At 37.0% G+C, this 144,179-nt stretch overlaps 1 protein-coding gene across 1 annotated transcript; it reads left to right on the plus strand.

Moving 5' to 3' along the window:
- Nucleotides 1-42,331: 42,331 nt before the first annotated feature.
- Nucleotides 42,332-96,397, plus strand: FAAH2 (fatty acid amide hydrolase 2; the record flags this gene model as incomplete). The annotated part of the gene is given in 4 exon segments (XM_082682054.1): nt 42,332-42,349; nt 55,452-55,528; nt 96,212-96,252; nt 96,255-96,397. Coding segments are annotated over 4 exon segments (279 nt in total).
- Nucleotides 96,398-144,179: the final 47,782 nt, after the last annotated feature.

Raw genomic sequence — 144,179 nt, forward strand, 5'->3', positions numbered from 1 at the left:
GGGAGAGACATGGACATCCAGATACATGAGGCCCTAAGGACCCCAAATAGGTTGAAGCTAAATAGTGCTACACCAAGACACATTACAATTAAATTGTCAAAAGTAAAAGACAAAGTTAGAATTTTTAATGAAACAAGAGAAAAGAGATAAATTACAAGGGAACTCCCATAAGAATATGGACAAATTCCTCAAAAAAAACTTTTCTAGCCAGGGGAAAATGCATTGATATATTCAAAATATTGAAAGAAAAGACTGTTAACCCAGAACTCTATACTAAGCAAAGGTCCTTCAGAAATGGAGAAATACTTTCACAGAAAATAAAAGCTGAAGGTGTTCACAACTAGACCTACCTTAAAAAATGCTAAATGGAATTTGTGGAGTGGAACAAAAAGGATGCTAATTAAAATTATAAAAATACATGAAGGTGGCATAAAGCTCAGTGGTAATGATAAATACATAGTCAAAGTTACATTCTGTAACACCATAATGGTGGTGCAAAATTCAATACAACTCTAGTATAAAAGCTAAAAAGCAAACATATTAAAATAACCAAAGCTGCAATAATATGTTATTGAATACACAATATAAAATATGCAATATCCTAAAATGTGAGAGGGAGGAGAAGTAAGGGTATAAAGTTCTGGAATGTAATCAAAGTTAAGTTTTTATCAGTTTAAAATTGGCTGTTATAATTTGAAAGTACATTATGTAAGCCTCATGGTAACGACAAGGGGAAAACCTATAGTAGTTACACAAAAGAACATGGTAAATAAATGAAAGCATACTGGTACCAAAAGACATCAAAGGACACACAAGAAAGAGCAGGATAAGAGGAAAGAAAACATGGACCTACAAAATAGTCACAAAATAGTAAACAAAATGACAACAGTAAGTCCTTACCTATCAAAAATTACTTTAAATGTAAATGGATTAAATTCTACAATCAAAAGGCATATTATGGCTAAAGAGATTTTATTTTAAAACCAATATTTTATAATACACTGCCTACAAGAGATTTATTTTGGTCTTAAAACATACATGAACTGAGGAGGAAGAGTTGGAAAAAGATATTTCAAGGAAAGTGTAACCATAAAAGCAGGGGTAGTTACACATTTACCATGCAAGTTAGACTTTAAATTAAAAATGGTCAAAAAAGACAGAGGGTAATTATATAATGATAAAGAGATCAATCCATCAATAATATATAACAACTGTAGGTATTTATACATCCAATATTGGAGAACCTAAATGTATAAAGCAAATCTAACACAGCTAAAGGAAGAAATAAACAAACACATTAATAGTTGAAACTTTAATTCAAAAATGGATAGATCATCCAGACTGAGAATCAATATGGCAAGAGGAGAATTGACCAGCACTATGGACCAAATAGACCTAACAGAAATACATAGAACATTTTATCCAACAGCAGAAAGTACATTATTCTCAAGCACAGATGGAACATTTAATAGGATATATTTTATTTTACACCACAAAACAAGTCTCAGCAAATTAAAGAAAACTGAAGTCATACCAAATCTCTTCTCTGATCACAATTGTATGAAAGTAGAAATCAATAACAAGAGGAAAACTCACAAATACATGGGAATTAAACAACACTCTCCTGAAAAACTACTAGATTAAAGAAGATATTAAAGGGGAAAGTTTAAAGTTATGCTGAAGCAATAGAAAAATGGAAACACAACATGCCAATACATATGTAACAAAAGCAGTTCGAGGTGGAAGGTTCATAGCAAAAAACAACTACATGAAAATACAAACAAACAAATGTCACATAATCTAACTCCATGCCACAAAGAGCTAGAAAAATAAAAACAAACTGAGCCCAAAGTTAATAAGAGGAAGGATATAGTAAAGATCAGTAGAAAAATAAATGAAATAGAGAACAGAAAAACAATAGAAAAGATTAACAACACTAAGAGTTGGTTCATCGAAAATATAAACAAATTCGACAAACTATTATTTAGACTAACCAAGGAAAAAAGAGAATCCAAATCAACAAAATGATAAATGAAAAAGGAGACATTACAACTGACACCATAGAAATACAAAGGATCATAACAGGCAACTATAAACGACTATACACCAACGTATTGTACAACCTAGAAAAACATGAGAAAATTCTTAGAAGTATACAACCTATTAAGGCTTAATCACGAAGAAATAGGAAATCTAAACAGACAAATTACTAGTTAGGAAATTTAATCAGAAATCAAATATCCCTCCACGAAGAGAAGCCCAGGACCAGATAGCTTCACTTTTGAATTTTACCAAACATTTAAAGAAGAATTAGGGAGAGCTGCAACATGGCAGAACAGTAAGACACAGAAATCACCTTCCTCCCCATAAATACATCAGCAATACATATACATGTGGAAAAACTCCTACAGAACACCTACTGGATGCTGGCAGAAGACCTTGCCAAAAGGCAAGAAACTCTCCATGTACCTGGGTAGGGCAAAAGAAAAAATAAAAAACAGAGACAAAAGAATAGGGAAGGGACCTGCACCAGTGGGAAGGAGCTGTGAAGGAGGAAAGGTTTCCACACAGTAGGAAGCCCCCTCATGGGCGGAGACTGTGGGTGGTGGAGGGGGGAACCTTCGGAGCCACGGAGGAGAGGGCAGCAACAGGGTTGTGGAGGGCAAAGAAGAGAGATTCCCGCACAGAGGGTCCATGCCAACCTGCCCTCAACAGACCGAGAGGCTTGTCTGCTCACCTGCTGGGATGGGTGGGGGTTGGAGGCTGAGGCTCAGGCTTCGGTCGGATCCCAGGGAGAGGACTGGGGTTGGCTCTGTGAACACAGCCTGAAGGGGGCTATTGTGCCACAGCTAGCTTGGAGTGAGTCCGGGAAAAAGTCTTGAGCTGCTGAAGAAGAAAGAGACTTTTTCTTGCCTCTTTGTTTCCTGGTGCGCGAGGAGAGGGGATAAGAGCATCAATTAAAGAAGCTCTAGAGATGGGCGCGAGCCATGGCTAGCAGCACAGACTGCAGAGACGGGCATGAGACACCAAGGCTGATGCTGCAGCCACCAAGAAGCCTGAGTACAAGCACAGGTCACTCTCCACACCTCCCATTCTGGGAGACTATGCAGCCCGCCACTGCCAGGGCCCTGTGATCCAGGGACAACTTCCCCGGGAGAATGCACGGCGTGCCTCATGCTGGTGCAATGTCATGTCGGCCTCTGTGGCCACAGGCTGGACCCGCATCCATAACCCTCCCTTCCCCTGACCTGAGTGAGCCACAGCCCACAAATCAGCTGCTACCTTAAACCCACCCTGTCTGAGCGAAGAAAAGACGCCCTCAGGGGACCTATACGCAGAGGTGTATCCCAATCCAAAGCTGAACACTGGGAGGTGTGCAAACAAACAAGAGAATGGGAAATCTCTCCCAGAAGCCTCAGGAGTAGTGGTTTAAATCTGCAAAATCAACTTGATGTACCCTGCATCTGTGGAATACCTGAGTAGACAGCAAATCATCCCAAACTGAGGAGGCAGACTTTGGGAGCAACTATATATATATATTTTTTTTTTTTCCCTTTCCTCTTTTTGTGAGTGTGTAGGTGTATGCTTCTGTGTGTGATTGTGTATGTATAACTTTGCTTTTACCACTTGTCCTACAGTTCTGTCTGTCCTTTTTATTTTTTTACTTAAAAATTGTTTATCTTAATAATTATTTTTTATTTTAATATATTTTATTTCACTTTACATTATTTTAATTTCTTCTTTCTTTCTTTCTTTTTTGCCTCCCTTTTATTCTGAACCGTTTGGAGGACAGGCTCTTGCTGCTCCAGCCAGGCATAAGGGCTGTGCCACTGAGGTGGGAGAGCCAAGTTCAGGACACTGGTCCACAAGAGACCACGCAGCTCCACGTAATATCAAAAGGCAAAAATCTCTCAGAGATCTCCATCTCAATGCCTAGACCCAGCTTCACTCAACTACCAGCAAGCTACAGTGCTGGACACCCTATGCCAAACAACTCGCAAGACAGGAACACAACCCCATCCATTAGCAGAGAGGCTGTCTAAAATCATAATAAGGCCACAGACAACTCAAAACATACCACCAGACGTGTAACTGCACACCAGACAGACAAGATCCAGCCTCATCCACCAGAACACAGGCACTACTCCCCTCCACCAGGAAGCCTATACAACGCACTGAACCAAACTTAGCCACTGGGGACAGACACCAAAAACAATGGGAACTACTAACCTGCACCGTGCAAAAAGGAGACCCCAAACACAGTAAGTTAAGCAAAATGAAAATAAAGAGAAACACACAGCAGATGAAGGAGCAAGGCAAAAACCAACCTGACCTAATGAGTGAAGAGGAAATAATCAGTTGACCAGAAAAAAATTCAGAATAATGATAGTAAAGATGATCCAAAATCTTGGAAATAGAATGAAGAAAATACAAGAAACCTTTAACAAGCACCTAGAAAAACTAAAGTGCAAAAAAACAATGATGAACAACACAATAAATGAAATTAAAAATTCTCTAGAAGGGATCAAGAGTGGAATGACTGAGGCAGAAGAATGAATAAGTGACCTAGAACATAAAATAGTGGAAATAACTACTGCAGAGCAGAATAAAGAAAAAAGAATGAAAAGAACTGAGGACAGTCTCAGAGACCTCTGGGATGACATTAAATGCACCAACATTCAAATTATAGGGGTCCCAGAAGAAGAAGAGAAAAAGAAAGGGACTGAGAAAATATTTGAAGAGATTATAGTTGAAAACTTCCCTAAGATGGGAAAGGAAATAGTTAATCAAGTCCAGGAAGCACAGAGTGTCCCATACAGGATACATCCACGGAGAAACACGCCAAGACACATATTAATCAAATTATCAAAAGTTAAATATAAAGAACAAATATTAAGCGCAAGAAGGGAAAAATACAAATAACATAAAAGGGAATCCCCATAAGGTTAACAGCTGATCTTTCAGCAGGAACTCTGCAAGCCAGAAGGGAGTGGCAGTATATATTTGAAGAGAATGAAGGAGAAAAACCTACTAGCATGATTACTCTACCCAGCAATGATCGCATTCAGATTTGACAGAGAAATTAAAACCTTTACAGACAAGCAAAAGCTAAGAGAATTCAGCATCACCAAACAGCTTTGCAACAAATGCTAAAGGAACTTCTCTAGGCAGGAAACACAAGAGATGGAAAAGACCTACAATTATAATGCAAAACATTTAAGAAAATGGTAATAGAAACATACATGTAGATAATTACCTTAAATGTAAATGGATTAATGCTCCAAACAAAAGACATAGATTGGCTGAAGGGATACAAAAACAAGACCTGAATATATGCTGTTGACAGGAGACCCACTTCAGACCTGGGACAATACAAACTGAAAGTGAGGGTATGGAGAAAGATATTCCATGCAAATGGAAATCAAAAGAAAGCTGCAGTAGCAATTCTCATATCAGACAAAATAGACTTTAAAACAAAGATTATTACAAGAGACAAAGAAAGACACTACATCATGATCAGTGGATCAATCAAAGAAGATATAACAGTGGCAAATATTTATGCACCCAACATAGGAGCACCTTAATACATGAGGCAAATACTAACTGCCATTAAAGGGGAAATCAACAGTAACACAACCAGAGTATGGGTCTTTAACACCCCACTTTCACCAATGGTCAGATCATCCAAAATGAAAATAAATAAGGAAACACAAGCTTTAAATGATACATAAAACAAGATGGACATAATCGATATTTATAGGACATTCCACCGAAAAACAACAAAATACACTTTCTTCACACGTGCTCATGGAACATTCTCCAGGATAGACCATATCTTGGGTCACAAATCAAGCCTTGGGAGATTTAAGAAAATTGAAATGCTATCAAGTACTTTTCTGACAACAACGCTATGAGACTATATATCGATTACAGGAAAAATTCTGTAAGAAATACAAACACATGGAGGCTAAACAACACACTAATTACTAACCAAGAGATCACTGAAGAAATCAAAGAGGAAATCAAAAAATACCTACAAACAAATGACAATGAAAACACGATGACCAAAAACCTATGGGATGTAGCAAAAGCAATTCTAACAGGGAAGTTCATAGCAATACAATCCTACCTTAAAAAACAAGAAACATCTCCAATAAACAACCTAACTGTACACCTAAAGCAATTAGAGAAAGTAGAACAAAAAAATCATAAAGATTAGATCAGAAATAAATGAAAAAGAAATAAAGGAAACGATAGCAAAGATCTATAAAACTAAAAGCTGGTTCTTTGAGAAGATAAACAAAATTGATTAACCATTAGCCAGACTTATCAAGAAAAAATGAGAGGAGATGCAATTCAATAGCATTAGAAATGAAAAGGAGAAGTAACAAGTGACACTACAGAAATACAAAGGAGCATGAGAGATTACTGCAAGCAACTATATGTGAATAATATGGACAACCTGGTAGAAATGGACAAATTCTTAGAAACGCACAACGTTCTGAGACTGAACCAGGAAGAAATAGAAAATATGAACAGACGAATAACAAGCACTGAAATTGAAACTTTGATTAAAAATCTTCCAGAAAACAAAAGTGCAGGACCACTTGGCTTCACATGAGAATTCTATCAAATATTTACAGAAGAGCTAACACCTACACTTCTCAAATGCTTCCAAAATATAGCAGATGGAGGAACACAGCCAAACTCATTCTATGAGGCCACAATCACTCTGATATCAACACCACACAAACATGTCACAAAGAAAGAAAACTACAGGCCAATATCACTGATGAACATAGACGCAAAAATTCTCAACAGAATACTAGCAAACAGAATACAACAGTACACTAAAAAGATCATACACCATGATCAAGTGGGGTTTATCCCAGGAATGCAAGGATTGTTCAATATACACAAATCAATCAACTTGATACACCATATTAACAAATTGAAGGAGAAAAATCATATGATCATCTCAATCGATGCAGATAAAGCTTTCAAAAAAATTCAACACTCATTTATGATAAAAATCCTTCAGAAAGTAGGCATAGAGGGAACTTCCCTCAACATAATAAAGGCCATATATGACAAACACACAGCCAACATTGTCCTCAATGGTGAAAAAGTGAAACCTTTTCCACTGAGATCAGGAACAAGACAAGGTTTCCCACTCTCATCACTCTTATTCAACATAGTTTTGGAAGTTTTAGCCACAGCAATCAGAGAAGAAAAAGAAATAAAAGGAATCCAAATTGGAAAACAAGAATTAAAGCTGTCATTGTTTGCACATGACATGATACTATGCATAGAGAATCCTAAAGTTGCTACCAGAAACCTACTAGATCTAATCAATGAATTTGATAAAGTAGCACAATACAAAATTAATGCACTGAAATCTCTTGCATTCCTATACACTAATGATGAAAAATCTGAAAGTGAAATTAAGAAAACACTCTCAGTACCTTTGCAACAAAAAGAGTAAAATATCTAGGAATAAACCTACCTAAGGAGAAAAATAACATGTATGCAGAAAATTATAAGACCCTGATGAAAGAAATTAAAGATGATACAAATATATGGATAGATATACCATGTTCTTGGATAGGAAGAATCAACATTGTGAAAATGACTCTACTACGCAAAGCAATCTACAGATTCAGTGCAATCCCTATCAAATTACCAGTGGCATTTTTCACAGAACTAGAACAAAAAATTTCACAATTTGTATGGAAACACAAAAGACCCCGAATAGCCAAAGCAATCTTCAGAAAGAAAATGGAGCTGGAGGAATCAGGCTCCTCCACTTCAAACTATAGTACAAAGATACTGTAATCAAGACAGTATGGTACTGGCACAGAAACAGAAATATAGATCAACAGAACAGGATAGAATCCCAGAGATAGACCCACGCACATATGGTCACCTTGTGTTTGCTAAAGGAGGCAAGCATATACAGTGGAGATAAGAGAGCACCTTCAATAAGTGGTGCTTGGGAAACTGGGCAGCTACATGTAAAAGAATGAAATTAGAATACTCCCTAACATCATACACAAAAATAAACTCAAAATGGATTAAAGATCTAAATGTAAGGCTACACACCATTAAACTCTTAGAGGAAAACATAGGCCGAACTCCGTATGACATAAATCACCGCAAAGTTCTTTTTGACCCACCTCCTAGAGAAATGGAAATAAAAACAAAAATAAACAAATGGGACCTAATGATACTTAAAAGCTTTTGTACAACAAAGGAAACCAAAAACAATACGAAAAGACAGCTGTCAGAATGGGAGAAAATATTTGCCAATGAAGCAACTAACAAAGGATTAATCTCCAAAATTTACAAGCAGCTCATGCAGCTCAATAACAAAAAACAAAAAGCCCAATCCAGACATGGGCAGAAGACCTAGATAGACATTTCTCCAAAGAAGATATACTGATTGCCAACTGACACATGAAAGAATGCTCAGCATCATTAATCATTAGAAAAATTCAAATCAAAACTACAATGAGATATCACCTCACACTGGTCAGAATGGCCATCAACAAAAAGTCTACAAACAATAAATGCTGGAGAGGGTGTGGAGAAAAGTGAACCCTCTTGCACTGTTGGTGGGAATATCAATTGATACAGCCACTCTGGAGAACAGTATGGAGGTTCCTTAAGAAACTAAAAATAGAACTACCATATGACCCATCAATCCCACTACTGGGCATATACCCTGAGAAAACCATAGTTCAAAAAGAGTCATGTAGGGCTTCCCTGGTGGCTCAGTGGTTGAAAGTCCACCTGCCGATGCAGGTGACGCGGGTTCATGCCCCAGTCTGGGAAGATCCCACATGCCGCGGAGCGGCTGGGCCCATGAGCCATGGCCGCTGAACCTGCGCATCCGGAGCCTGGCAACGGGAGAGGTCACAACAGTGAGAGGCCCGCATACCGCAAAAAAAAAAAAAAAAAAAAAAAAAGAGTCATGTACCAAAATGTTGATTGCAGCTCAATTTACAATAGCCAGGACACGGAAGCAGTTGAAGTGTCCATCAACAGATGAATGGATAAAGAAAATGTGGCACATATATACTATGGATTATTACTCAGCCATGAATATGAACGAAACTGTGTAATTTGTAGTGAGGTGGATGGACATAGGGACTGTCATACAGAGTGAAGTAAGTCAGAAAGAGAAAAACAAATACCGTATGCTAACACATATGTATTGAATCTAAAAAAAAAAAAAAGAGAGAGAGAGAAAATGATTAGAAGAGCCTACCGGCAAGATGGGAATAAAGATGCAGACTTACTACAGAATGGACTTGAGGATATGGGGAGGGGAAGTGTAAGCGGGGACAAAGTGAGAGAGTGGCATGGACATATATACACTACCAAATGTAAAACTGATAGCTAGTGGGAATCAGCCGCAGAGCACTGAGCCATCAGCTCGGTGCTTTGTGACCACACAGAGGGGTGGTATAGGTAGGGTGGGAGGGAAGGAGATTGTAGAGAGAAAGGATATGGGCACCTATGTATATGTATAACTGATTCACTTTGTTATAAAGCAGAAATTAACACACAATTGTAAAGCAATTATACTCCAATAAAAATGTTAAAAAAATAAAAATAAATAAAATAAAAAAAATAGAATTAATGCTCATCATTCTCAAACTGTTACAAAATATTGAAGAAAGGAATACTTCCAAACTCAATCTAGAATGCCAACATTACCCTGATACAAAAGCCAGTACTATAAGCCAAAAATCTTGATGAATACATGCAATAATTCTCAATAAGATACTAGTAAACTGAATGCAATAGCACAGTAAAAAGATTATTTACCTTCACCATGTGGCATTTATCCCTTGGTTGTAAGGAAGCTTCAGCATATACAAAGCAAACAATGTTATATATCATGTTAATAGAATGAAATAAAAAAATCATATAATCCTTTCAATAGATGCAGAAAAAGCATTTGAGATAATTCAACATCTCTTCATTATAAAAACTTAAATTAGGTATAGAAGGAACCTAAGTTACATTTGACAAACTTACAGCTAACATCAAATGCAACTGCGAATTGTATTAAATTTTTCCTCTTGGATCAGGAATAAGACAAGAGTGCCCACCTACTCCACTCCTATTCAACTTAATACTCAGAACCCTAGCTAGAGCAATCAGGCAAGAAGAAATATAAAGCATCAGAATGGAAAACGAAGAAATACAATTGTTCTTATTTGCAGGTAACATGATTTTATGGATACAAATGCTTAGATTCCACCAAGAAATGATTAGATCTAATCAGTGAGTTCAGTAATGTTGTAGGGTACAAAATAAACATGGAAACATTAATAATGTTTTTATACTCTAACAGAAATTTTCTGAAAAAGAAATAAAGAAAAAGATCCTATTTATAATAGCATCAAAAACGATAAAATATTTAGGAATAAATGTAAACAAGGAGGTGAAAAATTTCTACACTGCAAAACACAAGAGCTTAAAGAAATCAAAGAAGATATAAATATTTGGGATGGTATTGTTATTTATGCATTGGAAGAGTTGATATTGTAAAAATGTCCATACTCCCCAAATCAATCTATAGATTCAATAAAATTCCAATGAAGATTCCAATGGCATTTTTTGCACAAGTAGAAAAAGTCCTGAAATTTATATGGAGACAAAAAGACTCCAAATGGCAAAGCAATCCTGAGAAGAAAAACAAACCAAGAGACATCACACTTCTTGATTTCAAGTTATATTTTGAAGCTATAGTTAAAAAAAACAGTGTGGTGCTGACATAAAAGTAGACACATAGACCCATAAAACAAAATCAAGAGCCCAGAAATAAGACCATTGCATATATAGTCAACTAATATTTGACAAGGGAGCCAGGAATACTCAATGGAGAAAAGACAGACTCTTCTATAGATGGTGTCAATTAAATAGATGTAAAATATTTATTTTTATATATCATATTTTACATAATATATATCATGTGTTATATACATGATAATATATTATATATACATATACATATTATAATTTATATATTATGTGTTGTATAATATATATAAATGTCAATTTTATCTCAATAAAACTGAGAAACAATCTTGAATATGTATGGCACAATATATATTTGTAACTATGAAATTCGCATTGATAAAATCCATCAAATTTAATCAAATTTTATCAGTTATATACATGCATACATTTTTGTGTGTTTGTAACTCTATAATTTGGTTACATATGTAGCTTTGTTTACCACCATTACATCAAAGTATTTAACTGTACCATCTCAACAATACTCTCTCTTTTAGCCCTTGCAATGAATCACACTCACTGCCTCCCTTTACTGACTTCAAGGGATTTAGGGGATGATCAAAGAAAAATATATAATCATGAGGTGGTAGCAACATTCAACAAACTCTATTTAGGTGATCCTTTGGCAAGTGTGCCTAGAAGTATGGAAAGAAGATTGGGATTGTGGAGGCGATAAAAATGGGAACTCCTTGGGGACAGGGAAACCAAAAAGGAGCTTACATGTCTAAGTGATATTGCTCAGCATCCCAGTGAGGAGTCTCTGGGTCAGAGGACAGCAGTATCTTGAGGTCTCTATAGCTCCAAAGTTCATATATCAATGGCTAATAGATGTTGGGTGCAGTTTGTGGGTTATGCAAAACAGGCAGGTTCTAAATGGTTAAAGTCTGCTAATTTGGGCTCTCTTTAAAGCAAATGGAGAGGGAGATCAAGATTGCAGAATACGAGGATGTGGAGATATGTCCCCCCATGAACACATCAAAAATGCATCTACACATGGAACAATTTAGGAAACTAAATGGAAACTGTCAGAAGGACTCCTGTACAACCAAGGCTGTAAGAAAGATACACATATAATTGCATAGAAAGGGAAGAAAGGCAACAGGTCAGGACTTGAACCCCTGCGGGGAGACTCAGAGGAAAAAGGAGATCACATATGTAGACAGAGTCCTGGGATCCTATGCATAGGAGACAAGCCCCTGTGGCTGCTTGAAGAACTGCTAGCAGAGATAGAAAGCCTGAAAAAGCCTCGACTTGACTCATGAGGTGTGCACGAGTGCTGAATTTTATCCCCAGGCAGGGAGAAGAGGGGTCTCTTCTAGTGGCTGCCACCTCACAGCATTCACCAGTCTAAGCTGAGTGAATGCCCTGGCACTGTTCACTCCATGCCACACTTTGGCACTGGATCTAGGACAGCCAAGGCCCAATCAACGGACTTAGAGGCAACTCAGGAGCTTAAGGCCTATCCCAGGTGGGGTGGCAGCAGACATTGTTGGTGATCACTCAAGAGGTGCCCCAGAAGCAGCCCAGACCTTTGATGGCATCATGGATGCCAGATTTCAGTGACCACCTCACTGCATGCCCCAGCCAAAGGCCTGTGAACACTCCAGCCCAAAACCCTTTATGCCAGAGTCTATCACTAGATCTGAAGTGGCTACAAAAGGGGAAGAGATGCAACAGTGGGCTGCATATGAGAAGCAGACATCTATAGAGGCAGAGCGAGAGAAATCTGTAAGCACATGTGCCCAAATTGCTGCAGTACTCCTTTCCTTTGGGGCAAAGTTCTCAGTATAGGGAGATGGGAAAACACAAATTTAAAGGGAAAAAAGTAAACTTTAGCAACTTGGGATCAGACTCCACCCCTGACAGGGCAGTGTCAGCCACTGAGCAGAGAGAAAGTCCCACCTCACAACACATGTAGGCTCTAGATCCTCCAACAAATGTCACACCCATTACCAAGGTGAGGGCTGCCAGCACACCTTGAAGAAAGATATAACTGGCACCCAAATCAAATCAAGCTCTCTCATCAAAACCATTTGGCGGGCTTCCCTGGTGGTGCAGTGGTTGAGAGTCCGCCTGCCAATGCAGGGGACACGGGTTTGTGCCCCAGTCCGGGAAGATCCAACGTGCCACGGAGCGGCTGGGTCCGTGGGCCATGGCCGCTGAGCCTGCGCGTCCAGAGCCTGTGCTCTGCAATGGGAGAAGTCACAACCATGAGAGGCCCGCGTACCACAAAAAAAAAAAAAAAAAAGAAGCATTTGGCACAGGCAGACTTTATAGGGAAGCTCCCACATAAGAACACCACTTCAAGACCACAACAGGTAAATCTTTTACTTAAATTCATAGAGACAGGGAAAGTTAGGTAAATTAAAAAGCAGAGGAAATACTGTCAATTCAAATAACGAGAGAAACCCTATAAAAAATAGTGAAATAGAAATAAGCAATCTACCAGATACAGAAGTTAAAACATTGGTAATTAAAATGCTAACTGAATTACGGAAAATAATTGATCTAAACACATCAATTTAACAAGGAACTAGAAAATATAAAGAAGACCTAATCAAAAATATATAATTTAATGCCTGAGATTAAAAACACTAGAAGTTATGAATAGCAGACTAAATGACACAAAGGAACTCATAAATGATCTGGAAGATAGAATAAGAAAATCACCTATCAGAACAGCAGAAAGAAAGACAAATGAAAAAAGAAAATGAGTGCAACATATGTGATCTCTGGGGTAACATCACATGTCAAGAATAGGATACAGGGGTTCCAGAAGTAGAAGAGAGAAAAGTATGTATTTGAAGAGTTTGTGGCTGAAAACTTCCCAAACCTAAAAAAGGAAACCGATATGCAGGTACAAGAAACACAGAGAGTCGCAAAGAAGATGAACCCAAAGAGACCCATACCAAGATATATCACAACTAAAATGTCAAAATAAGCAAAAATGGGAAAAGAACAAACAAGTGGAGACTAAACAACATGGTATTAAAAACAAGTGGGTCAATGATGAAATCAAAGAGGAAATCAGGAAATACCTCCAGAAAAAAGGAAAAAGAAACAACATTCTCAAATCAATCAATGTGATGCATCACATTAACCAAATAGTAAAAATTACATGATCACCTCAATAGGTTCAGAAAAAGCATTTGACATAATTCACATCCATTTATTTAAAAAAAAGTAATTGAATGGGTACAGAGGAAACGTATCTCACCAGGATAAAGTCCATTTATGAAAAAACACACAGCCAACATCATACTCACTGGTAAATGCTCAAAGCGTTCCTGCTAAATTCAGGAACCAGACAAGAATGCCCACTCTCACCACTTCTATTTAACATAGTATTGTAAGTCCTAACCACAACAATTAGACAAAAAAAAAAAAAAAAGAAAGAAATAAAATGTGTCCAAATTGGAAAGGAAGAGGTAAAACTGTCACTATTTGCAGATCACGGGATACTTTATGCATAAAACACTAAATTCTCCGCACCAAAACTATTAGAAAAAATAAATTAATTCAGCAAAGTTACATAATGCATGATTAACATACAGAAATCTGTTGCTTTTCTACACACTAATGAACTATCAAAAAGAGAAAATTTTAAAGTCTTCTTTAAAATTACATCAAAGGGGGAAGACGAGGGGAAGATGACGGAAGAGTAAGACACGGAGATCACCTTCCTCCCCACAGATACACCAGAAATACATCTACACGTGGAATAACTCCTACAGAACACCTACTGAATGCTGGCAGAAGACTTCAGACCTCCCAAAAGGCAAGAAATTCCCCACGTACCTGGGTAGGGCAAAAGAAAAATGAATAAACAGAGACAAAAGGATAGGGACGGAACCTGCACCAGTGGGAGGGAGCTGTGAAGGAGGAAAGGTTTCCACACAATAGGAAGCCCCTTCACGGGTGGAGGCTGTGGGTGGCGGAGGGGGAACTCTTTGGAGCCGCGGAGGAGAGCACAGCAACAGGAATGCGGAAGGCAAAGCGGCAGATTCCCTCACAGAGGATCGGTGCCGACCGGTACACACGAGCCTGAGAGGCTTGTCTGCTGACACGTAGGGGCAGGCGGGGCTGGGAGCAGAGGCTCGGGCTTCGGTCTGAGAGCAGGGAAAGGACTGAGGTTGGGAGCATGAACACAGCCTGCAGGGGGTTGTGCACCACGGCTAGCTGGGAGGGAGTCTGGGGAAAACTCTGGAGCTGCCGAAGAGGCAAGAAACTTTTTCTTCCCTCTTTGTTTCCTGGTGCCCGAGGAGAGGGGATTAAGAGCACTGCCTAAAGGAGCTCCAGAGACGGGCGCGAGCCGCGGCTAAATGCGCGGACCCCAGAGACGGGCAAGAGACGCTAAGGCTGCTGCTTCTGCCACCAAGAAGCCTGTGTGCCAGTACAGGTCACACTCCACACCATCCAGAGAGATTGTGCAGCCCGCCACTGCCAGGGTCCCGGGATCCTGGGACAACTTCCCCAAGTGAACGCACGGTGCCCCTCAGGCTGGTGCAACGTCATGCTGGCCTCTGCCGCCACAGGCTCGCCCCGCACTCCGTGCCCCTCCGTTCCCAGCGGCCTGAGTGAGCCAGAGTCCCCAAAGCAGCTGCTCCTTTAACCCCGAACTCTCTGAGCGAAGAACAGGCGCCCTCCGGCGACCTACACACAGAGGCAGGGCCAAATCCAAAGCTGAGCCCCTGGGAGCTGTGAGAACAAAGAAGAGAAAGGGAAATCTCTCCAAGAAGCATCAGCAGGAGCGGATGAAAGCTCCACAATCAACTTGATGTACCCTGCACCTGTGGAATACATGAATAGACAACAAATCATCCCAAATTGAGGAGGTGGACTGTGAGAGCAACATTTATGATTTTTTCCCCTTTTCCTCTTTTTGTGAGTGTGTATGTGTATGCTTCTGTGTAAGATTTTGTCTGTATAGCTTTGTTTCCACCATTTGTCCTAGGGTTCTATCTGTCTGTCTTCTTTACTTCGTTTTTTTTCTTAATAATTATTTTTTATTTTAATAATTTTGTTTTATTTTATTTTATCATCTTTCTTTCTTTCCTTCCTTCCCTCTTTTAGACAACGAATCATCCCAAATTGAGGAGATGGACTTTGAAAGCAGGATTTATGATTTTTTCCCCTTAACCTCTTTTTTTTTTAAATCTTTATTGCAGTATAATTGCTTTACAGTGGTGTGTTAGTTTCTGCTTTACAACAAAATGAATCAGTTATACATATACATATGTATATGTATGTCTCCCTCCCTCCCACACTCCCTATCCCACCCCTCCAGGCGGTCACAAAGCACCGAGCTGATCTCCCTCTGCTATGCAGCTGCTTCCCACTAGCTATCGACCTTACGTTTGGTAGTGTGTATATGTCCATGCCTCTCTCACGTGCTTTGTCACAGCTTAACCTTCCCCCTCCCCATATCCTCAACTCAATCCTCTAGCAGGTCTGTCTCTTTATTCCTGTCTTACCACTAGGTTGTTCATGACATTTTTTCCCTTATATTCCATATATATGTGTTAGCATACGGTATTTGTCTTTATCTTTCTGACTTACTTCACTCTGTATGACAGACTCTAGGTCTATCCACCTCATTACAAATAGCTCAATTTCGTTTCTTTTTATGGCTGAGTAATATTCCATTGTATGTATGTGACATATCTTCTTTATCCATTCATCCGATGATGGGCACTTAGGTTGTTTCCATCTCTGGGCTACTGTAAATAGAGCTGCAATGAACATTTTGGTACATGACTCTTTTTGAATTATGGTTTTCTCAGGGTATATGACCAATTATGGGATTGCTGGGTCATATGGCAGTTCTATTTTTAGTTTTTTAAGGAACCTCCATAGTGGCTGAACCAATTCACATTCCCACCAGCAGTGCAAGAGTGTTCCCTTTTCTCCACACCCTCTCCAGCATTTATAGTTTCTAGATTTATTGTTGATGGCCATTCTGATTGGTGTGAAATGATATCTCATTGTAGTTTTGATTTGCATTTCTATAATGATTAATGATGTTGAGCATTCTTTCATGTGTTTGTTGGCAGTCCGTATATCTTCTTTGGAGAAATTTTAATTTTTGTCTTCTGCCCATTTTTGGATTGGGTTTTTGTTTTTTTGTTATTGAGCTGCATGAGCTGCTTATAAATTTGTCAGTTGCTTCATTGGCAAATATTTATTTCCATTCACAGGGTTGTCTTTTGATCTTTTTTATAGTTTCCTTTGCTGTGGAAAAGCTTTGAAGTTTCATTAGGTCCCATTTTTTTTTTACTTCCATTTCTCTAGGTTTCCCACCAGTCAACAAGGATCTTGCTGTGATTTATGTCATAGAGTGTTCTGCCTATGTTTTTCTCTATGAGTTTGATAGTTTCTGGCATTGCATTTAGGTCTTAATCCATTTTGAGCTTATTTTTGTGTATGCTGTTAGGGAGTGATCTAATCTCATACTTTTACATGTACCTGTCCAGTTTTCCCAGCACCACTTGTTGAATAGGCTGTCCTTTCTCCCCTGTACATTCCTGCCTCCTTTATCAAAGATAAGGTGACCATATGTGCATGGGTTTATCTCTGGGCTTTCTATCCTGTGTCATTGATCTATATTTCTGTTTTTGTGCCAGTACCATACGGTCTTGACTACTGTAGCTTTGTAGTATTGTGTGAATACAGGGAGCCTGATTCCTCCAACTCCATTTTTTGTTCTCAAGATTCGTTTGGCTATTCAGGGTCTTTTGTGTTTCCATAGAAATTGTGAATTTTTTTGTTCTAGTCTGTGAAAAATGCCAGTGGTAGTTTGATACGTATTGCATTGAATCTGTAGATTGCTTTGGGTAGTAGAGTCATTTTCGCATTGTGAATTCTTCCAATCCAAAAACATGGTATATCTCTCCATCTATTTGTATCATCTTTAATTTCTTTCATCAGTGTCTTAAAATTTTCTACAAACAGGTCTTTTGTCTCCTTAGGTAGGTTTACTCCTAGATATTTTATTCTTTTTGTTGCAATGGTAAATGGGAGTGTTTTTCTTGATTTCTCATTGAGTTTTTTCATCATTAGTGTATAAGAATGCCAGAGGTCTCTGTGCATTAATTTTGTATCCTGCTACTTTACCAAATTCATTGATTAGCTCCAGTAGTTTTCTGGTAGCATGTTTCGGATTCTCTGTGTACAGTATGATGTCATCTGCAAACAGTGACAGCTTTACTTCTTCTTTTTTGATTTGGATTCCTTTTATTTCCTTTTCTTCTATGATTGCTGTGGTTAAAACTTCCAAAACTATGTTTAATAACAGTGGTGAGAGTGGGCAACCTTGTCTTCTTCCTGATCTTAGTGGAAATGCTTTCAGTTTTTCACCATTGAGGATGATGTTGGCTGTGGGTTTGTCATATATGACCTTTATTATGTTGAGGAAAGTTCCCTCTTTGCTTACTTTCTGCAGGGTTTTTATCATAAATGGGTGTTGAATTTTGTAAAAAGCTTTCTCTGCATCTATTGAAATGATCGTACGGTTTTCTCCTTCAATTTGTAAATATGATGTATCACATTGATTGATTTGCATATATTGAAGAATCCTTGCATTCCTGGAATACACCCCACCTGATCACGGTGTATGATCCTTTTAATGTGCTGTTGGCTTCTGTTTGCTAGTATTTTGTTGAGGATTTTTGCACCTGTGTTCATCAGTGATATTGGGCTGTAGTGTTCTTTCTTTGTGACATCCTTGTCTGGTTTGGGTATCAAGGTGATGGTGGCCTCGTAGAATGAACTTGGGAGTGTTCCTCCCTCTGCTATATTTTGGAAGAGTTTGAGAAGTATAGGTGTTAGCTCTTCTCAAGTATTTGAAAGAATTCGCCTGTGAAGCCATCTGGTCCTGGACTTTTGTTTGTTGGAAGATTTTTAATCACAGTTTCAATTTCAGTGCTTGTGATTGGTCTGTTCATATTTTCTATTTTTTCCTGATTCAGTCTTGGCAGGTTGTGTATTTCTATGAATTTTTCCATTTCTTCCAGATTGTCCATTTTATTGGCATAGTGTTGCTTGTAGTAACCTCTCATGATCTTTTGTATTTCTGCAGTGTCAGTTGTTACTTGTCCTTTTTCATTTCTAATTCTACTGATTTGAGTCTTCTCCTTTTTTTTTCTTGATGAGGCTGGCTAATGGTTTATCAATTTTGTTTATCTTCTCAAAGAACCAGCTTTTAGCTTTATTGATCTTTGCTATCATTTCCTTCATTTCTTTTGCATTTATTTCTGATCTGATCTTTATGATTTCTTTCCTTCTGATAACTTTGGGGTTTTCTTTGTTCTTCTTTCTCTAATTACTTTAGGTGTAAGGTTAGGTTTTTTATTTGACTTGTTTCATGTTTCTTAAGGTAGGATTTTATTGCTATAAACTTCCCTCTTAGAACTGCTTTTGCTACATCCCATAGGTTTTGGCATATGTGTCTCCATTTTCATTTGTTTTTAGGTATTTTTTGATTTCATCTTTAATTTCTTCAGCGATCACTTCGTTATTAAGTAGTGTATTGTTTATCCTCCATGTGTTTGTATTTTTTACAGATCTTTTCCTGTAATTGATATCTAGTCTCATAGCATTGTTGTCGGAAAAGATACTTGATACAATTTCAATCTTCTTAAATTTACCAAGGCTTCATTTTTTTTTTTTTTTTTTTTTTTTGCGGTACGCGGACCTCTCACTCTTGCGGCCTCTCCCGTTGCAGAGCACAGGCTCCGGACACGCAGGCTCAGAGGCCATGGCTCACGGGCCCAGCCGCTCCGCGGCATGTGGGATCTTCCCAGACCGGGGCACGAACCCATGTCCCCTGCATCAGCAGGCAGACTCCCAACCACTGTGCCACTAGGGAAGCCCCCAAGGCTTCATTTTTGACCCAAGATATGATCTATACTGGAGAATGTTCCATGGGCACTTGAGAAAAATGTGTATTCTGTGGTTTTTGGATGGAATGTCCTATAAATATCAATTAAATCCATCTCGTTTAATGTATCATTTAAAGCTTGTTTTTCCTTATTTATTCTCATTTTGAATGATCTGTCCATTGGTGAAAGTGTGGTGTGAAAGTCCCCTACTATGAATGTGTTACTGTTGATTTCCCCTTTTATGGCTGTTAGTATTTGCCTTATGTATTGAGGTGCTCTTATGTTGGGTGCATAAATATTTATAATTGTTATATCTTCTTCTTGGATCGATCCCTTGATCATTATGTAGTGTCCTTCTTTGTCTCTTCTAATAGTCTTTATTTTAAAGTCTATTTTGTCTGATATGAGAATTGCTACTCCAGCTTTCTTTTGGTTTCCATTTGCATGGAATATTTTTTCCATCCCCTTACTTTCAGTCTGTATGTGTCTCTAGGTTTGAAGCGGGTCTCTTGTAGGCAACATATATATGGGTCTTGTTTTTGTATCCATTCAGCCAATGTGTGTCTTTTGGTGGAAGCATTTAGTCCATTTACATTTAAGGCAATTATCGATATGTATGTTCCTATTCCCATTTTCTTAATAGTTTTGGGTTTGTTATTGTAGGTCATTTCCTTCTCTTGTGTTTCTTGCCTATAGAAGTTCCTTTAGCATTTGTTGTGAAGTTGGTTTGGTGGTGCTGAACTCTCTCAGCTTTTGCTTGTCTGTAAAGTTTTTAATTTCTCCATCAAATCTGAATGAGATCTTTGCTGGGTAGAATAATCTTGTTTGCAGGTTTTTCTCCTTCTCACTTAAATATGTCCTGCCAGTCCCTTCTGGCTTGCAGAGTTTCTGCTGAAAGATCAGCTGTTAACCTTAAGGGGATTCCCTTGTGTATTATTTGTTGTTTTTCCCTTGCTGCTTTAATATGTTTTCTTTGTGTTTAATTTTTGACAGTTTGATTAATATAGGTCTTAGCGTATTTTCCTTGGATTTATCCTCTATGGGACTCTCTGTGCTTCCTGGATTTGATTAACTATTTCCTTTCTCATATTAGGGATGTTTTCAACTATAATATCTTCAAATATTTTCTCAATCCCTTTCTTTGTTTTTTCTTCTTCTGCAACCCCTATAATTTGAATGTTGTTTTGTTTAATGTTGTCCCAGAGGTCTCTGAGACTGTCTTCAGTTCTTTTCATTCTTTTTTCTTTTTTCTGCTGTGCAGTAGTTATTTCCACTATTTTATCTTACAGGTCACTTATCTGTTCTTCTGCCCCAGTTATTCTGCTCTTCATCCCATCTACAGTATTTTTAATTTCATTTATTGTGTGTTCATCTTTGTTTGTTTCATCTTTAGTTCTTATAGATCCTTGTTAAATGTTTCTTGCATTTTGTCTATTCCATTTCCAAGATTTTGGATCACCTTTACTATCATTATTCTGAATTGTTTTTCAAGTTGACTGCTTATTTCCTCTTCATTTGTTAGATCTGGTGAGGTTTTTTTCTTGCTGTTTCATCTGCTGCGTGTGTTTCTGTTCTAATTATGCTTATGTTACTGTTTTGGTGTCTCCTTTTTGCAGGCTGCAGGTTCATAGTTCCTGTTGTTTTTGGTGTATGTCCCCAGTGGCTCAGGCTGGTTCAGTGGGTTGTGTAGGCTTCCTGGTGGAGGGGACTAGTGCCTGTGTTCTGGTGGATGAGACAGAATCTTGTCTTTCGCTGGGCAGGTCCACGTGTGATGGTGTGTTTGGGGGTGTCTGTGGACTTACTATGATTTTAGGCAGATTCTCTGCTAATGGGTGGGTTTGTGTTCCTATCTTGCTAGTTGTTTGGCAGAGGATGTCCAAACTGTAGCTTGGTGTTCATTGACTGAAGCTGAGTGCTGGATTTGAGTTGGAGATCTCTGGGATATTTTCACCATTTGATATTATGTGGAATTGAGAAGTGTCTTGTGGACCAGTGTCCTGAAGTTAGCTCTCCCACCTTAGAGTCACATCACTGACTCCTGGCTGCAGCAACAAAAGTCTTTCAGCCACACGGCTCAGATTAAAAGGGATAAAATGTAGGAAGAAAGAATTAGTAGAAGTAGAAGGAAAGAGAGAAAGAAAGAAAGAAAGAGAGAAGGAAAGAAGGAAAGAAAGAAAGAAAGAAAGGAGGGAAGGAGGGATCGAGGGAGGGAAGAAGGAAGGAAGGAAAGAGGGAAGGAAGTAAAAAAAGAAAGAAAGAAGATAAGGTAAAACAAAATAAAGTACTATAAAATGTAATAAAGTTATTAAAATAAATCAATTATTAAGAAAAAAAAAGAGGTGGATAGAAGCCTAGGACAAATGTTGGAAGCAAAGCTATACAGACAAAATCTCACACAGAAGCATACATAGGGCTTCCCTCGTGGTTCAGTGGTTGAGAGTCCGCCTGCCGATTTAGGGGACATGGGTTTGTGCCCCAGTCCGGGAAGATCCCACATGCTGTGGAGCGGCTGGGCCCGTGAGCCATGGACGCTGAGCCTGCGCATCCGGAGCCTGTGCTCCACAATGGGAGAGGCCACAACAGTGAGAGGCCCACGTACCACACACACACACACACACAAAAAGCATACACATACACACTCACAGAAAGGAAAAGGGGAAAAAATCATAAATCTTGCTCTCAAAGTCCACCTCCTCAATTTGGGATGATTCGTTGTCTAAAGGAGAGAAGGAAGGAAAGAAAGAAAGGAAGAGAGAAGATAAAGTATAATACAATAGTTATTAAAATAAAAATAAGTATTATGAAGAAAAAATTAAAAAATGGACAGAGAGAACCATAGGACAAATGGTGGAAACAAAGCTCTATAGACAGAATATAACACAGAAGCACACACAAACACACTCACAAAAAGTGGAAAAAGGGAAAATTTTTTAAATGTTGCTCTCAAAGTCCACCTCCTCAATTTGGGATGATTCGTTGTCTTTTCATGTATTCCACAGACGCAGGGTACATCAAGTTGATTGTGGAGGTTTAATCTGCTGCTTCTCAGGCTGCTGGGAGAGATTTCCCTTTCTCTTCTTTATTCTCACAGCCCTCAGGGGCTCATCTTTGGATTTGGCCCCGCCTCTGCGTGTAGGTGGCCGGAGGGCGTCTGTTCTTCACTCAGAAAGGACGGGTTTAAAGGAGCAGCTGCTTCCGGGACACTGGCTCACTCAGGCCAGTGGGGAAGGAGGGGCTCCGAGTGCGGGATTTGCCTGTGGCGGCAGAGGCCGGCGTGACGTTGCATCAGCCTGAGGGGCACCGTGCGTTCACTTGGGGAAGTTGTCCCAGGATCCCGGGACCCTGGCAGTGGCAGGCTGCACAGGCTCCCCGGAAGGGGTGTGTGGATAGTGACCTGTGCTCGCACACATGCTTCTTGGTGACAGCAGCAGCAGACTTAGCATCTCATGCCCGTCTCTGGTGTCCATGCTTTTAGCCGCGGCTCACGCCCGTCTCTGGAGCTCCTTTAAGCAATGCTCTTCATCCCCTCTCCTCGTGCACCAGGAAACAAAGAGGGAAGAAAAACTCTCTTGCCTCTTTGGCAGGTCCAGATATTTCCCCAGGCTCCCTCCCAGCTAGCTGTGGTGTACTAACCCCCTGCAAGCTGTGTTCATGCCACCAACACCTGTCCTCTCCCTGTGCCAGAGCCTCAGCACCCTGCCCCGCCCACCCTGACAGGTGAGCAGACAAGCTTCTTGGGCTGGTGAATGCCGGTCGGCACCGATCTGCTGTGTGGGAATCTCTCTGCTTTTCCCTCCACACCCCTTTTGCTGTGCTCTCCTTCAGGGTCCGAAGCTTTCCCTCTCTGCCACCCACAGTCTCCACCTGCGAACGGGCTTCCTAGTGTGTGGAAACCTTTTCTCCTTCACAGCTCCCTCCCACTGGTGCAGGTCCCATCCCTATCCTTTTGTCTCTATTTATTCTATTTTCTTTTGCCCTACCCAGGTACGTGGGGAGTTTCTTGCCTTTTGGGAGGTCTGAGGTCTTCTGCCAGCATTCAGTAGGTGTTCTGTAGGAGTTGTTCCACTTGTAGAATTTCTGGTGTATCTGTGGGGAGGAAGTTGATCTCTGTGTCTTACTCTTCTGACATCTTCCCGCCCCCTCTTCCTCTTTTTCTGAGTGTTTACGTGTATGCTTCTGTGTGAGCATTTTTCTGTATAGCTTTGCTTCAACCATTTGTCCTAGGGTTCTATCCATCCATTTATTTTTTCTTATTTTTGTAACTATATTTTATTTTAATAACTTTATTATATTTTATCTTACTTTATTTTACTTTATCTTTTAATTCTTTCTTTTTTTCCTTCCTTCCTCCCTCCCTCTTTCCCTCCCTCCCTCCCTCCTTTCTTTCTTTCTTTCTTTCTTTCAACTTCTTCTAATTCTTTCATTCTACATTTTCTCCATTTTATTCTGAGCTGTGTGGATGAAAGGCTCTTGGTGCTGCAGCCAGGAGTCAGTGCTGTGCCCCTGAGGTGGGAGAGCCAACTTCAGGACCCTGGTCCACAAGAGACTTCCCAGCTCCACATAATATCAAACAGCGAAAATCTCACAGAGATCTCCATCTCAGCTCCAACACCCAGCTTCAGTCAATGAACAGCAAGCTACTGTGCTGCACACCCTATGCCAAACAACTAGCAAGACAAGAACACAACCCCAGCCATTAGCAGAGAGACTGCATAAAATCATAATAAGTCCACAGACACCCCAGAACACACCATCACACGTGGACCTGCCCAGCAGAAAGACAAGATCCAGCCTCATCCACCAGAACACAGCCACTAGTCCCCTCCACCAGGAAGCCTACACAACCCACTGAACCAAGCTTAGCCACTGGGGACAGACACCAAAAACAACGGGAATTACGAACCAGCAGCCTACAAGAAGGAGCCGCTGAACACAGTAAGATAAGCAAAATGAGAAGACAGAAAAACATACAGCAGATGAAGGAGCAAGATAAAAACCCACCAGACCTAAAAAATGAAGAGGAAATAGGCAGTTTACCTGAAAAAGAATTCAGAATAATGATAGTAAAGGTGATCCAAAATCTTGGAAATAGAATAGACAAAATGAAAGGAACATTTAAAAAGGATCTAGAAGAAATAAAGATGAAACAAACAAAGATGAACAACAAAATAAATGAAAGTAAAAATACTCTACATAGGATCAATAGCAGAAAAAGTGAGGCAGAAGAACGGATAAGTGACCTGGAAGATAAAAGAGTGGAAATAACTCTTGCAGAGTGGAATAAAGAAAACAGAATGAAAAGAACAGAGGACAGTCTCAGAGACCTCTGGGACAACATTAAAAACACTAACATTCGAATTATAGCGGTTCCAGAAGAAGAAGAGAAAAAGAAAGGGACTGAGAAAATATTTGAAGAGATTACAGTTGAGAACTTCCCTTATATGGGAAAGGAAATAGTTAATCAAGTCCAGGAAGCACAGAGAGTCCCATACATGATAAATCCAAGGAGAAATATGCCAAGGCACATATTAATCAAACTGTTAAAAATTAAATACAATGAAAACATATTAAAAGCAGCAAGGGAAAAACAACAAATAACACACAAGGGAATCCCCATAAGGATAACAGCTGATCTTTCAGCAGAATATCTGCAAGCCAGAAGAGACTGGCAGGACATTTTTAAAGTGATGAAGGAGAAAAAATCTGCAACCAAGATTACTCTACCCAGCAAGGATCTCATTCAGATTTGATTTAGAAATTAAAACCTTTACAGACAAGCAAAAGCTGAGAGAGTTCAGCACCACAAAGCAGGCTTTACAACAATTTCTAAAGGAACTTCTTTAGGTAAGAAATATTAAGGAAGGAAATGACCTACAATAATGAACACAAAACAATTTAGAAAATGGGAATAGGAACATACATATCGATAATTACCTTAAAAGATAATAGACTAAATGCTCCCACCAAAAGACATAGATTGGCTGAATGGATATAAAAACAAGACCCATATATATGTTGTCTACAAGAGACCCACTTCAGACCTAGAGACACATACAGACTGAAAGTAAGGGGATGGAAAAAGATATTCCATGCAAATGGAAACCAAAAGAAAGCTGGAGTAGCAATTGTCATATCAGACAAAATAAACTTTAATATACAGACTATTAGAAGAGACAAAGAAGGACACTACATAATGATCAAGGTATCGATCTAAGAAGAAGATATAACAATTATAAATATTTATGCACCCAACATAGGAGCACCTCAATACATAAGGCAAATACTAACAGCCATAAAAGGGGAAATCGACAGTAACACATTCATAGTAGGGGACTTTAACACCCCACTTTCACCAATGGACAGATCATCAAAACTGAAAATAAATATGGTAACACAAGCTTTAAATGATACATTAAAAAAGATGGACTTAATACATATTTATAAGACATTCCATCCAAAAACAACAGAATACACATTTTTCTCAAGTGCTCTTGGAATATTCTCCAGGATAGATCATATCTTGGGTCACAAATCAAGCCTTGGTAAATTTAAGAAAATTGAAATTGTATCAAGTATCTTTTCTGACCACAGCGCTATGAGACTAGATATCAATTACAGGAAAATATCTGTAAAAAATACAAACATATGGAGGCTAAACAATGCACTACATAATAACGAAGTGATCACTGAGGAAGTCAAAGAGGAAATAAAAAAATACCTAGAAAGAAATGACAATGGAGACACGATGACCCAAAATTTCTGGGATGCAGCAAAAGCAGTTCTAAGACTGAAGTTTATAGGAATACAATCCTATGTTAAGAAACAAGAAACATCTCGAATAAACAACCTAACTTTGCACTGAAAGCAATTAGAGAAAGAAGAACAAAAAAACCCCAAAGTTAGCAGAAGGAAAGAAGTCATAAAAATCAGATCAGAAATAAATGAAAGAGAAATGAAGGAAACAATAGCAAATATCAATAAAACTACAAGCTGGTTCTTTGAGAAGATAAACATTATTAATTAAACATTAGCCAGACTCATCAAGAAAAATGGTAGAAGACTCAAATCAATAGAATTAGAAAAGAAAATGGAGAACTAACAACTGACACTGCAGAAATACAAAAGATCAAGAGATATTACTACAAACAACTCTATGCCAATAAAATGGACAATCTGGAAGAAATAGAGAAATTCTTATAAAGGCACAACCTGCCAAGACTGAATAAAGAAGAAATGTGAAATATGAACACACGAATCACAAGCACTGAAATTGAAACTGTGATTAAAAATCTTCCAACAAAAAAAGGCCAGGGCCAGATGGCTTCACAGGCGAATTCTATCAAACATTTAGAGAAGAGCTAACACCTATCCTTCTCAGATTCTTCCAAAATATAGTAGAGGGAGGAACACTCCAAAACTCATTCCACGAGACCACCATCACCTTGATACTAAAACCAGGCAAGGATGTCACAAAGAAAGAAAATTACAGGCCAATATCACTGATGAAAATAGATGCAAAAATCTTCAACAAAATACTAGCAAACACAATCCAACAGCATATTCAAAGGATAATACACCACGATCAAGGGGGGTATATTCCAGGAATGCAAGGATTCTTCAACATACGCAAATCAATCAATGTGATACACCATATTAACGAATTGAAGGAGAAAAATCACATGATCATCTCAATGGATGCAGAGAAACTTTCGACAATATTCAACACCCATTGATGATAAAAACCCTTCAGAAAGTAGGCATAGAGGGAACTTTCCTCAACATAAAAAAGGCCATATATGACAAACCCACAGCCAACATCGTCCTCAATGGTGAAAAACTGAAAGCATTTCCACTAAGATCAGTAACAAGACAAGTTTGCCCACTCTCATTAGTCTTATTCAACATAGTTTTGGAAGTTTTAACCACAGCAGTCACAGCAGAAAAGGAAATAAAAGGAATCCAAATCGGAAAAGAAGAAGTAAAGCTGTCACTGTTTGCACATGACATGATACTATACATAGACAATCCTAAAGATGCTATGGGAAAACTACTACAGTTAATCAATGAATTTGGAAAAGTAGCAGAATACAAAATTAATGCACAGAAATTTCGAGCATTCCTACACACTAATGATGAAAATTCTGAAAGTGAAATTAAGAAAACACTCCCATTTACCATTACAACAAAAAGAATAAAATATCTAGGAATAAACCTACCAAAGGAGACAAAAGACCTGTATGCAGAAAATTATAAGACACTGATGAAAGAAATTAAAGATGATACAAATAGATGGAGAGATATACCATGTTCTTGGATTGGAAGAATCAACATTGTGAAAATGACTCTACTACCCAAAGCAATCTATAGATTCAATGCAATCCCTATCAAACTACCACTGGCATTTTTCACAGAACTAGAAGAAAAAAATTCACAAATTGTATGGAAACACAAAAGACCCCGAATAGCCAAAGCAATCTTGAGAACGAAAAACAGAGCTGGAGGAATCAGGCTCCCTGACTTCAGACTACAAAGCTACAGTAATCAAGACCGTATGGTACTGGCACAAAAACAGAAAAGTAGATCAATGGAACAGGATAGAAAGCCCAGAGATAAACCCACGCATATATGGACACCTTATGTTTGATAAAGGAGACAGCAATATACAGTGGAGAAAGGACAGCCTCTTCAATAAGTGGTGCTGGGGAAACTGGACAGGTACATGTAAAAGTATGAGATTAGATCACTCCCTAACACCATACACAAAAATAAGCTTAAAATGGATTAAAGACCTAAATGTAAGGGCAGAAACTATCAAACTGTTAGAGGAAAACATAGGCGGAACGTTCTATAACATAAATCACAGGAAGATCCTTTTTGACCCACCTCCTAGAGAAATGGAAATAAAAACAAAAATAAACAAATGGGACCTAATGAAACTTCAAAGCTTTTGCACAGCAAAGGAAACCATAAACAAGACCAAAAGAGAACCCTCAGAAGGGGAGAAAATATTTGGAAATGAAGCAACTGACAAAGGATTAATCTCCAAAATTTATAAGCAGCTCATGCAGCTCAATAACAAAAAAACAAACAACCCAATCCAAAAACGGGCAGAAGACCTTAATAGACATTTCTCCAAAGAAGATATACAGACCACGAACAAACACATGAAAGAATGCTCAACATCATTAATCATTAGAGAAATGCAAATCAAAACTACAATGAGATATCATCTCACACCAGTCAGAATGGCCATCATCAAAACATCTTGAAACAATAAATGCTAGAGAGGGTGTGGAGAAAAGGGAACACTCTTGGACTGCTGGTGGAATGTGAATTGGTACAGCCATTATGGAGAACAGTATGGAGGTTCCTTAAAAATATACAAATAGAACTACCATATGACCCAGCAATCCCACTACTGCGCATATACCCTGAGAAAACCAAAATTCAAAATAGTCATGTACCAAAATGTTCATTACAGCTCTGTTTACAATAGCCTGGAGATGGAAACAACCTAAGTGCCCATCATCAGATGAATGGATAAAGAAGGTGTGGCATATATATACAATGGAATATTACTCAGCCATAAAAAGAAACGAAATTGAGCTATTTGTAATGAGGTGGATAGACCTAGAGTCTGTCATACAGAGTGAAGTAAGTCAGAAAGAGAAAGACAAATACCATATGCTAACACATATATATGGAATTTAAGAAAAAAAATGTCATGAAGAACCTAGGGGTAAGGCAGGAATAAAGACGCAGACCTCCTAGGGAACGGACTTGAGGTTATGGGGAGGAGGAAGGGTGAGCTGTGACAGGGCAAGAGAGAGTCATGGGCATATACACACTAACAAACGTAGTAAGGTAGATAGCTAGTGGGAAGCAGCCGCATGGCACAGGGATATTGGCTCGGTGCTTTGTGACAGCCTGGAGGGGTGGGATAGAGAGGGTGGGAGGGAGGGAGACGCAAGAGGGAAGACATATGGGAACATATGTTTATGTATGACTGATTCACTTTGTTATAAAGCAGAAACTAACACACCATTGTAAAGCAATTATACCCCAATAAAGATGTTAAAAAAAATAACAGGAAAAAACCTGTAAAAAATACAAACACTTGGAGGTGAAATATTACACTACATAATAATCAAAAGATCACTGAAGAAATCAAAGAGGAAATTTAAAAATACACAGAAGCGAATGACAAGGAAAACATGATGACACAAAACCTATGGGATGCAGCAAAAGCAGTTCTAAGAGGGAAGTTTATAGCAGTACCATCCTACTTCAAGAAACAAGAAACATCTCAAAAAAAAAAAAAGAAACCTAATGTTACATTTAAAGCAATTAGAAGCAGAAGAACGAAAAAAAAAAAAACCATACTTAGCAGAAGTCAAGAAATCATAAAGATCAGATCAGAGAGAAATGAAAAAGAAATTAAGGAAACAATATCAAAGATCAATAAAACTAAAAGCTGGTTCTTTGAGAAGATAAACAAAATTGATAAACCGTTAGCCAGACTCATCAAGAAAATAAAGGAGAAGACTCAAATCACTAGAATTATAAATGAAAAGGGACAAGTAATGACTGACACTGCAAAAATACAAAGGACCATGTTAGATTACTACAAGCAATTATATACCAATAAAATGGACAACCTGGAAGAAATGGACAAATTCTTAGAAAAGCACAACCTTCTGAGACTGAACCAGGAAGAAATAGAAAATATGAATAGACAAATCACAAACACTGAAATTGAAACTGTGATTAAAAACCTTCCAACAAATAAAGGCCCAGGACCAGATGGCTTCACAGGTGAATTCTGTCAAACATTTATAGAAGAGTTAACACCTATCCTTCTCAAACTCTTCCAAAACATAGCAAAGAGAGGAACACTCCCAAACTCATACTGTGAGGTTGCCATCACCCTGATACCAAAACCAGAAAAAGATGTCACAAAGAAAGAAAACTATAGGCCAATATCACTGATGAACATAGATGCAAATATCTTCAACACAGTACTAGCAAACAGAATCTAATAGCACATTATACCATGTTTTTGGACTGGAAGAATCAATACTGTGAAAATTGTTACACTAACCAAAGGAATCTACAGTTTCAATGCAATCCTTATCAAACAATCAATGGTATTTTTCACAGAACTAGAACAAAAAATTGCACAATTTGTATAGAAACAAAAAAGATCCTGAATAACCAAAGCAATCTTGAGAAAGAAAAACGGAGCTGGAGGAATCAGGCTCCCTGTCTTCAGACTATACTACAAAGCTACAGTAATAAAGAAAGTATGGTACTGGCAGGAAAGCAGACATATAGATCAATGGAACAGGATAGAGAGCCGAGAGATAAATCCACGCACATATTGTCACTTTACTTTTGATAAAGGAGGCAAGAATATACAATGGAAAAAGACAGGTTCTTCAATATTTCCTCCAGCTAGGAAAACTGGAGAGCTACATATAAAAGAATGAAATTAGAACTCTCCCTAATGCCATGCACAAAAATAAGGTCAAAATGGATTAAAGACCTAAATTAAGGACAGACACTATTAAACTCTTAGAGTTAAAATTAGGCAGAACCCTCTATGACATAAATTACAGCAAGATCCTTTTTGACCCACGTCCTAGAGAGATGGAAATAAAAAGAAAAACAAAAAAAATGGGACCTAATGAAACTTAAAAGCCTTTGCACAGCAATAACTATAAACAGGATGAAAAGACAACCCTCGGAATGGGAGAAAATATTTGAGAATGAAGCAACTGACAAAGGATTAATCTCCAACACTTACAAGCAGCTCATGCAGCTCAATATCAAAGAAACAATCAACCCAAGCCAAAAATGGGCAGAAGAACTAAATAGAGATTTCTCCAAAGAAGATATATAGATTGCCAACCAACAGATGAAAGAATGCTCAACATCATTAATCATTAGAGGAACGAAAATCAAAAGTACAATGAGGTATCACCTCACACCAGTCAGAATGGCCATCACCAAAATATCTATAGACAATAAATCCTGGAGGGGGTGTGGGGAAAAGGGAACCCTTTTGCACTGTTGGTGGTAATGTAAATTAATACAGCTATTATGGAGAAGAGTGCTTCCTTAGATTTCCTTAAAATCTAAAAATAGAACTACCATATGAGCCAGCAATCCCACTACTGGGTGTATACATTGAGGAAACCATAATTCAAAAAGTGTCATGTACCCCAATGTTCATTGCACCTCTATTTACATTAGCCAGGATATGGAAGCAACCTAAGTGTTCATCGACAGATGAATGGATAAAGAAAATGTGGCACATATATACAATGGGATATTACTCAGCCATAAAAAGAAAGGAAATCGAGTTATTTGTAGTGAGGTGGATGGACCTAGCATCTGTCATGCAGAGTGAAGTAAGTCAGAAAGAGAAAGACAAATACCATATGCTAACACATATATATGGAATGAAAAAATAAATGGTTCTGAAGAACCTAGTGCCAAGACAGGAATAAATATGCAGGTGTAGAGAATGGACTTGAGGACATGGGGAGGGGGAATGGTTAGCTGGAACGAAGTGAGAGTGTGGCTTGTACTTATATATACTACCAAATATAAAATAGATAGCTAGTGGGAAGCAGCCACATAGCACAGAGAGATCAGCTTGGTATTTTGTGACCACCTACAGAGGTGAGATAGGGAGTGTGGGAAGGAGATGGAAGAGTGAGGATATATGTGGATATATGTATATTTATAACTGATTCACTTTGTTATAAAGTAGAAACTAACACACCATTGTAAAACATTTATACTCCAATACAGATATTTTTAAAAAGTAATAAAATAAAGACTATTACAAGAGATAAAGAAGGACACCTTTTAATGATCAAGTGCTCAATCCAAAAAGAAGATATAACAACTATAAATATATATGCACCCACGATAGGAGCACCTCAATACATAAAGCAAATACTAATAGCCATAAAAGGAGAAATTGACAGTGACACAATAATAGTGTGGTATTTTAACACCCCACTCTCATCAATGACATACCTTCCAGACAGAAAATCAACAGGCCTTATATGATACATTGGACAAGATGGACTTAATTGATATTTATAGAACACTCCATTCAAAAACATCTGAATAGACTTTCTTCCCAAGTGCCCATGTAACATTCTCCAGGACAGATTACGTCATGGGCCACAAATCAAGCCTTGGTAAACTTAAGAAAATTGAAACCATATTGAGCATCCTTTCTGACCACAATGGTATTCGATTAGAAATCAATTACAGGAAAATAACTGTAAAAAACTTAGTAACGTGGAAGCTCAACTGTATTTTACTAAATGTACAATGGATCACTGAAGATATCAAAGAATAAATCAAAAAATACCTAGAGACACATGAGAATGAAAACATAATGAACCAAAACTTATGGGACACAGCAAAAGCAGTTCTAAGAGGGAAGTTTATAGCAATACAGTCTTATCTCAGGAAAGAAGAAAAACCTGACCTGACACATAAAGCAACTAGAGAAAGAAGAATAAGCAAAACTCAATGTTAGTATAAGGAAATAAATCAGAAAAATCAGTGTAGAAATACGTGAAATAGAGACTAAGAAAACAACAGAAAATATCAATGAAAGTCACCCAGTTCTTTGAAATGATAAATAAAATTGATAAACTCTTTAGGAAGACTCATCAAGAAAAAAAGGGAGTGTGTCCAAACCAATAAAATTAGAAAGAAAAAAGAAGTTACAACTGACATCACAAAAATACAAAAAAATTAAGAGACTACTACAAACAACTATGCACCAATAAAATGGATAGCCTAAAAGAAATGGACAAATTATTTGAAAGGTAAAACATTCCAAGACTGAACTAGGAAGAAATAGAAAATGTGAACAGAAAAGTCACAAGTAGGGCTTCCCTGGTGGCACAGTGATTGAGAGTCCGCCTGCTGATACAGGGGACACGGGTTCGTGCCCTGGTCCAGGAAGATCCCACATGCCACGGAGCAGCTGGGCCCATGAGCCATGGCTGCTGGGCCTGCAAGTCTGGAGCCTATGCTCTGCAATGGTAGAGGCCACAACAGTGAGAGGCCCACGTACCCCCCCTCCAAAAAAAAAAGAAAAGAAAAGTCACAAGTACTGAAATTGAAACTGATTTAAAAGCTTTTAAAAAATGAAAGTCCAGGAGTAGATGGCTTCACAGGTGAATTTTATCAAATATTTAGAGAACTGTTAACATCTATTGTTCTGAAACTCTTCCAAAAACTTACAGAGAAAGGAAACTCCCAAACTCATTCTATGAATCCAGCATTGCCCTGATACAAAACCAAACAGGTACCACAAAACAAGCAATTTACAGGCTAATATCACAGATGAACTTAGATGCAAAAATCCTCAGCAAGATACTAACAAACCAAAATTAAGGAAACAATCCCATTTACCAAAGCATCAAAAAGAATAAAATACCTAAGAATAAACCTACCTAAGGAGACAAAAGCCCTGTACTCTGAAAACTGTAAGAGGCTGATGAAAGTAATCGAATATGACACAAACAGACGGAAAGATATACCTTGTTCTTGGATTGGAAGAATCAATATTTTCAAAATGACTATACTCCTCATGGTAATATACAGATTCAATGAAACCCTTACAAAACTAGCAATGGCATTTTTCACAGAACTAGAACAAAATAATTTTAACATTTGTAAGGAATCACAAAAGATCCCAAATATCGAAAGCAATCCTGAGAAAGAAAAATGGGCCTGGAGGAATGAGGCTCCCTGACTTCAGACTATGCTACAAAGCTACAGTAATCAATACAGTATGGTACTGTGCAAAAAAACAAATATAGATTAATGGAACAGGATAGAAAGCCCAGAAATAAACCCATGCACCTATGGTCTATTAATCTATGACAAAGTAGGCAAGAATATACAGTGGAGAAAAGACAGCCTCTTCAACAACTGGTGCTGGGAAAACTGGACAGCTACATGTAAAAGAAAGAACTTAGAAAATTCTCTATCACCATACACAAAAACAAACACAAAATAGATCAAAGACCTAAATGTAAAGATGGATAATAAAAAACTCTCCAAGGAAAACATAGGCAGAACACACTTTGACATAAATTGCAGCAAGATCTTTTTTGACTCACTTCCTAGAGTAATGAAAATAAAAACAAAAATTAAAAAATGGAACCTCATTAAATTTAAAAGCTTTTGCACAAGAAAGGAAAACATAATGAAAATACAACCTACAAAATTGGAGAAAATAGTTGCCAACAAAGCAACTGACAAGAGATTAATCTCCAGAATATATAAACAGCTCATGCAGCTCTAAGTCAAAAAAAAAAAAAAAAACCAGTCCAATAAAAAATGGGCAGAAGTTCCAACTTAAATAGACATTTCTCCAGGGAAGAAATACAGATGTCCAAAAAGCAAATGAAAAGATGCTCAACATCATGAACTATCAGAGAAATGTAAATCAAAATTACATTGAGGTACAACTTAACACCGGTCAGAATGGCCATCATCAAAATGTCTACAAACAATAAATGCTGGAAGACCTACTAGAGAATGGACTTGAGGACATGGGGAGGGGGAAGGGTAAGCTGGGACAAAGTGAGAGAGTGGTAGTGTATATATGGACATATATATACTACCAAATGTAAAATAGATAGCTAGTGGGAAGCAGTCGCATAGCACAGGGACATCAACTTGGTGCTTTTTGACCAGCTAGAAGCGTGGGATAGGGAGGGTGGGAGGGAGGGAGGTGCAACAAAAAAGAGATATGGGGATATATGTATATGTATAACTGATTCACTTTGTTATAAAGCAGAAACTAACACACCATTATAAAGCAATTATACTCCAATAAAAATGTCAAAAGAAAATGCTGGAGAGGATGTAGAGAAAATGGAATCCTCCTACACTCTTGGTCGGAATATAAATTGTCAAAATCAGTAAAGAGAAAAGTAAGGAGGTTCCTTAAACTAAAAATTGAAGTGCTATATGATCCAGCTATCCCACTCCTGGCATATATCTAAGAAAAGAATAATTCAAAAAGATACATGCACCTCAATATTCATTGCAGCACTGTTTACAATAGCGAAGACATGGAAGCAACCAGAATGTCCATCGACAGATGAATGGATAAAGAAGATGTGGTACATATATACAATGGAATATTACTCAGCCATAAAAAAGAATAAAATAATGACATTTGCAGCAACATGGATGGGCCTAGAGGTTATCATACTAAGTGAAATAAGGCAGAGAAAAGCAGTTATCATATTATGTCACCCAAATGTGGAATCGAATTTTTAAAAAGGATATAAATGAACTTATTTACAAAACACAAACAGATTCACAGATTTCAAGCCCAAACTTGTGGTTACCAAAGGGGAAATGTGGAGGGGAGGAATAAATTAGGAACTTGCAATTAACATATACACTACTATATATAAAATATATAACCAACAAGGACCTACGGTATAGCACATGGAACTCTACTCTGTATTAACCTATATGGGAAAGAAGTCTGATGAAGAATGCATATATGTATTTTTATAACATTATGCTGTACACCTGAAACAACTGTAAGACTGTAAATCCACTCTATTCCAATAAAATTTTAAAAAAAACAGAAAATGATAATAACGGAGTACTATGAACAACTCTAAACACATAATTTTGACATGTGGTGAAAAGGACTACTTACTCAAAAAACAGACTACTACCACTCTCTAAATATGAAATAGGTAATTTGAATAACTCTATAATTTAAGATTTAATCAACATTATATTTAAGAAATTCCCTCATAATGAAGTGATCACTGAAGAAATCAAAGAGGAAATAAAAAAATACCTAGAACCAAATGACAATGGAGACAAGATGACCCAAAACCTATGGGATGCAGCAAAATCAGTTCTAAGAGGGAAGTTTACAGCAATACAAGCCCATCTTAAGAAACAGGAAACATCTCGAATAAACAACCTAACCTTGCACCTAAAGCAATTAGAGAAAGAAGAACAAAAAAACCCCAAAGTTAGCAGAAGGAAAGAAATCATAAAAATCAGATCAGAAATAAAAGAAAAAGAAATGAAGGAGACAATAGCAAAGATCAATAAAACTCAAAGCTGGTTCTTTGAGAAGATAAACAAAATAGATAAACCATTAGCCAGACTCATCAAGAAAAAAAAGGAGAAGACTCAAATCAATAGAATTAGAAATGAAAAAGGAGAAGTAAAAACTGACACTGCAGAAATACAAAAGATCATGAGAGATTACTACAAGCAACTCTATGCCAATAAAACGGACAACCTGGAAGAAATGGAGAAATTCTTAGAAATGCACAAACTGCCAAGACTGAATCAGGAAGAAATAGAAAATATGAACACACCAATCACAAGCACTGAAATTGAAACTGTGATTAAAAATTTTCCAACAAACAAAAGCCCAGGACCAGATGGCTTCATAGGCAAATTCTATCAAACATTTAGAGAAAAGCTAACACCTATCCTTCTCAAACTCTTCCAAAATATAGCAGAGGGAGGAACACTCCCAAATTCCTTCTACGAGGTCACCATCACCCTGATACCAAAACCAGACAAGGATGTCACAAAGAAAGAAAACTACAGGCCAATATAACTGATGAACATAAATGCAAAAATCCTCAACAAAATACTAGCAAACAGAATCCAACAGCACATTAAAAGGATCACATACCATGACCAAGTGGGGTTTATTCCAGGAATGCAAGGATTCTTCAATATACGCAAATCTATCAATGTGATAAACCATATTAACAAATTGAAGGAGAAAAACCATATGATCATCTCAATAGATGCAGAGAAAGCTTTTGACAAAATTCAACACCCATTTATGATAAAATCCCTGCAGAAAGTAGGCATAGAGGGAACTTTCCTCAACATAATAAAGGCCATATATGACAAACCCACAGCCAACATCGTCCACAATGCTGAAAAACTGAAAGCATTTTCACTAGGATCATGAACAAGACAAGGTTGCCCACCCTCACCACTCTTATTCAATATAGTTTTGGAAGTTTTAGCCACAGCAATCAGAGAAGAAATGGAAATAAAAGGAATCCAAATCGGAAAAGAAGAAGTAAACCTGTCACTGTTTGCAGATGACACGATACTATACATAGAGAATCCTAAAGATGCTACCAGAAAACAACTAGAGTTAATCAATGAATTTGGTAAAATTGCAGGATACAAAATGAATGCACAGAAATCTATGGCATTCCTATACAATAACGATGAAAAATCTGAAAGTGAAATCAAGAAAACACTCCCATTTACCACTGCAACAAAAGGAATAAAATATCTAGGAATAAACCTACCTAAGGAGACAAAAGACCTGTATGCAGAAAATTATAACACACTGATGAAAGAAATTAAAGATGATACAAATGGATGGAGAGATATACCATGTTCTTGGATTGGAAGAATCAACATTGTGAAAATGACTCTACTACCCAAAGCAATCTATAGATTCAATGCAATCCCTATCAAACTACCACTGGCATTTTTCACAGAACTAGAACAAAATATTTCACAATTTGTATGGAAACACAAAAGACCTCGAATAGCCAAAGCAATCTTGAGAACGAAAAACAGAGCTGGAGGAATCAGGCTCCCTGACTTCAGACCATACTACAAAGCTACAGTATTCAAGACAGTATGGTACTGGCACAAAAACAGAAAGATAGGTCAATGGAACAGGATAGAAAGCCCAGAGATAATCCCACGCACATATGGTCACCTTATCTTTGATAAAGGAGGAAGGAATGTAGAGTGGAGAAAGGACAGCCTCTTCAATAAGTGGTGCTGGGAATACTGGACAGATACATGTAAAAGTATGAGATTAGATCACTCCCTAACACCACACACAAAAATAAGCTCAAAATGGATTAAAGACCTAAATGTAAGGGCAGAAACTATCAAACTCTTAGAGGAAAACATAGCCAGAACACTCTATGACATAAATCACAGCAAGGTCATTTTTGACTCCCCTCCTAGAGAAATGGAAATAAAAACAAAAATAAGCAAATGGGACCTAATGAAACTTCAAAGCTTTTTCACAGCAAAGGAAACCATAAACAAGACCAAAAGACAACCCTCAGAAGGGGAGAAAATATTTGCAAATAAAACAACTGACAAAGGATTAATTTCCAAAAATTACAAGCCACTCATGCAGGTCAATAACAAAAAAACAAACAACCCAATCCAGAAATGGGCAGAAGACCTAAATAGACATTTCACCAAAGAACATATACAGACTGCCAACAAACATATGAAAGAATGCTCAACATCATTAATCATTAGGGAAATGCAAATCAAAACTACAATGAGATATCATCTCACACCCGTCAGAATGGCCATCATCAAAAAATCTAGAAACGATAAATGCTGGAGAGGGTGTGGAGTTAAGGGAACACTCTTGCACTGCTGGTGGGAATGTGAAATGGTACAACCACTATGGAGAACAGTATAAAGGTTCCTTAAAAAACTACAAATAGAACTACCATATGACTCAGCAATCCCACTACTGGGCATATACCCTGAGAAAACCATAATTCAAAAAGAGTCATGTACCAAAATGTTCATTGCAGCTCTATTTACAGTAGTCCGGAGATGGAAACAACCTAAGTGCCGATCATCAGATGAATGGATAAAGAAGATGTGTCACATATATACAACAGAATATTACTCAGCCATAAAAAGAAACGAAATTGAGTAATTTGTAATGAGGTGGATAGACCTAGAATCTGTCATACAGAGTGAAATAAGTCAGAAAGAGAAAGACAAATACCGTATGCTAACACATATATATGGAATTTAAGAAAAAAATGTCATGAAGAAACTAGGGGTAAGACAGGAATAAAGACACAGACCTACTGGAGAACGGACTTGAGGATATGGGGAGGGGGGAACGGTGAGCTGTGAGAAAGCAAGAGAGAAGCATGGACACATATACAGTACCAAACGTAAGGTAGATAGCTAGTGGGAAGCAGCCCCATAGCACAGAGATATCAGCTCGGTGCTTTGTGACCGTCTGGAGGGGTGGGGTAGGGATGGTGGGAGGGAGGGATACGCAAGAGAGAAGAGATATGGGAACATATGTATATGTATAACTGATTCACTTTGTTATATAGCAGAAACTAACACACCATGTAAAGCAATTATACCCCAAAAAAGATGTTAAAAAAAAAGCAATTCCCTCAAATGAATCTCCAGGCCCAGATGATTTCAATGGAGAATTATTTAATAAAAACATCTTTAAAGAAAATTAACACCTATTATATACCATCTTTTTTAGAAAATAGAAGAAAAGGCAACAGTTCTTAATAGATGTATTAATGTATTTTTACTCTTATACCAAATCCAAATAAAGACAGATGAATGAAGAAAACTGCAGAACTATATCTCTTGTGAATACAAATATCTTTAATATATTATTAACAAATAGAACTCAGCAATATATAAAATATTTATAAACCATGACCATGTGGAGTTTACTCTGGAGATCCAAGGCTAGTTAAATATTTGAAATCAATAAACTATTCCACCATATTAGCAATAAAATTCATGACCCTATCAATCAATGTATAAAAAATTTGACAAAATTCAACACCTATTCATGATAACACTCAGAAAAATCGGAATAGAGGGGAAGTTATCATTGGTAAAGACTATTTAAATAACATAGGGTTAGCATTATAATGATATATTATATATATACCAATACATAAAGGTAAAAGTCTGAGTGTTTCTCCCCTAAGATCAGGAACAAGACAAGAATTTCTGTTCTCACGACTTATATTAAATATAGTGCTGGAATTTCTAGCCAATGCAATAAGGCACATTTAAAGAAAATTCATAAAGATCAGAAAAGGAATAATATAACTACCCATAGTTGAGATTACATGATTGTCTGGTTAGAAAATCTATATTAATTAATTAGAATTAATTTTAAACACTTTGTAGCAGTAGTAAGTGATTTCATCAAGGTCGTTTTTATTTGTATGTATTAGGAATGAGCAAACATGTGGAAACTGAAATTTAAAATATAATACAATTTACAATCACTCTAAAAATGAAATAGTTGTAAATATAACAAAAAAATACTGGAGTTGTTTGCTGAAAACTACAGAATGCTGATGAAATCAAGAATGATCAAGATAAATGGAGTGATAAGCCACATTCATTGATTGCAAGACTCAACATAGTAAAGATGTGAATTCTCTCCAAATGAGTATACATATTTAACAAAATTGCTGTCAAAATTCCAGCAAGAATTTTTATAGGTGTAGATAAAGTTATTCTAAAAGTTATGTGGAAAGGCCAATGAATAAGAATAGAGTAAAAGTTTTTGTAAATGATGAATAAAATGTGAAGAATGTATACTTAATTTCATGACACTATATAGCTCTTATAATCAGGACTGTGTGATATTTGTGAAAGGATAGAAACATAGACTAATGGAACAGGGCAGAACACCCAGAAATAGACACACACATATACCAAACTGATTTTTTAAATAAGGTATAAAAGCAATTCAATGGAGGAAAAAGAGAATTTTTAACAAAGGGTGCTGGAAGGGGTTGCACCAGAGGCCAGTAAATGAAACTTGACTTAAATCTAACTCCTAAAAATTAATTTTAAATGGATCAGGAACTTAAACATAAAACTATAAAATCTTAGGATAAAAAAGGAGAAAGTCTTTAAGATCTAGGGTTCATCAAAGAGTTCTTGATATTGACACCAAAAACATGTTCCATAAAAGGAAAAAAATGATAAATTGGATCAAATGAACATTAAAAACTTTTGTTCTGTGAAAGAATCTGTAAAGAGGATGAAAGATAAGCTACAGATATCACATGTACAACAAAGAGCTAGTGTCTGGGTTATACGTAGAAATCTTAATACTCAACAGTTTAAAAAATCCAATTAGAAATTGAACTAAAGACATGAAGAGAATTTTCACTGAAAAGAATATACAGATGGAATTTAAGCACATGAAACATCATTAATCATTAGGAACATGCAAATTTAAACCAAAATAAGATATAAGTACACACCTATTGGAGTGGCTAAAATAAAAAATAGTGACAATAAATGCTGGTGAGAAACTGGATCACTTATATATTGTTGATGAGAATATAAAATTGTACAGTCACTGTGGAAAACAATTTGGAAGTTCCATAAAAACTTAAAAGGCATGTACCATACGACACAGCAATTGCACTCCTGAGCATTTATCCCAGAGAAAGTAACATTTAAATTGACATCAAAACCCCTACATGAGTGTTCACAGAAGCTTTATTCATAATAGCCCAAAATTGTATACAACACAGATATCCTTCAATAGGAAAATAGTTAAACAAACTTTTGCCCATCTATATCATGGAATGCTATTCAACAGTGAAAAACAATGAACTATTGATACACACAACAACCTGGACTAATCTTCAGTGAATTATGCTGAGTGAAAGTAGTCAATCCCTGTTAGTTACAATACTGTATGATTTATTTTATATAACATTCATGAAATGACAAAATTATAGAAATGGAGAACAAATTAGTGGTTTTCATGGGTCATGATGGGGATTGGGCAGGATGTAAGTGGGTGTTGCTATAAAAAGACAACCTAAGAGATCCTTGTGGTGATGGAAATACTCTCTATCAATGCCCAGTATGCTGATCATGACATTGTTCTATAATTTGGACGATGTTATCACTGGGGAAAACTGGGAAGATGGTACTTGGCTTTTCTCTGTACTATTGCATGCAACTGCAGGTGAATCTTCAATTATCTCAAAATTAAAAGTTTAATTAAAAAATATATGGGGGTCGGAGGGGAAGATGGTGGAAGAGAAAAACACAGAGATCAGCTTCCTCCCCACAGATACACCAGAAATACATCTACACGTGCAGCAACTCCTACAGAACACCTACTGAATGCTGGCAGAAGACCTCAGACCTCCCAAAAGCCTCAGAAGCAGCAGACTAAAGCTCCACAATCAACTTGATGTACCCTGCATCTCTGGAATACATGAATAGACAACGAATCATCCCAAATTGAGGAGGTGGACTTTGGGTGCAAGATATATTATTTTGTCACCTTCTCCTCTTTTTGTGAGTGTGTACGTGTATGCTTCTGTGTGAGATTTTGTCTGTATAGCTTTCCTGACACCATTTGTCCTAGGGTTCTATCCGTCCGTTTTTTAAAAAAAATTTTTTCTTAATAATTAATTTTAATAACTTTATTATACTTTACCTTCTTTCTTTCTTTCTTTCTTTCTTTCTTTCTTTCTTTCTTTCTTTCTTTCTTTCTTTCTTTCTTTCTTTCTTTCTTTCTTTCTTTCTTTCCTTCCTTCCTTCCTTCCCTCCTTTAGACAACGAATCATCCCAAATTGAGGAGGTGGACTTTGAGAGCAAGATTTATGATTTTTTCCCCTTTACCTCTTTTTGTGAGTGTGTATGTGTATGCTTCTGTGTAAGATTTTGTCTGTATAGCTTTGCATCCACCATTTGCACTAAGGTTCTATCTGTCCCTTTTTTTTCTAAATAATAATTTTTTATTTTAATAACTTTATTATACTTTATTTTATTTTACTGTATCTTCTTTCTTTCTTTTTTCCTTCCTTCCTTCCTCCCTTCATTCCTTCCTCCATTCCTCCCTCCCTCCCTCCTTTCTTTCCTTCTTTCCTTCTTTTCTTCTTTCCTTAATTCCTTCCTTCCCTCCTTTCTCTCTCTGTCTTTCTTTCTTTCTTTCTTACATTCTTCTTACTTCTAATAATTCTTTCTCTCTATTTTTTTCTACCTTTTATTCTGAGCCATGTCTATGAAAGGCTCTTGGTGCTCCAGCCAGGAGTCAGTGCTGTACTTCTGAGGTGGGAGAGCGAACATCAGGACACTGGTCAACAAGAGACCTCCCAGCTCCACATAATATCAAATGACGAAACTCTCCCAGAGATCTCCATCTCAACACCAGCACCAAGCTTCACTCAATGACCAGCAAGCTATTAAAATCATAAGTCCACAGACACCCCAAAACACACCAACAGACGTGGACCTGCCCACTAGAGAGGCAATATCCAACCTCATCCACCAGAACACAGGCACAAGTCCCCTCCACCAGGAAGCCTACACAACCCACTGAACCAACCTTAGCCACTGGAGACAAACATCAAAAACAACGGGAACTACGAACCTGCAGCCTGCAAAAAGGAGACCCCAAACACAGTAAGATAAGGAAAATGAGAAGACAGTAAAACACACAGCAGATGAAGGAGCAAGATAAAAACACACCAGACCTAACAAATGAAGAGGAAATAGGCAGTCTACCTGAAAAAGAATTCAGAATAATGATAGTAAAGGTGATCCAAAATCGTGGAAATAGAATGGACAAAATGCAAGAAACATTTAACAAGGACCTGGAAGAACTGAAGATGAAACAAACAATGATGAAAAACACAAAAATGAAATGAAAAAGACTCTACATGGGATCAATACCAGAATAACTGAGGCAGAAGAATGGATAAGTGACCTGGAAGATAAACTAGTGGAAATAACTACTGCAGAGCAGAATAAAGAAAAAAGAATGAAAAGAACTGAGGACAGTCTCAGAGACCTCTGGGACAACATTAAACACACCAACATTCGAATTATAGGGGTTCCAGAAGAAGAAGAGAAAAAGAAAGGGACTGAGAAAATATGTGAAGAGATTATAGTTGAAAACTTCCCTGATATGGGAAAGGAAATAGTTAATCAAGTCCAGGAAGCACAGAGAGTCCATACAGGATAAATACAAGGAGAAATACACCAAGACACAAATTAATCAGACTGTCAAAAATTAAATACAAAGAAAGCATATTAAAAGCAACAAGGGAAAAACAACAAATTACACTCAAGGGAATCCCCATAAGGTTAACAGCTGATCTCTCAGCAGAAACTGCAAGCAAGAAGGGAGTGGCAGGACATACTGAAAGTGATGAAGGAGAAAAACCTGCAACCAAGATTACTCTACCCAGCAAGGATCTCATTCAGATTTGATGGAGATATTAAAACCTTTACAGACAAGAAAAAGCTGACAGAGTTCAGCACCACCAAACCAGCATTACAACAAATGCTAAAGGAACTTCTCTAGGCAAGAAAAACAAGAGAAGGAAAAGACCTATAATAACGAACACAAAACAATTTAGAAAATGGGAATAGGAAAATACATATCGATAATTACCTTAAATGTAAATGGACTAAATGCTCCCACCAAAAGACACAGATTGGCTGAATGAATACAAAAACAAGACCCATAAATATGCTGTCTACAAGAGACTCACTTCAGGCCTAGAGACACAAACAGACTGAAAGTAAGGGGATGGGAAAAGATATTCCATGCAAATGGAAACCAAAAGAAAGCTGGAGTAGCCATTCTCATATCAGACAAAATAGACTTTAAAATTTTATTTATTTATGGCTGTGTTGGGTCTTCATTTCTGTGCAAGGGCTTTCTCCTGTTGTGGCAAGTGGGGGCCACTCTTCATCGCTGTGCACAGGCCTCTCACTATCGCAGACTCTCTTGTTGCAGAGCACAGGCTCCAGACGCGAAGGCTCAGTAGTTTTGGCTCACGGGCCTAGTTGCTCCGCAGCATGTGGGATCTTCCCCGACCAGGGCTCGAACCCATGTTCCCTGCATTGGCAGGCAGATTCTCAACCACTGTGCCACCAGGGAAGTCCCAAAATAGACTTTAAAGTAAAGACTATTAGAAGAGATAAAGAAGGACACTACATAATGATCAAGGGATCAATCCAAGAAGATATAACAATTGTAAATATTTATGCACCCAACTTAGGAGCACCTCAATACATAAGGCAAATACTAACATCCATAAAAGGGGAAATCGACAGTAACACATTCATAGAAGGGGACTTTAACAACCCACTTTCACCAATGGACAGATCATCCAAAATGAAAATAAAAAAGGAAACACAAGGTTTAAATGATACATTAAACAAGATGGACTTAATTGATATTTATAGGACACTCCATCCAAAAACAACAGAATACACATTTTTCCCAAGTGCTCATGGAACATTCCCCAGGATAGATCATATCTTGGATCACAAATCAAGTCTTGGTAAATTTAAGAAAATTGAAGTTGTATCAAGTATCTCTTCCAAACACTACGCCATGAGACTAGATATCAATTACAGGAAAAGATCTGTAAAAAATACAAACACATGGAGGCTAAACAATACACTACTTAATAAAGAAGTGATCACTGAAGGAATCAAATAGGAAATCAAAAAATACGTACAAACAAATGACAATGGAGACACGACGACCCAAACCTATGGGATGCAGCAAAAGCAGTTGTAAGAGGGAAGTTTACAGCAATACAAACCCACCTTAAGAAGCAGGATGCATCTCGAATAAACAACCTAATCTTTCACCTAAAGCAATTAGAGAAAGAAGAACAAAAAACCCCAAAGTTAGCAGAAGGAAAGAAATCGTAAATATCAGATCAGCAATAAATGAAAAAGAAATGAAGGAAACAATAGCAAAGATCAATAAAACTAAAAGCTGGTTCTTTGAGAAGATAAACAAAATTGATAAACCATTAGCCAGACTCAACAAGAAATAAACGGAGAAAACTCAAATCAATAGAATTAGAAATGAAAAAGAAGAAGTAACAAATGACACTGCAGAAATACAAAAGATCATGAGATATTACTACAAGCAACTCTATGCCAATAAAACGGACAACCTGGAAGAAATGGAGAAATTCTTAGAAATGCACAACCTGCCAAGACTGAATCAGGAAGAAATAGAAAATATGAACACACTAATCACAAGCACTGAAATTGAAACTGTGATTAAAAATCTTCCAACAAACAAAAGCCCAGGACCAGATGGCTTCACAGACGAATTCTATCAAACATTTAGAGAAGAGCTAACATCTATCCTTCTCAAACTCTTCCAAAATATAGCAGAGGGTGAAACACTCCCAAATTCCTTCAACAAGGCCACCATCACCCTGATACCAAAACCAGACAAGGATGTCACAAAGAAAGAAAACTACAGGCCAATATCACTGATGAACATAGATGCAAAAATCCTCAACAAAATACTAGCAAACAGAATCCAACAGCACATTAAAAGGATCTTACACCATGACCAAGTGGGGTTTATTCCAGGAATGCAAGGATTCTTCAATATACGCAAATCTATCAATGTGATAAACCATATTAACAAATTGAAGGAGAAAAACCATGTGATCATCTCAATAGATGCAGAGAAAGCTTTTGACAAAATTCACACCCATTTATGATAAAAACCCTGCACAAAGTAGGCATACAGGGAACTTTCCACAACATAATAAAGGCCATATATGACAAGCCCACAGCCAACATCGTCCGCAATGGTGAAAAACTGAAAGCATTTCCACTAAGATCAGGAACAAGACAAGGTTCCCACCCTCCACACTCTTATTCAACATAGTTTTGGAAGCTTTAGTGACAACATTCAGAGAAGAAACTGAAATAAAAGGAATCCAAATCGGAAAAGAAGAAGTAAAGCTGTCACTGTTTGCAGATGACATGATACTATACGTAGAGAATCCTAAAGATGCTACCAGAAAACTACTAGATCTAATCAATGAATTTGGTAAAGTAGCAGGATACAAAATTAATGCACAGAAATCTCTCGCATTTTTATACAATAATGATGAAAAATGTGAAAGTGAAATCAAGAAAACACTCCCGTTTACCATTGCAACAAAAAGAATATAATATCTAGGAATAAACCTACCTAAGGAGACAAAAGACCTGTATGCAGAAAATTATAACACACTGATGAAAGAAATTAAAGATGATACAAATAGACGGAGAAATACACCATGTTCTTGGCTTGGAAGTATCAACATTGTGAAAATGACTCTACTACCCAAAGCAATCTACAGATTCAATGCAATCCCTATCAAACTACCACTGGCATTTTTCACAGAACTAGAACAAAAAATTTTGCAATTTGTATGGAAACACAAAAGACCCCGAATAGCCAAAGCAATCTTGAGAACGAAAAACAGAGCTGGAGGAATCAGGCTCCCTGACTTCAGACCATACTACAAAGCTACAGTATTCAAGACAGTATGGTAGTGGCACAAAAACAGAAAGATAGGTCAATGGAACAGGATAGAAAGCCCAGAGATAAACCCATGCACACATGGTCACCTTATCTTTGATAAAGGAGGCAGGAATGTACAGTGGAGAAAGGACAGCCTCTTCAATACGTGGTGCTGGGAAAACTGGACAGGTACATGTAAAAGTATGAGATTAGATCACTCCCTAACACCATACACAAAAGTAAGCTCAAAATGGATTAAAGACCTACATGTAAGGCCAGAAACTATCAAACTCTTAGAGGAAAACATAGGCAGGACACTCTAGACAGAAATCACAGCAAGATCCTTTTTGACCCAACTCCTAGAGTAATGGAAATAAAAACAAAAATAAGCAAATGGGACCTAATGAAACTTCAAAGCTTTTGCACAACAAAGGAAACTATAAACAAGACCAAAGACAACCCTCAGAATGGGAGAAAATATTTGCTAATGAAGCAACTGACAAAAGATTAATTTCCAAAATTTACAAGCAGCTCATGCAGCTCAATAACATAAAAAATAAACAACCCAATCCAAAAATGGGCAGAAGACCTAAATAGACATTTCTCCAAAGAAGATATACAGACTGCCAAGAAACACATGAAAGAATGCTCAACATCATTAATCATTAGAGAAATGCAAATCAAAACTACAATGAGATATCATCTCACACCAGTCAGAATGGCCATCATCAAAATATCTAGAAACAATAAATGCTGGAGAGGGTGTGGAGAAAAGGGAACACTCTTGCACTGCTGGTGGGAATGTGGCTTGTTTCTGTCACTATGGAGAACAGTATGGAGGTTCCTTAAAAATCTACAAATAGAACTACCATATGACCCAGCAATCCCACTGCTGGGCATATACCCTGAGATAACCAAAATTCAAAAAGAGTCATGTACCAAAATGTTCATTGCAGCTCTATTTACAATAGCCCAGACATGGAAACAACCTAAGTGCCCATCATCGGATGAATGGATAAAGAAGATGTGTCACATATATACAATGGAATATTACTCAGCCATAAAAAGAAATGAAATTGAGCTATTTGTAATGAGGTGGATAGACCTGGAGTCTGTCATAGAGAGTGAAGTAAGTCAGAAAGAGAAAGACAAATACCATATGCTAACACAAATATATGGAATTTAAGGGGAAATTATATCATGAAGAAACTAGGGGTAAGACAGGAATAAAGACACAGACCTACTGGAGAACGGACTTGAGGATATGGGGAGGGGGAAGGGTGAGCTGTGACAAAGCGAGAGAGAGGCATGGACATATATACACTACCAAACGTAAGGTAGATAGCTAGTGGGATGCAGCCACATAGCACAGGGATATCAGCTCGGTGCTTTGTGACCACCTGGAGGGGTGTGGTAGGGATGGTGGGAGGGAGGGAGACGCAAGAGGGCAGAGATATGGGAACATATGTATATGTATAACTGATTCACATTTTTATAAATCAGAAACTAACGCACCATTCTAAAGCAGTTATACCCCAATAAATACGTTAAAAAAATAAAAAATAGAAAAAGAATAATGTAAAAGAAGAAAATATATATATGAAAAAATCCATATTTTCTTGGTGGAGAGCATGTGTTCAAATCATATCATTTCTTCTTTTTTTACTTTTTTTTTTTTTTTACTATTTTTCAAGGCTTACAACTTTTTGCCTACCCTAATCAGATTTTTGTGATTATTAAAATATGTGTTTGGTTTTATATAGGTATTTGTGAAAAGACAACTGGAAGATCTTTATTTTTCATAGTTGAGAATGTGTGCATGTCCATCCATGTGTAAAGGTTCATATTTTTATTATGAGTATAATGTTTGCTGAAGTGGGTGTATATTTTCATATATAATCTATGGTTTTATCTACATTAGTTGTAGTTTGTTAAGTACTTTGTGTGTATGTGAGATGGCATAGATTCTGTGAGGAGTGTGCAAACAAAATTATGATGGCTCCATTCATTTATTCACTTAATGAATCAATACTCTTTGAAAACGTTCTCTGTTCCAGGCTCTCGTAATATAGAGGTGACTAATATAGGATCCTTACCATAGAGAATTTCCACTCTTTTGGGGAGGGTGATGTTTAATTACAGTACAGTGTGTTGAGTGCTGTGATAGGGCAAAATATGGTGTGCTGGAAATGCAAATGAAGAGTATCTAATCAGATTGGAGATTTTAGTGGTCAGAAAAGTCTTCCTAAAATTTTGGTGTCTGAGTTGAGTATTGAGGTTTGAATAGTTGTGTATGTTTTAGGGGAACAGCAAAAAGAAACTGGGCGTGGATACCAACTGTAGTTTAGGTTAGGGTCTTCAAGGTTGGAGGCATGTGTGCAAACACCTCTGGGAGTGCACAAAATAATACTTTGAAGTGTGGAAAAATACTACGACTATAAAAAAGAATCTTATACTTCAATTTTTCTTTATTTTTGTTCTGTAACGTGCATTTCATGTTAGTCCATAGGCTATGATCTTAAAATCTGTATTAGCACAGTACAATATAATCTATACATAAGTATATGCAGATACATTAGGGAGCATGCTAATTATTTTTTTTTATTTTATTTTTTTTGCGGTACGCGGGCCTCTCACTGCTGTGGCCTCTCCCATCACGGAGCACAGGCTCCGGACGCGCAGGCTCAGCGGCCATGGCTCACAGGCGCAGCCGCTCCGCGGCATGTGGGATCTTCCCGGACCGGGGCACGAACCCGCATCCCCTGCATTGGCAGGCGGACTCTCAACCACTGCGCCACCAGGGAAGCCCCATGCTAATTATTTTAAATAGCAGTTACAGTTTGAAGACCACTGTTGTAAGGAATTGCAAATAGCTTGGTGTAGTTGGAGCAAAGAATGTGTGTGTGAGGAATTGGCAGGAGGTAAAACTAGGACAGACAGCACTGACCATGCCCTAGTGGTCCCAACTCCAGGCAAGCATCTATCTGCATTAGTAGAAAAAAAGGAAATTACAAAAAAGAGAGAAAATTTATGTAAATTGTTAACTGATAAACAGTTGAGAAAAGATACTAAGGATAATATTGGTGAATGTAATGGAAAAGGGAAATTAAACAGACCTGTTTAAAACATACAAATATTTAAATTATGTTTTAACAACTTTGAAAAATATTAAAAGGTAGACAACTTACTGGTGAGAATATCATAAATATATAAGATACATAACAGGTTAAACATTTACTATATTAAGAATTCTTACAAGTTAATTTTTAAAAAAGATAAAAATTCAAAGGAGAAGTTACAATCGACAATACAGAAATACAAAGGACTGTAAGAGAATGCTATGAGCAATAATACACTAGGAAAATGGAAAACTTAGAAGAAATGGACAAATTCTTAGAAATGTACAATCTCTCAAGACTGAATCAGGAAGAAATAGAAAATATTAACAGATCAATGATAACTAGTGAAATTGAATATGTGATTTTAAAAATCCCAAGAAACAAAAGTACAGGACCAGATAGCTTCACAGGCAAATTCTAAAAACATTTAGAGAAGAGTTAACACCTATCCTTCTGAATCTCTTCCAAAAAATTGCAGGAGAGAACACTTCCAAACTCATTCTATGAGGTCACAATCACCCTGATACCAAAACCAGACAAAGATACTACAAAAAGAGAAAATTACAGGCCAATATCACTGAAGAATATAGATGCAAAAAATCCGCAACAGAATACTAGAAAACCAAATCCAACAATATATTAAAAGGATCATAAACCAAGATCAAGTGGGATTTATTCCAAGGATGCAAGGGTTATTCAATGTCTGCAAATCAATCAATGTGATACACCACATTAACAAATTGAAGAATAAAAACCATATATCATCTCAATAGACTCAGAAAAAGCTTTTCATAAAATTCAAAATCAAATTATCATAAAACACTCAAGAATATGGGCATAGAGTGAACATACATCAACATAATAAGGGTTATATATGATGAGACCACATATTCAATGGTGAAAAGCTGAAAACATTTCCTCTAAGGTAAGAACAAGGCAAGGATGTCCACTCTTGACACTTTTATTTAACATAGTTTTGGAAAACCTAACCATGGCAATCAGAGAAGAAAAGTAAATAAAAGGAACTCAAACTGGAAAAGAAGAAGTAATCTTGTCACTGTTTGCAGATGACATGATACTATACATAGAAACTTCTAAAGACACTACAAGAAAACTACTAGGTCTCATCAGTGAATTTGGTAAAGTTGCAGGATACAAAAATAATACACAGAAATCTTTTGCATTTCTATACACTAACAAGGAAAGATCAGAAAGAGAAATTAAGGAAGCAATCTCATTTACCATCACATCAAAAAGAATAGGATACATAGGAATCAATCTACCTAAGGAGACAAAAGACCTGCACTCCAAAAACTATAAGAATTTGATGAAAGGAATCAAAGACACAAACAGATGGAAAGATATACCATGTTCTTGTGTTGGAAGAATCAATATTGTTAAACTGACTATACTACCCAAGGCAATCTACAGATTCAATGCCATCCTAATCAAATTAACAATGACAGTTTTCACAGAACTATAACAAAAAAATTAACATTTGTATGGAAACACAAAAGACCCCGAATAGCCAAAGCAATCTTGAGAAAGAATGGAGCTGGAGGAATCAGTCTCCCTGACTTCAGACTATACTACAATGCTACAGTCATTAAACTAGTATGGTGCTGGCACAAAAACAGAAATATAGATCAATGGAGCAGCATAGGAAGTCCAGAAATAAACCCACCCACTTATGGTAAATTAATTTACAAGAAAGGAGGCAAGAATATACAAGGGAGAAAAGCAGTCTCTTCAAGAAATTGTGCTGGGAAAACTGGAAAGCTACACGTAAAACAATGAAATTAGAACACTCTCTAACACTATATACAAAAATAAACTCAAAATGGATTAGAGACCTAAATGAGACCTACTAGATTAGAGACCTACTATAAAACTCCTAGAAAAAAACATAAGGAAACACTCTTTGACATAAATTGCAGCAATATCTTGTTGGATCTGTTTCCTAGAGTAATGGAAATAAAAACAGAAAGAAACAAATGGGACCTAATTAAACTTAAAACTTTTGCACAGCAAAGAAAATGATAAAGAAAATGAAAAGACAACCTATGGAATGGAAGAAAATATTTGCAAACTATTTGACCAACAAGGGATTCATCTCCAAAACGTACAAACAACTCCTATAGCTCAATATCAAAAGAACAAACAACCCATGCAAAAAATGGGCAGGAGATCTAAATAGACATTTCCCAAAAGAAGACACATATATAGCCAAGAGGCATTTGAAAAAAATGAACAACATAGCTAATTATTAGAGAAATGAAAATCAAAGCTAGAATCACCCCACAGTGGCCAGAATGGCCATCCTTAAAAGTTTATAAACAATAAATGCTGGAGAGGGTGTGGATAAAAGGGAACACTCTTGCACTGCTGGTGGGAATGTGAATTGGTTCAGCCACTATGGAGAACAGTATGGAGGTTCCTTAAAAAACTACAAATAGAACTACCATATGACACAGAAATCCCACTACTGGGCATATACCCTGAGAAAACCATAATTCAAAAAGAGTCATGTACCAAAATGTTCATTGCAGCTCTATTTACAATAGCCTGGAGATGGAAACAACCTAAGTGTCCATCATCGGATGAATGGATAAAGAAGATATGTCACATATATACAATGGAATATTACTCAGCCATAAAAAAAACCGAAATTGAGCTATTTGTAATGAGGTGGATAGACATACAGTCTGTCATACAGAGTGAAGTAAGTCAGAAAGAGAAAGACAAATACCGTATGCTAACAGACATATATGGAATTTAAGAAAAAAATGTCATGAAGAACCTAGGGTTAAGACAGGAATAAAGACACACACCTACTAGAGAACGGACTTGAGGATATGGGGAGGAGGAAGGGTGAGCTGTGACAAAGTGAGACAGAGGCATGGACATATATACACTACCAAAAGTAAGGTGGATAGCTAGTGGGAAGCAGCTGCATAGCACAGGGAGATCAGCTTGGTGCTTTGTGACCACCTGGAGGGGTGGGATAGGGAGGGTGGGAGGGAGGGAGACGCAAGAGGGAAGACATATGGGAACATATGTATATGTATAACTGATTCACTTTGTTATAAAGCAGAAACTAACACACCATTGTAAAACAATTATACCCCAATAAAGATGTTAAAAAAAGAATGACAGTTGGGGGTTTCCCTGGTGGCACAGTCGTTGAGAGTCTGACTGCCGATGCAGGGAACGTGGGTTTGTGCCCTGGTCTGGGAGGATCCCACATGCCATGGAGCGGCTGGCCCCATGAGCCATGGCTGCTGAGCCTGCGCATCCGGAGTCTGTGCTCCTCAACGGAAGAGGCCACAACAGTGAGAGGCCTGCGTACCACAAAAAAAAAAAAAAAAAAAAAGAATGACAGTTGGAACTCACAAGAAGTAAGAATGCTTGTTAAGCAAGTGTTGGTTGAGCTTTTGAAACAATAATGATTACATAGTTGTGAAACGGGGGTGGGATTTTTTTTTTTTTAGATGTTGGGGGTAGGAGTTTATTAATTTATTTTATTTATTTTTCCTGTTTTTGGTCTTCGTTTCTGTGTGAGGGCTTTCTCTAGTTGTGGCAAGCAGGGGCCACTCTTCATCACGGTGCGCAGGCCTCTCTCGTTGCGGAGCACAGGCTCCAGACACACAGGCTCAGTAGTTGTGGCTCACGGGCCTAGTCACTCCGCAGCACGTCAGATCCTCCCAGACCAGGGCTCAAACCCGTGTCCACTGCATTAGTGGCAGATTCTCAACCACTGCGCCACCAGGGAAGCCCAGGGGTGGGAATTTTGAAACTACCTGATTGCAGCTAGCAGCTGCTGTTTTGAAAATGGCTGGCGGCTGGTGGTGTCCTTGAGTTTGATACAGTTCAGAATGCTCAAGTTCTCAGTGATGCAGGAATGTCTGAAATAACATCTACAATGCTTACCCTGCTCCATTTTGGCTGCTGGAAACATAGTTACTCAATTTTGATTTTTTTTTTTTTTTTTTTTGCGGTACGCAGGCTTCTCACTGTTGTGGCCTCTCCCGTTGTGGAGCACAGGCTCCGGATGCGCAGGCTCAATGGCCATGGCTCACGGGCCCAGCAGCTCCACGGCATGTGGGATCTTCCCAGACCGGGGCACAAACCCGTGTCCCCTGCATTGGCAGGCAGACTCTCAACCACTGCGCCACCACGGAAGCCCTCAATTTTGATTTTTAAATGATCTTAAATATGTCATCAACATAGAGGGGAGTTCATGCCTTTTATCTCTAATCATTGTTCAGAGCCTTCTAGTACTGGTGTACTCCTGATTTCTTAGCTTCAAAATAGACATCTTTTACCCCCTCTCAGTGGGCTGCACTGGCTAATTCACTGAAGATGTCCCAAATGCAAAGTGATTGATGCACATACCAGACGTTCATTAAATACTTGTTGAATAGATGAATTGTTCAGTAAATAAACACCCACTAACTAAATTATTGTATTTTTCAGGTGAAATGCATAGATGTTGTTCAGACTTTTATCAACAGAATCAAGGATGTGAACCCAATGTTCAATGGAATTATCAAGTACAGCTGAACATTTTTACTCTCTCAAGCTTTTCATTTATTGCTATTGCCATGCCATCTTGGTGTATTTTCTGGACTCAGTTTCTTGCATTTCCTTCCTTTGATTTCCTACTGGGACCTGCCCTGACTTCTTTCTTTTTTCTTTTTTTGCGGTATGCAGGCCTCTCACTGTCGTGGCCTCTCCCGTTGTGGAGCACAGACTCTGGATGCACAGGCTCTGCAGCCATGGCTCACGGACCCAGCCACTCCACAGCATGTGGGATCTTCCCAGACTGGGGCACGAACCCATGTCCCCTGCATCGGCAGGTGGACTCTCAACCACTGCGCCACCTGGGAAGCCCTGCCTTGACTTCTAATTCAGCACTTCCTACCCTTTGTTGAGCTTTTCTATTTATATGTCTGCTTCCTCCAGACTCCTATTGACTGTAACATGTTTGATGGCAAAGAATACATTTCATTGGATTTTACATATCTAACATCCAGAAAAAGCCTTCATCATTGAAAGCTTGCTGAATTAATGAGTCTTTGATAGTGACTCTAATAAGAGAGCCCTCCCTTCACCCCACACTTTCCAATGTGGATTTATTATAGTAGATGGTATTTTGAAAAGGTATTATATGCGACTTTTACATTTTTAGTTGCCAAGTCAACCCTTTTTGAGAGCTATGAGGTATTAAGGGCACAAAACGTGGATTTGTTTTCTATGACATCCTACCCAGTGACTAGAACAGTTCCTATCATATCATGACATAATGTGGCATTTTCTGGGTCTCAGTCATTCATATACCATCTTTAGGATTTTTGTCTTGTTTGCACAACAACTCTGTTGTTTTTAATTAATATACTTAATACAATTGAATCACTTGCATTAACTTAATCATTTTTGAATGAAAATTTATATTGCTACAAAAAAGTGAAAACTGTAATCACTTGACATACATGGTTGCTGTATATTGACCTAAAAATAAACAGACAGCCAGATACTTCTCCAGCAAAGACGGCTTTATTTGGGACCAGGAGAGAATTGAAATTCAAGGTCTGCAACCATGGTTAGCCAAGCACAAGTCCCTCACAGGACAAGGCTTTTACAGAGAGGAAAAGGAATTTGGGAAGGCTATAGTGAACAAAGAGTCCATGGCTTTACTTTGGCTGAGTCTTTGCCAGGAAGAAGAGGAGGTTTTCTTCTTCCTGTTGGGCTCTGATATAGTGGCAGGGCATGACAGCTCCCCATTGTAGTCTCCCCACTCTATTTGATTGATGTTTCTGTTTATTAATTTATATATATAAATAAAATGAAAATAGCCAGTATTGTGAAATTATAAACATTTTAAACACACTTATGAAATACAAACAGCACATCAAATGAATTTGTATCCTACTAGTTACTTTATACATGTTTTCTTATTTAATCATTTCAACTGCTTTTACAAAAATTAATGATTCCAGTCTTATAGATGTGAAGAGTGTGACCCAGAGAAATTAAATTATTTTCCTACGGTCACACAGCTGGTATGTGACAGAGCCATGATCAAAATATACAGACATCCAATGCCAAAAATCGAAATACATAAAGTCCTTATGTTCCAGGAATTCTCCCTTGTCCCTTTCCTTTTTCTATGGACCAGCATTCCACTGGTCCCATCTTCCAACACTTTCAGCAGCTCCTCACACCAGAGATATTTCCCCAGATTTTGCACTGTTTTTTTTAATTTGACATGTAGTTTAGGGTTAATTTGTTGACAGAATATGTCTTTAAACATTTGAGAACCAGAGGGAGATTCCACTATTTTTATTTCTCTATTACTATTTAAGTAGTATGAGTCATAAGGAGGGAGGTGTTTTGTTGCAAGGCTTGTTTATGTGTGTGAGGATATTAATAAAGTTTTGACAGATTTAAATTATTGTCCCTGTGGAAAATGATGGTTTGGACTTAAAAATAGAGTGGAGAGGTTGCTGGTGGGTAGATAGGAGGGATTGGGCTATCAGAAATTGAAGATTTGGGGGGCAAAGGAAGATGTGGAATAGGAGGAGGTGGAATTCATCATTCTTAAAAAGTACATCTAGAAATGGAACACTTCTGATAGAGCACTTGCTGAACATTAGCAGAAGACTTCAGACACCTAAAAGGACAAGAAAAATCCCCACACAACTGGGTAGGAAGGAAGAAAGGAGAGAAAAAGAAAAGAGGAATCAAAAAAGGGACCAGCAACCCTGGTGGGAAGCTGAAGGTGAGGGGAGGTCCCCACACTCTGAAAAACTCCCTCATGGTGGGGAAATCAGCTGGGACAGCAAGGGACCTTTTGGAGATCTAAGGAAAATGCAGCAGATGGTCTGTGGAAGGCAGGACAAAGTAAGAACTGCATGCATGCTCTACACCAAAGCTCTGCGCATTCCAGTCTGAGTCGTGAGTCTACTGTCACGGAAGGGACTGGGTGCTGGAAAGTGGGGTTTAGAGCATGGACCCATGGAGGGGACAGCTGTTGGCTGTGAAAAGACAGCCTGAAGGGAAAGGAATAAGGAGCTCCACAACAGGAAAGTCTGCAGAAAAAGCTCAGGACACCATAGAAGCAAGGTGTCATTGTTGAGTGGTGCACAAGTGGTGGAGCTGCCATTACAACCCCTTTCCCTGCCCACTGCCTTCTTGGGCCTCTGTGGGCACTGGGAGGGGCTCTGATTTGAGCAGGCCTGCCCATCCCTCGGGTGGGGTTCTCCTCTTTCCATGGGCTTTGGGGGCCTGAGTGCCACTCATCCCAAAACCTCCTTGGGAATCAGCACTGGGCACCCCTACCTGGGACGAGAGTCCACTGATGGTGACAGGGGTTGAGTGCTAAATCATGGGGTTGGGAGAATTTATCTGGAGAGAGGAGTGCTGTTGACTGCATGGATACAGCAGAGGGCGTGAGAGTGAGGGCATGTGCAGCCAGGAAAATTCCTAGAGGAAGTGTGGTCTGCCTAGAAATGAGGCCCGTTATTGAGAGGTACGTGGTGGGGGCAGGGCTGCCACCTGCCCCCACATGACAGCTCCTGCCTCCACAGACACTGGGAGGCACTCCCACCAAAGCAAGTGCACCACAGACTGTTACAAGTGCCTGCTGGTTCCACCACCACAGAAAACTTACACACACTCCAATTGTGGCCACCACACTCCTCCCTGGCTTGAGTGAGTAAGCATGCCCCATGCAGTTGCTGCTTTCCCTCACTCTCACCTAGACAAGGAACAGAAGCCTGAGGGGGTGGTGCACACACAGAGGTGGGGTCAAAACCAAAGCTGAGCTCCACAGGTGGTGCGACTAAGGAAGAGGAATGGAAATCTTTCCATGAAGCTGCCCAAGCCATGGATAAAATCCCTGAGATCAGCTTGGTAAATCCTGCATCTCTGGAATACCTGAATAGACAATGAGTGTTCCCACAATTGAGAGCAGTCTAGCCTTTGCAGAAGTGAACTTTGGGTGTAAGTACATGTGGGAGTTGGGCCAGGTCAGTGCCTGAGCTGGTCTTACAGTGCCTGCAGCAGGTCCAGAGACTTACGTAGAGGTATTGGAAAGCCTCCTGAGGAGGGGCGGATTGACTCTGGCACACTGTGGGAGCAAGGACACTGACAGAGGAGGCCCCAGAAAAATATTTCTTACTATTATTCTTTTTTGTTTGTTTCATTTTGTTCAGTTGTTAATGTTGTTGCTTTTATTACTTTTTATCATTTACTTTTCCTTTATATATATATATTTTTTTACTTTACTTTTTTGTTGTTTTGTGGTTTTATTCTTGTTTTATGTTCTTGTTTATTTTATTTATTTATTTTTATTTTTTGATTGTTTTTATGTTTTCTTCACAACAGAAACAACAGAAAATTGTTTGTTTGTTTTCTGATTTTGTTTTATTTTTTACTTTTGTTTTTGTTAGTTTAGTCCTTATTGGCTGTTCTCATTTTTGAATTATTTTGTTTGTTCTCTTGTTTTGTTTTGTCTTGTTTTGTCTTTTTTATTTTTTCTATGTGTGTGTGTGTTGTGTTGCTGTTGCTGCTGTTTGTTTGCTGTTGCTTTTGCTACTTGTCTTGGGTTTTGTTTGTTTGTTTTCTTTTCTTTCCTTTCTTTTTTCTCTGGCCAAACTGTACAGCTTTTGGGCTCTTGGTTTCCTGGTCAGGAGTCAGGCCTGGGCCTCTGGGGTGGGAGCACTGAGTACAGGAAGATGGACTGCCAGAGAATTTCTGGGTCCAGGGAATACTAATTGGTATGCGTGTGTGCTCTTGGAGGTATCTATATCAACACAAAGGCCCAGCCCCACAAAACTGCCTAAAGGCTCCAGTGCTGGAAACCTCATGCCAAACAACCAGCAAGACAGAAACACAGCCCCACTCATCAGCAGACAGGCTTGCTAAAGTCGTACTAAGCTCAAACACACACCAAAACAGAACACATGATGGAGCCTTCCCCTTCAGAGGAAAAAGACTCAGCTCTACCCACCAGGTCGCAGGAACCAGTCCTTCCCACAGGACAGCATATACAAACCCTTGAACCAACCTCACTCACTAGGGGGCAGACAACAGAAGCAAGAGGAACTACGGCCTTGCAGTCTGTGGAAAGGAGACAATAAACACAGCAGGTTAGACAAAATGAAATGACAGAGAAATATGTTGCAGACAAAAGAGCATTGTAAAATCCAAAAAGATCAAATAAATGAAGAGGAAATAGGCAATCTACCTGAAAAAGAATTCAGAGTAATGATAGTAAAGATGATCCAAGATCTTTCAAATAGAATGGAGGCATTGATCAAGAAGATACAAGAAATATTTAACAAGGACCTAGAAGAACTAAAAAACAATCAGTGATGAAAAACACAATAACTAAGTGAAAAATACACTAGAAGGAATCAATAGCAGAATAACTGAGGCAAAACAATGGATAAGTGAACTGGAGGATAGAATGGGGGAAATAACTGCCAAGGACCAGACTAAAGAAAAAACAATGAAAAGGAATGAGGATAGTCTCAAAGACAATTGGGACAACATTAAACACACCAACATTTGAATTATAGTGGTCCCAGAAGAAGAAGAGGCAGGGGAAGGGCCTGAGAAAATATTTGAAGAGATTGTAGTTGAAAACTTCCATAATATGGGAAGGGAAATAGACAATCAAGTGCAGGAAGCACAGAGAGTCCCACACAGGATAAACCCCAAAAATACATGCTGAGACATATATTAATCAATCTATCAAAAACTAACTACAAAGAAAAAATATTAAAAGCAACAAGGGAAAATCAAATAATAACATACAAGGGAATCTCCATGAGGTTTTCAGTTGATTTTTCACCAGAAGTTCTTCAGGCCAGAAAGCAGTGGAAGGATATATTTAAAGTGACAAAAGGGAAAAAGCTACAATGAAGATTACTTTACCCAGTGAGAACCTCATTCAGATTTGATGGAGAAATCAAAAAATTTACAGACAAGCAAAACTAAGAGAATTCACCACCACAAAACCAGCTTTAAAACAAATGCTAAAGGAATTTCTCTAAGTGGGAAACACAAGAGAAGAAAAAGACTTACAAAAACAAATCTAAAACAATTAAGAAGATGGTAATAGGAACATACATATCAATAATTACCTTAGAAGTAAATGGATGAAATGCTCTAACCAAAAGACACAGACTGGCTGAATGGATGCAAATATGAGACCCATATATATACTCTCTACAAGAGACCCACTTCAGACCTAGGGACACATACAGACTGAAACTGAGGGGATGGAAAAAGATATTCCATGCAAATGGGAATCAAAAGAAAACTGAAGTATCAATACTCATATCAGAAAAGATAGACTTTAAAATAAACACTATTACAAGAGACAAGGAAGGACACTACATAATGATTAAGGGATCCATCCAAGAAGAAGATATAACAATTGTAAATATTTATGCACCTGACGTAAAAGCACTTCAATACATAAGGCAAATGTTAACAGTCATAAAAGGTGAAATAGACATTAACACAATAATTGCGGGGGACATTAACACCCCACTTACACCAATGGACAGATCATCCAGACAGAAAATAAATAAGGAACCACAAGCTTTAAAAGACAAAATAGACCAAGAATCTTAATTATAGGACATTCCACCAGAAAGTGACAATACACTTTCTTCTCAAGTGCACACGGAATATTTTCCAAGATAGATCACATCTTAGATCACAAATCAAGCCTCAGTAAATTTAAGAAAATTGAAATCATATCAAGCATTTTTTTCCAAACACAGCCCTATGAGGTTAGAAATCAAATACGGAAAACAAAAACTGTAAAAAGTACAAACACATGGAGCTTAAACAATATGCTGCTAAATAAGCAAGAGATCACTGAAGAAATAAAAGAGGAAATTAAAAAATACCTAGAAACAAATGACAATGAAAACACAATGACCCAAAACCTATGGAATGCAGAAAAAGCAGTTTTAATAGGGAACTTTATAGCAATATGATCCTACCGCAAGAAACAAGAAAAATCTCAAATCAACAACCTCACCTTACACCTAAAGCAACTAGAGAAAGAAGACAAAAACCCCCAAATTTAGTAGAAGGAAAGAACTCATAAATATCAGAGTACAAATGAACAAAGTAGAAACAAAGAAAACAATAGCAAAAAAAAACTATATGGAAATACATGTATATCTATAGCTGATTCACTTTGTTACACAGCAGAAATTAACACAACATTGTACAGCAATTATACTCCAATAAAGATGTTTTAAAAAGCTGGTTCTTTGAGATGATAAACAAAATTGATAAAACTTTCACCACACACATCAAAAAAACAACGGAGAGGACAAAAAGCAATAAAATTAGAAATGAAAAAGGAGAAGTTACAATGGACACTGCAGAAATAAAGAGAATCATAAGAGACTACTACAAGCAACTATGTGCCAATAAAATGGACAACCTGGAAGAAACAGACAAATTATTAGAAAACTATTTTCTATTTCTTCCAAGACTGAACCAGGAAGAAATAGAAAATATGAACAGACCAATCACAAGTATTGAAATTGAAACTGTGATTAAAAATCTTCCAACAAACATAGTTCCAGGACCAGACGGCTTCACAGGAAAATGCTATCAAATATTTGGAGAAGAGTTAACATCTATCCTTCTCAAACTCTTCCAAAAAATTGCAGAGGGAGGAACACTCCCAAACTCATTCTACGAGGCCACCATCACCCTGATACCAAAACCAGACAAAGATGTCACTAAGAAAGAAAACTACAGGCCAATATCACTGATGAACATAGATTCAAAAATCCTCAACAAAATACTAGCAAACAGAATCCAAAAGCATATTAAAAGGATCATACACCATGATCAAGTGTAGTTTACCCCAGGAATGCAAGGATTCTTCACTATATGAAAATCTATCAATGTGATACACCATATTAACAAATTAAGGAATTAAAACCATTTGATCATCTCAATAGATGCAGAGAAAGCTTTTGACAAAATTCAACACCAATTTATGATTTAAAAAACCTCTCCATAAAGTGAACATAGAGGGAAACTAACTCAACATAATAAAGGCCATATATGACACACCAACAGCAAAATTTATTCTCAATGGTGAAAAACTGAAAGCATTTCCGCTAAGATCAGGAAGAAGGCAAAGGTGTCCACTCTCACCACTTTAATTTAACATAGTTTTGGAAGTCCTAACCACAGCAATCAGAGAAGAAAAAGAAATAAAAGGAATACAAATTGGAAAAGTAGAAGTAAAACTGTCACTTTTGGAAGATGGCATGATACTATACAGAGAAAATCCTAAAGAGCCCACCAGAAAACTACTAGAGCTCATCAATGAATCTGGGAAAGTTGCAGGATACAAAATTAATGCACAGAAATCTCTTGTATTCTATACACTATCAATGAAATATCAGAAAGAGAAATTAAGGAGAAAATCACATTCAACACTGCAACAAAAAAACTAAAATACATAGGAATATACCTACAGACGGAGGCTAAAGATCTGCAAGCACAAAACTGTAAGATACTGATGAAAGAAGTCAAAGACGACACAAACAGTTGGAGAGATATGCCATGTTCTTGGATTGGAAGAATCAATATTGTCTAAATGATTCTACTACTGAAAACAATCTACAAGTTCAGTGCGATCCCTATCAAATTACCAATGGCATTTTTCACAGAACTAGAACAAAAATATTTACAATTTATATGAAAACATAAAAGACCCTGAAATGCCAAAGCAATCTTAAGAGGAAAAACGGAACTGGAGGAAACAAGTTCCCTACTTCAGACTATACTACAAATCTACAGTAATCAAGACAGTATGATACTGGCACAAAAACCGTAATATACATAAATGGAACAAGATAGAAAACCCAGAGATAAACACACCCACCTATGATCACCTAATCTATGACAAAGTAGGCTAAAATATACAGTGGAAAGAAGACAGCCTCTTCAATAAGCGGTGCTGGGAAAACTGGACAGCTACATGTAAAAGAATGAATTTAGAACACTCCCTAACACCATACAAAAAACGTAACTCGCAATGGATTAAAGACCTACATGTAAGCTCAGACACTGTAAAACTCTTAGTGGAAAACATAGGCAGAATACCCTTTGACATAAATTGTAGCAAAATATTTTTGACCCACCTCTTAGAGTAATGAAAATAAAACCAAAAATAAATAAATGGGACCTAATGAAACTTAAAAGCCTTTCCACAGCAAAGGAAACCATAAAAAAAACCCAAAAGACAACCCACAAATTGGGAGAAAATATTTGCAAAAGAAGCAACAGACAAAGGATTAATCTCCAAAATATACAAGCAGCTCAATCAGCACAATATCAAAGAAACAAACCCAATCAAAAAACGGACAGAAGACCTAAATAGACCTTTCTCCAAAGAAGATATACAGATTGACAACAAACACATGAAAAGATGCTCAATATCACGAATTATTAGAGAAACGGAAATCAAAACTACAATGAGGTATCACCTCACACCTGTCAGACTGGCCATCATCAAAAAATCTACAAACAATAAATGCTGCAGATGGTGTGGAGAAAAGGGAACCCTCCAACACTCTTGGTGGGAATATAAATTGATACAGCCATTAGGGATAACAGTATGGAGATTCCTTAAAAGCCGAAAAATAGAACTACCATATGACCCAGCACTCCCATTACTGGGCATATTCCCTGAGAAAACCATAATTGAAATATTCACACGCACCCCAATGTTCATTGCAGCATTATTTACAATAGCCAGGAAATGGAAGCAACCTAAATGCCCATCGAAAGATGAATGGAAGAAGATGTGGTACATATATACAATGGAATATTACTCAGACATTAAAAGGAATGAAATTGGGTCCTTTGTAGAGACATGAATGGACCTACAGAGTGTCATACAGAGTGAAGGAAGTTGGAAAGAGAAAAAACAAATATCGTATATTAACATATATGTTGAATCTAGAAAAAATGGTATAGATGATCCTCTTTGCAAATCAGAAATAGAGACACAGGCACAGACACAGAGAACAAATGTATGGATACCAAGAGGGAAAGGAGTGTGGGAGGAATTGGGAGATTGGGATTGACCCATATACAGTATTGATACTACATATTAATAGAGCGCAAACGAGAACATACTCTATCGCACAGGGAACTCTACTTAATGCACTGTAGTGACCTAAATGGGAAGGAAATCCAAAAAAGAGGGGATATATGAATATGTATAGCTGATTCATTTTTCTGTACAGTACAAATTAACACAACATTGTAAAGCAACTTTACTCCAGTAAAAACTAATTTTTAAAAATTGAAGATTTAGACAGATAAGACAATGATGGCTCTAGGAGAGATGTTCAGAAATAATTTTATGAAGTTTATTCATTCTAGGGGTAACATCATTGTTTTGTCCTGTGTCTCTTAAAACACCCCAAAATTGCTAATTATAACGTTTCTATTGTACTTGAAATTAAGAATATTGGCAATAAAATGAAAAAATATACATAAAGCACCTAGCATAGAACCTTAAATCAATCACTCAGTGTTAACAATTTTTTTTTAAACATCTTTATTGGAGTATAATTGCTTTACAATGGTGTGTTAGTTTCTACTTTAAAAAAAAAGTGAATCAGTTACACATATACATATGTTCCCAAATCACTTCCCTCTTGTGTCTCCCTCCTTCCCACCCTCCCTATCCCACCTCTCTAGGTGGACAAAACGCACTGAGCTGATCTCCCTGTGCTATGCGGCTGCTTCCCACTAGCAATCTATTTTAAGTTTGGTACTGTATATATGTCCATGCCACTCTCTCACTTTGTCACAGTTTACCCTTCACCCTGCCCATATCCTCAAGTCCATTCTCCAGTAGGTCTGTATCTTTATTGCCGTCTTAACCATAGGTTCTTCATGACCTTTTATTTCTTTTTCTTAGATTCCATATACATGTGTTAGCATACGGTATTTGTTTTTCTTTTTCTGATTTACTTCACTCTGCATGACAGACTCGAGGTCCATCCACCTCACTACAAATAACTCAATTTCATTTCTTTTTATGGCTGAGTAATATTCCATTGTATATATGTGACACATCTTCTTTATCCATTCATCTGGTGATGGACACTTAGGTTGCTTCCATCTCCTGGCTATTGTAAATAGAGCTGCAGTGAACATGTTGGTACATGACTCTTTTTGAATTATGGTTTTCTCAGGGTATATGCCCAGTAGTGGGATTGCTGGGTCGTATGGTAGTTCTATTTGGAATTTTTGAAGGAAATTCCATACTCTTCTCCATAGTGGCTGTATCAATTTACATTCCCACCAGCAGTGCAAGAGTGTTCCCTTTTCTCCACACCCTCTCCAGCATTTATTGTTTATAGATTTTTTGATGATGTCCATTCTCACTGGTGTGAGATGATATCTCGTTGTAGTTTTGATTTGCATTTATCTAAAGATTAGTGACGTTGACCATTCTTGCATGTGTTTGTTGGCAATCTGTATATGTTCTTTGGAGAAATATCTATTTAGTTCTTCTGCCCATTTTGGGATTGGGTTGTTTTTTTTGTTATTGAGCTGCATGAGCTGCTTGTAAATTTTGGCGATTAATACTTTGTCAGTTGCTGCATTTGCAAATATTTTCTCCCATTCTGAGGGTGGTCTTTTGGTCTTGCTTATGGTTTCCTTTGCTGTGCAAAACATTTCAAGCTTCATTAGGTCCCATTTTTTAATTTTTGTTTTTATTTCCATTTCTCTGGGAGGTGGAGCAAAAAGGATCATGCTGTGATTTATGTCATAGAGCATTCTACCTATGATTTCCTCTAAGAGTTTGATAGTTTCTGGCCTTACATTTAGGTCTTTAATCCATTTTGAGTTTATTTTTGTGTATGGTGTTAGAGAGTGTTCTAATTTCATACTTTTACATGTACCTGTCCAGTTTTGTCAGTGGCACTTATTGAAGAGGCTGTCTTTTCTCCACTGCATATTCTTGCCTCCTTTATCAAAAATAAGGTAACCATATGCGCGTGCGATTATCTCTGGGCTTTCTATCCTGTTCCACTGATCTATATTTCTGTTTTTGTGCCAAGACTATACTGTCTTGAGTACAGTAGCTTTGTAGTATAGCCTGAAATCAGGGAGCCTGACTCTTCCAGCTCTATTTTTCGTTCTTAAGATTGCTTTGGCTATTCGGGGTCTTTTGTGTTTCCATACAAATTGTGAAATTTTTTGTTCTAGTTCTGTGAAAAATGTCAGTGGTAGCTTGATAGGGACTGCATTGAATCTGTAGGCTGATTTGGGTAGAAGAGTCATTTTCACAATGTTGATTCTTCCAGTCTAAGAACAGGGCATATCTCTCCATCTATTTGCATTTTGGTTAATTTCTTTTATCAGTGTCTTATAGTTTTCTGCATACAGGTCTTTTGTCTCCATAGGTACGTTTATTCCTAGATATTTTATTCTTTTTGTTGCAATGGTAAATCGGAGTGTTTTCTTATTTTCACTTTCAGATTTTTCATCATTAGTGTATAAGAATTCTAGAGATTTCTGTGTATTAATTTTGTATCCTGCTACTTTGCCAGATTCATTCATTACCTCTAGTAGTCTTCTGGTAGCATCTTTAGGATTCTTTATGTAGATTTTCATATCATCTGCAAACAGTGAGAGCTTTACTTCTTTTTTTCCGATTTGGATTCCTTTAATTTCTTTTTCTTCTCTGATTGCTGTGGCTAAACATTCCAAAACTATGTTGAATAATTGTGGTGAGTGTGGGCAACGTTGTATTGTTCCTGATCTTCGTGGAAATGGTTTCAGTTTTTTACCATTGAGGACTATGTTGGCTGTGTGTTTGTCATATATGGTCTTTATTATGTTGAGGAAATTTCCCTCTATGCTGACTTTCTGCAGGTTTTTTTAATAAAAAATGGTGTTGAATTTTGTCAAAAACTTTCTCTGCATCTATTGAGATGATCATATGGTTTTTCTCCTTCAATTTGTTAATATGATGCATCATGTTAATTGTTTTGCATATATTGAAGAATCTTTGCATTCCTGGAATAAACCCCATTTGATCATGGTGTATGATCCTTTTAATGTGCTGTTGGTTTCTGTTTGCTAGTATTCTGTTGAGTATTTTTGCATTTGTAGTTTTCTTTCTTTGTGACTTCCTGTCTGGTTTTGGTATCAGGGTGATGGTGACCTCGTAGAATGAGTTTGGGAGTGTTCCTCCCTCTGCTATATTTTCGAAGATTTTGAGAAGGATAGGTGTTAGCTTTTCTCTAAATGTTTGATAGAATTTGCCTGTAAAGCCATCTGGTCCTGGGCTTTTGTTTGTTGGAAGATTTTTAATCACAGTTTCAAATTCAGTGCTTGTGATTGGTTTGTTCATATTTTCTATTTCTTCCTGGTTCAGCCTCGGCAGGTTGTGCATTTTTAAGAATTTGTCCATTTCTTCCAGGTTGTCCATTTTATTGGCATAGAGTTGCTTGTAGTAATCTCTCATGATCTTTTGTATTTCTGCAGTGTCAGTTGTTACTTCTCCTTTTTCATTTCTAATTCTATTGATTTGAGTCTTCTCCCTTTTTTTCTTGATGAGTCTGGCTAATGATTTATCAATTTTGTTTATCTTCTCGAAAAACCAGCTTTTAGTTGTATTGATCTTTGCTGTCGTTTCCTTCATTTCTTATTTCTCGTCTGATTTTTATGAATTCTTTCCTTCTACTAACTTTGGGGTTTTTTGATTCTTCTTTATCTAATTGCTTTAGGTGCAAGGTTAGGTTGTTTAATTGAGACATTTCCTGTTTCTAAAGGTAGGAATGTATTTCTATAAACTTCCCTCTTAGAACTGCTTTTGTTGCATCTCAGAGGTTTTGGATCGTCGTGTCTGCATTGTTATTTCTTTCTAGGAATTTTTTGATTTCCTCTTTGATTTCTTCAGTGATCACTTCGTTATTAAGTAGTGTATTGTTTTGCCTCCATGTGTTTTTATTTCTTACAGATATTTTCCTGTAATTGATATCTAGTCTCATAGCATTGTGGTCTGAAAAGATACTTGATATAATTTCAATATTCTTAAATTTACCAAGGCTAGATTTGTGAACCAATGTATGATCTATCCTGGAGAATGTTCCATGAGCACTTGAGAAAAATGTGTATTCTGTTGTGTTTGGATGGAATGTCCTATAAATATCAATTAAGCACATCTTGTTTAATGTGTCATTTAAAGCTTGTGTTTCCTTATTTATTTTCATTTTGGATGATCTGTCCATTGGTGAAAGTGGGGTGTTACAGTCCCCTACTATGAATATGTTACTGTCAATTTCCCCTTTTATGGCTGTGAGTATTTGCCTTATGTATTGAGGTGCTCCTATCTTGGGTGTGTAAATATGTACAATTGTTATAACTTTTTGGATCAATCCCTTGATCATTATGTAGTGTCCTTCTTTGTCTCTTGTGATAGTCTTTATTTTAAAGTATATTTTTTCTGATATGATAATTGCTACTCCAGCTTTCTTTTGATTTCCTTTTGCATGGAATATGTTTTTCCATCCCTTCACTTTCTGTCTGTATGTGTCCCTAGGTCTGAAGTGGGTCTCTTGTAGACAACATATATATGGGTGTGTTTTGTTGTATCCATTCAGCCAGCCTTTGTCTTTTGGTGGGAGCATTTAATCCATTAACATTAAAGGTAATTATCGATATGTGTGTTCCTATTCCCATTTTCTTAATTGTTTTGTGTTTGTTATTGTAGGTCTTTTCCTTCTCTTGTGTTTCTTGCATAGAGAAGTTCCTCTAGCATTTGTTGTAAAGATGGCTTGCTGGTGCTGAACTCTCTCTGCTTTTGCTTCTCTGTAAAGATTTTAATTTCTCCATCAAATCTGAATGAGATCCTTGCTGGGTAGAGTAATCTTGGTTGCAGGTTTTTCTCCTTCATCACTTTGAATACGTCCTGCTACTATCTTCTGGCTTGCAGAGTGTCTGCTGAAATATCAGCTGTTAACCATATGGGGATTCCCTTGTGTGTTATTTGTTTTTTTTCCCTTGTTGCTCTTAAGAGGTTTTCTTTGCATTTAATTTTTGATAGTTTGATTAATTTGTGTCTTGGCGTGTTTTCCTTGGATTTATCCTGTATGGGACTCTCTGTGCTTCCTGGACTTGGTTAACTATCTCCTTTCCCATATTAGGGAAGTTTTCAACTATAATCTCTTCAAGTATTTTCTCAATTCCTCTCTTTTTCTCTTCTTCTGTGACCCCTATAATTCGAATGTTGGTGCATTTAATGTTGTCCCAGAGGTCTCTGAGACTGTCCTTAGCTATTTTCATCCTTTTTTCTTTATTCTGCTCTGCCATAGTTATTTACATTATTTTATCTTCCAGGTCACTTATCCACTCTTCTGCCTCAGTTATTCTGCTATTGATCCCTTCTAGAGTATTTTTAATTTCAGTTTTTGTGTTGTTCATTGTTGCCTGTTTCCTCTTTAGTTCTTCTATTTCTTTTTTAAATGTTTCTTGCACTTTGTCTGTGCTACTTCCAAGATTCTGGATAATCTTTACTATCATTATTCTGAATACACTTTCTGGTAGACTGCCTATTTCCTCTTCATTTCCTAGGTCTGATGGGTTTTTACCTTGCTCCTTCATCCGCTGTGTGTTTTTCTGTCTTCTCATTTTGCTTATCGTACTGTGTTTGGGGTATCCTTTTTGCAGGCTGCAGGTTCGTAGTTGCTGTTATTTTTGGTAACTGTCCCCAGTGGCTAAGGTTATTTCAGTGGGTTGTGTAGGCTTCCTGGTGGAGGGGACTTGTGCCTGTGTTCTGGTGGATGAGGTTGGATCTTGTCTTTCTGGTGGGCAGGTCCACATCTGATGGTGTGTTTTGGGGTGTCTGTGGCCTTATTATGATTTTAGGCAGCTTCTGTGCAAATGGATGGGGCTGTTTTCCTGTCTTGCTAGTTGTTTGGCATAGGATGTCCAGCACTGTAGCTTGCTGGTCGTTGATTGAAGGTGGGTGTTGGTGTTGAGATGGAGATCTCTGGGAGATTTTTGCCATTTGATATTACATGGAGCCAGGAGGTCTCTTGTGGACCAGTGTCCTGAAGTTGTCGCTCCCACCTCAGAGGCAGAGCACTGACTCGTGGCTGGAGTACCAAGAGCCTTTTATTCACACAGCTCAGAATAAAAGTGAGAGAAAATAGAAAGAAATAAAGAAAGAGCATAAAATAAAATAAAGTTAAAATAAAAGTATTAAGAAAAAGTATTTTTAAGTGAAAATAAATAAATAAATAAATAAGAAAAAGAAAATGGACAGACAGAACCATAAGACAAATGGTGAAAGCGAAGCTATATAGACAAAATCTCACACAAAAGCATACACATACACACTCACAAAAAGAGGAAAAGGGGAAAAAATAATATATCTTGCTCCCAAAGTCCACCTCCTCAATTTGGGATGATTCGTTTTCTATTAACGTATTCCACAGATGCAGGGTACATCAAGTTGATTGTGAAGATTTAACCCATTGCTTCTGAGGCTACTGGGAGAACTTTCTTTTCTTTGTTTGCAGAGCTCCTGGGTTTCAGCTTTGGATTTGGCCCCGCCTCTGTGTGTAGGTCTCCTAGGGCATCTGTTCTTCTCTCAGACACGTCGGGGTTAAAGGAACAGCTGATTTGGCGGCTCTGGCTCACTCAGGACAAGGGGGAGGGAGGGGTCTGGAGTGCGCGGCGAGCCTGCTGCAGCAGAGTCCAGCGTGATGTTGCACTAGCCTGATGCACACCGTGTGTTCTCCCAGGGAAGTTTTCCCTGTATCACGGGACCCTGGCAGTGGTGGGCTGCACCGGTTCCTGGGAGGCTAAATGTGGATAGTGACCTGTGCTTGCACACAGGCTTCTTGGTGGCTGCAGCAGCAGCCTTTGTGTCCCAGGCCCATCTCTGTGGTCTGCCCTCATAGGCGGGGTTTGCGCCCTTTTCTGGAGCTCCTTTAAGCGGCACTCTTAATCCCCTCGCCTTGCGCACCAGGAAACAAAGATGGAAGTAAAAGTCCCTTGCCTCTTCGGCAGGTCCAGACATTTTCCTGGACTCCATCTCAGCTAGCCGTGGTGCACTAGCCCCCTTCAGTCTGTGTTCATGCAGCGAAACCCATTCCTCTCTCTGGGATCCAACCAAAGCCTGAGCCTCAGCTCCCAGTCCCCGCCCATCCCGGCATGTGAGCAACCAAGCCTCTCGGGTTGGTGAGTGCTGGTTGGCACCATTCCTCTGTGTGGGAGTCTCTCCGCTTTGCCCCCTGCACCCCTGTTGCTGTGCTCTCCTCTGAGGCTCTGAAGTTTCCCCCTCTGCCACCTGCAGTCTCTGCCAGCGAAGGGGCTGCCTAGTGTGTGGAAACCTTTCCTCCTTCACAGCTCCCTCCCACTCACTGGTGCAGGTCCTGTCCCTATCCGTTTTTTTTTTTTTTTTTTTACACAGGCCTCTCACTCTTGTGGCCTCTCCCATTGCGGAGCACAGGCTCTGGATGCACAGGCTCAGTGGCCATGGCTCACGGGGCCATCTGCTCCATGGCATGTGGGATCTTCCCAGACTGGGGCATGAACCCGTGTCCCCTGCATCGGCAGGTGGACTCTCAACCACTGCGCCACCATGGAAACCCCGTCCCTATTTTTTTGTCTCTGTTATTTCTTTTTTCTTTTGACCTACCCAGGTACGTGGGGAGTTTCTTGCCTTTTGGAAAGTCTGAGGTCTTCTCCCACCGTTCAGTTGGTGTTCTATAGAAGCAGTTCCACATGTAGATGTATTTCTGATGTATCTGTGGGGAGGAAGGTGTTCTCCGTGTCTTACTCTTCCGCCATCTTCTCCTCAAGCCGTGTTAGCTATTTTTATTGTTATGGTTATTATTACAACAGAAGTTCAGTAAATGGATCTGACCTTATGATTATAAAGGTTTACTGTATTGCTCTCTTCCCCTTATTTGGCACTAAAACTGCCTCTTAGGGTAGCTCAGTAGTTAAAGTCACAAAGCTATGAAATAGTAGGAGGAAACGTGAACTCTAATTCTTCTGGTTCTTAGCTTTGTCTTTCTACTCTTGAATGAATGATCAGAAAATGTTCACCACTTTATCACCTTCTTCGCAAACTTGTTCTTCTACCTGGTCATACAAGCAGGACACTTGGCTGTCACCCTGACCTCCACCTTCTTCCCTCCTTTCCAAAGTCTATCTCCCAACTCTAATTAGTCTGAAAGTTTTACTGGTTCTTCTTCCTTATTTCCCATCATGCCAGTATTCTCTGTGCCTTCATATACTATTCCTTAGCCATACTGAACTACTCCATTTCCCCTGACTTGTGCTCTCTCTTATCTCCATAACTTTGAATATTTTGTTCCTTCTGCATTAAATACCTTCCGTTTCTCCACCTCTTCAGTATTTGACTGACTTAATTTTTTGAACCCAGCCTATATGTCTCAATTCCACTTTATTTAATCATCTCATCCTGTGTAAGGCATCTACCTTTGAGCTCCTCGAGCACATTTTGCTCTTGTTATCCTTGTTTCATTCAAGGTCCAGAAACCACACTATTTTAACAAAGAATGTAACATAAGAAATTGTTGAAATAGGTAATTAAAGAATGGAAAAACAAAAAATGTAGCACTGGAGTAACACAGATAATTAACTGCATGAAACAGCTGCGATGCATAGATCTGAGAGAACAAAGGGGAAAGATTGGGATTACTAGAACCTTAGAAGCTCAAAGGAGGTGCCTGTAGAGCTAGGATTCAGACATATGTGAAGAGGGTGCTGCCTGGCTGCTGTTGCTATCTCAGAAGCTTAGAGAAGAAAGCTTGTAGAGCTGTGGTTCAGACCTCTATGGAGCAGTTGTCAGCTGATTGATACTGGTACATCTGAGGGTGGGTAGTGAGGCTGGTTCTAGAATGTGGAAAGAATTAGGAAGCTGGAGTCAACTACTATTGCCTGGAGGAAAGGCCATTCTTGGGGGTATTTTGTAAAGAGCAGCAAACAAACTGGAGGAAGCCAATCTCTTCACCTCTTACTTTGCCTTCCAGTCTCTAGAACCCTGTATTTGAAGAATCTAGTAAAGAAAATCTTAATTTTCTGAGACCCCTAAAAAATGAGGGGTACAGAATGCTTGGTTTGGGGCTGAGAGATAATAGTATAATAACTGATTCAACATTACATTGATATTTTGGTCTTAATTGTCTCGCCCACCAGACTGAGCTTCTCAATGGCAGGGACCATATCTAATTCATCTTGGTATTCTCAATGTCTTGCACATGGTCTGATATGTAGTAGTTCTTCATTAAATGATATAAATTTAGGTGTCTGTTCTTAGACTGTGTTCATTTTTGAACTCAAAATACAACTTCCTCTTATGCTTTGCAACCTGTCAACTTTTCGAGTCCTCTTGTATTATGACTTACAGTCCACTGTTTCTCTTCCTTGTCTTGAAAAGAACAGATTTGCTATTAGTTTTAGGCCTTGCTCTCTGGGGTATATATGATCATGCATTCCAGCCAATAAATATATTCTTTCCGAACATTGAACAACATAGAAAATGGTCAAGGCAAACTTGCTAATAGGCCTAGAGTCCAGAGGTGGACTAATAAAAATACATTCTTATAGAGTCACACAGACCCAGATTGGAATCCTTCTGTTATTTCATAGTTTAGCCATCTTTCTGAATCTCTCTGAGTCTTTGTTTCATTCTTTATAAAATGGCAAAATAATATGTACCCTTAAGGTATATAGTTATACAAAATTAAATGTCTATAAAGTGCCCAACACTTTCTCATTTATCCCACAAACATTTGTTAGATTTCTTCTATGTGCCTGACACTGTGTTAGATGTTAAGGGATACTTAGGTGGACAAAACACAATCTCTGGCCTCTTTCACCTTCCAGTCTAGTGGTTGAACTGTAAAAATAATGATTGTTTATAGCACAGTTGAATTAATGCTCTAATAGGGTAAGAAGAGGATACTTTGGGAACATAGAAGAGGTGTACCTGTCCACGACTGGAGAGGTGTCAGATAAGACTTTCTGGAGGAAATGATGTAAAAGCAGAACTCTGAGGAATGAATAAGACTAAACCAGTTGACAGTGGCAGTCTCTATAACTTCTGCTATACAGATGAGGAGGCTGTATAGATTCCCACCAGAGCATGGGGATAAAATCCTCCTTGGATCTTGCTCTCTTTGCCCCTGTTCTACTGAGATCACTGGATGTGGGCAGGATTTCAGGGTATATGGATTTTAAAAGGCCTCTCAGACTTCAGTAGTCTTTCACTCACCCCACACTGTCTAGTCTATGTATCATTCTGTTGTCACAGCCTCCCTTAGGACCCATTCTCAGTCTACCCCCATAGGTGCAGAGCTAGGGATTCTTGCCTGGGGTATCTGGTTTTAGATTGGCTGAAATTATGGGGGTTTCTTTGGTGTCTAGTTGAATGTTGCCTTGTGACACTAAGCCCATGCATAAGGGTATCTAGTTCACTTTCTGCCCTTCTAACCTTCACTTAGAGCTCTATGCTTTTGCTGATTATGTGTGGCTCAAGTTTGGACGATGCTACTGAAGGGGTTTTAAGATCTTTGGAAAGTGTACATAATTAAGGCACTAGCTCTGCCCTGTACCTGAAAATAATAGGACTTTGAAACCTCACTGCTCTGTTCTACGTGGTTGGTAAATTCCTAGGGGTCATGTGTTCCAGAAACCCTGTCTTACCTCCAACAAATAGGCTGTCAGTAAATGGTGCTGATAGCATCTTACTAGTAGGACATGTTGAAGAAGTACCTGCTACTGTTCTTCTCATTTTTTTTCCTGATAAAGAGGCTTATAGCCTACTTTCTAAATTTCATGTTGCTGATTCTCTGAGCTCTGTGATTTGGGCAATTTTGTCTTGGCTTAATCAGCTACAACCGTAATCCTTTGATTTTCATGACAGATAGTTCCTAAAAGTCAAATTTCTGCTGACTGTCAGAACTTGATAACAATAATGATGATAGTAATAGCCACCTTTTATTGACTGGCTTCTATGTGCTAAGAACTGTGTTATATACATTATTTAATTTTAATGACAGAGAAAGTAAGGCCTATTGCTCTTCCCTGTTTTATAAATGGTGAAATGGAAGTTTAAGAAGTTGTCACTTACAAGGTCACATAGCCATCCCAGGTCAATCTGCCTTCAAAGCCTGGACTCTGACCAGGCGAATACAGTGCCTTTGGGTGGTCAGAGTCTGTATATTTTCAGGAACCAGATAATTTTTCAGATGAATATCTTGCTGTACCTAACCGGCTGTCATAGCTCACTCATTTTTCCAACATAGGCACACTTCTGTAAAGTGTAGTCAACAATTATTTTATCTGAATCTTCACCTCTTGTTTACACTGACACTCATTGAAATTTAGTTTCTGTCCCTAACATTCAGTTAAAACTGTCCTGCCAATTTTATTTGTTTAGATGCTTTTCACTACAAATAACAGAAAACTCAATTCAAAATGTTTAAAAACAATGAGGAAAATATATTATCCCATAAAACAGGAAGTCCTTAGGTAGATTAACCTCAGAATTGATTAATTCAGAGTTGAAAAGTGTCATCTATAGCTTATGTATTCAGTCTTTTCCTTGGACATCCTAGTTTGTCAGCCTTATTTTCAGGGTAGATCTGCACATTGTCATAAAATGGCTGCCATAGTGGCCAGATACCTATTGGTAAACCAATTTCTGGCAAGTTGAATATAATCACAGAGATCATATTAAACAAATAAGAAATCACACCCTTAAAGCTAGGAATTAACTACTCCCCTAAAATATATGGCAGGTAAGAAAAGTAGTTGTCTGAAAAAGTTGAGGTTCTGTTAATACGAGGGAAAAATTGGATCTTGAGTAGCAGCCAACAATGTCTGCTACACATAAAAATATGACCTTGGGTGAGTCTTTTAAGAGTCCTTAAACTCTCTTTATATCATCAGTATAGTGGGGCAAATGTTACATATCTATGGGATTTTTGTGAGGACAGAGTGAACGAGTGAATATACAATACAACCTTTGGCATATAAAATGCACCTAATAAGTGGTAAATGTTTCTTTTATTATTAAAATTATAACAGCTATATTCTTAAAAGTATCTCTTCTTTTGGCTTCTAGAATTGCTCTTTTTTTTGTACTATTTTAATTTTTTCCAGGTTTACTGAGATATAATTGACAAATAAAATTGCATATATTTAAAGCATACTATGCGGAGATTTGGTATATGTATACTTCATGAAATGATTACTATTAGAAAATTAATTAACATCCACATCACAGTTAGGTGATTACATGTAATATCACAAAGTTACCTTGATTTTTTTCTTTGATGAGAATACTTAGGATCTAATCTCTCACAAATATCAAATATACAATATGGTATTAGTGACTATTGTCACTATGTCCTACATTAGATCCTCAAATATAATTATCTTTTAATTGAAAGTTTGTACCATTTGAAAAACATCTCCCTATTTCCTCCATGCCCCAGCCCCTGGTAACCACCTTTCTATGATGACTCTGAGTTCGATTAAGAAAAATTTTTTTAGATTACACATGTAACTGATCTCATATAGCATTTGCCTTTCCCTGCCTGGCCCATATCACTTAGCACAATGCCCTCAAGTTTCATCCACGTTGTCATGAATGACAGTATTTCCTTCTTTTTTATCTGAATAATATTCCACTGTGTGTGTGTATATCACATTTTCTTTTATACATTCATCCATCTATAGACACTGTAGTTATTTCTATACATTGTCTATTGTGAAAAATACTGTAATGAACATGGGAGTGCAGATATCTCTTCAAGATACTGATTTCATTTCAGCTTCCCTTGTGGCTCAGTGGTTAAGAATCCGCATGCCAATGCAGGGTACTCGGGTTTGAGCCCTGGTCCAGGAAGATCCCACATGCCACAGAGCAGATAAGCCCATGCGCCACAAATACTGAAGCCTGTGCCTAGAGCCTGTGCTCCACAACAAGAGAAGCCATGACAATGAGAAGCCTGTGCGCCACTACGAAGAGTAGTCCTCACTTGCCACAACTAGAGAAAGACCATGCACAGCAACCCAACGCAGCTAAAAATAAATAAAACAAATAATTTTTTTTAAATGCTGGAAATGCAGACACGGAAATGCTGGATCATCTGGTTGTTCTATTTTTAGTTTTTTGAGGAACCTCCATACTGTTTTCCATAATGACTATACCAATTTACATTCCCACCAACAGTGTACAAGTGTTCCTTTTTCTCGACAGCTATGCCAACACTTGGTATCTCTTGTCTATCTGATAAAAGACATCTTAACAAATGTGAAGTGATGTCATTGTGGTTTTGATTTGCATTTCCTCAATGATTAGTGATGTTAAGCACCTTTTCATGTAATGGTTGGCCATTTGATTGCCATTTTGGAAAAATGTTTATTTACATGCTTTGACCATTTAAAAAAAAGGATTATTTCTTTATTTGCTATTGAGTTGTATGAGTTTCTGATATAGTTTAGATTTTAACTCCATATGAAACATGATTTGAAAATATTTGCTCCCTTTCTATAGATTGCCTTTTCATTCTTTTAGTTGTTTCTTTTACTGTGCAGAGGCTGTTTAGTTTGATATAATCCCACTTGTTTATTTTTGCTTTTGTTGCTTGTGTGACAGTGTCACATCCAAAAATACATTGTCAAGATGACTGTCCAGTAGTGTTCCCTCTATGTTTTCTTCCAGGAGATTTATGGTTTCAGGTCTTACATTTAAGTCTATTTCAAGGTAAGTTTTGTAAGTTATGTAAGAGAGTAGTTCACTTTCATTTTTTTGCATGTGGATATCTGTTTTTCCCAACACCACTTACTGAAGAGATTTTCCTTTCCCCATTGTGTTATTGGCACCCATATCAAAGGTTTGTTAACTGTATATCTGCGGTTTTGTTTCTGGATTCTCATTTATATTCATTGACCTATGTGTATGTTTTTATGCCAGTACCATATGGTTTTGCTTACCATAGCTTTGTAATATAATTTACTTTTTAAAAAATTTTATTGGAGTATAGCTGATTTACAATTTGTGTTATTTTTAGGTATACAGCATAGTGATTCAGTTATACATATACAAATATTCATTCTTTTTCATATTCTTATCCCATATAGGTTATTATAGAATATTGAGTAGAGTCCCCAGTGTTATACAGTAGGTCCTTGTTGATTATCTATTTTATACATAGTAGTGTGTGTATGTTAATCCCAAGCTCCTAATTTATCCCTCTATCCCACCTTTCCCCTTTGGTAACCATAAGTTTGTTTTCGAAATCAGTGAGTCTCTTTCTGTTTTGTAAATAAGTTCATTTGTATTATTTATTTTTTAGATTCCACATATAAGCAATATCATGTGATATTTGCCTTTCTCTGTCTGACTTAATTCAGTTAGTATGATAATCTCCATGTCCATCCATGTTGCTGAAAATGAAATTATTTCATTCTTTTTTACAGCTGAGTAATATTCCACTGTATATATGTACCGCATCTTCTTTATCCTTTCCTCTGTTGATGGACATTTAGGTTGTTTCCATGCCTTGGATTTTGTAAATAGTGCTGCAATGAACATTGGTGTGCATGTATTTTTTCTTTTTAACATTTTTATTTTATATTGGAGCATAGTTGATTAAAAATGTTGTATTAGTTTCAGGGGTACAGCAAAGTGATTCAGTTATACATACAAATGTATCAATTCTTTTTCAAATTATTTTCTCATTTAGGTTATTACAGAATATTGAGCAGTGTTCCCTGTACTATACAGTAAGTCCTTATTGGTTATCTATTGTAATATAGCAGTGTGTACATGTCAATCCCAAACTCACAATCTATCCCTCCCCCCCACTCTTTCCCCTGGTAACCATAAGTTCATTCTCTAAGTCTGTGAGTCTATTTCTGTTTTGTAAATAAGTTCATTTGTATCATTTTTTTGATTCCACATATAAGCAATATCATGTGATATTTGTCTTTCTCTTTCTGACTTCACTTAGTATGACAATCTCCAGCTCCTTTCATATTGCTGCAAAAGGAATTATTTTGTTCTTTTTATGGCTGAGTAATATTCCATTGTATATATGTACCACATCTTCTTTATCCATTCCTCTGTCAATGGACATTTACGTTGCTTCCATGTCTTGGTTATTGTAAACATTGTTGCAATGGACATTGAGGTGCATGTATCCTTTTGAACTAGATACATGCCCAGGAGTGGGATTGCTGGAACATATGGTAGCTCTATTTTTAGTTTCTTAAGGAACCTCCATGCTGTTCTCCATAGTGACTGTACCAACACACTCCCACCAGCAGTGTAGGTGGATATCCTTTCCTCCATGCCCTCTCCAGCATTTATTGTTTGTAGATTTTTGATTATGGCCATTATGAAAGGGGTGAGGTGATACCTCACTGTAGTTTTGATTTGCATTTCCCTAATAATAAACAATGTTGAGCATCTTTTCATGTGTCTCTTGGTCATTTGATGTCTTAGTTGGAGAAAAGTGTATTTAGGTTTCTGCATATTTTTTGATTGGGTTTGATGTTTTGTTTCTTTGTTTTTCTTGTTTTTTTGTTTTTTGGTATTCAGCTATATGAGCTACTTGTATGTTTTGGAGACTAATACACTGTTGGTTGTATCATTTGAAATATTTTCTCTCATTCTGTAGTTGTCTTTTCATTTTGTTTATGGTTTACTTTGCTATGCAAAAGTTTGTGTTTTTTCTGTTGTTATTTTTGTTTTTTTTAAGTGAGCTACTCCATTATTTCAAAGACTGTAAATTTTACAGCAACCACTGTATGTAATAAAGCATTGTAGTTGTTTCCAAAAATATTCTTAAATTTTAATAAATAAAGCATACTATTTTCCAGAAATTCCTGAAGGAGAAAGTGTACACATGATTGGAAATTTTCCACTGCATCTTCTTTATGTTTTTAAGTCAATTAAGTTCATGTTATCACCTACCCAGCACCAGCCTGACTCTAGATGAGGATTTAAGAAGAGTAGAGGGAATATTGTCTGATCATATTATTCTCCTGCTTAAAAACATGCAGTAATTTCCCATTCCCTACAGCATAAAGTCTATCTTTCCAGTATGCCATATTACACCCTTCACATTTTGGTCCTTTTCCCATAGCCTCTTTGCCCACTGCTCCCCAAGTGGCTCCCTCCCTCCAGGTATCCTATCTCATTCTCTCACCTCCTTTCTATATATGCCACACCATCCTCCTCCATTACAAAAACCCATTTCTCAGCATGGGTGATCTTTTCCTCCCACCCTGCCTGGGAAATTCCTGTTCAGGGAATTACATGGATACACAGAGAGGCCGTGGGTGTATTGCATACACATCTCTGTTAATGCTCACCACTTTTGAGGGTGTGTATTCAAGGAAATGTTTGGTCTCCATGACTGAGCTGCTTGAGGTGGGACCATAGTTTATTGTTTTTTTTTAAACACATTTATTGGAGTATAATTTCTTTACAGTAGTGTATTCATTTCTGCTTTATAACAAAGTGAATCAGCTATACATATACATATATTCCATATCGCCTCCCTCTTGCGTCTCCCTCCCACCCTCCCTATCCCACCTGACTAGGTGGTCACAAAGCACTGAGCTGATCTCCCTGTGCTATGTGGCTGTTTCCCACTAGCTCTCTATTTTAAATTTGGTAGTGTATATATGTCCATGCCACTCTCTCACCTCGTCCCAACTTACCCTTCCCCTCCTTGTGACCTCAAGTCCATTCTCTACATCTGCATCTTTATTCCTGTCCTGTCCCAAGGTTCTTCAGAACTATTTTTTTTAGATTCCATATATATGTGTTAGTATATGGTATTTGTTTTCCTCTTTCTGACTTACTTCACTCTGTATGACAGACTCCAGTTCCATCCACCTCACTACAAATAACTCAATTTCGTTTCTTTATATGGCTGAGTAATATTCCATTGTATATATGTGCCACATCTTCTTTATCCATTCATCTGTTGATGGACACTTAGGTGGTTTCCATGTAGTGGCTATTGTAAATAGAGATACAATGAATACTGTGGTACATGACTGTTTTTGAATTATGTTTTTCTCAATGTATATGCCCAGTAGTGGGATTGCTGGGTCGTATGGTAGTTCTATTTTAATTTTCTTTTGGAACCTCCATACTGTTTTCCATAGTAGTTGTATCAATTTGCATTCCCAACAACAGCGCAAGAGGGTTCCCTTTTCTCCACACCTCTCCAGCATTTATTGTTTCTAGATTTTTGGATGATGGCCATTCTGACTGTTGTGAGCTGATATTTCCGTGTAGTTTTGATTTTCATTTCTCTACTGATTAGTGATTTGAACATCCTTTCATGTGTTTGTTGGCAGTCAGTATATCTTCTTTGGAGAAATGTCTATTTAGGTCTCCTGCCCATTTTTGGATTGGGTTGTTTGTTTTTTTGATATTGAGCTGCATGAGCTGCTTATAAATTTTTGAGATTAATCCTTTGTCAGTTGCTTCATTTGCAAATATTTTCTCCCATTCTGAGGGTTGTCTTTTTGTCTTGTTTATGGTTTCCTTTGCTGTGCAAAAGCTTTGAAGTTTCATTAGGTCTCATGTGTTTATTTTTGTTTTTATTTCCATTTCTCTAGGAGGTGGGTCCAAAAGGATCTTGCTGTGGTTTATGTTATAGAGTGTTCTGCCTATGTTTTCCTCTAAGCATTTTATAGCATCCGGTCTTACATTTAGGTCTTTAATCCATTTTGAGTTTATTTTTGTGTGTAGTGTTAAAGAATGTTCTAATTTCATTTTTTAACTTGTAGCTCTCCTGTTTTCGCAGCACCATTTATTGAAGACACTGTCTCTCCTCCATTGTGTAGTCTTACCTCCTTTGTCATAGATTAATTGAACATAGGTGTGTGGGTTTATCTCTGGGTTTTCTATCCTGTTCCATTGATGTATATTTTTGTTTTTGTGCCAGTACAATACAGGTTTGATGACTGTAGCTTTGTAGTTTAGTCTGAAGACAGGGAGCCTGATTCCTCCAGCTCCTTTCTTCTTTTTCCAGATTGCTTTGGCTATTCAGGGCCTTTTGTGTCTCCATAAAAAATTGTAAAATATTTGTTCTAGTTCTTTGAAAAATGCCATTGGTAATTTGAAAAGAATTGCATTCAACCTGTAGATTGCCTTGGGATGTATAGTCATTTTGACAATTTTGATTCTTCCAGTCAAAGAACATGCTATATCTTTCCTTCTGTTTGTGTCATGTTTGATTTCTTTCATAAACATCGTAGTTTTTAAAAATAAACTTATTTTATTTATTTATTTTTTACTGTGTTGTGTCTTTGTTGTTGTGTGTGGGCTTTGTCTAGGTGTTGCAAGGTGGGGCTACTCTTCATTGCGGTGCACAGTCTTCTCATTTTTGTGGCTTCTCTTATTGTGGAACATAGGCTCTAGGCACAGATGCTTCAATAATTGTGGCATGTGGGTCAGTAGTTGTGGTTCTCTGGCTCTACAGCACAGGCTCAGTAGTTGTGGCATGTGGGCTGAGTTGCTCTGCTGCATGTGAGATTTTCCCGGATCAGGGCTCCCACCCATGTCCCGTGCACTGGCAGGTGGATTCTTAACCATTGCACACCAGGGAAGTCCCACATTTTACAGTTTTAAGAGTACAGGTCTTTTGTGTCCTGAGGTAGGTTTATTCCTAAGCATTTTATTCTTTGTGATGCAATGGTAAATGGGATTGTTTCCTTAATTTTTCTTTCTGATATTTCATCGTGTATAGGAATGCAAGTGATATCTGTGTATTAGTTTTGTATCCTGCTACTTTACCAAATTAATTGATGAGTTCTGGTAGTTTTCCAGTGGCACTTTTAGGATTTTCTATGTATAGTATCATGTCATCTGCCAAAACTGACAGATTATTTTCTTCTTTCCAATGTGGTTTCATTTTATTTCTTTTTCTTTGATTGCTGTGGCTAGGACTGCCAAAACTGTTTGGAATAAAAGAGTTGAGAGTGGACATCCTTGTCTTATTCCTGATCTTAGACGGAATGCTTTCTGCTTTTCACCACTGAGAATGATGTTACTTGAGGGTTTGTCATATATGGCTTTATTATGTTGAAGAAAGTTCACTCTATACCCATTTTCTGGAGAGATATTTTTTAACCATAAATAGGTATTCAAATTTGTCATAAGATTTTCCTGCATCTATTAAAATGATCATATAGCTTTTTTCCCTCAGTTTGTTAATGTGGAGTATCACATTGATTGATTTGTGTATATTGAAGAATCCTTGCATCACTGGGATAAATCGCACTTGATCATTTTGTATAATCCTTTTAATATGTGGCTGGATTCAGTTTGCTAGTATTTTGTTGAGGAGTTTTGCATCTATATTCATCAGTGATATTGGCCTGTAGTTTTCTTTTTTTGTGACATCTTTGTCTGGTTTTGGTATCAGGGTGATGGTGGCCTCATAGAATGAGTTTGGGAGTTTTCTTCCCTCTGCTATATTTTGGAATAGTTTGAGAAGGATAGATGGTAGCTCTGCTCTACATGTTTGATAGAATTCGCCTGTGAAGCCATCTGGTCCTGGACTTTTGTTTGCTGGAAGACTTTTAAACACAGGTTTTTTTTCAACATCTTTATTGGAGTATAATTTCTTTACAATGGTGCATTATTTTCTGCTTTATAACAAACTGAGTCAGTTATACATACACACATGTTCCCATATCTCTTCCCTCCTGCATCTCCCTCCCTCCCACCCTACATATCACACCCCTCTAGGCAGTCACAAAACAACTGGCTGATCTCCCTGTGCTACGCGGCTGCTTCCCACTAGCTATCCATTTTACGCTTGGTACTGTACATAGGTGCATGTCACTCTCTCACCTCATCACAGCCTACACCTCTCCTTCCCCATATCCTCAAGTCCATGCTCTAGTAAGTCTGTGTCTTTATTCCAGTCTTAACGCTAGATCCTTCATGAACTTTTTAATTTTTTTCCTTAGATTCTATACATATGTGTTAACATACAGTATTTGTTTTTCTCTTTCTAACTTACTTCACTCTGTACGACAGACTCTAGGTCCATCCACCTCACCACAAATAACTCAATTTCGTTTCTTTTTATGGCAGAGTAATATTCCATTGTATTTATGTGCCACATCGTTTCTATCAATTCATCTGTTGATGGACACTTAGGTTGCTTCCATGTCCTGGCTATTGTAAATAGAGCAGCAATGAATATTTTGGTACATGACTCTTTTTGAATTATGGTTTTCTCAGGGTATATGCCCAGTAGTGGGATTGCTGTGTCGTATGGTAGTGCCATTTGGAGTTTTTGAAGGAAGCTCAATACTGTTCTCCATAGTGGCTGTATCAATTTACATTCCCACCAGCAGTGCAAGAGTGTTCCCTTTTCTCCACACCCATTCCAGCATTTATTGTTTCTAGATTTTTTGATGATGACCATTCTGACTGCTGTGAGATGATATGTCATCGTAGTTTTGATTTGCATTTATCTAAAGATTAGTGATTTGACCATTTTTTCATGTGTTTTTTGGCAAACTGTATATCTTCTTTAGAGAAATGTCTATTTAGGTATTCTACCCATTTTTGTATTGGGATGTTTGTTTTTTAGTTATTGAGCTACATGAGTGGCTTGTAAATTTTGGAGATTAATCCTTTGTCAGTTGCTGCATTTGCAAATGTTTTCTCCCATTCTGAGGGTGGTCTTTTGGTCTTGTTTATGGTTTCCTTTGCTGTGCAAAAGTTTTTAAGTTTCTTTAGGTCCCATTTTTTCATTTTTGTTTCTATTTCCATTTCTCTAGGAGGTGGGTCAAAAAGGATCTTCCTGTGATTTATGCCATAGAGTGTTCTGCCTATGTTTTCCTCTAAGACCTTGATACAGTCTAGCCTTACATTTAGGTCTTTAATGCATTTTGAGTTTATTTTTGCATATGGTGTTAGGGAGTGTTCTAATTCCATATTTTACATGTACCTGTCCAGTTTTCCCAGCACTACATAGTGAAGAGGCTGTCTTTTCTCCACTGTACATTCTTGCTTCCTTTATCAAATGATAAGCTGACCATATGTGCGTGGGTTTATCTCTGGACTTTCTATCCTCTTCCATTGATCAATATTTCTGTTTTCGTGCCACTACCATACTGTCTTGATTACTGTAGCCTTGTAGTATAGTCTGAAGACAGGGAGCCTGCTTCCTCATGCTCCCTTTTTCGTTCTGAAGATTGCTTTGTCTATTCGGGGTCTTTTGCGTTTCCATACCAATTGTGAAATTTTTTGTTCTAGCTCAGTGAAATATGCCAGTGGTAGTTTCATAGGGATTCCATTGAATCTGTAGATTGCTTTTGGTAGCAGAGTCATTTTCACAATGTTGATTCTTCCAATCCAAGAAAATGATATATCTCTCCATCTATTTGTATCATCTTTAATTTATTACATAAGTGTCATAATTTTCTGCCTACAGTAATTTTGTCTCCATAGGTAGGTTTAGTCTTAGATATTTTATTCTCTTTCTTGCAATGGAAAATGGGAGTATTTTCTTAATTTCACTTTCAGATTTTTCATCATTAGAGTATACGAATGCCAGATATTTCTGTGCATTAATTTTGTATCCTGTTACTTTACCAAATTCAGTGATTAGCTCTAGTAGTTTTCTGATAGCCTCTTTAGGATTCTCTATGTAAAGTATCATGTCATCTGCAGTGACAGCTTTTCTTCTCCTTTTCTGATTTGGATTCCTTTTTTTTCTTTTTCTTCTCTGATTGCTGTGGCTAAAACTTCCAAAACTATGTTGAATAAGAGTGGTGAGAGTTGGCAACCTTGTCTTGTTCTTGATCTTAGTGGAACTGGTTTTAATTTTTCCCCATTGAGGATGACGTTGGCTGTGGGTTTGTCATCTATGGCCTTTATTATGTTGAGGAAAGTTCCCTCTATGCCTACTCTATGCAGGACTTTTATCATAAATGGGTGTTGAATTTTGTCGAAAGTTTTCTCTGCATCTATTGAGATGATCATACGCTTTTTCTCCTTCAATTTGTTAATATGGTGTATCACATTGATTGATTTGCATATATTGAAGAATCCTTGCATCCCTGGAATAAATCCCACTTGATCATGGTGTATGATCCTTTTAATGTGCTGTTGGGTTCTGTTTGCTAGTATTTTGTTGAGGATTTTTCATCTATGTTCATCAGTGATATTGACCTGTGGTTTTCTTTCTTGATGACATCTTTGTCTGATTGGTATCCGGGAGATGGTGGCTTTGTAGAATGAGTTTGGGGGTCTTCCTCCCACTGCTATATTTTGGAAGAGTTTGAGAAGGATAGGTGTTAGCTCTTCTCTAAATGTTTGACAGAATTCGTCTGAGAAGCCACCTGGTCCTGGGCTTTTCTTTGTTGGAAGATTTTTAATCACAGTTTCAATTTCAATGTTGTGATTGGTCTGTTCATATTTTCTCTTTCTTCCTGGTTCTGTCTCAGCAGGTTGTGCATTTTTAAGAATTTGTCCATTTCTTCCAGATTGGCCATTTTATTGGCATAATGTTGCTTGTAGTAATCTCTCATGATCCTTTATATTTCTCCAGTGTCAGTTGTTACTTCTACTTTTTCATTTTGAATTCTACTGATTGGAATCTTCTCCCTTTTTCTCTTGATGTGTCTGGTTAGTGGTTTATCAATTTTGTGTATCTTCACAAAGAACCAGCTTTTACTTTTATTGATCTTTGCTATCTTTTCCTTACTTCTTTTTCATTTATTTCTGATCTGATGTTTATGATTTCTTTCCTTCTGCTAACTTTGGGGGTTTTTTGTTCTTCTTTCTCTAATTGCTTTAGGTGCAAGGTTATGTTGTTTATTTGAGATGTTTCCTGTTTCTTAAGGTAGGATTGTATTGCTATAAACATCCCTCTTAGAACTGCTTTTGTTGCATCCCATAGGTTTTGTCTCATCGTGTTTCCATTTTTACTTGTTTCTAGGTATTTTTTTATTTCCTTTTTGACTTCTTCAGTGATCATTTCGTTATTAAGTAGTGTATTGTTCAGCCTGCATGTGTTTGTATTTTTTACAGATATTTTCCTGTAATTGCTATCTAGTCTCATAGTGTTGTGGTTGGAAAAGGTACTTGATAAGATTTCAATTTTCTTAAATTTACCAAGGCTTGATTTCTGACCCAAGATATGATCTATCCTGGAGAATTTTCCATAAGCACTTGAGAAAAATGTGTATTCTGTTGTTTTTGATGCAATGTCCTATAAATATCAATTAAGTTCATGTTGTTTAATGTATCATTGAAAGCTTGTGTTTCCTTATTTTCTTTTCAGATGATCTGTCCATTCGTGAAAGTTGGATATGAAAGTCCGTTACTATGATTGTCTTACTGTCAATTTCCCCTTTTATGACTGTCAGTATTTGCCTTATGTATTGAGGTGCTCCTATGTTGGGTGCATAAATATTTACAATTGTTATATATTCTTCTTGCACCGATACCTTGATCATCATGTAGTTTCCTTCTTTGTCTCTTGTAATAGTCTTTATTGTAATGTCTATTTTTCTGATATGAGAATTGCTACTCCAGCTTTCTTTTGATTTCCATTTGCATGGAATATCTTTTTCCATCCCCTCACTTTCAGTCTGTATGTGTCCCTAGGTCTGAAGTTGTTCTCTTGTAGACAGCATATATATGGGTCTTGTTTTTGTATCCATTCAGCCAGTCTGTGTCTTTTGGTGGGAGCATTTAATCAATTTACAATTAAGATAATTATCTATATGTTCCTATTCCCATTTTATTAATTGTTTTGGATTTGTCATTGTAGGTCTTTTACTTCTCTTGTGTTTCCTGCCCAGAGAAGTTCCTTTAGCATTTGTTTTAAAGCTGGTTTGGTGGTGCTGAACTCTCTCAGCTTTTGCTTGCCTGTAAAGTTTTTAATTTCTCCATCAAATCTGAATGAGATCCTTGCTGGATAGAGTAATCTTGGTCGTAGGTTTTTATCCTTCATCCCTTTAAATATGTCCTGCCACTATCTTCTGGCTTGCAGAGTTTCTGCTGAAAGATCAGCTGTTAACCTTATGGGGATTCCTTTGTGCTTTATTTGTTGTTTTTCCCTTTCTGCTTTTAATATGTTTTCTTTGTATTTATTTTTTTATAGTTTGATTAATATATGTCTTGTCGTGTTTCTCTTTGGATTTATCCTGTATGCGACTGTCTGTGCTTATTGGACTTGATTAACCTTTTCCTTTCCCACATTAGGGATGTTTTCAACTACAATCTCTTCAAATATTTTCTCAGTCCCTTTCTTTTTCTCTTCTTCTTCTGAGACCCCTATAATTCGAATGTTGTTGCATTTACTGTTGTCCCAGTGGTCTCTGAGAATGTCATCAGCTCCTTTAGTTCTTTTTTCTTTATTCTGTTCTGCAGTAGTTTTTTCCACTATTTTATCTTCCAGGTCACTTATCCTTTCTTCTGCCTCAGTTATTCTGCTACTGATCCGTTCTAAGGTATTTTTGATTTCATTTATTGTGTTGTTCATCATTGCTTATTTCCTCTTTTGTTCTTCTAGGTTGTTTTTAAACGTTTGTTGTATTTTCTCCATTCTATTTCCAAGATTTTGGATCATCTTTGCTATCATTATTCTGAATTCTTGTTCAGGTAGACTGCCTATTTCCTCCTCATTTGTTAGGTCTGGTGGGTTTTTACCTTGCTCCTTCATCTGCTGTGTGGTTTTCTGTCTTACATTTTGCTTATCTTACTGTGTTTGTGGTCTCCTTTTCACAGGCTGCAGGTTCGTAGTTGCCAGTATTTTTGATGTCTGGCCCCAGTGGCTGAGGTTGGTTCAGTGGGTTGTGTCAGCTTCCTGGTGCAGGTGACTATTGCCTGTGTTCTGGTGGATGAGGCTGGACCTTGTCTTTTTGGTGGGCCAGTCCATGTCTGATGGTGTGTGTTGGGGGTCTCTAACCTTATTATGATTTTAGGCAGCCTCTCTGCTAATGGATGAGGTTGTATTCCTGTCTTGCTAGTTGTTTGGCATAGGGTGTCCAGCCCTGTAACTTGCTGCTCGTTGAATGAAGCTGAGTCTTGGCATTGAGATGGAGATCTCTGGGAGATTTTTGCCATTTGATATTATGTGGAGCTGGGAGTTCTCTTGTGGACCAGTGCTCTGAATTTGACTCTCCCACCTTAGAGGCAGAGCACTGACTCCTCGCTGGAGCACTAAGAGCCTTTCATCCACATGGCTCAGAATAAAAGGGAGAAAAAATAGAAAGAACTAAAGACAGAGGATAAAATAAAGTAAGATGAAATAAAATAGTTATTAAAATAAAAAATAATTATGAAAAAATATTTTTAAGTAAATAAATAAATAAGGAAAAAAAAACGGATGGACAGAATCCTAGGACCAATGGTGAAATCAAAGCTATATAGACAAAATCTCACACAGAAGCATACACATACGCACTGAAAAAAAGAGGAGAAAGTGACAAAATAATATATCTTGCGCCCAAAGTCCACTCCTCAATTTGGGATGATTCGTTGTCTATTCAGGTATTCCACAGATGCAGGGTACATCAAGTTGATTGTGGAGCTTTAATCCACTGCTTCTGATGCTGCTGGGAGAGATTTCCCTTTCTCTTCTTTGTTTGCACAGCTCCCGGGGTTCAGCTTTGGCTTTGTCCCCACCTCTGCGTGTAGGTCACCTGAGGACTTCTGTTCTTTGCCCTGACAGGACGCGGTTAAATGAGCAGCTGCTTCAGTGGCTCTGGCTCACTCAGCCTGTGGGGAGGAAGGAGTACGGATGTGGGGCAAGCCTGCAGTGGCAGAGGCTGGTGTGAAGATGCACCAGCCTGAAGCACACTGTGCATTCTCCGGCGGAAGTTGTCCCTGGATCACGGGACCCTGGCAGTAGAGGTCTGCACAGGCTCCCGGGAGGGGAGGTGTGGAGAGTGACCTGTGCTCGCACACAGGCTTCCTCGTGGCTGCAGCAGCAGCCTTAGCATCTCATGTCCGTCTCCTGGGTCCACGCTGATAACCCCGGCTCGCGCCCATCTCTGGAGCTCCTTTAAGCAATGTTCTTATTCCCCTCTCCTTGTGAAACAGGAAACAAAGAGGGAAGAAAAAGTCTCCTGCCTCTTTGGCACGTCCAGACTTTTTCCCAGACTCCCTCCCGCCTAGCTGTGTTGCACTAGCCCCCTTCAGGCTGTGTTCACGCAGCTAACCCCAGTTCTCTCCCTACGATCCCACCGAATCCCGAGCCTCAACTCCCAGTCCCTGCCAGCCCCGGCAAGTGACCAGACAAGCCTCTTGGGCTGGTGAGTGCTGGTTGGCACCGATTTTCTGTGCGGGAATTTCTCCACTTTGCCCTCCACACCCCTGAGTCTGCACTCTCCTCCATGGCTCCGAATCTTTCCCCTCCACCACCCACAGTCTCTGCCCGTGAAGGGGTTTCATAGTGTGTGGAAACCTTTCCTCCTTCACCCCTCCCTCCCACTGGTGCAGGTCCCGTCCCTAATCTTTTTTCTCTGATTTTTGTTTTTTCTTTTGCCATACCCAGCTATGTGGGAAGTTTCTTGCCTTTTGGGTGGTCTGAGTTCTTCTGCCAGCTTTCAGTAAGTGTTCTATAGGAGCAGTTCCACGTGTAGATGCATTTCTGATGTATCTGTTGGGAGGAAGGTAATCTCCATGTCTTACTCTTCTGCCATCTTCTCCCTGGCCCTAGCTCTCCATTTTTGATGGACAGCTTTTTTGGGGGGTAAAGTATTCTTCCTTGGCAGTTTTTTGTTAAATCTTAGGACTCTGTATTTATCATCCCACTCTTTCTTGGCCTTTAAGGTTTTTGCTGAAAAGGCAGTGATAGCCTTATGAGAGTTCTCTTGTATGAGATGAGATTTTTTTCTTTAGCTGCTTCTAAAAGTTTTAATTGTCTTTTATTTTTCAGTTTTATTATAATGTATCTATGAAGTTGCCTTTGCATTCAATTTGTAAGGGAATCTATGAGTTTCATGTACCTTGATATCCATATCTCTTCCCTGATTTGGGAAGTTTTCAGTCATTATTCTGTGAATAATTTTCTGCTTTTTTCTCTCTCCCTTCTCCTTCTGAGAATCTTTTAATAGGAATATTATCTTATTTAATGGTGTCACTTAATTCATGTAAGTTTTCTTCACTCTTTTTCATTATTTTTCTTCATTAACTATATAATTTCAAATCATCCATCTTCAAGTTTACAAATTATTTCTTCTGATGATTGAGTGTTCTGTTGATGCTCTCTATTTCATTTTTCATTTCATTTATTGTATTCTTTATATTAACAATTTCTGTTTGGTTCTTTTTATGATTTTTATCTCTTTGAATCTCTCATTTTGTGCATATACTCTTTTCCTGACTTTGCTGTTTGTGTTGTCTTGTAGTTCACTGACTTTCCTTAAAATATTTATTAATTTATTTTTCAGGCAATTCATATATCTTCATTTCTGTGTCATCAGCTCATGGAAAATTATTGTGTACATTTGGAGGTGTTATGTTTCTTTGATTTTAATGTCCCTTGTATTGACATGTGCACATTTGATAGTGTGGTCACCTCTTCCTGACTTTATGGACTGGTTTTGTTGGTTTAAGACCTTTACCTATCAGTGAGTTTGAGAGATCCAGCTGTGTGCAGTGAGGTGTTTTGGCTCTTGGGAAATCCAAGTAGCATAGTCTTTGTGTAGCTCTGCTTAGCTGAGGTTATTGTCAGTGAAGGTTGCAGGGATCCTCAGTGGCCAAGGTGATAAGTGTCTGCAGTGGTGGTGAGGGCTGTTGTGGGCATCTTGATTTCTTTTTCTCTTTTTGTTCTAGCTGAGGGATCTGTCTTAGAACTGGTTCTGGCTCTCAGGCTTTCTCACAGTGGTGGTGGCACTGGTGTCTGATGTACAACTGCTTGTGGAGCACCCATGAAATCAGTGGCTGAATTGTGGGTGCTTTCAGAGTGACAGCCGCTATAGTGTCTTGGACAATGGCTTGCCTGCAGTCATAGTGGCTCTGTATCTGATGTATGAGCACACATGGAGCCACCACAGAGTCGGATACTCAAGCATGGATGCTCATGGAGGGATAGTGTCTCAGTGTTCTGTGGCAATGGCACCACACAGTGGCAGTAACTTTGGTGCCTGACACACGGATGCATGCAGACCAGTCATGAAACCTAGGAGTGTGGACACATGTGGATAGACAGTGCCTCTGTGGTTCAAGTCTCCGGCTAGCCTGTAGCAGTGGTGGTTCCCATGCCTGAGATATAGGTGCTCATAGATCAAGCTGTGGAACTGTGATTTGGAAGGCAGGCACATGAAGAGTGGCGACAGAGCTGAGGTCTGGATCACAGATGTGTATGGGGTGGTTGTGGAGTTGGTGTCTGAAGTGAGTATATATGCAGCAGTCATTGCTATGCAGTCTGAGATGTGTGGGGTTGAGGAATTAGCAGTCCTGATTCCAGAGCAGTACAACAACAGCTGTCTTTTGGGGAGGATACAGAAGTGCTTCCCTCTCTGGTGGGTTCAGGATGGTGATGAGTGTCAGTTACCTCAGTGCCAAAAGCTCCTGCTGTCCCCTGCAGAGGAGTCTGTTGGGGTCTGTGTGACAAACACTACAGGGTTTCCTTTGTGAAACCTTCATGGAGTCCATGGCTGTTGTGGGAGCTGTTGAGGTCCTCAGTGGAAAAGACTGCTGGAGTACTCCAGAAAGCAGGCCATTGGGGACCACCTTGGTATCTCCTGCGTGGTTGATGCAGATAAACCCTGTCCTCCTTTGTGCCTAGCTGTCTTCTTATCCATGTTGGTGAGTTAGTAATTCTCAGTAAACAAAAGCTAGACAAATATCTTAATAGAATTTCACTAAAAGGGGCCTTTTCTCCTGATTGTATCATCTTTTTATACCTTCTGTTTGGGGTTGTTTTTCTCTTTAAAAGAAGCATTAATAATACCTGTAATAGTTAACATTTCAATGCTTGCCATGTTCCAGGTACTGCTGTTAGTTTTTAAATCATATCAACAATCTTGTGAGGTAAATATTATGTTTTGTTATTCATATAAGGGAACTGAAATACAGAAAGTTTAGGTAACATGACTAAAGAGACACAGTAAATAGTGGAGCTAGGATACAAATCTATGTATTCTATCTGTAGATTAGCACTGTATAATATAAATAAATGTGAGCCACACATGTAATTTTGAATATTCTAATAACCACATTTAAAAAATAAAAAAGAATGGGTGAAATTAATTTTAATAATATGCATTATTTAACTGTGTTTAAAATATTATAATTTCAACATATTTTACTAGTCACTTTTCAAGTGCTCGGTAGAAATATATGGCTTATATCTACTATGTTGGACAGGTTAACTCTAGAGTCTGTGTTCTTAGGCTTCAGAACCAAATAAAATTAGCACAAAGTCATGGTTCTGTTATTTATTATCTGTGTGATCTTCAGCACAATTCTGAATGTCTCAGAGCCTGCTTCCTCATGTGTAAATTGTGCATAATAATGATACATACTTCACATGATTGCTAAGATTGAGTGATTATACAGTGTTTAGAGTAGTGCTGGGAACATATCAATGATTGTTAACTATCATCATCATTATCATTTATTACCCTAGCACACTCTATAATTTATGTTTCTTCCTATTCTGGCATATTGTCTAACACATCTGGCACTGATAAATCTTCTTTAGGGACTCCTAACAGTACTTTGCATCAATTTTCTCCCTGCATCCTCATAACCACTCTGCTAAGTAGATATCCCAATTTTACAATTTAGGCAATGGAAACTCAATGAGATAAAAGAACTTGCATAGGGGGCTTCCCTGGTGGTGCAGTGGTTGAGAGTCCGCCTGCCAATGCAGGGAACACGGGTTCGTGCCCCGGTCCAGGAAGATCCCACATGCCGCGGAGCGCCTAGGCCTGTGAGCCATGGCCGCTGAGCCTGCGCGTCCGGAGCCTGTGCTCTGCAATGGGAGAGGCCACAACAGTGAGAGGCCCGCATAATGCAAAAAAAAAAAAAAAAAAAAAAAAAAGAACTTGCATAGATCACAGAAGTACTAAATGAGAACTCTAGAAATTTTCTTCGACTTGAAGGCATAGACTTATTTTTGTTTGAATACTTGGAATATTTTTTGAAGAAATTAATAAACAACATTGATACTTCCATTCAGCCCAAAGGTTCTTTAACAAAGTTATTTTTTAACTTACATGACTGCTTATTTACAGGATTTAAAATTCCTCTTTTTAAGAATTAATGTTTGAGATAGAAATTCCTTTGACATCACATAATTTAGTGATTGTATTACCACATACACTCAAACTGTGTTATTTTAGGTGTTTTGATTTAATTGTATGTTTCTGAGAATTGTTGTAATTTATGCTTATCATAGAATATTTTCAAAAGACAAAAAAATTTACCCAGAATCTTAGCACCATAAGATTGGGTTATTCACTGTGAACATATATTTTATTTACAGTGCATGTACAATGTCATGTATAATGCATGTAATGTGAATTTTTCAGATTGGAATTAAACTAGAAATATAACATTGTAACCTTCTGTTTTCATTTAAATTAAATCATTTTATATCCTAAGAATTTCCAAAGGGCAGTACAAACTTTTACAGAACACCATTATTATTGAGTACACAGTTATCCATAATAGATATCTATAATAATTTATTTGGTGGCAGTCAGGTTGCTTTCACACTTTTTCCAGTATAAATAATGATGTACTGATTATCTTTCTGTATGTAATTTTGTTAGTATGTTGGATTATTGTACTTTTGATGCATTCCTAAAAGGAGAATCACTGGCTCAAAGGGTCAGCTTTATAAAGCTCTTGACATTAATTTCAACATGTCAATCTATTTTATTTTAGTAAAGTTGAGTAGATGGCTGCTTTTTTTTTTTTTCCAGTATGCGGGCCTCTAACTGTTGTGGCCTCTCCCGTTGTGGAGCACAGGCTCCGGATGCGCTGGCTCAGTGTCCATGGGTCACAGGCCCAGCCGCTCTGCGGCATGTGGGACCTTCCCGGACCGGGGCACGAACCCGTGTCCCCTGCATCGGCAGGCGAACTCTCAACCACTGTGCCACCAGGGAAGCCCGATGGCTACTTTTTGTGTTTTATGTAGCTCTGTAACATTTCTTTCTAGGTTTGAGGCAGCTAAGAAGGAGATCATGCTGTAGATAAAAAGCTTGAAGCGAAGCAGGAAGATGAAGCCATCCTGGAAAAGAAATGGCCTTTCCTTGGGGTTCCTTTGAAAGTCAAGGAAACTTTGCAGCTAAAAGATATTGTTCTTTGTATTTCCTTTCCTTAAACACATGCCATATATTTTCTGAACTTATAAACTGAAAAGGAGATTTGATTTCCATCAAAGTGGAAAACTAAACTTCTTCATCAGTTTTGAAATGAGGGAAATTATTGTGCAAATTCCATTGGGATGAGACATAATAACGACCATCATCTGTGTAGCATATGAGGGGCTGTGCTCAATGCCCATTAATCCTCAAAGCAGACTATAAGAACTGTAAGAATAGTATTATCTCTTTTTTCACATAAATAAATTGAGACTCATAAACCCAAAGTAACTAGACAAAAGCCAAGCTGTAACTCTGATAAAAACCTGTGTTATCTCTATATAATACAATTCTTATTTAATAACTTCTGGCTAACCTCAAAAGTAAATGAAAATCCCAAATTTTTGGAAATTAAACAACATACTTCTAAATAACTGATGAGTCAATGAAAAAATTCAAAAGGGAACTTTTGAACTGAAGGGAAACAAAAGAACAATATAACAAAACTTATGGGATGCAGCTAAAGAAGTACTTAGAGGGAAATTTATGTCTTTGGATGAGTATAATTGAAGAAAAGATTTAGAATCAATAATCTAAGTTTACACCTTAGCAAACTTGGAAAATGTGGGCAAACTAAACTTAAACCAAGTAGAAGGCAAGGAAACAATAAAGATTAAAGTGGAAATCAGTGAAATAGAAAACACTAAAACAATAGATAAAATCAATGAAACCAAAAGTTTGTTTGAAAATATTAATAAAATTTTCAATTTTTTATATACATTAACCATTAAAGAGAGAAAACAAAAATCAAGAAAGGAAAAGATGGCACAAGTACAGTTTTTAATCGTATTAAAGAGATTATAAATTAATTATATGAGAAAGTTCATGTAAACAAATTATATAATGTAAGTGAAGTGGAAAGATTCCTAGAGAGACAGAAAAGGACAAAAGTGACTCAAGAAAAAAGGAAAATGTGAATAGACATATGGCAAGTAAAAAGATTGAATCAGTACTTAAAAATCTCCCCACAAAGAAAAACCCAGGCCTAGATGACTTCACTAGCAAATTCTATCACATTTTTAATGATGAAAGAATACAAAATTCTTTAAAAACTCTTCTAGAAAATTAAGGAGAAGGGAACAAAAAAAATAAATCTGTAGACCAATATCCCTCATGAATGTAGGTGCAAAAATCTTCAACAAAATATTTTTTTAAATGAAGCCAGGAATATCAAAAAAGGATTATATATTTTGACCCAGTGGAATTTATCAAAGGAATGTAAGGTTTGTTTTATAACAGTGAAAATGCTAGAATTAATTGACCAGTTCAACATGGTCACAAAGTACAAACACATTAAAGTTGATTTTAAAAGTAGAGTAAATAAGGAAGTTGGAGGATTATCCTAAACCTGTAATCTTTTCTTCTCTGTTAAGTGAGAGGGAACATAGTAGAATTTACAGAAAAAAGACTTGGAGTCACATGGACTTATCATTTAATTCTGGCTCTCCATTTTCTTGGCTGTGTGACCTTGAATCCACTTTTTAAAAAAATTTGAACTTCATATGTGAGAGTGACATCATCAAGATGGCAAAGTAGGAGTTTTCTACTCTCATCTTCCCATAGGACTTCAATTTTGGCAGTCACAGAGAGATGAGTGTACCTTTGTGCGAGTCAGGGAGTCCAGCAGATAAGTTCCAATGCACCTTTGGAGCAAAATATTCTTGGACACATTAAAGAGGGTAAGATGAACAGTTTCACTTTGCCCCCATCACCCTTCCTCTAACACATCAAGGGTCAGTGACAAGGTAGTTTCCTGCAGCCTGTGATTTCTCCAATGAGGAATTGAGAGCATGTGAAGGAGTGCATGACTTCTTCAGTCATGTGTGTCGCTGTCTAAAAGGCCCACCCAGATTCTTTCTTTCTTGCCTCACGCAGATTATCAACATAATCAGCAAGGTGGAAGGACTGGATGTGACTGGGAACATAGTAGCCAGGGCTTGGAACATCAAAGGATTGTTATTAACTTCTTCTAAGTTCTTTCTACCAAACCATACACAGAATCCATCAGGAAGACTGCCCTTAAGTTACTGAGGATGCCTCACATGCAGTTCTCTCCCGACTGGCCCATAGGCACACCCAACGTTCTTCACACTTCATCCATGCTCCTCCCACACCCATATGGCCAGCTCTCAGTGCCCACTTCTACATAAAGTGATAGTGAGACATTGGAAATGGTTAGCAAGCAAGTGCTGAAAGCAGGCCTGACTGCAGGATTGGAAAAAATCTCATAAACTTGAACATTTCTGGGTGCTGCATTAAAGAAGACAAATGGGAGGTTGTCAACACCCAGCCTGGCCTTGTGGAATTGAGAGAAGACATACAGTTTTAAGAATTCCCCCCTAAGAAGAAATAAGAAGTGTACATTGTAGAAAATGTCTGAGAAAGCCTCAGAATCCCAAGCTAGACTGGCAGGTGAAGGTATCTCTCTCTTGAAGCTAGTCAGTAAGGAGTGGAGGAGGTGATTCCTTCTGAAAATGCAAAGACAGTACCATAAGACTTCAAGGAACATGAAAATTCAAAGAAACATGACACCATGAAAGGAACACAATAATTTTCCAGTAAATAGACCCCAAAGAAATGAAGTTCTATGGATTGCCTGACAAATAATTCAAAATAATTGTACTACAAGGGAACACAGATAGACAATTTAACAAAACTGGGGAAATAGTACATGAACAAAATAAGAGTTTCAACAGAGAGATGGAAATCATACAGAAGAACCAAAAAGAAATTCTAGATCTGAAAGATAAATTGAATTAAATGAAAAATGCAATAGACGACATCAACAGCAGACACAATCAAACAAAAGAAAGGGGCTTCCCTGGTGGCACACTGGTTGAGAGTCCACCTGCCGATGCAGGGGACACAGGTTCGTGCCCCGGTCTGGGAAAATCCCACATGCCACGGAGTGGCTAGGCCCGTGAGCCATGGCCACTGAGCCTGCACGTCCAGAGCCTGTGCTCTGCAATGGGAGAGGCCACAACAGTGAGAGGCTCATGTACCACAAAAAAATAAAAAGAAAGAAGGAGTGAACTTTCAGATGTGTCATTTGAAATTATACAGAGGAAAAAATGAATGAAGAAGAATGAAGAAAGCCTGCATGAATTATGGGACTCCATTAAGTAAACAATATTCTTATTATAGAAGTACCACAAGTAAAAGATGTGAGAGAAAGGGACAGAAAGATTATTTAAAGATGTAATGGTTGAAAAATTCACAAATCTGGGGAGAGATATGGACATCCAGGTACATGAAGCTCATAGTTTTCTACAGAGACACAGCCGAAAGAGGACTTCACTGAGACACTTTATTTAAAAATTGTCAAAAGTAAAAAACAAACAAAGAGAGAATTTTGAAAGCAGCAAGAGAACAAACAAAAAAACAAACCTCATCTCAACAAGGGAACTTCCATGGGGTTATCATAGATTTTTCAGCAGAAACTTTACAGGCCATGAGAAAGTGGGATGATAAATACAAAGTGCTGAAAGAATTAAAAAACTGTCAATCTCTTGCCAACTACTTTACCCTGAAAAACTGTCCTTCAGAAATGGAGAGATAAAGTCTTTTCCAGACAAAAACTGAGGGAAGTCAGGACCACTAGACCTGCCTTACAAGAATGCTAAAGAGAGTTCTTGAAGCTCAAATGAAAGGATCCTGATTGGTAACATGAAAATATGAAAATACAAAACTCACTGGTAAATGTAAGCATAATTAAAATTAGAATTCTTTAATATGGTAATGTGGTGTTTAAATCACTTACCTGTAGTATAAAGGTTAAAAGGCAAATATTTTAAACATAATTATAGGTACAATAATTTGGATATTTTATTGTACAATGGATACACAATATAAAAATATATAAATCATGACATCAAAAATGTGAAATGTTGGAATAAAAGGGTAGAGTCTTTTAATGCCCTCAAAGATAATTGTTATCAGATTAAAATAGACTTATAAGATGTTTTATGTAAACCTTATGGTAACCACAAAGCGAACACCAATTGTAGGTTGATAAAAGAAAGAAATCTGCAACTCTATGCCAATAAAATGGACAATCTGGAAGAAATGGACAAATTCTTAGAAATGCACAACCTGCCAAGACTGAATCAGGAAGAAATAGAAAATATGAACAGACCAATCACAAGCACTGAAATTGAAACTGTGATCAAAAATCTTTCAACAAACAGAAGCCCAGGACCAGATGGCTTCACAGGCGAATTCTATCAAACATTTAGAGAAGAGCTAACACCTATACTTCTCAAAGTCTTCCAAAATATAGCAGAGGGAGGAACACTCCCAAACTCCTTCTACGAGGCCACCATCACCTTGATACCAAAACCAGACAAAGATGTCACAAAGAAAGAAAACTACAGGCCAATATCACTTATGAACATAGATGCAAAAATCCTCAACAAAATACTAGCAAACGGAATCCAACAGCACATTAAAAGGATCATACACCATGATCAAGTGGGGTTTATTCCAGGAATGCAAGGATTCTTCAATATACACAAATCTATCAATGTGATAAACCATATTAACAAATTGAAGGAGAAAAACCATGTGATCATCTCAATAGATGCAGAGAAAGCCTTTGACAAAATTCAACACCCATTTATGATAAAAACCTTGCAGAAAGTAGGCATAGAGGGAACTTTCCTCAACATAATAAAGGCCATATACGACAAGCCCACAGCAAACATCATCCTCAATGGTGAAAAACTGAAAGCATTTCCACTAAGATCAGGAACAAGACAAGGTTGCCCACTCTCACCACTCTTATTCAACATAGTTTTGGAAATTTTAGCCACAGCAATCAGAGAAGAAAAGGAAATGAAAGGAATCCAAATCGGAAAAGAAGAAGTAAAGCTGTCACTGTTTGCAGATGACATGATACTATACATAGAGAACCCTAAAGATGTTACCAGAAAACTACTAGAGCTAATCAATGAATTTGGTAAAGTGGCAGGATACAAAATTAATGCACAGAAATCTCTGGCATTCCTATATACTAATGATGAAAAATCTGAAAGTGAAATCAAGAAAACACTCCCATTTACCATTGCAACAAAAAGAATAAAATATCTAGGAATAAACCTACCTAAGGAGACAAAAGACCTGTATGCAGAAAATTATAAGACACTGATGAAAGAAATTAAAGATGATACAAATAAGTGGAGAGATATACCATGTTCTTGGCTTGGAAGAATCAACTTTGTGAAAATGACTCTACTACCCAAAGCAATCTATAGATTCAATGCAATCCCTATCAAACTACCACTGGCATTTTTCACAGAACTAGAACAAAAAATTTTGCAATTTGTATGGAAACACAAAAGACCCCGAATAACCAAAGCAATCTTGAGAACGAAAAAAGGAACTGGAGGAATCAGGCTCCCTGACTTCAGACTATACTACAAAGCTACAGTTATCAAGATGGTATGGTACTGGCACAAAAACAGAAAGATAGATCAATGGAACAGGATAGAAAGCCCAGAGATAAACTCACGCACATATGGACACCTTATCTTTGATAAAGGTGGCAGGAATGTACAGTGGAGAAAGGACAGCTTCTTCAAAAAGTGGTGCTGGGAAAACTGGACAGGTACATGTAAAAGTATGAGATTAGATCACTCCCTAACACCATACACAAAAATAAGCTCAAAATGGATTAAAGACCTAAATGTAAGGCCAGAAACTATCAAACTCTTAGAGGAAAACATAGGCAGAACACTCTATGACATAAATCACAGCAAGATCCTTTTTGACCCACCTCCTAGAGTAATGGAAATAAAAACAAAAATAAACAAATGGGACCTAATGAAACTTCAAAGCTTTTGCACAGCAAAGGAAACCATAAACAAGACCAAAAGACAACCTTCAGAATGGGAGAAAATATTTGCAAATGAAAAAACCAACAAAGGATTAATCTCCAAAATTTACAAGCAGCTCATGCAGCTCAATAACAAAAAAACAAGCAACCCAATCTAAAAATGGGCAGAAGACCTAAATAGACATTTCTCCAAAGAAGATATACAGACTGCCAACAAACACATGAAAGAATGCTCAACATCATTAATCATTAGAGAAATGCAAATCAAAACTACAATGAGATATCATCTCACACCAGTCAGAATGGCCATCATCAAAAAATCTAAAAACAGTAAATGCTGCAGAGGGTGTGGAGAAAAGGGAACACTCTTGCACTGCTGGTGGGAATGTGAATTGGTTCAGCCACTATGGAGAACAGTATGGAGGTTCCTTAAAAAACTACAAATAGAACTACCATATGACCCAGCAATCCCACTACTGTGCATATACCCTGAGAAAACCATAATTCAAAAAGAGTCATGTACCAAAATGTTCATTGCAGCTCTATTTACAATAGCCTGGAGATGGAAACAGCCTAAGTGCCCATCATCGGATGAATGGATAAAGAAGATGTGGCACATATATACAATGGAATATTACTCAGCCATAAAAAGAAACGAAATTGAGCTATTTGTAATGAGGTGGATAGACCTACAGTCTGTCATACAGAGTGAAGTAAGTCAGAAAGAAAAAGACAAATACCATATGCTAACACATATATATGGAATTTAAGAAAAAACATGTCATGAAGAACCTAGGGGTAAGGCAGGAATAAAGACGCAGACCTCCTAGAGAACGGACTTGAGGTTAAGGGGAGGGGGAAGGGTGAGCTGTGACAGGGCGAGAGAGAGTCATGGACATATACACACTAACAAACGTAGTAAGGTAAATAGCTAGTGGGAAGCAGCCGCATGGCACAGGGATATTGGCTCGGTGCTTTGTGACAGCCTGGAGGGGTGGGATAGGGAGGGTGGGAGGGAGGGAGATGCAAGAGGGAAGAGATATGGGAACATATGTATATGTATAACTGATTCACTTTGTTATAAAGCAGAAACTAACACACCATTGTAAAGCAATTATACCCCAATAAAGATGTTAAAAAAAAAAAAAGAAATCTAAGCTTACCACTGTGGCAGATCATTAAATCACAAAGGAAGAGAGAAGAAAAAGGAAAATAAAAAACAGCTAGAAAACAATTAACAGGTTAGAAATAGTAAGTCTTTACCTATCAATCATTACTTTAAATGTAAATGTATTAAATTCTCCAATCAACAGACATAGAGTGTAACACACGTAGAGCAATGTTTAACAACACAAGTAAAAATATGTTTGTAAAAATGCTACTTGCTTGCTATGTTAAGGAAAGAGTTATTTTCAGGGGGTAGATGTGATGGAAATTCTGTAATGTATATAAAGAAGTGTTTAAGAACATTTCTGGAAAATATATACAGAGTGGAAAAAATATACAGAGTGGCTGAATGAATAAAAATGCAAAACTCAACCATATGTTGCCTACAAGAAACTCACTTCAGCCTTAAAGAGGCAGAAACATTGTGAGTGAAGGGATGGAAAAAATGTTCTGTGTAAATAAAAACCAAAAGTGCAGGATTATTTATACTTATATCAGACAAAAATAATTTATTTCAAAAAGTGTAACAAAAGACAAAGAAGGTCATTTTATAATGAAAAAGAAGTCATTTTATTAAGAGAATATAATAGTTATTAAAATATATGCCCCACCATCACATTGCTTAAATATATGAATCAAATATTAACCAATCTGAAAGATGAAATAGTCAGCAAGCACTAATAGTAGGGGCTTCAATACTACAATTTCACAAATGATTAGGTCATCCAATCAGAAAATTAATATAGGACTTGAACTAATGCTACACCAAGTGTACCTAACAGACATATACAGAACAATCAAACAATAGCAGAATACACATTTTTCTCAGCTGCACAATGAACATTCTCCAGGATAGATAAATTGTTAGGTCACAAAACAAGTCTTGGCAAACTTAAAGATATTGAAATAATATAAAGTACCTTTTACTAACAATGGTATGAAACTAGAAACCAATAAGTGGAGGAAAGCTGGATAATTTGCAAATATGTGAATATTAAACAATACTCTCCTAAGCAACTAATGCGTCATTAAATAATCAAAAGGAAAATCAAAAAAAATTATTGTGACAGATGGGATTGGAACATATCAAAACTTATGGGACAGGGCGAGAGAGAGTCATGGACATATACACACTAAAAAACATAAGGTAGATAGCTAGTGGGAAGCAGCCGCATGGCACAGGGATATCGGCTCGGTGCTTTGTGACCACCTGGAGGGGTGAGATAGGGAGGGTGGGAGGGAGGGAGATGCAAGAGGGAAGAGATATGGGAACATATGTATATGTATAACTGATTCACTTTGTTATAAAGCAGAAACTAACACACCATTGTAAAGCAATTATATCCCAATAAAGATGTTAAAAAAAAAACTTATGGGAAACACAAAAAGTCATTGTTGAGGTAAGTTTATAGTAATAAACGCCAGCTAAGAAAAAAGAAGGATCTCAAATGAACAGCCTAACTTTAAGCCTCATGGAAGTAGAACAAGAACAACAAACTAAGCCCAAGGTTACCAAAAGGAAGAAAATAGCAAATATCAGAGCATCAATAAATGAAATAAATACTTTAAAATAACAGATAAGATCAAGGACAGCAAAAGTCAGTTTTTTATAAAGATAACAAATTTTTAAAAATTTCTAGGTGTTTTAAAAAATAAAAATCCTTAGCTAGACTAAAATAAAAGAGAAAATCAAATAAATTCAGAAATGAATGAGAAGACATTATAACTGATAACACAGAAGTACAAAGGGTCATAAGAGACTAGTATGAACAATTATATGCCAACGAATTGCATAACCGAGAAGAAATGAAAAATTCCTATAAACATACAATCCTGAATCATGAAGAAATACAAAATGTGAATAGACCTAGAACTAGTAGAGAAATTCAATCAATAATCATAAAACTCCCCAACACAGAAGTGTTGAGGGATAGATAACTTCCCTGGTTATTTCTATCAAATATTTAAAGACAAATAACACCAATATTTCTCAAATTCTTCCAAAAAATTGAAGAAGGAACACTTAAAAAACACAGTTTATGAGGACAGTGTTAATCTGATTTAAAAAAAAATAAGCCAGACAAAGAAAATACAAGAAAACAAAATTACAGACCAATATCTCTTATGAATATCGATGCAAAAATCCTCAACAAAATACTTTCAAACACAACTCAATAGTACTTTAAGTGGATCATGCACCATGATAAAAAGGGATTTATTCCTGGGATACAAGGATGGTTCAATGTAACACTGTTTTATGCAAAACAATAAACAGGATATACCACATTAACAGAATGAAAATAAAAATCATATTATCATTTTAATAGATGCAGAGAAAATTCCACATCCTTTTATGATAAAAAACTCTCAAGAAATTAAATGTAGAAGAAATGTTCCTCAACATACTAAAGGCCATGTATCATAATATTATATTTAACTGGTTAAAGCTAAAGCCTTTCCTCTTCGATCAGCACCAAGAAAATGATGCCTAATCTCAAGACTTCTACTCAATATAGTACTATGTTGAAAACATATGAAAACCTATGTAGAGCAATTAGACATGACAAAGAAGTAAAACGCATCCAAATCAGAAGAGAAGAAATAAAATTGTCTTAGTTTGCAGATATCATGGTCTTATATGTAGATGATAAAAATTCAACAAAATTGCTGTAAGAACTAATAAATAAATTCAATTAAGTTACAGGTACAACATCAGTATTTTAAAAAATCAGTTGTGTTTCTGTATGCTGTCAACAAGCTATCTGAAAGAGAGTTTGAGAAAGCAATCACATTTTCAATTGCATCAAAAATAATAAAATAATTAGGATTAAATGTAACCAGGGAGGTGAATGAGATGTAAACTGAAAACTGTGACATTGAACCAAACTGAAAAAGACATAAATTAATGAGAGTTTATCTCATGTACTTGGATTAGAATAATTAATATTGTTATAATGATCATACTACCCAAACTGACCTACAGATTCAATGGAATCACTGTCTAGATACCAATGACATTTTTTCACAGAAATAGGAGAAACAATCTTAAATTTTGTATGGAACAAGAAAAGGCACTGTATAGCTAAAGTACTTTTGAGACTAAAAAAACAAAGCTGAGACATGACACTTCCTGAGTTCAAACTATATTACAAACTATTGTAATCAAAATGGTATGATACTGGTATAAAACAGGTTCATGGACCAATGGAACAGAATCAAAAGCCCAGAAATGAACCCCTCTGCAACTAAACTCTGAGAAGGGTGTCAAGAACACACAATAGGGAAAGGTTAGTTTTTCCATTAAATTGTGTTGGGAAAACTGTATATCCACAAGTAAAAGAGTGAAACGGGATCCCTAACACAACTCATAAAATTTAACTTGAAATGGATTAAAGACCAAAAGCTCCTTGACATTGGTCTTGGCAATTATTTTTTAAATACAACACCAAAACACAGGCAATAAGAGCAAAAAAAAGTGGGACTGCTTCAAACTTAAAAGCTGCTGCACAGCAAAGGAAAAAAATTAAAAAATAATAATAAGGATCAATCTACAGGATGGCTGGAAATATTTGTAAACTGTATATCTGATAAAGGGTTAATATCTAAAATATATAAGGAATTCATACAACTTAATAGCAAAAAACAACTAATCCAATTTTTTAAATGGTCAAATGACCTGAATAGACATTTTTCCAAAGAAGACATATAAATGACCAACAGGTCCATGAAAAAGTTTTCAACATCACTAATCATCAGGAAAATGAAAATTAATACCATAATGAGAAATCACCTCACACGTGTTAGGATGGCTATTATTGATAACAGAGTGATAAGAAGTGTTGGGAAGGATTTGGAGAAAATGGAACCCTTGTACAGTATTGGAGGTAATGCAAATCAGTACAACCATTATGGAAAATAGTATGGTGCTTCCTTAAAATTTAAAGGTAGAACTACGATATGATCTAGTATTTCCACATCTGGGTATATCTGAATGAAACAAAATCAGTATCTTGAAGAGATATCTGCATTCTCATGTTCATTGCAGCATTATTCACAATAGCCAAGATAGGAAATAACCTAAATGTCTGTGGATAGTTTAATGGATAAATAATGTATGATATATACACACAGAGACATAATGGAATATCGTTTATACATTAAAAAGAAGGCAGTCTTGCCATTCGTGACAACATAGATGAACCTTGAGGGCATTAGGCTAAGTTAAGTAAACCAGACAGAGAAAGTCAAACTCCTAGAAACAGAGAGTGGAATGGTGGTTGCCAGGAGGTGGGGGTGGGGAAAAATTGTCAAAGTCTACAAGTTGAATAAGAGAATATAACTTACATTATAGTGACTTTAGTTAATAATAATATATTGTTTACTTGAAATTTGCTTAGAGAGTAGATCATAAGCATTCTTACAAAAAAGGCAATGTATATACTAATTATCTTGATGTAGTAAATATCTCACAATATATTCATATATTGAATCATTATGTTGGATGATTTTAATATATACAATTTTACTTGTGAATTATACCTCAGAAAAGGTGAAAAATCTTCTTAATGTGGAAATAATTTCAAACTTATACAAAAATTGAAAGAATAACACCAATAATTCTAATATATCCATTATCTAGATTAATCAATTGTAGATATTTTTCCACATTTGTTTAATTTCTCTGTTCCATTTTCATGGCCTTTCATTTTCCTCCCCTATCCCCTCTCTTCCACTTTTTCTCTCTCTCTCTTTGCCTTTTTCTCCCTCCTTCCCTCTCTTTCACTCTCTCTTGTTTACCCCGAAATAATTCAGCAGTGTGTTTCTTAAGAAGGACTCATTTTTACATAAGCACATTATAGTTGTCAAATTCTGAAAATTTAACATTGAAACGATGCTATTATCTAATTGACAGTCAATATTCTAATTTCATTAATTGTTGCAATAATATCCTTAATAGATATCTTTTGCCTCATCAATGATCCTATCTATGGTCACATATTGAAATAAGTCTAAATCTCTTTCGTGTTCTTTAATTTGAGACACTTTCTCATTCCTTCTCTGTCTTTCATGATATTAACATTTTTTGAAGAATACCAGCCAGTTGTTTTGTAGACTGTTCCTAGTTTGGGTTTGTCTGGATTTTCTTTATGATTAGATTAAGTTTATGCATTTTGTTGAATTTTTGCAGGTGAGAGGAATCATTTCTTTTTTTTAATTGAAATATATTTGATATATAACATTGTGTAAATTTAAGGTGCACAACATGATAATTTGACACATTTATATACTATGATATGATTGCCATTGTGGCAAGAATTAGCGCCTCTATCACATTACAAGTTACCATTTCTTTTTAGATGTTGGAATAATTAAGTTCTAAGTCTCTTAGCAAGTTTGATGATCATAACACAATATTGTTGTCTATATTCACTACACTTTCTATCAGATATCTAGGACTTACTACTTGTAAGTTTGTACCATTAAGCAACATCTGTCTTATCACCCACCCAATCCTCTGGTAACCACCAATTTATTCTCTATTTCTATGAGTCTGGCTTTTTGAGATTGATTCTACATATGAGTAATTCCATATAGTATTTGGTTTTCTCTGATTTATCTCACTTAGCATAATGTCTTCAAGGTCTGAACATATTGTTGCAAATGACAGGGTGTCTTTCTTTCTCATGGCTGAATAATATCTGAGTGTGTGTATCTATAACTATAGCTATATCTATAGCTATATCTATATCATCATATCTTCTTTATCCATTCATAATTGATGGGTTCTGGCTTCCATATCTTGGCTATTGTGAATAATGCTACAGTAAACATGAGAGTGCATATATCTATTTGATAACCTGCTTTATTTCCTTAGGGTTATATATCCAGAAATAGAATTGCTGGATCATAGGGTAGAACTATTTTTAATATTTTGAGGAACCTCCATACTCTTTTCCATGTATCTGAGCCAATTTATACTCCCACCAACAGTGAACAAATGTTCACATATTTCCACACCCTGGCCAACAATTGCTATCTCCCATCTTCTTGATGACAGCCATTATAACAGGTGTGAGGTGATATTATATTGTGGCTTTGATTTGCATTTTCCTGATGATTAGTGATGTTGAACATGTTTTAATAGGCCTGTTGGCCATTTGGATACCTTCTTCAGAAAAAATGTTGATTTAGTTCTTCTGCAGATTTTAAATTGCTTGTTTTTTGTTACTGAGTTGTATGAGTTCTTTATATATTTTGGATATTAGCCCCTTATCCAATATATGGTTTGCAAAAATTTCTCCCATCTGTAGGGTCCCTTTCCTTTTCGTAATTCTTTATTTTCCAGTGCAGAAACTGTTACGTTTGATATAGTCTCGGTTATTGATTTTTGCTTTTGTTTTTTGTGCTTTGGGTATCATAGTCCAAAAATCATTGCCAAAACCAACGTCAAGGAGCTTCTTCCCCACTTTTTCTTCTAGGAATTTTATGATATTTGTCTTATTTTTAAGTCTTTGATTCACTGCAAGTTAATTTATGTTGTTGGTGTAAGAGAAGTTTCGAATTTCACTTTTCTGATGTTTTTAAACAGTTTTCCAAATACCATTTGTTGAAGAGACTATCCTTTCCCTATTGGGTGTTCTTGGGCTGTTGTCAAATATTTGTTGACCATATATGCAGGGGTTTAATTATGGGCTGTCTATTCCATCATTGGTCTATATGTCTCTCTTTATGCCAGTACCATACTGTTTTTATTATTACAACTTTATAGTGTAGTTTGAAATCAGGAAGTGTGATGTCTCTTGCTTTGTTTTTTCTTCTCAGGATTATGTTGTCTATTCAGGGCCTTTTGTGGTCCCATACAAATATTACTATTGTTTTTTCTATTTCTGTCAAGAATGTCAATGGAATTTGCATATGAATTCTACTGAATTTATAGATGGCTTGGCTTTGTATGAACATTTTAACAGTATTTATTCTTTCAATCCATGCACATAGGATGTCTTTCTGTTTCATTGTCTTCTATTTCTTTCAACAAAATCTTAGTTTTTGTTGGACAGTTCTTTTACTTCCATGGTTTAATTTGTTCTGAGGTATTTTATTGCTTGATGCTATTGTGAATGGGACAGTATTTTATTGTTCTTTTCAGAAAGTTCATTATTCATGCAGAGAAATGCAACAGGTTTTTGTATGTTGATTTTATATCCTGCAATTTTACTGAAAGTGTTAAGTTCCAACAGAGTTTTTCATTTAATCTTTAGGATTTTATATATAGAAAATCCTACCATCTGCAAGTAGTGACAATCTTGTTTCTTCTTTTTTGATTTTGAAGCCTTTTATTTTTTGCCTTCTGTAATTAATTGCTTTAGCTATCACTTCTACTACTACATTGTATAAGAGTGTTGAGAGTGAGCATACTTGTTTTGACCTTATCCTAGAGGAAAAGCTTCAACTTTTTCACCATTAAGTATAATGTTAACTATGTTTGTCATATTTGTCCTTTATTACATTGAGGTATGTTCCTTCTATACCCAATCTGTTGACTTTTTAAAATCATGAATTGATGTTCTTTGTCAAATGATTTTTCTGCATCTGTTTCAATGGTCATGTGATTTTTATCTTTCATTTTATTAATAGCATGTATTACATTTATTGATTTGTTTATGTTGAATTATCCCTGTATCCAAGGGATAAATTACACTTGGTCATTGTGTATAATACTTTCAATTTCAATATAATACTTGAATTTGGTTTGCTTATATATTTTGAGAAATTTTGCATCTATATTCACAAGGAATATTGGTCACTAGTTTTCATTTTTTGTAGTATCCATATTTGGCTTTGGTGACAGGGTAACGCTGACCTCGTAGAAAGAGTTTGGAAGTATTTCCTCCTCTTCAATTTTTTGCAAGAGCTTGAGAAGGATTTGCATTAATTCTACATTACATGTTTTGTAGAATTAGCCAATGAAGCTGTGTTGTCCTATGGCTTTTCTGTGATGGGGGGGGTTCATTATGAATTCAGTCTCTACTCATTATTCGTCTGCTTAGATTTCTTATTTTATCCTGATTCAGTCTTGGTGGGTTGTGTGTTTCTAGGAATTTATCCCATTTCTTCTATCTAATTTGCTGGCATATACTTGTTCATAGTAGTCTTGTATGATGCTATATGGTTCTGTGGTATCAGTTTTAAACTCTATTATTTCATTTAAATTTTATTTGAATTCTCTTTTTCTTAGTCTACCTAAATTTTTGTTGTTTGTTTATCCCTTTCAAAACAAGCTCTTAACTTTGTTGATTCATTCTGTTGTATTTATGGTCTCTATTTCATTTATTTATGCTTTTATATTTAATATTTCCTTCTCTCTGCTAAATTTGAGTTAATTTCTTTTTTTTCTCTTGAGGTTTAAAGGTAAGTTCATTATTTGAGATCATTCTTTATTCATAATATATGCTTTGATTGCTATAAACATTCCTCTCAGAACTGCTTTGGCAACATATCCTAGGATTTGATATGCTGTATTTCCATTTTTGCTTTGTTTTTTTAGAGTATAATTGCTTTACAATGTTGTGTTACTTTCTGCTGCACAGTGAAGTGCATAAGCTATAAGTGTACATAAGTCCCCCTTCTCTTGTACCATCCCCACATGCTCATCCCACCCATCTAGATCATCACAGAGCAGCGAACTGAGTTCCCTGTGCTGTGCAGCAGGTACCCAATAGTTATCTATATTACACATGGTAGTGTATTTATGTCAAACCTAATCTCCCACTTCATGCCATTCTCCATTCCCACCTCAAGTCCACACGTTCATTCGCTACATCTGCATTTCTATTCCTGCCCTGTAAATATGTTCATCTGCACCATTTTTCTAGATTCCACATGTATGCATTAATATATGATATTTGTTTCCTCCTCCTGACATACTTCACTATGTATGACAGACTCTAGGTCCATCCACATCTCTACAAATGACCCAATTTCATTTCTTTTTATTTTATATATTTATTTTTATTTTATTTTATTATTTATTTTGTTAACATCTTTATTGGAGTATAATTGCTTTACAATGGTGGGTTAGTTTCTGCTGAATAAAAAAGGGAATCAATTATACATATACATACGTTCCCAAATCTCTTCCCTCTTGCATGTCCCTCCTTTGCACATTCCCTAACCCATCCCTCTAGGTAGTCACAAACCACCGAGCTAATCTCTCTCTGCTATGTGGCTGCTTCCCACTAGCTATCTATTTTACGTTTGGCAGTGTATATATGTCCATGCCACTCTCTCATTTTGTCACAGCTTACCTTCCCCGTCCACATATCCACAAGTCCATTCCCTACTAGGTCAGTGTCTTTATTCCCATCTTACCACTAGATTCTTCATAACTTTTTTTTCTTAGATTCCATATATATGTGTTAGGATACAGTATTTGTCTTTCTCTTTCTGACTTACTTCACTCTGTATGACAGACTCTAGATCCATCCACCTCACTACAAATAACTCCATTTCATTTTTTTATGGCTGAGTAATATTCCATTGTATATATGTGCTACATCCTCTTTATCCATTCATCCGATGATGGACTCATAGGTCATTACCATCTCTGAGCTATTGTAAATAGAGCTACAATGAAAATTTTGGTACATGACTCTTTTTGAATTCTGGTTTTCTCAGAGTATATGCCCAGTAGTGGGATTGCTGGGTCATATGGTAGTTCTATTTGTAGTTTTTTAAGGAACTTCCATACTGTTCTCCATAGTGGCTGAACCAATTCACATTCCCACCAGCAGTGCAAGAGTGTTCCCTTTTCTCCACACCCTCTCCAGCATTTATTGTTTCTAGATTTTTTGATGATGGCCATTCTGACTGGTGTGAGATGATATCTCATTGTAGTTTTGATTTGCATTTCTCTAATGATTAATGATGTTGAGCATTCTTTCATGTGTTTGTTGGCAGTCTGTATGTCTTCTTTGGAGAAATGTCTACTTAGGTCTTCTGCCCATTTTTGGATTGGGTTGTTTTTTTGTTATTGAGCTGCATGAGCTGCTTGTAAATTTTGGAGATTAGTCCTTTGTCAGTTGCTTCATTGGCAAAGATTTTCTCCCATTCTGAGGGTTGTCTTTTGGTCTTGTTTATGGTTTCCTTTGCTGTGAAAAAGCTTTGAAATTTCATTAGGTTCCATTTGTTTATTTTTGTTTTTATTTCCATTTCTCTAGGAGGTGGGTCAAAAAAGATCTTGCTGTGATTTGTGTCATAGAGTGTTCTGCCTATGTTTTCCTCTAAGAGTTTGATAGTTTCTGGCTTTACATTTAGGTCTTTAATCCATTTTGAGCTTATTTTTGTGTATGGTGTTAGGGAGTGATCTAATCTCATACTTTTACATGTACCTGTCCAGTTTTCCCAGCACCACTTATTGAAGAGGCTGTCCTTTCTTCACTGTACATTCCTGCCTCCTTTATCAAATATAAGGTGACCATATGTGTGTGAGTTTATCTCTGGGCTTTCTATCCTGTTCCATTGATCTATCTTTCTGTTTTTGTGCCAGTACCATACTGTCTTGATTACTGTAGCTTTGTAGTATAGTCTGAAGTCAGGGAGCCTGATTCCTCCAGCTCCGTTTTTCTTTCTCAAGATTGCCTTGGCTATTTGGGGTCTTTTGTGTTTCCATACAAATTGTGAAATTTTTTCTTCTAGTTCTGTGAAAAACGCCAGTGGTAGTTTTATAGGGATTGCATTAAATCTGCAGATTGCTTTGTGTAGTAGATTCTTTTTCAAAATGTTGATTCTTCCAATCCAAGAACATGGTATATCTCTCCATCTATTTGTATCATCTTTAATTTCTTTCATCAGTATCTTATAACTTTCTGCATACAGGTCTTTTGTCTCCTTAGGTAGGTTTATTGCAGATATTTTATTCTTTTGGTTGCAATGGTAAATGGGACTGTTTTCTTAATTTCACTTACAGATTTTTCATCATTAGTGTATAGGCATGCAAGAGATTTCTGTGCATTAATTTTGTATCCTGCTACTTTACCAAATTCATTGATTAGAGCTAGTAGTTTTCTGGTAGCATCTTTAGGATTCTCTATGTATAGTATCATGTCATCTGCAAGCAGTGACAGCTTTACTTCTTCTTTTTCCATTTGGATTCCTTTTATTTCTTTTTCTTCTCTGATTGCTGTGGCTAAAACTTCCAAAACTATGTTGAATTAATAGTGTTGAGAGTGGGAAACCTTGTCTTGTTCCTGATATTAGTGGAAATGGTTTTAGTTTTTCACCGTTGTACATGATGTTGGCTGTGGGTTTGTAATATATGACCTTTATTATGTTGAGGAAGTTTCCCTCTATGCCTACTTTCTGGAGGGTTTTTAGCCTAAATTGGTGTTAAATATTGCTGAAAGCTTTCTCTGCATCTACTTAGATGATCATATGCTTTATCTCCTTCAATTTGTTTTTTGGTGTATCACATTGATTGATTTGTGTATATTGAAGAATACTTGCATTCCTGGCAAAAACCCCACTTGATGATAGTGTATGATCCTTTTAATGTGCTCTTGGATTCTGTTTGCTAGTATTTTTTTTTTGAGGAATTTTGCATCTATGTTCATCAGTGATATTGGTCTGTAGTTTTATTTCTTTTTGACATCTTTGACTGGTTTTGGTATCAGAGTGATGGTGCCTCATAGAATGAGTTTGGGAGTTTTCCACACTCTGCTATATTTTGGAAGAGTTTTAGTAGCATAGGTGTTAGCTCTTCTCTAAATGTTTGATAGAATTTGCCTTTCAAGCGATCTGGTCCTGCTCTTTTATTTTTTGGAAGATATTTAATCACAGTTTTAATTTCAGTGCTTGTGATTGGTCTGTCCATATTTTTTATTTCTTCCTGGTTGAGTCTCGGAAGGTTGTGCATTTCTACATATTTGTCCATTTCCTCCAGGTTGTCCATTTTATTGGCATATAGCACCCTGTAGTAATCTCTCATGATCCTTTGTATTTTTGCAGTGTCAGTTGTTACTTCTCCTTTTTCATTTCTAATTCTGTTGATTTGAGTCTTCTCCCTTTTTTTCTTGAGAAGTCTGGCTAATGGTTTATCAATTTTGTTTATCATCTCCAAGAACTGGCTTTTAGATTTACTGTTCTTTGCTATCATTTCCTTCATTTCTTTTTCATTTATTTCTGATCTGATCTTTATGATTTCTTTCCTTCTGCTAACTTTGGGGTTTTATTGTTCTTTCTCTAATTGCTTTAGATGTAAAGTTAGGTTTTTTATTTGAGTTGTTTCTTGTTTCTTAAGGTAGGCTTGTATAGCTTTAAACTTCCCTCTTAGAACTGCTTTTGCTGCATCCCATACATTTTGGTTCGTTGTGTTTGCATTGTCATATGTTTCTAGGTATTTTTTAATTTCCTCTTTGATTTCTTCAGTGATCTCTTGGTTATCAAGTAGTGTGTTGTTTAGCTTCCATTTGTTTATATTTCTTACAGACTTTTTCCCATAATTGATATCTAGTCTCATAGCATTGTGGTCAGAAAAGATACTTGATAGCATTTCAAGTTTCTTAAATCTCCCAAGGCTTGATTTGTGACCCAAGGTATGATCTGTCCTGGAAAATGTTCCATGAGCACTTGAGAAAAATGTGTATTCTGTTGTTTTTCAATGGAATATCCTATAAATATCAATTATGTCCATCTTGTTTAGTGTATTATTTAAAGCTTCTTTTTCCTTATTTATTTTCATTTGGGATGATCTGTCCATTGGTGAAAGTGGGGTGTTAAAGTCCCATACTATGATTGTGCTACTGTCGATTTCCCCTTTTATGGCTGTTAGTATTTCCCTTATGTATTGAAGTGCTCCTATGTTGGGTGCATACATATTTACAATTGTTATATCTTCTTCCTGGATTGATCCCTTGATCATTGTGTAGTGTCCTTCTTTTTCTCTTGTAATAGTCTTGTTTTAAAGTACATTTTTTCTGATATGAGAATTGCTACTTCAGCTTTCTTTTGATTTCCATTTGCATGGAATATGTTTTTCCATCCCCTCATTTTCAGTCTGTATGTGTACCTAGGTCTGAAGTGGGTCTCTTGTAGACAGCATATATACAGGTCTTGTTTTTGTATCCATTCTGGCAGTCTGTGTCTTTTGGTTGGAGCATTTAATCCATTTAAAATTAAGGTAATTATCAGTATGTACGTTACTATTTCCATTTTCTTAATTGTTTTGGGTTTATTATTGTAGGTCTTTTCATTCTCTCGTTTTTCCTGCCTAGAGAAGTTCCTTTAGTATTTGTTGTAAAGCTTGTTTGGTGGTGTTGAATTCTCTTGGCTTTTGCTTGTCTGTAAAGGTTTTAATATCTCTGTCAAATCTGAATGAGACCCTTGCTGGGTAGAGTAATCTTGGTTGTAGATTTTTCTCTTTCATCACTTTAAATATGTCCTGCCACTCCCTTCTGGCTTTCAGAGTTTTTGATGAAAGATCAGCTGTTAACCTTATAGGGATTCCCTTATGCGTTACTTGTTGTTTTTACCTTGCAGATTTTCATATTTGTTCTTTGTATTTAATTATCGATAGTTTTACTAATATGTGTCTTTTCGTGTTTCTCCTTGGATTTATGCTGTATGGGACTCTCTGTGCTTCCTGGACTTGATTAACTATTTCCTTTCCCATATTAGGGAAGTTTTCAACTATTATCTCTTCAAAAATTGTCTCAGTCATTTTCTTTTTCTCTTCTTCTCTGGGACCCCTATAATTCGAATGTTGGTGTGTTTAATGTTGTCCCAGATGTCTCTGAGGCTGGTCTTAATTCTTTTCATTCTTTTTTCTTTATTCTGCTCTGCAGTAGTTTTTTCCACTATTTTATCTTTGAGGTCACTTAACCTTTCTTTTGTCTCAGTAATTCTGCTATTGATCCCCCTTCTAGAGAACTTTTAATTTCATTTATTTTATTGTTCATCTCTGTTTGTTTGCTCTTTAGTTCTTGTAGGTCCTTGTTAAACATTTCTTTTATTTCCTCCATTCTATTTCCAAGATTTTTCATCACCTTTATTATAATTATTCTGTATTCCTTTTCAGGTAGACTGCCTATTTCCTCTCCATTTGTCAGGTCTGGTGAGATTTTGCCTTGCTCCTTCATCTGCTGTGTGTTTCTCTGTCTTCTCATTTTGTTAAAGTTAGTGTGTTTGTGATCTCCTTTTTGCAGGCTGCAGGTTCATATTTCCCATTGTTTTTGGTGTCTGTCCCCAGTAGGTAAGGTTGGTTCAGTGGATTTAGTAGGCTTCCTGGTGGAGGGGATTGGTGTTTGTGTTCTGGTGGATGAGGCTGGATCTTGTCTTTCTGGTGGTCTGGTTCACGTCTTGTGGTGTGTTTTGGGGTGTCTGTGGCCTTAGTATGATTTTAGGCAGCCTCTGTGCTAATACATGGGGTTGTGTTCCTGTCTTGCTAGTTATTTGGTATAGGGTGTCCTGCACTGTATCTTGCTGGTCTTTGAGTGGAGCTGGGTCTTGGCGTTGAGATGGAGATCTCTGGGTGATTTTCACCATTTCATATTATGTGGAGCTAGGAGGTGTCTTGTGGACCAGTGTCCTGAACTTGGCTCTCCCACCTCAGTGGAACAGCCCTGAGGTCTGGCTGTAGCATCAAGGTCCTGTCCTCCACACAGCTCAGAATAAAAGGGGAAAAAAAAGAAAGTAAGAAGAAGATAAAATAATGTTATTAAAATAAGAAATTAAAAATAATTATTAAGAAAAATTTTTTAAGTCATAAAAAAACCGGACAGACAGAGCCCTAGGACAAATTGTAAAAGCAATGTTATACAGAGAAAAGCACACAGAAGCCTACACATACACACTCACAAAAAGAGAAAAAGGGAAAATATATATATATAATTGCTCCCAAAGTCCACCTCTTCAATTTGGGGTGATTCATTGTCTATTCAGGTATTCCACAGTTGCAGGGTACATCAAGTTGATTGTGGAGATTTAATCCGCTGCTCCTATGGCTCCTGGGAGAGACTTCCCTTTCTCTTCCTTGTTCCCACAGCTCCAGGGCTTCAGCTTTGGATTTGGACCTACCTCTGCGCGTAGGTCGCCTGAGGGTGTCTCTTCTTCACTCAAATAGGACGGGGTTAAAGAAGCAGCTTATTTGGGGTCTCTGGCTCACTGAGTCTGGGGGGAGGGAGGGGTACAGAATGCAGAGTGACCCTGCGGTGGCAGAGGCCGGAGTGATGTTGTATCAGCCTGAGGCACAATGTGCATTCTTCTGGGAAGTTTTCCCTGGATCATGGGACCCTGGCAGTGGTGGGCTTCACAGGCTCCCAGGAGGGAGGTGTGGAGAGTGACCTGTGCTTGCACACAGGCTTCTTGGTGGCTACAGCAGCAGCCTTAGTGCTTCATTCCCGTCTCTCGCGTCTGTGCTAATAGCCGCGGTTCGTGCCCATCTCTGGAGCTCCTTTAAGTGGCCCTCTTAATTTGTTTCCTGGTGCACCAGGAAACAAATAGGCAAGAAAAAGTCTCTTGTCTTTTTGGCAGGTCCAGACTTATTCCCGCACTCCCTCCCGGCTAGCTGTGGCACACTAGCCCCTTCAGTCTGTGTTCACGCAGCCAACCCCAGTCCTCTCCCTGGGATCCGACCAAAGCCCGAGCCTCAGCTCCCAGCCCCCGCCTGCCCTGGTGGGTGAACAGACAAGCCTCTCGGGCTGGTGAGTTCTGGTCGGAACAGATCCTCTGTGCGGGATTCTCTCCGCTTTGCCCTCTGCACCACTGTTGCTGCACTCTCCTCTCTGGATCTGAAGCTCCCCCCTCCACCACCCACAGTCTCCGCCCACGAAGGGGCTTCCTACTGTGTGGAAACCTTTCCTCCTTCACAGCTCCCTCCCACTGGTGCAGGTCCCTTCCCTATTCTTTGTCTTTGTTTTTTCTTTTATCTTTTACCTTACCCAGGTACGTGGGGAGTTTCTTGCCTTTCTGGAGATCTGAGATTTTCTGCCAGTGTTCAGTAGGTGTTCTTTAGGAGTTTTTCCACATGTAGATGTATTTCTGATGTATTTGTGGGGAGGGAGGTGACCTCCATGTCTTACTCTTCCGCCATCTTGAAGCTCCTCCTTATTGCCCATTTAATCCTTGTTTTCCACTTTTTTTGTAGTTCTTTGTTAATATCTTCTGTTTGATTTTCCTTTTATGATTTGAAAATTTTCTTTTATAGTATACTTGTGTTCCTTTCTTTTTGTATTTTGTGAGTCTATTGTAAGTTTTTGATTTGTGGTTACCATGAAGTTCAAGTATGTTGACCCCAAATTATATCTACTTCCTTTAAACTGATAGTCACTCAATCTCAAACACTTTCTAAAAGATTTACATTTTCATAGTCCTTTCCCCCACGTTTTCTGATTTTGATGTCTTATTTTACATCTTCATGTTTAGCTTTTTATTTTGTAGTTGTAATCACTTTTACAATTTTTGGATAGATTTTTTCATTTATATACTAGCTTATTTAAGTTTTCTTCAATCCTTTTATATTATTGTTATTGTGATTTTCCCTTTCCTATACATTCTTGCTTCTTTTCTATTTTGAGAAGACAATCAATATTTCTTTTAGGGTAGGTTCAGTATTGATGAATTATCTTATTTTTGCTTCTCTATGAAATTTTTTATTTCTCCTCTTCTAAATGATAATCTTGTTGAGAGTTTTCTAGGTTGCATGACTTTGAATATAGGTTTCATGACTTTGAATATATCATTCCACTTCCTTCTGGCTTGCAGTTTCTGCAGAGAGTGTGAAGTTTTCAGCCATACATTTTCAAATACATTTTTTTAAATCCTGCTTAAATCCTGCTTTCTCTCTCTTCTCCTTCTGAAACCTCTGCAATGCATAGGTTGGCACATTTTACTTTCTCCTATAGATCTTGTATGTTCTTTCCATTTTATTTTATTTGTTTTTCTGTCTTCTGTTCTGATTGGTGATTTCCATTATTCTACCTTCTACTTCATTTATTCATTCTTGTGTGCCATTTAGTTAGCTATTCATCTTCTAGATTTATTTTTCTCAGCAACTGAATGTGTATTTTTTCATTGAGTCATCTTTATAGTTTCTAGTTCCTTGTTACAGTGATCTGTGTTTTGATCAATAATATTTCTTAATTCCTTTAGCATTTTTCTTATCACCTTTTTGAACTTGGGGTCTAGTAGAATGGCCAGCTGTGTTTCATTATTTGTTCTTTCACTCGATTGCTTGTGTTCTTTTATTTGTGAGCAGTTCTGTTGCCTTTTCACTTGTCTTAACTTTCTCTGTCTCTGAGTGTTGGAGAAACAGTTATCTATTGTGGTCTTGAAGGGGTGTTTTTATGTGGAAGTGTCCCTGTGTAGGCTGTGTGTGTACAATATCTTTATTGCAAGGGCTGGTTTTGGCATGGACTCCATCCATGTCTTTACTCAGGGTGTGCTGACTGTTATCCCCTTGATAATAGGTGTGGTTGGTGTTGTATCTAGAGCATGTGTAGGATGTGTGATAGACCTCCCATTTTGCTCTGTGGTTGTCACTGCCCTGCCAGGGTCATGGTCTGCTCCCCAATTGTTTGAGTAGATACCCTACTGGTTAGGTTCAATCAAGCTTCATTTCCCTTGAGTGAGTGCCCTGCCCCAAAGGATGTGATTCCTGAAGCAAGTGAGGCCTGTGTAGTCACAGAGGACCTATGTGTCACTTGTGTATGTGTCCGTGGTTCCACTCAGAAGCAGCCTATGTTTGTGTCCCTATTTCTGTTTTGTTCACCCAATATCTAGTGCAAGGCTCTTGTGTAGACTTGGCTGAGGCTGAGGGTCAGGGCATTGTGGCTGCAGTACTTGTGGTTAGTGCACTGCTGACTGAGATCTGGGCTGCCTTTTCGGAAGTGTTCTCCCAGGACCTGTCTTCCCCAGATCTAGTGCTCGAGTATGGTGTGGATTGTCCAGAGCTGAGGTGCTTTACCTGAGAGATGAACTGCTGCATGCTCCTGAGCACACTTACAATGACCACTGCCACCTCACTAGTACCACACACCAGGCCTTCCAGGCTGTCTCTGCATAGCTAGATGAGTCTTATCCCAGGACCTGTCTGCCTGAGTTTCAGCACGTAGATGCTGTGCAATCCTGTTGTTCAGCCCTGTGTGTGCATTGGCAATGGCCACTGTGACTCCACCCATTACCTAGTGCACATGCTGGCAATGGCTATCACAGTCCCACCCAGACTTCACCCCAGGTCCTCTGGGCTGTCTCTGCATAACTAGATCAAGTCCTCTCCCAGGACCTGTTAGCCCAAGATCCAGTGCTTAGCCACTGCACACTCTTGTGGTTCAGCCCCATGCATGTGCTGACAATGACAGATAAGGACACACCAGGATCACACCACTGGGGCCCTGGTATTTCTGAATAGCTAGACCAATTATTTGCCCATATCTCTCCCCTGGTTGTGATGTGGAGTGAGCAGGTCAGGGGTGTTCACCGCTTTGGATTGTGAAGTGTAGCAAGGTGACAACCGGTGGTCCAAGGCTTTCTCCACCCTGAGTATTGAAAGCCAGCACATGCGTACCCATTATAACTAGAGTCTAGGCTTCTCCAGCCCTTCTGTCTGTCCCAGCTAGTTTCACAGCAGGCAAAGGGCCTTGTATCCTCTACATAAGACCACAGGACTGGGATGCCCAGATTTTGGCTCAATCTACTCACTGCCCAGGTCAGGATCCACCCATTGGAACTTCTCTGTTTTACATCCCTCCCAGGGGCACAGGTCTTGATATGATGCCATTTTTCTCCATCCTTCCTGGTTACATGGAGATATTTCTTGCAGCTTTGGTTGTATAGGAGTTTTGCTCAGGTTCCAGTTAGTTTTCTGTAAGAATTGTTCCACATGTAGATGTATTTTGATATGTCTGTTGAGGGAGGTAAGCTCCATGTTTTCCTACTCCACTGTCTTAAATTTTTTTTTTACTACTAAAAGTACAAGAGGCTTATGAAAAAAATGATCAGTTCCATATTATTGTCTTAAGGATTGGAGAATAATTTAGGGAAGCTTTCATCTTAGAAGTTGGGGAAAATTGCTGATTACTTAGACAGGGCAAGCCTCCTGATCCTGGTGAGTAGGTCAGGCCATAAGCCAAAAAAAATAATGCTGGGAGAAATGTGTGAAAGGTCAACCTTCTCATGCAGGGAGGGACCACTGCAGGCCTTACTCTTGCTACTCTAGTCTCCTTGCCACCCTCAACTCTATCCTCATGGACCCAGAAGTTTCAAAACTTGGGGAAAGCTACAGGCAGTTTCAGGCCATTCAGACATGGCTCAGAGTGTGCTACAAAGAAAGAAAAAGACCATGAAAATATTTTTTGTTTTCGCACTTGACATCTTGCAGTTTTACTGTGATTTATCTAGATGGGGTGTGTTTACAAACTGCCTAGGACATAGTTTGTTTTATCCACCTGAGTGTATGTGCCACTTTTAAACTCTCCAAAATTCTTAGCCTTTATCTTGCTAAATATTGCCTCCTCTCAGTTTTCTCTAGTCCTTATGGAATGTCTAATTTATGTTGTAGCTCCTTATTCTATCTCCATGGCTCTCAACTTTCTTTCACATATTCTATCCTTTTGTCTTCTCCAGACTACTTTGTAGATGATTTCCTCAGATCTATCATCCAATTCACCAGGTTTTTCTTTAGCTATTTCTATGATATTGATGCCAAAAATATACAGGCTATATTATTTTTATTTCTAGGATTTCTATTTGCTTTTTTCCATATCTTAACTAATCAATTATTTTTACCTATAGTTGATTTACAATACTGAGTTAGTTTCAGGTGTACAGCTTCAAATTCTTTTCCATTATAGGTTATTACAAGATATTGAATATAGTTCCCTGTGCTATACAGTAGGTCCTTGTTGTTTATCTATTTTATATATAGTAGTATGCATATGTTAATCCCCAAATCCTAATTTATTTCTCTCCCTCTTTGGTAACCATAAGTTTGTTGTCTATGTCTGTGAGTCTATTTCTGTTTTGTAAATAAGTTCACTTGTATCATTTTTTAAGATTCCACATATAAGTGATATTATATGATATTCATCTTTCTCTGACTTACTTCACTTAGTATGATAATCCATGTTGCTACAAATGGCAATATTTCACTATTTTTTTGGCTGAGTGATATTCCATTCTATATGTGTGTATATATATATATATATATATATATATATATATATACCATGGCTTCTTTATCCATTCATCTGTGGATGGGCATTTATTGATATTTAGCTTCCATGTTTGTTATTGTGAACAGTGCTTCTGTCAGCATGGGTATGCATGAAGCTTTTCAAATTATAGTTTTCATGTTTTCTGGATATATGCCTAGGAGTGGGACTGCTGGATCACACGGTAACTCTATTTTTAATTTTTAAAAGAACTTCCATAGTGTTTTCCATAGTGGCTGTGCCAATTTACATTCCCACTAACAGTGTAGGAGGGTTCCCTTTTCTCCACATCCTCCCCAGCATTTATTTGTACACTTTTGACGATGGCCATTCTGACTGTTTTGAGGGGATACCTCATTGTAGTGTTGATTTGCATTTCTCTAATAATTGAGGATGTTGAGCATCTTTTCATGTGCCTGTTGTCCATCTGTATGTCGTCTTTGGAGAAATGTCTATTTAGGTTTTCTGCCCATTTTTTGATTGGGTTGCTTGTTTTTTTGATATTGAGTTTTATGAGCTGTATGTATCTTCTGGGTATAAATCTGCTGTCAGTCACATCATTTGCAAATATTTTCTCCCATTCCATAAGTTGTCTTTTGGTTTTATTTATGGTTTCCTTTGCTGAGCAAAAGCTTATAACTTTGGCTAGGCCCCACTTGTTTATTTTTTCTTTTATTTCTTTCGACTTGGCAGATTCATCTAGGAAAATATTATTACTATTTATGTACTAGAATATTTTTCCTATGATCTCTTCTTGAAGTTTTATGGGGTCATGTCTTATGTTTAATTCTTTAAGCCATTTTGAGTTTATTTTCCTGTATGGTGTTAGGGAGTTTTCTAAATTCACTGATTTACATGAGGTCATCCTGCTTTCTCAACACCACTTGCTGAAGAGACTGTCTTTTCTCCATTGTGTATTCCTGCCCTTTGTCATAGATTAATTGAACATATGTGTGTGAGTTGTTTCCAGGCTTTCCAGTCTGTTCCATTGAGCTATATGTCTGTTTTTGTGCCAATACCATTTTGTTTTCATTACTTGCACCTTTGTAATATTGTCTGAAGTCTGGAAGGGTTATGCCTCCAGTTTTGCTCTTCTTCTTCAGGATTGCTTTGACAATTATGTCTTTTGTGGTTACATATAAATTTTACAATTATTTGTTCTACTTCTATGAAAAATGTTATGGGTAGTTTGATAAGGATCACATTAAATCTGTAGATTTCTTTGTGTAGTATGACCATTTTAACAATATTAATTCTTCCAATCCAAGTGCATGGGATATCTTTCCATTTCTTTGCATCATCTTCAATATCCTTTATCAATGTTTTATATTTCTCAGCATATAGGTCTTTTACCTCCCAGGTTAGGTTTATTCATAGGTATTTTAGTTTATTTTTTGAAGTAATTTTATATGAGATTTTGTAAATTCTTTAAAATTTTATTCTTAGTGTAAAGAAATGCAAAAGATTATTGTATATTGGTCTTGTATCCTGCTACTTTGCTGAGTTTATTTATTAGTTCTAATAGTTTTGTGTGGAAAGTTTAAGGTTCTCTGTATAGAATATCATGTCATCTTCATACAATGACAATTCTACCTTTTCCTTTCCAATTTGGATAATTTTTATTTCTTTTTCTTGTCTGATTGCTGTGGATAGGACTTCCAAAACTATGTTGAATTGTAGTGGTAAGAGTAGGCGTCCTTGTCTTTTTCCAGAATTTAATGGGAACTCTTAGGTTTTCACCATTGAGTATCATATTGGCTGTGGGTTTGTCATAAATATCTTTTATTATGTAGAGATATTTTCTGTCTATGCTCACTGTGGCAAGAATTTTTATCATGAATGGATGTTGAATATTATCAAATGCTTTTTCTGCATCTATCAAAATTATCATGTGTTTTTTGTCTTTTGCTATAGTGGTGTATCATATTGATTTATTTCCATATGTTGAACCATCCTTGTGACCCTGGAATGAATCCAACTTGATCATGGAGTATGATCCTTCCTTTTGATGTTGGATTCTCTTTGCTAATGTTTTGTTGAAGATTTTTTCATTTATACTCATCAAAGATATTGGCCTGTATTTCTTTTTTGTGGTGTGTCTATTTTGGTGTCAGGGTAATTGTGGTTTCATAGAATGGTATTGGGAGTGTTCCATCCTCTTCAATCTTTTGGTAGAGTTTGAGAAAGATGGCATGAGTTCTTTGTATGTTTGGTAGAATTCCTCAGGGAAGACATCTGGTCCTGGAATTTTGTTTGCAGGGAGTTTTTTTTAATTATAGATTATATTTCACTTCTACTAATCAGTCTGTTCAAATTATGTTTTTCTTCTTAATTCAGGATACAAAATTAATGCATATAAATCTCTTGCAATCCTATACATTGTCACTCATGGCTGCCAAATTGCACCAGTTGGCTAGTATCTCTAAAGAACCTAAAATCTATACAATTCTGAGCCCATTCCCCAAACCCACAATAGTCAATCTATTCTCTGCTTCCTGCTGCACTAGATCATTAAGAAAGGCTTGGGTTTCAGTAAAGGTGTAGTTTTTTATCTTAGTTCTACTTCTTGATTTTCTCCCATTACATTAAACTTATATGTTGTTATTGGAAAAAATTGTGGATGATATCCCTGTGAACCCTCTTCAGAGGTGACCACTTTTATTTTCAATATATTCCAAGATACCTCCCCATAATTTAGGTCTGTCTCCACTAGCATGATATGCAAAGGTATTTTGGGGAAATCTCCTAGGATTCTTGAGTATAAAAACAGAGCCTAGGCATGTTGGTATGCCACAGCAATGCCCAGGAAGGGACTTTGCATTTATTGAGGAGCTAGTGTACCTCTTCAGGGTTTTTAGCAGTTGCTGACACCAGATTTTCAGTACATTTGCATTTGCCAATTCATTTTTAGTATCATTGCACCAGAGATTGGACCCACATTATCCCATCAGATCGGGGGAAAAGAGTGAGAGCAGTGAATGAAGTGGTGACACAGAGACTGTAAGCCTCTGTTGCTTTTCCCCTTTTGTGATGCCATAGGTTTACTGTTGCAAGGCTATTTCACTCTGTCAGGTTAGAGCACACAGTCCAGACATGACCTGCCAACTCAGTGGTCACAGGTAGAAGTCTCCTGTCCTTCTCACCTATGAGAATATTTTTTCCTTATGCCTTTAGCCCAGAGCCTCTTCTTGGGTGCTGACAATAGCCTTCCAATTCAGTCTGCCCTCCTATGGAGGATCTTTGTGTACGTTAATAGTCAATTAAGGCCTTTATAATTAATAGTCTAAACATCTCTTTAGGCCACTTGGCCTTATTGACATGGCTCTAGGGAAACTGTTGAATTATCATGGAAACTGTGTCATTTTGGGATTAATTCCACAGGCAACATGTGAAAACACATAGCAGGGAAACAGACCTCCAGCTAGCAGTTTTCCCTTCTCAGATGGTGTCAGTAAGACAGTTACAGCTAAAGAGCATTCCCCTCATTTAATTGCAAAGGCAATTATGCAAACTTGCTGACTACACTGTTTGTTTTGTGCCAGTCTTAGACTATTGATAGTGATGCTATCAATAGAAATGTCTGAGGGCACTCACCTGGGCCTGCAGTGAACACCCCACACAAACATTTCCCCTTTAAGAATCAACGTTGTTCTGGACTTGCCCTTGTGATTCGTATTATAATTGCAAGATGCTCTCATCAATAACCATCAGGAAACTGGAAAAAAACAAGATTTTTTATTCACAAATCCTATAGGGTATCCAATATTGCAACACTCCTATGTACTATGTGGGGCCACACGACAAGGTCATAGATAGAGAATGTGGACCTTGGGCTCCGCTGCTATTATAGTTGAGGGTGGAAGGCCTAAAATTTCAAGAATTCAGTCTTTATTGGTGAATTTAAAACATAAGAGTGAGTATTAAAGTGCAGGAAGGGAAAAACAAGCAGACAAACAGTTATTGAAGTCACCAGAGTCTCTAAAATAAAGGAAACTTTGGGATGGAGGGCTAGGTTTTTACATATTTGTGTGGCTGGTAATGTGTTTATTCAAGATAGCCGTCTTTGAAGTGGATTCCTTGGTAATCAGAAGCTTAAGTCAAGCACTTGCATTACAATAAAAAATCCCACTGCAAGGTGCTTACACTACACTGCTCCACCCCAGTGGGTGCCCTTCAGCAATCTTCAGGTGACAGTCAGAAAAAGATAGAAAAGGTGACTGTACCCTCAAATGCACAGATGTCAGAGCAAAGACATTAGAAACACAAAAAAGCAAGGAAACATGACACCACAAAAGGAACACAATAATTGTCCAGTAACTGACTCCAAATAAATGGAGATTTGAACATTACCTTAAGAAGATTTCAAAGTAATTATTTTAAGGAAACTCTGAAATATTCAAGAGAGTCCATATAGACAATTCAAAGAACTCAGGAAAACAATGCATGAACAAAATGAGAAGTTCATCAAGGGACAGAAATCATAAAATAGAACCAAACAGAAATTCTGGAACCAAGGGATATAATAAATGAAATGAAAAAAAATGCAAAAGTAATCTTCAATAACACATAAAATCAAGCAGGAAAAAGAATCTGCAAACTTGAAGATAGACTCTTGATGTTATATAGTCAGAGGAGAAAAAGAAATAAGAATGAAAAAGATTGAAGAAAGAAAGCATACATGAAATATAGGACACTAACAAGGAAAACAATAATCACATTATGAAAGTCCCAGAAAGAAAAGAGAGAAAGGGACAAGAATCTTAATTAAAGATATAATGGCTAAAATCTTACCAAATCTGGGGAGAGATATGGCTATCCAAGTGCATGAAGTTCAAAGATCTCCAAGGAGATTCAACACAAAGACCTCTTCACTGAAACTCATCATAATAAAACTCAAAGAGACAACTTTGAAAGCCACAGGAGGAAAAAATACAAGTCATTCAAATAACTCAGTCAGGGGAACAAAAAGAAAAAAAAATAGTAAAAGAGTGAAGAAATCTGGCTAGACTTATGGGATATCTATTTAAAGAATATACACATTATGGGAATGCCAGAAGGAGAAGAGAAAGAATAAGAAACAGAAAGTACATTTGAAAAAATAATGGCAGAAAACTTCCAAAACATGGGGAGAGAAATGGAAATCCACAATCAAGAGGTTCAAAGTTCGCCAAATAGGTGGAATTAAATAAGGGCTACATGTGGACACATTCTAATTAAATTGTCAAAATCCAAGACAAAGAGAGTTTTGAAAACAGCAAGAGTGACTCATAATATACAAGGGAACTCCCATAAAGCTACAGGATTTCTCAGTAGAAACCTTGGAAGCCCAGAGGGTGTGAAATGTTATATTCAAAATATTGAAAGAAGAAAAAAAAATCAAACAAGCGTACTACACTTAGAAAAGCTATCATTATGGAATCAAAGAGAAATACAGGCTTTTTCCAAATAAACAAAAGTGTAAGGAAGTTTATCACCACTAGACCTGCCTTACAAAAATTTCTAGAGTCTGTCAAACTGAAACCAAAGGATACTAATTGGTAACATGAAAACCTGGGGAGGTATAAAATTCACTAGTAAAGATGAACATATAATCAAATTCAAAATGTGCTAATACTGCAATGGTGGTATGTAAAACACTTTGAACTCTAGCTTATAGACTAAAAGACAAAAGTATAAAAAGTAATAGTAGCTACAATATTTTGTTAATGGGTACACAATATAAAAAGATGTAAATTGGGACATCAACAACATAAAATGTGTGTAGGGGCAAATAAATGTTTAGAATTTTTATGCAAATGATGTTAAGATATTATCAGCTTAAAATAGACTATTATAGGGCTTCCCTGGTGGCACAGTGTTTGAGAGTCCACCTGCCCATGCAGGGGACACAGGTTCGTGCCCCAGTCCGGGAAGATCCCACATGCCACAGAGTGGCTAGGCCCGTGAGCCAAGGCCACTGAGCCTGCGCATCCAGAGCCTGTGCTCAGCAATGGGAGAGGCCACAACAGTGAGAGACCTGCATACTGCAAAAAAAAAAAAAGAAGACTATTATAACTATAAGATATATTCTGAAAGTCTCATGATAATCACAAAGCACAAATTTAGACATGCAAATGATAAAAAGAAAAGAATCAAAGCTAACAACTACAAAAAGTCAATCCACAAGGAAGACATCAAGAGAGAAAGAAAAAGAGGAACTACAAAACAATCAGAAGTCAATTGACAAAATGGTAATAGTAAGTCTTACTTATCAAAAATTACTGTAGGTGTAAATGGTATAAAATCTCCAATTAAAAATCATCAAGCCGTTTAATGGATTAAAAAAAATACACGACCCAACTATATGGTGACAGTAAGAGACTCACTTAAGATGTAAGGACACTCATAGCCTGAAATTGAAGGGATACAAAAATATGTTACATGCAAATGAACATCAAAGGAGAGAAGGGGTGGCTATGCTTTTATAACACAAAATAGACTTAAGGTAAAAGTTGCAACAAAATTCGGTGGAGGTCATTATATAATGATAAAGGAGTCAACTCATCAACAGGCTATAATAATTGTAAATATATGCATGCCCAATATTGCAACACCTATATATATAAAACAATTACTAACAGATCTGAAGAAGAAATAGACAGCAATGAAATTGTAGTAGGGGATTTCAGTACCCCATTTCAACAACAGATTAGATCATCCAGAAAGAAAATCAAAAAAGAAATAATGGAGTTGAACTAAACTTTAGAAAAAATGAACTTAATACACTTATAGAGAACATTCTGTCCAGCAACAGCAGAATAAACATTCTTCTAAAGCACACACAAAATATTCTCCAGGACAGATTGTATGTTAGTGAGAAATAAAATATTGGCTGCCATATCAATAAACAAATGATGTTGCAGTCATCAGTAATTGCAGCCATCCCCGACAATGAGCCCTGAGGGAACTCAGGATGGAAACAAGGAATGCCCACCATCTAGCAGTCATCAGACTACAGTCACCTCCAATGGTGCAGCTTGAGGAAACTCAGGATGAGAAAACACAGGATACTGGCCCCAGGAAACTGAGATGCATATCAAAAGAATGATTTCAGTGAACTTGGATTCTTGTATATTCTCATACATAGAAAAGTACTAAATTCCTTAATTTGAGATATCTCTTTCTTCTTTTATTAACATTATCTTTTGTTCTGACTACCTGGTGTTGTTGCAAAAACTCCTATATATCCTGGCTTCCCACCTTCCTCTTTGGAATAGCTTTCTCAGTGTTTATCTGAGATGCTGTCTCCCCGCCTCGAAGTTCACCAAAAAAATGCATAACTCTCAACTTTTATGTTGTGCTTTTTTTTTTTTTTTTTTGGTCAACATTAGGTAAAAAACAAGTCTCAGCAAATGTAAAAGATTAAAATGATGTCAAGTAACTTTTCTGGCCAAATGATATGAAACTAGAATTTATTAATGGGAGGAGAGCTGGAAAATTCATGAATATGTGGGAATAACATAACACTGTTCACAAAAGTGGGTCAAAGAAGAAATCAAAAGGCGAATCAAGAAATAACTTGAAACAAATGAAAATGGAAGTACAACATATCAAAGCCTAAGAGATTCTGCAAAAGCAGTTCTAAGAAGGAAGTTTAGAGTGATAAACACGTACATTATAAAAGAAGAGAGATCTCAATTAAACAGTCTCACTTTACAGCTCAAGGAGCTAGGAAAAGAAGAACAAAGTAGGCCCAAAGTTAAAAGAAGTATGGAAATAACAAAGATCAGAATGGAAATAAATGGCATAGATACCAGAAAAAGAATAGAAAACATCAATGAAACTAAGAGCTGGTGTTTTGAAAAGATTAAAAGATAAACAAAATTGACAAACCTTTAGCTAGTCTAACTCAGAAAAAGAGAGAAGATTCAAATAAAATCAGAAATGATGGAGGAGACATTAAAAATGATACCACAGAAATACAAAGGATTATGAGAGACTACTATGAACAACAAAAACTGGATAACATAGAAGAAATGGATAAATACCTTGTATCATACAACTTACCAAGACTGAATCATGAAGAAATAGAAAATCTGAACAGACTAATAATGAATAAGGATATTGATTAAATCAGTAATACAAAACTTCCCAAGACAGTAAAGCCCAGGATAAGATGGTTTTACAGGTGAATTCAATCAAACAATTAAAGAAGAATTAATGTCAATTCTTCTCAAACTTTTCCAAAAAATTGAAGAGGAGAGAACACTCCCAAAATCATTTCATGGGGCTAACATTACTCTGATACCAAAGCCAGATAAGGACACATTAAGAAAAGAAAATTAAGGACCAACATCCCTGATGAACACAGATGCAAAAATACTCAACTAAATATTATCAAACTGAATTCAGCAGCACAGAAAGGATCAGTCACCATGATTGGTGTGATTTATTCCTTGGATGTAAGGAAGGTTTAACATACACAAATCAACAAATGTGATCTACCACATTAATAGAATGAAAGATAAAATTATATGATCATCTCAATAGATGCAGAAAAAGGCATTTGACAAAATACAACATCCTTTCATGATAAAAAAAGTCAACAAATGGTTATAAAAGGAACATACCTCAACACAATAAAGGCCATATATGACAAGCCCATAACCAACATCATTCATAATCAATATTGAAAGGTTGAATACTTTTCCTCTAATACCAGGAGCAAGACAAGGGTGCTCAATCTCACCACTCTTATTCAACATATTACTGGAAATCCTAGCCAGAGCAATCAGGCAAGGAAAAGAAATAAAAGGCACCCAAATAGGAAAGTAAGAAGTAAAATTTCCTGTTTGCAGATATAATCTGATGTATAGAAAATCCTAAAGACTTCACAAAAATACTGCTAGAACTAATCAATAAATTCAGGAAAGTTGCAAAGTTCAAAATCAACATAAAAATAGTTGCATTTGCATACACTATCAGCAAAACATAAAATAAATAAATAAATAAAACAGTAATAAGGAAAATCAGTAATAAAAGAAGTAGAAATAAAGGAAACAATCTCATTTAAGACATTCTTAAAGAAGAATTAGTGATCACACTTACATTGCTAGGTAGCAAAACTTAGGTACCTGTACTAATTCTGTGATTATAGGTTCATAAAAATACATATAAAAATTGGACAAAATAGAGATCCCAGATTTTGACCTGTGTGTATATAACCATTTGGTTTATGACAAAGGTGACAGCACAGAACAGTTGGGAAAAGATAGCCTTTTTAGTGTATGGTAATGCAGAAGATGAAAATTCACATGATTAAAAAGGCTAATTCACACCACTCACCCAAAAATTAACTCCTGGCAAATTATAGTTTTAAATATGATAGCTAAAAATTTAATGGCTAAATAAGGTGGTACAGGAGAAAATACATTATGACCTCATAGTAAGGAAATAATCCTTTATAAGTTTCAATAAAATCACTAATTATAAAGAAAAACATTGTTTTACATTATGTTATTTTAAAATTATAAAACCCTATTTATTAAATGATGTAAGAAAGTGAAACAGCTATAAATTAGAAAAGGGACTATGACACATATGTTACAAATGACTGCTATTGAGAATATATAAATTTCCACAATTATAAGAAAAAACAGACAATTCAATAAGAAGATGGACAAAAAGACTTGGACAGAGAATTCACAAAGGAAGAGATTCCAGCAATGTATAAACATATGAGAAAGTGCTCAACAGCATTAATAATCAGAGAAGCAGAAATTTAAAGCAGAATGGTATATCATTTATAGACAACCATGTTAACTGAACTTAAAGTGTTGCAATGCCATGTTTTGTCAAAGATGTGGTACAAAGGCAACTCTCAAAAACATCTGGTGTGAATGCAAATCAGTACAACTGCTCTGGAAAACAGTTTGGTATTATCTTTGATATTTAAAGATACTTATGATGAAACCACTCTGTTGATAGGTATATACCCTAGAGCCCTGGGATACTGGTACATGGATGTTTATAACAGTTTTATTCAGAACACTTGAAAAGTTTAAATAACCGAAATGTCCAAAAATATTATAATGGATAAATTTCTTGTGTTATCTTCATATAATGAATGATTTTACAGGAATTAACCTGAAACAACTTCAGCGCAGCTTCTTGATTTACTCTTAAGACGTTAATGGTAAGTGAAAGATCAGAAGAAATACATACATTGTGAGGCAATTTGTATAAATCTTAAAAATAGATAAATATTTTTATTAGTTAAGGATTCATAAATAAGTGGTAAAACCAATAAAAACACAAGAAAATGATTACCATAAAATCTACAATAAAGGATATGTCTAAATTAGGTGAGAGACAGGTGTCATTGGAAATAAACAAATATGGGGAAGGCTTCTAGTGTTGTTCTCAATGCTCTATTTCTTGACCTGGGTGGTGGTTACATTTATGTTTTAATCATTTTTCTGTATATCTGTTACATTCACACAAAATGCTTTTAAAAAAGAAGGAGTATGGTAAACAGAGAAAGATGAGTAAGTAGAAATGATAACTGAATGCTTTCTGTTAAAGGGCAGCTTTTAGTTTTTTTTAACATATATTATTTTCTTATCTGTGATATCTCCTGTGACTAAGGTACCATGATGAGAGCATTTATCGTTTAGTTTACCTTTTACAATTTTTTCATTTAGTTTACCTTTTACAATTTTTTCTTAAATCATTAAATACTGTGCATTCCCAAAGACAATTTGTGTAATGACAATGAAAACATGATGACCCAAAACCTATGGGATGCAGCAAAAGAACTTCTAAGAGGGAAGTTTATATCAATACAATCCTACTTCAGGAAATAAGAAACATCAGAAATAAACAACCTAACCTTACACAAAAAGCAATTGGGGAAAGAAGAACAAAAAAACCCTAAAGTTAGCAGAAGAAAAGAAATCATAAAGATCAGATCAGAAATAAATGAAAAAAAATTAAAGAAATGATAGCAAAGATCAATAAAATGAAAAGCTGGTTCTGTGAGAAGATAAACAAACTTGATAAACCATTAGCCAGACCCATCAAGATAAAAAGGGAGCAGACTCAAAACAATAGAATTAGAAAAGAAAAAGAAGTAAAAACTGACACTGAAGAAATACAAAGGATCATGAGAGATCACAAGCAACAATATGCCAATAAAATGGACAAACTGGAAGAAATGGACAAATTCTTAGAAAAGTACAACCTTCCAAGACAGAAGCAGGAAGAAATAGAAAATTTAAACAGACCAATCACAAGCACTGAAATTGAAACTATGACTCAAAATCTTCCAACAAACAAAAGCCCAGGACCAGATGGCTTCACAGGAGAATTCTATCAAACATTTAGAGAAGAGCTAACACCTATCCTTCTCAAACTCTTCCAAAATATAGCAGAGGGAGGAGCACACCCAAACTCATCCTATGAGGCCACCATCACCTTGATACCAAAACCAGACAAAGATGTCACAAAAAAAGAAAACTATAGGCAACTATCACTGATGAACATAGATGCAAAAATCCTCAACAAAATACTAGCAAACAGAATCCAACAGCACACTGAAAGGATCATACACAACGATCAAGTGAGGTTTATCAGAGGAATGCAAGGATTCTTCAATATATGCAAATCAATCAATGTGACAAACCATATTAAAAAATTAAAGTAGTAAAATCATATGATCATCTCAATAGATGCAGCAAAACTTGCAACAAATTTCAACACCCATTTATGATAAAAACCCTCCAGAAAGTGGGCATAGAGGGAACTTACCTCAACATAATGAAGCCATATATGAAAAACCCACAGCCAACATCATTCTCAATGGGGAAAAAATGAAACCATTTCTGCTGAGATAAGGAACAAGACAAGGTTGCCAACTCTCACCATTATTCAACACAGTTTTGGAAGTCTTAGCCACAGCAATCAGAGAAGAAAAAGAAATAAAAGGAATCCAAATCAGAAAAGAAGTAAAGCTGTCACTGTTTGCAGATGACATGATACTATACGTACAGAATCCTAAAGATGCTAACAGAAAACTACTAGAGCTAATCAATGAATTTTGTAAAGTAGCAGGAAACAAATTAATGCACAGAAATCTCTGACATTCCTATACACTAATGATGAAATATCTGAAATAGAAATTAAAGAAACACTCCCATTTATCACTGCAACAAAAAGAGTAAAATAACTGGAAATAAACCTACCTAAGGAGAAAAAGGACCTGTATGCAGAAAACTGCAAGACACTGATGAAAGAAATTAAAGATGATACAAACAGATGGAGAAATATAGCACGTTCTTTGAATGGAAGAATCAACATTGTGAAAACGACTATACTATGCAAAGCAATCTACAGATTCAATGCAATCACTATCAAACTACCACTGACATTTTTCACAGAACTAGAAAAAAAATTTTCACAATTTGTATGGCAACACAAAAGACCCCGAGCAGCCAAAGGAATCCTGAGATAGAAAAAGTAGAGTTGGAGGAATCAGGCTCCCTGACTTCAGGCTATACTATAAAGCTACAGTAATCAAAAGAGTATGGTGCTGCCAAAAGAACAGAAATATAGATCAACTAAACGGGATAGAAATCCCAGAGATAGACCAACATAGATATGGTCACCTTATCTTTGATAAAGGAGGCGATAGTATACAATGGAGAAAAGACAGCCTCTTCAAAAAGTGGTGCTGGGAAAACTGGACAGCTCCATTGAAAAGAATGAAATTAGAACGTTCCCTAACACTGTATACAAATATAAACTCTATGTGGATTAAAGATCTAAATGTAAGGTCAGACACTATAAAACTCTTAGAGGAAAATAAAGGCAGAACACTCTATGACATAAATCTCAGCAAGATCCTTTTTGACCCACCTCCTACAGACATGGAAATAAAAACAAAAATAAACAAATGGGACCCAATGAAACCTAAAAGCTTTTGCACAGCAAAGGAAACCATAAACAACATGAAAAGATAACCCTCAGAATGGGAGAAAATATTTGCCAATGAAGCAACTGACAAAGGATTAATCTCCAAAATTTACAAGCAGCTCATGCAGCTCAATATCAAAGAAACAAACAACCCAATCCAAAAGTTGGCAGAAGACCTAGATAGACATCTCTCCAAAGAAGATATACAGATTGCCAACAAACACATGAAAGAATGCTCAACATCGTTAATCATTAGAGAAATGCAAATCAAAACTACAATGAGATATCGTCTCACACACAATGAGGTATCATCTCACACACATGGTCAGAATGGCCATCATCAAAAAATCTAGAAACAATAAATGCTGGAGAGGGTGTGGAAAAAAGAGAACACTCTTGCACTGCTGGTGGGAATGTGAATTGGTTCAGCCACTATGGAGAACAGTATGGAGGTTCCTTAGAAAACTAAACATAGAATGGCCATACGACCCAGCAATCCCACTACTGGGCATATACCCTGAAAAAACCATAATTCAAAAAAGGTAATGCACCACAATGTTCATTGCAGCTCCATTTACAATAGTCAGGACATGGAAGCAAGCTAAGTATCCATCAACAGATGAATGGATAAAGAAGATGTGGAACATATATACAACAGAATATTACTCAGCCACAAAAGGAACAGAAATTGAGTTATTTGTAGTGAGGGGGATGGACCTAGAATCTGTCCTACAGAGTGAAGTAAGTTAGAAAGAGAAAAATACCATATGCTAACACATATATATGGAATCTAAGAAAAATAATGGTCATGAAGAACCTAGGGGCAAGACGGGAATAAAGACGCAGACCTACTAGAGAATGGACTTGAGGATATGGGGAGGGGGAAAGGTAAGCTGGGAGAAAGTGAGAGATTGGCATGGACATATATACACTACTAAATGTAAAATAGGTAGCTAGTGGGAAGAAGCCGCATAGCACAGGGAGATCAGCTTGGTGCTTTGTGACCTCCTAGAAGGGTGGGATATGGAGAGTGGGAGGAGACATGGGGATATATGTATATGTATAGCTGATTCACTTTGTTATAAAGGAGAAACTAGCACACCATTGTAAAGCAATTATACTGCAATAAAGATGTTAAATAAAAAAGGAAGGAGAGAAAAAAAAAGAAAGCAAAACTTACAAACACGTGGAGGCGAAACAATATGGTGGTAAACAACAAATACATCACTGAATAAATCAAAGATGAAATTAAAAATATGTGGAGACAAATGAAATGAAAACAATGGTCAAAAATTTATGGGACACAGGAAAAGTAGTTCTAAGAGAGAAGTTTATGTCAATAAAATCCTACTCAGAAAATCTCGAACAACCTAACCTTACACCTAAGGGAACTAGAAAAAAAAATTACTAGAAGAAGATAAAGATCAGAGCAGAAATAAATGAAATAAAGATTTATAAAATGTAAAAGATCAATGAAACTTGAATCTGGTTATTAAAAACATAAACAAAATGATAAATATTTAGCTAGACTCATCAAGAAAGAAGGGGAAGGACCAAATAAATAATATCAGAAATGAAAAATGAGAATTTGAAAACAACACTACATAAATAAAAAGGATCATAAGAGATTACTATGAACAATTATAATGCAATAAAATAGACAACCTAGAATAAATGGACAAATTCCTATAAATGTATATTCTCCCAATACTGAATCAGGAAGAAATTAAAAATATAAACAGACTTATTACCAGTAATAAAATTGAATCAGTAATCAAAATCCCCAACAAACAAAATGCCAGAATCAGACAGCTTCACAGGGGAATTCTACTAAACAGTTAAAGAGCAGTTAAAAACTATCCTTCTCAAAAGACTACAAAAATTGCAGCAGTATGAACCCTTCCAAAAATATTCTACAAAACCAGCATCACCCTGATGTCAAAACCAGACAAAGGAACCAAAAAAATAATAGGAAAGAATCTAAAATTAGGGGCCAATATATCTGATGAACATAGGTGGAAAATTATCAAAAAATTATTAGCAAGCCAAATTCAAAATTATATTAAAAGGGTGATACACAAAGATCAAGTGAGATTTATCCCAGGGATGTAAGGAAGTTTCAACATCTGAAACTATTGTTATATCACATCAACAAGTTTTAAAAATCATATGATTATCTCAATAAATGAACAAAAAGCTTTTGACAAAATTCAACATCCATTTATGACATATATTTACCATATCATGTATAGAGGGAACATACCTCAATGTAATAGAGGCCACATATGACAAGCCCAAAGCTAACATCATACTCAACAACAATGAGGTTATATATTAACCACAGTGAGGGTATGTATTAGTGTTTTCATTTTCTTTGGATATACAGACAGGAGTAGAAGTGCTGGATAATTTGGTAGTTCTATTTTTAGTTTTGTGAGGAACTACAAACTGTTTTCCATAAGTTTGCACCAATTTACATTTCCACCAACAGCGTACAAGGGTTTCCTTTTCTCCATATCCTTCCCAACGTTTGTTATTTGTAAACTTTTTGATAATAGCCATTCTGACAGTTGTGAAGTAATAGGTCATTGTGGTTTTGGTTAGCATTTCTCCTATAATTAGCGATGCTGAGCATCTTTACATGTGCCTGTTACACATCTGTACAACTTCTTTGGAAAAATGTCTGTTCAAGTCTTCCCATTTTTAATGTTTTTTTTTATATTCAGTTGTATGATCGTTTATATATTTTGGATATTAAACTGTCATCAGTTATATCATTTGCAAATATCATCTCATGTCCAGTAGGTTATCTTTTCCTTTAGTTGATGGTTTATTTTGCTGTGCAAATGTTCTTAAATTTAATTAGATCACATTTGTTATTTTTGCTTTTATTTCCTTTGCCTTAGGAGATAGATCTAAAAACATACTGCTACAATTTATGTCAAAGAATATCCTCCCTATTTTCTCTTCTAGGAGTTTTATGGTATCAGGTCTTACATTTAGATTTTTAATCCATTTTGAGTTAATGTTTGTATATGGTGTGAGAAAATGTTCTAATTTAATTCTTTTAAAGGTAGCTCTCCAGTTTCGCCAGCACCTCCTACTGAAGAGACAATTTTTCTTGGCTATTATTGTGTTGAGATATGTTCCCAATATACTAACTTTGATGACAGTTTTTATTATAAATAGATATTCGATTTTGGCAAATGATTTTTCTGTACCATTGAGATGATCATGTAATTTTCTATCCTTCCTTTGTTAATGTAGTGTATAACATTGATTGATTATTTTTAACATCCTTATTGGAGATAATTGCTTTATGTTGTTGTGTTAATCTCTGCTGTATAACAAAGTGAACCAACAGTATGTATACATATATCCCCATATCCACTCCCTCTAGTGTCTCCTTCACACCCTCCCTATACCACCCCTCTAGGTGGTCACAAAGCACAGAGCTGATCTCCCTGTGCTATGGGGCTGCTTCCCACTAGCTATCTATTTTACATTTTGTAGTATATATATGTCCATACCACTCTCTCACTTTGTTGCAGCTTGGCCTTCCTCCTCTCTGTGTGCTCAAGTACATTCTCTATGTCTGTGTCTCTATTCTGGTCCTGCCACTAGGTATATTAGAACAATTTTTAAAAATTCCATATATATGTGTTAGCATACGGTATTTGTTTTCCTCTTTCTGACTTACTTCACTCTGTATGGCAGACTCCAGGTCCATCCAACTCACTACAAATAACCCAATTTCGTTTCTTTTTATGGCTGAATAATATTCCATTGTATATATTTACCACATCTTCTTTATCCATTCATCTGTCTATGGACAATTATGTTGCATCCATGTCCTGGATATTGTAAATAGTGCTGCAATGAACATTGTGGTACATGACTTTTTTTTCTTAAACATCTTTTTTGGAGTATAATTGCTTTACAATGGTGTGTTACTTTCTGCTTTATAAGAAAGTGAATCAGTTATACATACACATATATCCCCATATTTCTACACTCCTACGTCTCCCTCCCTCCCACCCTCCAGGGAATGCTCTTCCACTGTTGGTGGGAATGTGAATTGATACAGCCACTATGGAGGACAGTATGCAGGTCCCTTAAAAAACTAAAAATAGAACTACCCTATGACCCAGTAATCCCACTACTGGGCATTTACCCTGAGAAAACCATAATTCAAAAAGAGTCATGTTGCAGGACATGGAAGCAACATGACTCTTTTTGAATTATGGATTTCTCAGGGTAAATGCCTAGCAGTAGGATTGCAGGGTCGTATGGTAGTTCTACTTTGAGTTTTTTAAGGAACCTGCATACTGTCCACCATAGTGGCAGTATCAATTCAAATTCCCATCAACAGTGAAAGAGCATTCCCTTTTCTCCGCACCCTCTCCAGCATTTATTGTTGATAGATTTCTTTATCATGGCTGTTCTGATTAATGTGAGGTGACACCTCATTTTAGGTTTGATTGGCATTTCTCTAATGAATAGGGATGTTGAGCATCCCTTCATGTGTTTGTTGGCAATCTGTATATCTTCTTTGGAGAAATGTCTATTTAGGTCTTCTGTCCAGTTTTGGATTGGGTTTGTTTTTTTGATATTGATCTGCATGAGCTGGTTGTAAATTTTGGAGATTTATCCTTTGTCAGTTGCTTCATTTGCAAATATTTTCTCCCGTTCTGAGGGTTGTCTTTTCGTCTTTTTTATGGTTTCCTTAGTTGTGCAAAAGCTTTTAAGTTTCATTAGGTCCCATTTTTTATTTTTGTTTTTATTTCCAATTCCCTAGGCAGTGGCTCAAAAAGGATCTTGCTGTGATTTGTGTCATAGAGTGTTCTGCCTATGTTTTCCTCTAAGAGTTTTAGAGTGTCTGGCCTTACATTTGGATCTTTAATCCATTATGAGATTATTTTGCTGTGTGAGGTTAAGGAGTATTCTAATTTCATTCTTTTACATGTAGCTGACCAGTTTTCCCAGCACCACCTATTGAAGAGGCTGTCTTTTCTCCATTGTATATTCCTGCCTTCTTTATCAAAGATAAGGTTACCATATGTGTGTAGGTTTATCTCTGGACTTTCTATCCTGTTCCATTGATCTATATTTCTGTTTTGGTGCAAGTACCATACTGTCTAGATTACTGTAGCTTTGTAATATAGTCTGAAGTCTGGATGCCTGATCCCTCCAGCTTCATTTTTCTTTCTCAATATTGCTTTGGCTATATGGGGTCTTTTGTATTTCCATACAAGTTTTGAAATTTTTTTGTTCTAGTTCTGTGAAAAATGCCATTGGTAATTTGATAGGGATTGCATTCAATCTGTAGATTTTTTGGCTAGTAGAGTCATTTTAACAAATTTGATTCTTTCAATCCAGGAACATGGTATATCTCTCCAACTCTTTGTATCATCTTTAATTTCTTTCATCAGTGCCTTATATATTTCTACATAGAGGGGTTTTGTCTCCTTACGTAGGTTTATTCCTAGGTATTTTAATATTTTTCTTGCATTGGTAAATGGTAGTGTTTCCTTAATTTCTCTTTCAGATTTTTCATCATTGCTGATAGGAATGCAAAAGATTTCTGTGCATTAAATTTCTATCCTCTCCTGCCACTTTAAAAATTCATTGATTAGCTCTAATAGTTTTCTGGTAGCATCTTTAGGATTCTGTATGTATACTGTAATGTCATCTGCAAACACTGACAGTTTTACTTCTTTTCAGATTTGGATTCTTTTATTTCTTTTTCTTCTCTGATTGCTATGGCTAAAATGTTCAAAACTATGTTGAATAAAAGTGGTGAGAGTGGGCAGCCTTGTCTTGTTCCTGATCGTAGTGGAAATATTTTTGGTGTTTCACCACTGAGAACAATGTTGGCTTTGGGTTTGTCATATATGGCCTTAATTATGTTATGGTAAGTTCCCACTATGCCTATTTACTGGAGGGTATATATCATAAATGGGTGTTGGATTTTGTTGAAAGCTGTTTCTGAAACTATTGAGATTATCATATGGTTTTTATCCTTCAATTTGTTAATATGGTTTATCACATTGATTGATTTGCTTATATTGCAGAATCCTTACATTCCTGGGATAATCCCCACTTGATCATGGTGTATGATCCTTTTAATGTGTTGTTGGTTTATGTTTGCTAATATTTTGTTGATGATTTTTTCTTCTGTGTTCATCACTGATATTGGCCTGTAGTTTTCTTTTTTTGTGACATCTTTCCCTGGTTTTGTTTTTTGAGTGATCGTGGCCTCTTAGAATGAATTTGGGAATGTTCCTCCCTCTGCTGTATTTTGGAAGAGTTTGAGAAGGATAAGTGTTAGCTTTTCTCTAAATGTTTGATAGAATTCGCCTGTCAAGCCATTTGGTCCTGGGCTTCTGTTTGTTGGAAGACTTTTAATCTCAGTTTCAATTTCACTGCTTGTGATTCATCTGTTTATCTTTTCTATTTCTTTCTGCTTTTCTAAGAATTTGTTGTGCTTTTCTAAGAATTTGTCCATTTCTTCCAGGTTGTCCATTTTATTGGCATAGAGTTGCTTGTAGTAATCTCTCATGATCTTTTGTATTTCTGCAGTGTCACTTGTTACTTCTCCTTTTTCATTTCTAATTCTATTGATTTGAGTCTTCTCCCTTGTCTTCTTGATGAGTCTGGTTAATGGTTTATCAATTTTGTTTATCTTCTCAAACAACCAACTTTTAATTTTATTGATCTTTGCTATCATTTCCTTCATTTCTTTTTCATTTATTTCTGATCTGATTTTTATGATTTCTTTCCTTCTGCTAACTTTGGGGGGTTTTTTGTTCTTCTTTCTCCAATTGCTTTAGGTCCAAGGTTAGGTTGTTTATTCGACTTGTTTCCTGTTTCTTAAGGTAGGATTGTATTGCCATAAACTTCCTTCTTAGAACTGATTTTGCTGCATCCCATAGGTTTTGGGTCGTCATGTCTCCATTGTCATTTTTTCTAGGTATTTTTTAATTTCCTCTTTGATTTCTTCAGTGATCACTTCGTTATTATGTAGTGCATTGTTTAGCCTCCATGTGTTTGTATTTTTTACAGATCACTTTCTGTAATTAATATCTAGTCTCATAGCATTGTGGTCAGAAAAGATACTTGATACAATTTCAATTTTCTTAAATTTACCAAGGCTTGATTTGTGACCCAAGATATGATCTATCCTGGAGAATGTTCCATGAGCATTTCAGAAAAATGTGTGGTCTGTTGTTTTTGGATGGAATGTCCTATAAATATCAAATAAGCCCATCTTGTTTAATGTATCATTTAAGGCTTGTGTTTCCTTATTGATTTAAATTTTGGATCATCTGTCCACTGGTGAAAGTGGGGTGTTAAAGTCCCCTACTATGATTTTGTTACTGTCGATTTCCCCTTTTATGGCTGTTAGTATTTGTCTTATATATTGAGGTGCTCCTATGTTGGGTGCATAAATATTTACAATTGTTATATTTTCTTCTTGGATCGATCCATTGATCACTATGTAGTGTCCTTCTTTGTCTCTTCTAATAGTCTCTATTTTAAAGTCTATTTTGTCTGGTATGAGAATTGCTACTCCAGCTTTCTTTTGGT

The sequence above is a fragment of the Grampus griseus genome (genome assembly GCF_964374135.1).
Source record: "Grampus griseus genome assembly, chromosome: X".
Classification (NCBI taxonomy): domain Eukaryota; kingdom Metazoa; phylum Chordata; class Mammalia; order Artiodactyla; family Delphinidae; genus Grampus; species Grampus griseus.